Below are 142,203 nucleotides of genomic sequence, written 5' to 3' on the forward strand. Positions count from 1 at the left end.
ACTAACTGAAAAAGAATAAAGACCAACTGAAACCCAAAGTAAGTCTAACTGAAGTACAAAAACCAACTGAAAAAAAAGAAGACTAACTGAAAACAAAATGAAGACTACCTGAAAAAACATTAAGACTACCTGAAAAAAAATTAAGACTAACTGAAAAAAAATTGGAACCACCTGAAAGTCGTCCGACCAAAGATTATGGTCGGACGATCCGACACAATACGTTAAGTTACAAGCTAATTAGCTTACGTTAAATTAAGTTAGCTTATTAGCTTACGTTAAATTACATTACGTTAATTTGACATTATAAAGTAAAAAATGGAACACATTACATAAGATAAATAATTTTAAGAGAACGTATTGTGTCGGACTCGTCCGACCATAATCTTTGGTCGGACGACTTTCAGGTGGTTCCAAATTTTTTTCAGTTAGTCTTAATTTTTTTTCAGGTAGTCTTAATTTTTTTTCAGGTAGTCTTCATTGTTTTTCAGGTAGTCTTCATTTTGTTTTCAGTTAGTCTTCTTTTTTTTTCAGTTGGTTTTTGTATTTTAGTTAGACTTACTTTGGGTTTCAGTTGGTCTTTATTCCTTTTCAGTTAGTCTTAATTTTTTTTCAGGTAGTCTTAATTTTTTTTCAGGTAGTCTTCATTTTGTTTTCAGTTAGTCTTCTTTTTTTTTCAGTTGGTTTTTGTACTTCAGTTAGACTTACTTTGGGTTTCAGTTGGTCTTTATTCTTTTTCAGGTAGTCTTCATTTTTTCCAGGTAGTCTTCATTCTTTTTCAGGTAGTCTTCATTTTTTTTTTCAGGTAGTCCAACTGAAAAAAAAAAACAAAGTCCAACTAAAACAAAACAAAGTCCAACTGAAACAAAACAAAGTCCAACTGAAAGAAACACAAAATCCAACTGAAAGAAAACAAAGTCCAACTGAAAGAAAACAAAGTCCAACTGAAAAAAAACAAAGTCCAACTGCAAGAAAACTAAGTCCAACTGAAACAAAACAAAGTCCAACTGAAAAACAAAACACTAACCTCTACTTTCTCTCACTTTCTCCTTCTTCTTCATTCCTCTTAGCTGATACTCCATACTCATGCTCGAATAACGCCTTTCATCACTCATCGAGATCATCATCATCATCATCAACAACAACAACAACAATAACAACAACACAATACCAACAACAACAACGAAAATCTGCGCTAAAATCAATCCGCAAAGATGATGTCCGGCAATTACACTACCATTGACAATCAAAACTTTTCCTCTGTAGTTCCTGTAAATTTTCTTCCCATTTTTTTTTATAATTTTCAGTGACAATTGCTACATTATCACCTTTTTCTTTTCAGATCTCTGTTTAATTTCTCTCTCCTCTGTAATTTGTAGGCAGTTGGTGATTCCGGCCATATTCCCGTTAAATTCGCCGGTAAGTTTTTTCTGATTCATAATTTTTGATTTCGAATTCCTCTTCTTCCCTCACTAATGATTTTATCCGTCGAGCAAGGGCTTCTCTTAGTATAGCACTTCTTGTTATTGTTTCACTTTAGAGAACGTATCCGGCGAGATTGTGTTAAGTTGGACTCAGCCAGTCCGACGGAAACTATTGGGTCAGACGGTCTGACCCAATACTTTCTCATCTTTTAAAAACATACATACATAAAATTTTAGTAAGATGTGAATTTTGTGGGTGGTTTGGATTAGTTTGGGAGTAATTAAGATTATTTGAATCCATTATATTGGCTTAGTATAAGTAATATAGGTAGGAGAGAGTAATTAGAAGAAAAAAAGTTTGGGAAGAAGTTTGGTAAAATATATGAAATTTGGACTCAGTTTATAGATAAATATATTTTATACCCGTTACTGTAATTTTTTTAAAAAAATAATAAGTTGATTTTTTTTTTATTAACCTTACAAAATTTAGAACGTTGCAAATCAAAGGGAAGAGTGTAGTAGACAAAAATGCCAAGTGGCGCACTACCATTGGAGACGTGCACTCCATTCGAGGTGTTGCTAGTCTGGAAATCAAGACCAACCAACTTCAAAGACCAATTGCCCCAATAGCAAAGCTAAGTAGAACTAGCTTTACTTTTTGCTAGACCAACCTAAAACCAAACCATGTACATGCTCTAACCTTTTGGGCTTATTTTATGTGGTTGGACACTTAGACATGAGTTTTAATCAGAAACTTTTGCCAACAAACCCAGTACTTGACTGTAACAGTGTAACTTTGTGACAGTTAGCCTAAAAAAATAGGCAAAGTAAGTAAGGCCTAATGGGTAATGCTATAATGGCTAATAATTACCCAAAGTAAAAAAAAAATCCAAAAAAGTTTAAACAAAATTCAAAAGCTTCTTCATCTCTGTCATATTGCTCAACGCAGAATTCAGCTTCACTAGTGGAAAAATGAAGAAGGGCTGCGCTAAAAAAGGCATGTAGGGCTGCGCTTTTTGACAGCAGCCCTTTCAGTAGCAGCCCTTCACTTTTTAAGTAGGGCTGCGCTAGAAAAGCGCAGCCCTTAAGCTAGAAGGGCTGCGCTAGTTAGGAAAAAGCGCAGCCCTTTGCTGAAGGGCTGCGCTTTTTCCTAACTAGCGCAGCCCTTCCTACCAAAAAAAAAAAAAAAATTTTTTTTTTTGTCATTTTTTACTCATAATCTCACATTTTCTGAAATTAAACAGAAGAGAAGAGAAACGAAACGAAAATACTAAACCCAAAACAATAAAAAGAATGAAACGAAAATGAAAAAAAGGAACAAAAACTAATATACAAAGAGAAGTATACAATAAGTATACAAAAACATTAATCAAAATAAACAAAGAGAAGTATACAAGAATAACATTAATCAAAATAAACAAAGAGAAGTATACAAAAATAACAATCAAAACAAAGAGAAGTATACAAGAACATTAATCAAAACAAAGAGAAGTATACAAGCAAGAACATTAATCAAAACAAAGAGAAGTATACAAGAACATTAATCAAAACATATAAACAAAGAGAAGTATACAAGAACATTATAGATCTGAAAATACAAGAACTACAACCTAATAATGTTTAAATACATAAAACAAAACCCAAATACATAATTTAAGGAAAAAAAAAATTTCGGAAAAACTTAAAATGGGTATTTGGAGGCTTAAACGAACTCGGATGGCTTAAAAAGCCTAAACATCACAGCATAGCGGTGAGTTTGACTCGTTGGCTCGTTCCGCTTCCGAAAAGGTATCACAATAGGCAATCGGACTCCGTCGCCATGTTTAGTGCAAATCAAAACTTTAAGGTTTTTGGCAAATGTTTATGGGAGTTTTTGAGAGAGAAGAGAGGATGAGAGAGAAGAGAGGTGAGAGAAAGGAGGAAAGGAATAATGAGAGGACGTAGAGAGAGGAGAGAGAATGAGGGATAATATATTTGACGAATCCCCGCTCAATATTTCAAAGCGCGCGATTCCGAAATTTCAAATTTTTCAGGAAGGGCTGCGCTTTTTTAAAAAAGCGCAGCCCTACTAAGCAGAAGGGCTGCGCTTTTTAAAAAAGCGCAGCCCTTCACTTAGTAGGGCTGCGCTTTTTAAAAAGCGCAGCCCTTCTTACCTACAGAAGGGCTGCGCTTATTTAAAAAGCGCAGCCCTACTAGTGAAGGGCTGCGCTTTTTTAAAAAGCGCAGCCCTTCTCTTAGTAGGGCTGCGCTTTTTTAAAAAGCGCAGCCCTTCACTAGTAGGGCTGCGCTTTTACGAAAAGCGCAGCCCTTCCTGCGCAGCCCTTTATGTTTTTTCCCCTAGTGCTTCTTCTTTCTATGTGTACTATACTTTGCTAGGTAATGTATTTTCTTTGTTTTTCTTTCCATGTTTGCTGCGTTTTGTACTCATATTTTCTAACTTAACTCATTTAAATTGTTTGCTGCACTTTTTTTTTTTTTTTTGGTAGGAAAGAAGATTAAATTACTGCATCCCTCCATACTTGACATTTACCTTTATTTTGCTGCACTTTGTATTCTTTGTTTATAGCTTAATTTTTTTTTTATGTTGTTTTCTTTCTCTCTTATTTCACCAATAAAGCAACAACAAACTTTAGTAATGTCTTTTTTGAAGAGTTTTTTTTTTAAATTTTTTTGAAGAGTTTAGTATTAATTTTGGAAGATCAATTAGTGATCTTAATGGAGCAATCACACCTATCCTTGGCGGAATTGATCAACTAACATGGAGTCAGCAAACAAAATTGATCAACTTGGTGGGTATGGAACAATGTTTGTCAACCCAAAAATCTACGAAGTTTTGGTTTTAGGGATTGATAAATTTTGGAAGTAAAAAAATCCTTGAAGCTATATATCTCAAAAGTTCTAACATATTCTACTATGTTGCTAAACCAATTCTAATATGTAAAATAGACCAAAAATATGCAATCTTTATAATATAGACCAAAAATATGCAATCCTTGTAACATAGACCAAAAATATGCAATCCTTGAAACATAGACCAAAAATATGCAACATAGATAAAAAAATATTCAATTCTTGACACATAGATAAAAAATATGAAACATAAACCAAAAGAAGAAGTTTATGTCATTTCGCTACCGGCACCAGAGTTTGAGTATGATACAGATGAGGATGTAATCCCTCGAATGCCTCTTGGAAGAGGAAGAGAAAGGTCGAAAAAAATGGCAAAGAAGGGTAAAATGAATGTTGCTTCGAAAAAGGTACGGGCTAGTCTTCTTGTTTCAATGACCCTTGACGAGCAAACACTAATATTACTCTATGAAAGAGTCAATATGTACTTGCTCGGTTTAAGGGATGTCAAGAATAGGTGGTGAGGATTTGGTACTGATGATGGGAAGCTATTTCCGGGAGCCAAGGCCCTTATGTTTTCGAAAAGTTATACAAATGTGTCAACGAGAAATGATGTTATTATTGGTCATAATCAATTTAAAACCGCTTTTCATGTACTTTGCAATCCCGAGCTTCGGGAATCAACTGAAAAAAAAGGAATCCATCTAAATTATGATTGCCGTCACTTTTGAAAGTGGCCGTCTCGTCCAATTTTCTAATGAAGTTGGAAGATCAATTAGTGATTTTAATGGAGCAATCACACTAATCCTTGGCGAAATTGGTCAACTAACATGGAGTCGGCAAACAAAATTGATCAACTTGGTGGGTATGAAACAATGTTTTTCAAATTTTGGAAGTAAAAAAATTCTTGAAGCTATATATCTCAAAAGTTCCAGCATATTCTACTATGTTGATAAACCAATTCTAATATGTAAAATAGACAAAAAATCTGCAATTTTATAATATAAACAAAAAATATTTAATTCTTATAACATAGACCAAAAATATACAATCCTTGAAACATAGACCAAAAATATGCAACATAGATAAAAAAAATGCAATTATTGACACATAGATAAAAAATATGAAACATAAACCAAAAGAAAAATTTTATGTCATTTCGCTACCGGCACCAGAGTTTGAGTATGATATACATGAGGATGTAATCCCTCGAGTGCCTCCTGGAAGAGGAAGAGAAAGGTCGAAAAAATTGGCAAAGAAGGGTAAATGAATGTTGCTTCGAAAAAGGTACGGGCTAGTCTTCTTGTATCAATGACCCTTGACGAGCAAACACTAATATGACTCTATGAAAGAGTCAATATGTACTTGCTCGGTTTAAGGGATGTCAAGAATAGGTGGTGAGAATTTGGTACTGCCGATGGGAAGCTATTTTTGGGAGCCAAGGTCCTTATGTTTTCGAAAAGTTATACAAGTATGTCAACGAGGAGTGATCATAATCAATTTAAAAACCGCTTTTCATGTACTTTGCAATCCCGAGCTTCGGGAATCAACTGGAAAAAAAGGAATCCATCCAAATTATAATTGCCGTCACTTTTGAAAGTGGCCGTCTTGTCCAATTTTCTAATGAAGTTGGAAGATCAATTAGTGATTTTAATGGAGCAATCACACTTATCCTTGGCGAAATTGGTCAACTAACATGGAGTCGGCAAACAAAATTGATCAACTTGGTGGGTATGGAACAATGTTTGTCAAATTTTGGAAGTAAAAAATCCTTGAAGCTATATATCTCAAAAGTTCCAACATATTCTATTATGTTGCTAAACCAATTCTAATATGTAAAATAGACCAAAACTATGCAATCTTTATAATATAGACCAAATTTATGTAATTCTTGTAACATGGACCAAAAATATGCAATCCTTGAAACATAGACCAAAAATATGCAACATAGATAAAAAAAAAATATGCAATTCTTGACACATAGATAAAAAATATGAAACATAAACCAAAAGAAGAAGTTTATGTCATTTCGCTACCGGCACCAGAGTTTGAGTATGATACAGATGAGGATGTAATTCCTCAAATGCCTCCTGGAAGAGGAAGAGAAAGGTCGAAAAAATTGGCAAAGAAGGGTAAAATGAATGTTGCTTCGAAAAAGGTACGGGCTAGTCTTCTTGTATCAATGACGTTTGACGAGCAAACACTAATATTACTCTATGAAAGAGCCAATATGTACTTGCTCAGTTTAAGGGATATCAAGAATCGGTGGTGAGGATTTGATACTGACGATGGGAAGCTATTTCCGGGAGCCAATGCCCTTATGTTTTCGAAAAGTTATACAAGTATGTCAACGAGGAGTGATGTTATTATTGGTCATAATCAATTTAAAACCGTTTTACATGTACTTTGCAATCCCGAGGTTCGGGAATCAACTGGAAAAAAAGGGAAGTCATCCAAATTATGATTGCCGTCACTTTTGAAAGTGGTCGTCTCGTCCAATTTTCTAATGAAGTTGGAAGATCAATTAGTGATCTTAATGGAGCAATCACACTTATCCGTGGCAAAATTGGTCAACTAACATGGAGTCGGCAAACAAAATTGATCAACTTGGTGGGTATGGAACAATGTTTGTCAAATTTTGGAAGTAAAAAAATCCTTGAAGCTATATATCTCAAAAGTTCCAACATATTCTACTATGTTGCTAACCCAATTCTAATATGTAAAATAGATCAAAAATCTGCAATTTTATAATATAGACCAAAAATATGCAATTCTTATAACATAGACCAAAAATATGCAATCCTTGAAACATAGACCAAAAATATGCAACATAGATAAAAAAAATGCAATTCTTGACACATAGATAAAAAATATGAAACATAAACCAAAAGAAGAAGTTTATGTCATATCGGTACTGGCACCAGAGTTTGAGTATGATACAGATGAGGATGTAATTCCTCGAGTGCCTCCTGGAAGAGGAAGAGAAAGGTCGAAAAAATTGGCAAAGAATGGCAAAATGAGTGTTGCTTCGAAAAAGATACGGGCTAGTCTTCTTGTATCAATGACGTTTGACGAGCAAACACTAATATTACTCTATGAAAGAGTCAATATGTACTTGCTCGGTTTAAGGGATGTCAAGAATAGGTGGTGAGGATTTGGTACTGACGATGGGAAGCTATTTCCGGGAGCCAAGGTCCTTATGTTTTCGAAAAGTTATACAAGTATGTCAACGAGGAGTGATGTTATTATTGGTCATAATCAATTTAAAACCGCTTTTCATGTACTTTGCAATCCCGAGCTTCGGGAATCAACTGAAAAAAAAGGAATTCATCCAAATTATGATTGCCGTCACTTTTGAAAGTGGTCGTCTCGTCCAATTTTCTAATGAAGTTGGAAGATCAATTAGTGATCTTAATGGAGCAATCACACTTATCCTTAGCGGAATTGATCAACTAACATGGAGTCGGCAAACAAAATTGATCAACTTGGTGGGTATGGAACAATGTTTGTCAACCCAAAAATCTACGAAGTTTTGGTTTTAGGGATTGATAAATTTTGGAAGTAAAAAATCCTTGAAGCTATATATCTCAAAAGTTGTTGCTAAACCAATTCTAATATGTAAAATAGACCAAAAATATGCAATCTTTATAATATAGACCAAAAATATTTAATTTTTGTAACGTAGACCAAAAATATGCAATCCTTGAACACATAGACCAAGAATATGAAACATAGATAAAAAAATATGCAATTCTTGACACATGGATAAAAAAATATGAAACATAGACCAAAAATATGTAACATAAAACCAATAATGTGTAGTCCTTGTAACATAGACCAAAAATATAAAACATAACCAGAATATGTAACGTAGACCAAAAATCAATTTTGTTTGATTTTAAAGAGATTGTTAAATCTTCCCAAATCAATGAAAATGCCATCCTTTCTAACTCAATATAAATCTCATAAAAATCTGATTTTATAAGATTTAACAAAATATTTTAAATGTTTAAAGTTTTCGGTTTTATTTAAAAGAATCGATTTTTCAAAACAACACTTATAAAAAATTCGAAAATTACATACTAAAATGTGTAATATAATTTTATTACCCAAAAATGAATTTTGGATTTTATAAAATTATTTATCAAATATTTGTTTAAATAACTAATTAAATGAATAAGATATGGACAAGAGCAACTATTGTTAACAATTACTAAAATAAGCTTTAAAATTCAAACTATATTTCCCTAATTCCCTCCAATATGATTTTAAAATAGTTTAAAATGAGTTTTCAAGATAAAATTTAAAATTGTTTCAAATAATCTCAATAAATGCCTAAAAATACGGGGTATTACAGTTATGAGGCCAGTACGTCATTGAACTCAAAAACCGATCTCAGTAGTCCGCTGAAGTATATATTACACGGTGCCGTCCATTTGGATTATCGTCGACCATTTTTATAGAGTACTTAAACCTCTTTCCAACCTCTCCAAGAGCTAAAACAAACAGACATCCAAAAATTCTTCCTGATTTAGCCTCGAAATGCAGAAAAAAATCATGGTCCGAATTCGGGAGAGAGAACACAGAAGGATCGATCCTCAGGTTTTGTCTATCTATCCGACAGGTTTGTTCATTAACCTTTTGCCAATTCCAAATTGCTACATGCGTCACAGTCAAATGAGTAGCTAAATCTTTGAAATTCCTTATCTTTGCCCTGGAATGCACTGTGTGTACGCTGAGTATGCTGATCAGGACCTCCTAGACTGAGTACGGAAACATGCTCGACACTGGGACTGATGTCTGAGTGCTCGGGCTCAGTACTAGCAATGAAGTTTGAGTGCTGGGGCTCTGTACTAGCACTGAAGTATGAGTAATGGTCCCAAAACCAATCACAAATATAGGGATTTGCTCCTCGAAAACATCCGAGGCTCCCCAAATTGCCACTCTCCGTGCCAGTCCTGATGATTATAATGATGATCATAGGGCTAGCCATGATTGTGATGATGATTGTGATGATGATGGCCGTGATGATGATGGTCGTGATGATGATCATGATGATGGTTTGCAGAATATAGTTATTTGATTAATTTTTTTAATGCAACAAACATCGCACATATCTACTTGTTATCAATAATAAATCTATATATTTCTTAATTAGTATCTTTGAACATATCATCTTGTATTTATCTCTTAGCTATATAAAGGCGTTCACATGATTAATATAACTTAAGCTCACTTATAAACTTTTATCATTTTCAGCTCATTGTGTTTAATTGCAAGAAACTGAATCAAAGTCTCATCGAAGAAATTAATTTTTCTTCCGAATATTCTACCCAAATCAATTCAACATATGTAGCATGGTCTATAATCAGAATTGCTAATAGTAGGTAAGCGTCTAAAAAGTTGATATTTCAATTATGACCGTGATCAGGATATATAATCAAACATTTGAGTAGGTGGTAAGATTAAAAATAAAAACTTAATCAATTACAGATATGAATAACGAAATAAATTATCAACAAATATTATTAATGATTCATAATATAAACATAGATTCTCAAAGGCCTTGAAAAAAGCTACTCAAACATAACTGAAATCATGGAAACTAAATCTAAGAACAAAAACATGACTTAAATGTTCCGGTATGGGACAAGTTTTTAGGGTGCGAATCGGGATGCCTTTTGGTCAATCAAGCCGGTTCCAGTTCCTGCAAGAAATAACACGTAAACTAGCCTCGGGGGTTAATCCGAGGAACGCCTCTCCGATGCCTAAGTCAGTTATGGGAAAACCGGTAGGTCTCAAGTATAGATTCTTGGGATTCGTGAACGTACCTTATGACTCAGATCAACGGGTATTTATAGGGAACCCGGATAGGCCCGTATACATGTTGGGCCCTGTATTTACGGGGAATATTCCCTGTATATTCCTTTAGGATATACAATTATCTTGTATATAAAATCTATCTTCAGGCCCGTAGGCACTAGTGAATGAGACTGGATCTAGCCCAAGCCCTTGACAGAGGGCTCGAAATTAGATACCGGCTAAGTATCATTCTAGAACCGCTATGATGAAGTCAACAGTTCAAGTGGTAAGTATTGGATAATATTATATGTAAAGGGATAATATATATTGTAAAGGGTAGCAGGGTACTTTCATAGTAATAGGTCTGTATTATAAACACTATATATATTGAATGACAAGTTAACCTACAACAGGTTAACACACAATTATTCTCACACTTGTACATGGTATCAAGAGCCTAGGTTTTTCTAACAGAAAAACACAAAAAAAAAAATTCCGAACCACCGAAATTTTTTTTCCCCGGAATTTTCTTTCCCAGTTTTTGTTTCAGGCTAAACGACAAAAAAAAAAACCAAACGCACGTTTTTTTTCCCTCAAATCCTGGCCATGGAGTATGTATCCAACACCTCCGCTGCCTTCACGCAGCCCCTGCCGGTGTTCGCAGTCGTCGGCCTCAGTCGCTTAGCCAACCCAACCTCCTGTCGGTCCACAGTCCTCGGCTGCCACGTTATTTTCAAGAAACCTCTTCTCCGGTCTTGAACTCTCTCAGCCATGGACGACTGGCGTCTCCTCGCCAGCCTTAGAGTCGCGCGCCAGCCCGCGGTTCCCCCCTGGTTTTCCGGCGTCCTCACCGGCCCCGACCACCAGCGCTGCCACACGCCCTCCTACACCATGTCGTCTCCTCCGCCCGCATGGAACTACTCCTCGTCCACACCACAGTTCGGCCCTTCAAATCCGACGTCGGTTTTCAGTCTTCCGACTTTATCTGCCCCAAATTTGACGAATCTGGTAACCATTACTTTATCTTCTCCTGAAGATTATTTATTATGGAAAACGCAAATTACTTGCCTGCTTCTTCGCATCAATTACTTGGCATTGTTGATGGTACTGCTTCTATTCCTCCTGCTACTGTTATTGATGCCTCTGGTCATACTGTTCCCAATGTTCACTTCTATGAGTATTTGCGTATTGATCAACTTGTTAAATCATGGATTTTTGCCACCTTATCACATGATGTATTTGTGGATGTTCATGATTTGCATACTTCTGTGGATTTTTGGACTAGATTACAATCTAGATTTATGCATGCTAGTATGGCCACACAATGGAATTAAAGGGTCGGTTAACTCGTATTAAAAGACTGCTTCCAGACCATGGATGGATATTTACTGAGAGATTAAGGTGATTGCTGATTCCCTTGCTACTATTCAATGTCCTGTGTCGAACCAGGATTGAGTGCAGTATACCCTTTTTGGTTTAGATCGTGATTCTGAGTACGATCATATAGTTACTACCCTCCTGCATTATCCATCCCAATTAGTTTTGATGATTTGCGTCCCAAGTTGCTCCTGCATGAACAAAGATTGATCAATTCTAAGGATGCATCTGATCCATCATCCCATCATGCCTTACTTGCCGTTAAATCTACTGATACTGGTTCAAGTTCCTCCTCCCAGACTAATTCTGGAGGGAGAAACGGGGAAAGGAATAACAGAAACAGAGGTGTAATAATAATCAGTGGGGGCACAATGCTCGGGGTAATAATGGTGGGAATGGAGGAAACAATAATAATCGTGGCTCTGGAGGAAACAACAACAACAATGGTAATCGGGGACGATCAAATGGTATAAGTAAATTTTCTAACTTGTCATCCTATAGTATGCCTTGCCTAGATTATATTACTAATAATTTGTCGTCTGCAGGAGTAATTCATGCAATAATTATGAATAGTAACAATGTTACTCTACCCCTACTTCCGATACATGTGGTTTGTGTTGGTTTCCAGGTCACCAAGCTGCCTACTGTCCTCAGCGTTTCAATCATAACTTTGTTCCCTCCTCCTCAGAAAGTGTCACTCGAGCCTTAGCTGCACTGTCTGTTGGTGGTGAAGCTAATGACTCAGTCTGGTATCCGGATTCGGGAGCTGCATCTCACATGACTCCTCAGGATGGTACGTTCTATATTAAATCTCCTTATATTGGGTCTAGTTCTGTTGTAGTTGGTAATGGTACCTTACTCCCAATTAAAAGTACTGGAAATTTAACTTTACAAACTGCAAGTCGTCCCTTCGTTTATCATCTGTCTGTCATGTCCCTAATTTAAAACATAATTTATTATCAGTTAACAAGTTGTGTCATGAAAATGATTGTGTTGTGAGTTTTGATAAAAATCCTGTTTATGTTAAGGACCAGATAACGGGGGAAGTTCTGTTCCAGGGAACCAGTAAACAAGGTGTCTACCCTCTTCAGCCCAGCATTGTCCCTCTTGAGCTTTCAGTTGCTGCTTTCCTAGCCATTAAGGAGTCGGGTGACGTGTGTCATGCTCGTCTAGGTCATACATCTTCTAGCATTATAGGAAAATTATGTTCCAATAAATATATATCACATGTACCTCTAAATTCCATGATGATTGTGTAGGCTGTAAGCTAGGAAAGATACATCGTTTACATTTTGATTCTGTTGAACATGTTTCTACATATCCATTATATAAAATTCATAGTGATCTTTGGCAATCTCCTGTTTGGTCAAATCAATTATTTCGATATTATGTTGTGTTTGTTGATGATTTTTCACGCTATTCCTGGATTTATCCATTACGTCGAAAATCCTGTGTAGCAGTAGCAATGACTATCCGTCTAGTTAGACTAGTATGTTACTTAGTCAGCCCCCATACATTAAATAAATAAAAGTGAGAACATATAAAATACTTCTAAGGATTTCAGTAATGGAAAAACAAGAATTAGAGTTCATGGAAAAAAAGAGAAGAGGACATCAAACTATTCTAAAGAAAATTAAAGCACAAGGAAAAATAATTAATCCCTTTGAAAATCTATAAATTATATCTAAGAAAAATAAACTAATACAAGGAAGCTAGATGATTGATCGATGATGAAAATAATAGATATGTGACCAAGGGTAGATTACGACCAAAAGTTGTCGAAGAAAGCCATTGGCTGCTGGATGACCAGCGGTTTGGGCAGGAACACAGTCGAAGTCAAGCTGAAACAAGCCATTGGGCGACAGATGACCACTGAGTAGTGACAACTTCATTGTCATTCTCCAAGAAGTATAACACGAGTTATATGCATCGTCTATGGGTGTTTGACCTACATTGCAAAGCTCTTCAAGTATAGTTTCGGATCTGTAAAACTCAAGTTATGATAAAAAAGACTTAACATGTATTGAATCTTATCACTTCGCAACCAATGTATTTCTTCTTTTTCAACCCAAATTCTCTCTAGAGATATACGTCGTGATACTCATGAAAGCTACTTCAATTCGTAAGATTATAAGGATCAAGAAAACATCCACGAGCTTATATTCATCGATCAAAACCGCATTTTATCAACTTCTATTGTAAGAATTATCCAATACATCGTCCAAATTTATTTCGAAAGCGTTCAAATAGCTATGAAACTACCTAAAGCATTAAGAAAACCACAAATTGCAGCTTAATAGAGTCCAAAGTAAATACTTAATGCTAATTTGGATGTATATTTATTTTTTATTTTCACTCTAAAAAAATAAGTTTTTTTCGGTTTATAATCACATTTATATAGTAGAGTTAATAAATAATCCAATTCACATTTTATTTGGACGTATATTTGTCTAGAAATGAATATTATCTACTTTGTACTCTATTACGCTTCGATTTGTGGTATACGAGTTAATAGTTAATGTTTTGGATCATCAGATATAGGTTTAGATAGAAGGTTTTTGTTTTGGGACATAATTATGTTGCTTTAATTGATGTTATGATTTTGAGTTGATAATTATGGTTTATTGGTTAGTAATTATGAGTTTTAATTTAGTAGTTAATATAATTTCATTAAAAGTTATTCTATAAACATAGTTGCACATTTTTTGCACTTAATTAGCATTTTTTATAGTTTAGTTAAGTTGCACTGCTTTACCATAATAAAAAATGTGTGAATGATCATGTTAGTACTCTTAACTTGAAAGGTCTCTTCAGAGACGTACGGTAAAAGTTATCATTTTGGATTGATACAAATTATATTATATATAAACAGTCTAATTTTAACATGAAATTTAGACTGCTCCAAGCCTATATTCTCCTGACAAATTCTCCTTCCTTTGTTTCGCTTTGTATCTCGAACTACAACAGTCAATTTTCTAAAAATAACTCGACACTCTTACAGAATATATTAAACTAGTCATTAAATGGATTGAAGAATGTGATTACTGATAACTTAATGAATTTAACTGATCACTAAATAGATTAAACATGTCACTAAATAGATTAAGCTAGTCACCATATTTAGAATAGTGGGCTTCCGTTCACTCCTTAATATCAGGTTTGAGCCTTGTCTAATTTTAAATTAAAAGTAGGCAATCTCTTACTAGACCAATTGTTAGATTGATATATAGTTATGGTTATGGGTTAGTAAGTAACTATAGTTTTAGGGTTCATAAGTATGCTATTTTGGTTATTGTTATGGTATGAGTATAGTAATTGATTTGAAATTAAACTTAATGTTAGGCCGTCTTTTTTAAAAATTTAGGTAAATAAGATCACTCATCCAGAAGCCCAACAAGCCTCAAACCCCCTCCTCCAACAACATCGAAAATTTTGCTTCTATCAAAATTTGAATCTTAGTATCTCATGTAATAAAGAATAAAAAAACATACCATTAAATCCAAAGATCCTCGACTCCTTGATACCCTATCAAATTACATATAGATTGTTGGAGGTTTGCCAGAAAATAAAGAATGGAAAACAAAATATTAAACTAGTATTCATATTTGATGAATCTTTTGATAAGCTATTAGGCCTTACCTCTCTAATCTCTATACTTGGCCTATTCTTGTTAGGCCAATTGTCACAAAATTATAGTCTACATTACACAAAACTAATGATAGATTAATACTTATACATGTCCAACCACATTAAACAAGCCCAAAAAATCACACAAATTCAAACCGCATTAGAAGCTTCACCGAATTAAATTTCTCTCCCTTATGACTATACAATGGAATTGCATAAATTCCAGCCCTTAATTCAGAAACAGGCAAACAAGTTTGTCCACCAAAATCATCTTTTTTGTCATTGTCATACTCATGAACTTCTATTCTTAACAATGCTAATTCTGGGACAGTTAGTGGAAAGGTGAATTCTTCATTCCAAATTGGAGTCCATTGATCATCTTTTACCACGGTCATTTGCATTGTTTCATCTGCTCTAACTCCTGCTATACCGATCTGCCATAAATTTTTAAAGTATCAGGATGCAACTACGGTATATCTTATGTAGCGAATCAATAACTTCACAACCATTTAAAATACACGAAAAAATTTATTCGCAAAAAGGATAGAGATCAAAGTTAAAATAATATATGACACATAGGTGGTACGTACAAATAATGGGACAGAAGATATTATTGATTCTTACTTTGGTATAAAAATCTGGTGGGGAGTATTTGTCGAAATGAGTTTTCTTGAAATCCATTCTCCAACCATCTCCCATGTATATTTTCACCTGTTTACATCACTCAAAATTTTGGTTTCGGTATACTATTTGATCAAAGAATTCAGCTAAAACACAAGAGTATGATCTTAAAGTGCACTAGTAAAAAGCTTACCTTCAAAGTTGTCTCCAAGGGCAACTTTATTTTTGGATCAAAGACATGATCACAATCAACTAAGAAATCGGGTTTTTTGACATAACCACACCCTCCATTAGCTCTAAACATCCCATGCATTTGCCAGAGCCATCTGCCATACCCCTGCATTTAGAACAGAGATTTCAATACAAAAACTTACTCATCAAGATCAATTAGTACTACTAATTGAGTCATTGTGGTAACTCTTTCTCTAACCTGCATGTTAAACGCAACCATCTGAGCTCCATGCATCCAACCAACAAATGGATTATAGTTCGAAGAGTTAAATCGAGTTCCCTTAGGATAAATCCTTAGGATATTTTTTTGCGTAAACCTGGATAAACAGAATACAAATGAATCAAGGTCTCAATACAAGTACAACACTAGAAAAACTACTTATTGTCTTAAGTAAAAATCAGTTTTGATAGTAGCCATCAGTTTTAATAAGTAATTGGAAAAATGAATCAAAGAAACCATATTAGCTAGACATTTGTGTTTACCTAACAAGATCTGTTCCATGTGAAGCAGCTGCTTTCTCGAGCTTTTGTTCACTCAAACTAATGCGTACAGCTTTACCAGGATCGATTTGAGTTGCCTCCTCGAACTTACATTTTCGTTGGGGAATGGCAATCAAAGATGTATATGCGAGTGGCTCAAAACGCTGAGATTTATCTTCATAACTACAATCCTTTTCATTTACATGCTCATGTCCATTCTCAAGCACATCAGTCTGCAAGATCATAGTAACAGAAGAAAATAAGTATATGTATCTGTACAACGAAATCTTAGTTTGATACTGAAGGACTAATTACATGCTATTTCCTCGTCCCATAGTAATTGCAACGATCTGACTTTTGATCACATATGCTCACTAGTGAGTAAGTATTAAGAAATAACACAAAAATGTGGAAGCTTATCAGATTCGTATCAAATTGTATATTTACTGATACGTGACCAAAGATACTAATGGTTGAAAATAGTACATTATAGATCGTGAAAGTCAAACTGTTGCAACTATTATGGGCTATAAGGAGTACGATCATATATGAAAATGTGAACCTAGAGGAGCACCTTACGCTGTGATGGATGTTCAAGATCAACACTGTCTCCCCTGCCTGAAGAATTACTACTAACATCAACCATAACTGTTTCAGCTTGAAGACACTCCTTTGGTGGTTTCGTCGAAATGAGTATCTTACGCTTCAATTCTTCTGGGGAAGGAAATTCTTCGAGGTGATCTGGGTTAGGGTAATACAACATTTGTTGCCCAAATGTTTGTGTGATCATCTAATGAAAAAAGGGTAACTATACTTAGGCAAAATAGTGAGCAGGAAAACAAGTTATATGAAAAAAGAGTAGGAAAATGTTAATTTTTACCTCAGCAGCTAATGCTTGAAGTTTAGGTTTAAGGTGATCTTCAAGTGTTATGATAACAGGATATTCAGATGAGTCAAATGCATGATCTCTAATTGCTTGGAGACATGTTAGGAGATCCACCGGAGCTGTAAGGGTTCTGTTTTATATTGATAAAGAAAAGTCACAGAAAATGGGATATCAGAAAAGATAGAATGAATTTAGTAAAACATCTTTAATTATAATAGTTTGATTACACACTCATTTCTTGTTACTCACTCAAGTTAACTCATGATTTTTCAAATTTTCAATCAATAACTTCCATTATTTCTCTTAATTAGAGTTATGTGACAACTTTAGTTACATAGACTCGTCAATTCACCTCAAGTACCCGTGTTAGATCCTTGACACTAGGACGTGGAGACGGACAATTGGACACTTCATTTTGGGCCAAAAATCATTGAAATTTTTCATAGAATAGCCGAGTCAGACACTTGAACACGTACTCGTGTCAGACATGGATATACGAGTTCAAGTAACATAGGACAACTAAGGCCTTTGTTCACTTCAATTTTATAATATGATAAAATATGTACTAAAAGTCGATTTTATATTTTTCCGGGGTTACGAGAGAGTTGTATTACCACGTAGCGCAACTATTAACTAAAAGTTCCAAATGAATAAGGCCTGTTTATGGGAGAAAGAGAGGAAAGAAAAGAAAAGAACCTGCCATGAAGAACATTGATGCCATCTTTGTTGGAATTAGGCCATAAATCAAGCTCAATGACTCGAACACCTTGTTTCAAGGCCTTTATTATCAGTCTATCACTACAATCACTGGTTAGTTGATTCCCAGTAAGGTAGGAATTATGACCCGTGTATATGAAGTAATGTGACAATGGAGCAGTCATATCATGGTGAATCTGAAAAAAAAAACCATATTAGTGCAAATTTAAATTATAAGTATAATATAAAAACTAAAAAAAAAAAGGAAATGAACATGTAAATGATCAAGAAGCACGACAGCTGATAATTCTTTTGGGAAAGATGACTAATAATCGAATTAAGTTCCTTGACTTTTAAATTGTCTCATAAGTAGTATTTTATTATTAATTATCTTATATTTTGTTAATGGACATTTTTCGTAATAGATGAACCTAGTAAAATTAATTTCATCGTATATAACAAAAATCCATTCCCCTGGTTTAATCAAGTTTAGTTCTTTAATCTCTTCTTACAAGCAATCTTATAAGTACTTTACAAGGTAATGATGATATGCTTATAAGAATATAAGTGTTCAATTGGGAGGTACTTATGATATGCTTATAAGAATATAAGTGTTCAATTGGGAGTTACAAATTTTTTGCAAAATACTTCCTCATTTTTTTAGTTTCATATTTGTCGACACTCTTTTTTTATCGTTAATATCTCGTGTACATATAAATAAAAATTATAAAATTTTGATATTTGGAATCCTCATATTGAGATAAATCCAATAAAATCTTACTTGATTATTCCTTTTCCTCATATAATGATGCGAGTTAACTTAACAAAGTCACATATTGATGTTTATGACAAAATAGAGGTATATTTTATTTTTCTATAAGGTAAGATAAAGTCCTTTGCAAATGGGGGAGAGGAAATTAGGGATTCCTTCTTGCAAGGGGTGAGACTTGATCCCAAGATCTATGAGATCGAGGTGATGCTAACACCACTAGACTATTACCTACTGCTCGACAAAATAGAGATATATGATAATGAACAAGTACTACTAATCTACTATATACATTAGACGAGACTAGACCATGTTTGGTAATTGGTTTTTTCATTGGCTTTTGGCTTTTCAATTTGGTCAAACAGTCAAAAGAAGTGTTTGGTTATTGACTTTCTGGTTGGCTGAAACGCTAGCTTTTAAGTCAAAATGAAAAAACTGTTTGGAGCAGCTTTTTGAATTCGCTTTTGGCTTATTGGCCCACAAACTCACTAATAAACCGTCAACAGTCACAACTAATTTTGCCAAACACTTTTGCAAACAGCTGACTTAAACAGCCAACTTAAAAAGTCAATACATACGGCCATGCTTCCAGCCAGTCAAATAAGCCAACTAAACCAACCAAAAACCAACCGCCAACAGTCGATTACCAAACAACCCTAATGGTTGATGAATTTACCTCTTCATTAATGTTTATCAAAAGTTTTGTGACACAAATGTCACAGTTTTCGGCTAATGTATATGTAGACGACTGTAGTGCTATTTTTGCGATGATATTATCAAGAAAGAGTCAAATAGAAATCCCCTCCCTTTTTCTTTCTCTAGTACTTGTACAAGTTCTACACCACATGAATTGCAAATCCAATCCACGTCTTACAAACAAGTGGAAGTGGTTAAGTTACACAATCAAAAAGCAAAATGTGTATATTGAACGAACCAAAAAGATATTCTTCATAAATATCATAACTACTACAATAATGCTTTCATACATACATATTCTCTATTCCCATTTTGTTTTCTAGTGTTAAAATTAGAATATTAACTAGTTTCCTTGTAACAGTATTTTAATAAGCCCATTCACACAAGTTGCCTCCAATAATCCATGATCAAATTTCAAAATCTGAGTAAATGTACTACGACTTACAAGTAGTATTATTAAATTTACCTGAGTTTTGTAAGGAGGATTGAGTTCAACAGAGAAAAGATAGTAGAAAAAATCGTCCAATGTAAGAGAGTTCCTAGTGAACTTAGCAATGTGGTGGCGTTGCTTCACCAAATCCTCCACAATCTTCTTTGCCTCGGCGATCGTCGTATCGGAACCACCTTGAACCTCCATAAGGAATCGCCACAGTTGTTCCGAGGCCATGTAGGAACCACCACCTGTGTATAGTTTAAAAAGCTCTTGTACTTCTAAAGGCGGTTCGAGTTCTGTTAACCCGAACCGCCTTGTGAAGCACAAGCATACTCTGTAGCTCCCCATTATTTATTGATCTCTAGTATGAGAGTTGGTTATGAGATGAGAAGGGAAAACAAAAGGAGAGAGAAGGGTGTGTGTATTTATGTGCTTACAATTGTCAATGGAAGTTAGATCTATATATCTATATACTAATAATACTGTAATACAGGTGATGTTGCTAGGAAAATTATAAGCGCGGAGATGTTTATTTTAATTTTGTGAAACGTGACGAAACTACCACGATGGTATATGATGGTCATTGATTAGGATTAGTTATACTCAATTGATATTGATTTATTTATGACTGTAGTCTGTATATTATACCTATAGGCTATAACTTATCTGGAGATGGTAGTTCGAGTCAATAGTCAAAGCAGATCCATTTGTCTTCATATAGTGATTGAGGTGATATGAACGACAATTTATAGGTTTGAATCTCATTCCTTTTTTTTTTTTTTTTTTTTTTACTTTGTACTGCTGTGCTCATATGGATAAGAAAAAAAAAAACAGGCCCATTTGGGTTCGGATTTCAATTTAATTCATATGGGTCGAATCGGGTTAATAAAGAATTTACCACATTTAAATTTCCGGCCTAATTAAGTTATATCAAGCTTAGTCAGGTGAGATTATTATTTTTACAAATTATTAGAATAGACGGTCTAATTTTAACATAATATTAGACAAATTCAAGTCTACATTCTTCTAACAAGCCCATTCCATCTTACTTTAACTCAACATTATCCTCAGACATCTCGCGCCAACCTAGTCGTCCCTTCTTTCCTCCCTTTGTTTTACTTCAAATTTTGAACTACAACAAAAATATTTTTTTAAAATAACTCGGCAGTCTTCTTTAATGTTTTGAGTTGATTCTGGTATTCTTCAGATCAAGATCAAATCTCGAGCCGGATCAAGTTAAAGTTTGTTGATTTTAAGTTAATTTTGTCCGTCAAAATGACACTATGTTATTTCCTAAATAACATAACAAATTTACATAATTAAATCGCTTGATATGTATTAATAAAAATGGTATGTAGTGAAAAAATATTTCTGGTAACATTTGATACACCCTAGACAGCTAGACCTTATACCAGAAGAAAAAATAGAAAAAGAAAAAAACACACAAACACACACATATTTAGAGCTTGTTTTATTTTCAGTTCAATTCAATTCAGTTCAGTTTACCTTTAGATTATATTTTTACTCTCACATATCACTATTCATTTTAGTTCAGTTGAATTTAATTCAATTTAATTTAGTTCAGTTGAATTTAATTCAATTTAGTTTAGTTCAGTTGCAAGACAACAATTCATAAGTTGTAACTTATTGAGTTACTGATAACTAACAAATGGTCGGACAATGGTCAATGAAGAGCAAGCAAATGGAAATGGGAACATGAGTTGTTCACTTGTTTGGTCATAGATGAACTCGTCATTAACACGGCCAGGGTTGGCACTTATCTAATCTAATATTTGACCATTATTGAGGAGTAGGATTTGAGATAACTTAGTATGAGTGTTATTTTTCTCTAGAATATTCAGTTCATTATTGACAACGTGGTAGTACTCCTTGAAATAACTAGCATTTCAATTTTATTATATTTACTTAGAATTTTGACACTATTTATAACTATAGAGAATTTCTTAAATGATTCGCAATATCTAAAAACTATATAGTTATATGGGGTTTATTTCTTTTGTCTTAATGAGTAACTTTATTAATAATATTTAATTGTTATAATTTTTACTAATATGTGATAAAAACTATCTAAGATAAAAAAAAATGCATAGAAAAATATCCACAGTTAAAGTAGGAAATATAAAAGAATACAAAAAGAGTTTGTACCAATTAAAACAAAAAAGATTCAATTGTAATGGCTAATATTCATTCTAATGATGCTCAAGATTTGAATGTAATTACTAACCGAGATTTTTCCCTCAATCTTCTTGATAAATTAGAGCATATCTTAAAAAAGAAAGGTCTCTGTATATTCTCTATTTGTATCCTTTTGTTGGAAAAATGTTACTCTTTTTTTTTTTTTAAAAAAAAAGGGGATTTCATTAATATTTCACCAAACGGCACTTACAAGTCATTTCTGAAAAATATAAAATTCTAATAGAAATACATATCACCCTAGAAATGTAAACATCGCACATTTGACTTAATTTTGCCTTAATAAAAATCTTCATCTGAAGCAATGCAATCTGTTGAGTTCGCTCTGGTTCGGCATACGATCTGCAGATGCGGAAATTTGTGGGATGAACGTACTCCAATAGTCTTCCATAATTTTACAGAAGTTGTGAAACCTAATTCTTCATGTTGAGTCTCGAACTTCAACAAATGAGAATAATTTCTCATACCTAAAAACAAAATAACCATACTCACAATCCCATAGGGGAGAAGAAGATTTCCAAAACAGAAACTAAAAACCCCATAAAAGGGTTTGAGAAAATCTCATAAAGAGATACTAATTTATTGAACAAAACAAGAAAATGAACTAAAAACTGAAAATAAAAGGGGAAAAGGGGCTTACCATGAATGAAAACATCCGTGGCAGCCCCCTAATTGATGAAGAAAAGGTAAGGGAGGCTAGGGTTTTAGGCAGAGAAAAAGGAGAGGGGAGGCTAGGTTTTGATTTTTGTTTGGAAAAATGTTACTATATGTTATGGTTTATGTTGTACTTGTACATGTGCACCTATATTATTCTTGTGTTTACCATTTGATTTTTTCTATAATTATTGATAAAACGATGAAATGTGAAGGTACTTTGTAAATTGTAATGCAAATATAACTATAATTTTTTTTCCTACTCTTATATTTGGTCGTGTTGTCTTAGTTAATTACAAAGAGTTTGATTGTGCCCATGTTCTGATTATCATTGATTGTTTATAAAACTATATTTTGAATTTATTTTTTCTTATAAAGACTGAAAATAAGGTGGTGAAGAAAACAACACCATATATCCTCTATTTCATGAAGAAGTTTTCACTTCTACTCTGCATGCTTTTTGATGCACTTAAAGCACTAATATCTTTAATCGGATATTAATTAAAAATTATAAAATGCATATATTGAGATGAATCAAACAAGACACTGCATGATCGACTATAATTTTTCTTATATATTGAAAAGAATTTGAGAGTGTTCTCTTTATAATTTAATAGTGTATAGATTTGAAGTGGGCAAATCTTCAAAAACATGGAGGGAGTATTTTAGAAGAAATCAACAATTAATGGACACTTACTCTTTTTATTTTTCTTAATTCTCATGAAAAATGAGAAGTAAGCACTATATTATGAAATGAAGACAGTAATAACAAAGTATTGTTAGGTATATGGCGTCATATGAAGCTCATGGAGGTGTATGGGTGTGGAGATGATGTTGCGTAAAGGGAAAACGTCATTTGGGACATAAGACTGACTTTGAATGCACATATCTTTCAATATATAAATGATTTTCAGGTGATTCAAATTGGAGGTGATAGCTTGTTCCGAGAGCTTTCCAACGACAGGTCATATGCCCAATTCAACTGAGAATCGAGAAAGTTATGACTGATTAACGTTTCGCCCGATCGGGCGCGCAACGAATTCCAGCGCAGCGTGTATCTGTGCATCACCCGATGGCATCGGGCGAGACAACGAATCACGACGCGGGAGTGTCTAGCCCGGTCGGGCCCGAGACGAGTATTGAGAAGGTTTTAAGTGCCCGATCGGGCGTGGGCCGCCCGACCTGATCGGGCGGGAGTGCGTTTTGTGCGGTTTTGATTCTAAAACGCGTTTTTCTCGAGGGGGGTATAAATAGGTGCCCTAATACGCCTTTTATTGGATGATTGATCATTATTTACAGATTAGAGAGAGAAAAAGCTATTGAGAGATTTCTTGAGCGCTTTTGTAATCTTTCTTGAATATTCATCGATTCCTAGTGCATATTCGTGGTTTTTCTCCCAGTTCTTGGGTTTCCACGTAAAAGTTCTTGTGTGTTCTTTCTTGCTTTGTTATTTGTTGTTCTATTATTGTTTGCTATTATTTCTAAATTGATAGTCAATGGAACTTACAAGTATTAATATTGCTAGTGACAAATGGGAACATAATTGATATAGTAGGTTAAAAGGTAATAGTATAGAAACAAGAGTATGATTATGTGATATAAAAAAATTGTCTACCACCTAATCCACCAATTGGCAGTAATTAATGAGTAATGAGATCTTGATATGTGCTTCAATAAAGCTGAATATTATATAAAAAGACTTGTAGAAACCATGGTCCATGGGTTAAACAAATTCTAGTAAACTGGGTAGAGTATTTTCTAATGTTTTCGTTTGGCATTCGAATGATGTACCTTAAAAGGCTTAAACAAGTCGTACATGAAAATGAATTCTTAATTCTTCAGTAGCAAGCTTCAGTAATCAACGAATAAAGTACTTCAATCCAAGATTTAAAGAGCTGACTGCTCATATTTGAATACTCAAAGAGCTATTTAATCAATTAATCATTAATCTTGCGTTCAGATTATTCAAGGGGGAATTCAACATAGAAATGAATCTGCTCGCATAATTATACTTCCTCCGTTTTATATATAGTGTTTGTTTTTTTTTTTTACACAGTTTTAAAGATGGACATTTGACTTTTGATATTTTCAATTTATTATTAATAAAAATATAAAAAGTTATGAAACTATACATTGAGGCGAATTTAACAAAATTCCACATGAGTATTTTTTTTTAAATATATAAATAAAAATATTTGATCAAAGTTTTTAAAGTTTGACTTACCTAAAACGAAATAAGCATTATATTATGGGATGTAAGGAGTATTATGCAGAGAACTAGTTTCAAAATCCGATGCATTACTTTTGTAAAGGTAATCATGCAATTGATTGATTAGCCGATAGAGGACCGAAACAAGCTAATAAAATCACTAATCTATATTTTAGTAATTACATTTTATTTTGAGTGTCTTAAATATTGTGCCTACTTCATTTTTATTAATTTGTTTTGACTTAATTATCCTCAATTTTTTTACACCAAATTTCCAAAATAATCCTACATTTCTTTCAAAATGTGTGCTCCTAATTATTGCTTTGCACCATTCCAATGAAATATTTATTGCTTTTTGATTTTTTTAAAGGAAAAAAAAAATAAGGAGACTAGTTTCAAGATAAATGTACTTCATTTTTTTTTTTTCATAATCCTACTACTTTCTCCAATTTCCTTAATTCCCATGAAAACAAAGAAGTAAACACGATATTATGAAACGGAGGAAGTATATCGTACGTGTGGATTGACCACTTCTAAAGTCTAATTAATTTGTATATATTTTTAGTTTTTTGACAAGACTATGCACTTCTTCAAAGACAAAAAAAAACCAAACAAAGAAGACACAGCAAGTCCTTTGCAAAGTCCAAAGTGTGTATCACATGATCAAAACTCAAAAGGCCCAAAACAAGGTGAGTCAACAAATGAAGGAGAAAAGGATGCATTTGTGTACATAAACTTCATTAAAAGAAGCCCAAATAGTAGTATTACTTTTCCATGACCCTTGCCTCTTTTCTATCCAAATTTTTGGAAACCCACTTAATTATGAATCGTAGTCTTCATTCTCTATCACTCACCAATGCTTGTCAGGCCGTTTGAATGGCGGTAATAATGATTAAAATAGTACTTTCTTCGTTTCGTTTTAAATGCAATAAAAGAATATTTTATATCTCACAAAAATACTCTTTTATTACACGGACATTGATATTATATCCTGTATAATCATCGTTTATCCCGTATATGCATTATGAGTAACCTTGTTTGGTGATAAGTAAACCTCATTGCACCACCAAATAATATCGGTGGATAAATTCCTATCGCAGATTAGCCAACCCAAGGTACAAAAAATTTAGATGCAAGATTGCCCAATCTCAATCGTCATTAAAATGAGATTTCTTTGACCTATGTTATTCTACCAAAATCTGGGTCTACATTTTGCAACCCAATCAAAGGCCCACCCCAACATATTTCTAGGTCAAACAATGCCCCAATTAATAGGATTTCGTCATGATATAAAAATTCAGGAACTCAGCTACTCGGCCCAAGTTAACTAGCAAAAAATTTGCACCCTTCTCAAATAAACTTGTGCAGATCAACACAACCAACTTCCAGTCTTCCAGAGAAGCCATCTTTCTTCATCACGGATTTACAAGCTCTTATACATCACTCTTCAATACCATACAATATCATACTCTTAACGTATGACTCGAATTAGCGACGTGATGGCTAAATTCGAAAAAAAATTGTAAACTTTCAAGACAATCTAAGGACATGTAGCTTATACTACTAGAGCAATACAACATAATTCAGTAATCAAAGCACTGAGCCACAGGCCAAATACTGTAGTAAAGAGTATGGAAAGTGGAAACTATGAATTGGGAAGTGAGAATTGATGTCACCTACAAGGCTATAAGGTAATAAGGACCAAATTTCATGAGGCTAGCAGAAACTCTAGCATCATAGATAAATGACAAAATGCGCGGCATCATACTCAAGTATCTGTCTAGAAAAATAACAGATGAAGTTAAATGAGATGCATCTAAACCTCTACTCTGCACGGGCGAGTGTTTCATGTGACACTCTAGACACCAAGCAAGAATCAACTGGTAAACTGACCACACGTATGAATGAAAAACCAATGACCCGAAGAATGAACCGATTACCATTTACCAGGGATGGGACCTCATACTAGGCCAAAAAGACCTGATGAAGAAGAGACATGTATATGGGTAGAAAAGTTGGGCTATATATGATAAATATATATAGTGTGCTGGTCCTCATCTCAAGGGAGCTTTCATGTACAACTTGATGGAAAACAAAAATGGACAACGACGTATCATCAATAAAAATAGAAATGAATGTGCTAAATTGTGTAAAACACAATTTAGAATGTGGATAGCATTGCGAAACACCAATCACCACAAAGATGTAAGCCGGCTGATACAATGACAACGTACATCATATTCATCACTCAAAGCTTGTACATCATATTCATCACTCAATCCAGGCTAAAATTTTTAGCCACACAAATACACAATGGTGAGGGATCCTTAACCATTCCATCTCAAGAATGAAACACCCAAATCAAAGATTTAGCCTCTTATTTTCAGCTCTAATTTCCACTTGTTTCACGAAAAACAAGTTCTAACAAGCTAAGATCATGGCTAATAAGTTCATGGCCAACAAGTCCAAAAAGAGCTATCCAAGTTCGATTCCCAACTACAACAAGCTTATACAAGTCAGATTGAGGGCCGATAAAATTCAGACGACGAGAACTCACCCTTACTGTTCAACTATTCTAAACATGAACAGATTAAGTACATATTACAAGCAAGCATCCTAAACACTAAAACAAGACAAGCAGGTTATATCATAATATGAGTGTCAGACAAACACCAATTCAGCCAGCCCTAAAGTTCAATAACAGGACACTTACCAAATTTAATGAAGCAATATGTTCCAATCTCACCAACATCAGGATAACATTAAGTACTCTTTACAACTAGTAAAAACACAAGTTTAGGTGACAAAAACTGTTGATCACAAGAAACTTCCAATCACAATGCTAAAAAATATTATCAACTTCATATGTAAACAACAAATTGAATAGATAAGAAAAAAACCCAATTCATTTCATAGAAAATTCTCAAGAACATGATATATTAAAAGTTTCCCACTATGTTTTTCTTATTTTTCTTTCAACTACTATACGAATTCCAAACACCAAAACAAGCATAAACAAGCATAAACCCTAATACTAAAAAGCATTAAAACCATAATTTGAGGTGAATAATTTCTCTTGAGTTTCACTCAGAACGAGCAGCATACCTCTCAACTTTCTCATCATTCAAATTAATCCCAACCATAGCTTCTCCCAATCCACAACTAACTTCAGCCAACATTCCAGGATCACTATAATGAGTTACTGCTTGAACAATAGCTCTAGCCCTTCTAGCAGGATCACCACTCTTAAACACACCAGAACCAACAAACACCCCATCACAGCCTAACTGCATCATAAGTGCAGCATCCGCAGGTGTAGCAACTCCGCCCGCGGCGAATTGCACAACTGGAAGTCTCCCCAATTGTTTAGTCTGCATTACAAGATCATAAGGAGCAGCAATTTTTTTTGCAAAAGTGAAAACCTCATCATCATCCATATTACGAAGAACACGAATGTCCCCCATAACTGATCTTACATGACGAACAGCCTCAACAATATTTCCAGTTCCTGCCTCACCTTTAGTTCGAATCATTGCGGCACCTTCACGGATACGCCGCAATGCTTCACCTAAATTCCTGCATCCACAAACAAATGGTATCTGAAAATTATGTTTGTTAATATGATTATCTTCATCAGCTAATGTTAAAACCTCGGATTCATCGACATAATCAACACCAATGGATTCAAGAATCTGGGCTTCAACAAAATGACCAATACGGGCTTTTGCCATAACAGGGATTGTTACGGCCCGTTTTATGTCTTTGATGAGTTGTGGGTCGGACATACGGGCCACACCACCTTGGGCCCGGATATCAGCTGGGACACGTTCAAGGGCCATTACAGCACATGCACCGGCTTCTTCAGCGATACGGGCTTGTTCAGGGGTTACGACGTCCATTATTACGCCACCACGGAGCATTTGGGCCAGGCCCACTTTGACGGAAAATGGGGATTTTTTGTTGGAGGTTGTTTCGGTAATTGCGCCGTTTCCGTAGAGGGTTACTACGCCGCTTCCTGACATTGTTGATTGTTGATTGTTGATTGTTGGAGGAGAGAGAATGAGAATTGAGTGAACCCTAGATAGAGAAGAAGAAGAAGATGATGGAGGAGAGAGAGTGTGGAGAAAAAAAATGGGTTTGTGAAGGGAATTAAAATGAGGCTATCTTTGTCTATTTGTTGCTAGTGGTGTGGTTTGGTGTGGACGTGTGGTGTTATGGGTGTGTCATATTTTAGTCCATAATTAATGGAAATATATCAAATATCAAATGATTTAGGGGATTAAACTATTAAGGGAGAAATAAATATCTTCTTTTTTTGTATGGGAGAACATGATTTATTTCGATGTGAAACAAAAATAAATTTGATTAGTGTAGGTAAGAATTAAGATTGGATGAATATGACATGAATTTGGTTAGGTAGGTTGGTTCAAGTGGTAAGCATTTTGATATTACTTAAGGGAGGTTTCGGGTTTTGTATTTGATGGTCGGTGGGGTGATAGACTTTGCTTCTACGAATGCTTCCTAGCCGTTGCAAAACATTGGGCGAGAACGGTGATGTAGCAAATTTTGTTGGGAGACTCATCCAGTATAAGTTAAGGTATTGAAGCAAGTTATTTTTTTGTTGTCTAAAGGAAATTAATGGACCATCTTTAAATTAACGATTTTTTTCACTATGTGCCCGGTGCCCCTATGGAATTTTATAATTCATGGGGATACCTCTGTAGTTTGAAAAATACACTAGATATCCTTATTATTTCAATAAAATAAATTTCTTAATGACTAGGACGTCAAATTTCTACTAATCATTAACTCTAATCAACCTCTTTAAACATAATTAAGCCCCTAAATTTTAACCTTAACAGCTAACCCCTAACCATCCAAATACCACCACCTTCCCTAACCCCGCAGCCCCCTCCCCCACCCCCACAACCCCCTCTTCTTCTCCCGCTCGCACCCTCACCCCCTGCAACCCCCTCTCTTCTTCTCCCGCTCGCACTCCTCCCCTAATCAAGTTAATATCAAATTACAAACGGTTGTCAAAATTTAATTAATATCAACTTAAAAATTTGGTTTCAAATTCCAACTTAGTATTAATTCGACATTATTTTAATATCAACTTAACTATTCAGTGCACGAAATCACTAGCATAAGACTTAAAAAGGGTTTATACAAGCTCCCTAATTTGTATGTGACCATTGATTTAGCTAATCATTAAAGATATACTAGTGGATTGATTTCTCCAAATTTCTATAGTATTATGATACAGAAAATAACTTGAAAGCCGTCAGTTTGTCATCTCTTTCAACCTTTACACAGCCACATGGAGAGTGATTGATACAAAAAAAGTGTCTTTTTCTTTTGTTAATTAAGATTTAAGGTACACCAATAGCTTTTATGAGAAGTGGAAGCAGCCAACAGAGACTAGATATATGCATATGAGATTCATATTTTGACTCGTCTTTTTTTTTCTTTCTTTTTCTAAAGGTACTCATGTATTAACTTTTCACACCACAAAAAGAAAAAGATGATATATCAAAGAGAAACAAGAAGCTTGTCTGTGTGCTAAACCAAGTTGTCTTAAAAGAACAATGGTGCTACTTGGCTGCCTACAAACCACTTTCAATGCTGCCAAAAAACACAAAAAAATCTACTTGGAATCAATGGCCTTGTTTCATTTAATTGCTCTTGTTTATTTGCATTGTTCGAGTTAGGCTCTGTTTGGTAGGGCGTAAAATATTTTCAGTGTAAAATAATTTTCATGGAAAATAATTTACAATGGAAAACACAATTCCAAAATTAGTTTTCCGTTGTTTGGTTCGATGTAAGAAAAATTATGAAATGAAAGAAAAATGAAAGGGAAAGTAAGGAGGTAGTGAGAGGAGTGTACAAGAGAGATAAGGAAAATAGTTTTTCCCTTCATTTTGAAAGAAAAATGGTTTTCCATCATTGGGAGAGTAATTTTACCCCAAGGGAAAATGATTTTACACTCTTTTGCCTACCAAACAATGTAAAACTGAAAATAGAGGAAAACAGTTCTCCGGGAAAACGTTTTACGCCCTACCAAACGGAGCCTTAGTGTTACTCCCTCTATTTCAAAATATAAGTCATTTGCGTTTTACGAAAACTTGCTTTGACCACAAATATCTCTCAAATACGTTAAATAAAAATTATAAAAATTATACCGTTGGATTCATCTTGAAAAATACTATAATAATTTTAATTTTTTAATTTTTTTATCAACATGAATTGAGAGTAATTAACAGTCAAAGTTCAACCTCAAATATCGTGCATGCCTTATATTGTGAAGCGGAGAGAGTATTTGATTGTATTAATCGACAGTTATTTGTCATTGCGAATAAGTGTTCAGAATACCTAGTAAACGAGTTGTTCTAACTTGACTAAAGGCTTGAACTCGAACCTTTTGGAATGCATAACACTTTGGTCCCTAATCAGGCATATTTCAACTCGAATTCAAATAAATTAAAAACTACTAAGCTACGGATTACAAGGTGATTTTACAAAATGAGAAACTTTAATTGTTTGCATTAATGTATGTGAAAGTATTGGGTCAGACCGTCTGACCAAATACTTACTGTCAGACGGGCTGACCCAGTGACCTCAAAACACCATCTCCTTTGGCCCTTCACAAAGCTCAATCATCACCATTTTCCCAAAACTTTTCACCTCCCAAAAACCCCTAACTTTCCCACATTCTCTCTCCTCCATTACAACCCAAAAAAATGGGACTCAAAAAACGCAGCAAAAACCACCCTCACCGACGTCGGAGACTCGCCGCCGGTGGGCCCATTTGTTGAGTTCCAGAACGGCGAAGACAACACATTTATTTTAAGAAAAGTAAGTTGTACTGTTTGAGAAAGAAATATTGGAACATTGATATGGCAGACTTCACTTAATTTCCTTAGAAGGTGTCGATGATGAATCAGCAACAGTTGAAGAATTTCATTCACATTTACATTCGAATGTGTCTCTCTCTTTCTCTATGCAAAAAGAAAAAAACATACGAGGAAGCAACACATACAAAAACAGAAGAGAACAATGGTCGACGCTATCACATACCATTATCTTAATTTCAGTCTTCATTCTTTTCCTATTTTCCATTTTCAGTTGGTTATTTTTTTTGTTTCAGTTGGTTATTCTTTTTGTTTCAGTTAGTTATTGTTTTGTTTCAGTTGGTTATTTTTTTGTTTCAGTTGGTTATTGTTTTGTTTCAGTTGGACTTTATTTTCTTTCAGTTGGACTTTGTTTTGTTTCAGTTGGACTTTGTTTTGTTTCAGTTGGACTTTGTTTTTTTTCAGTTGGACTACCTGAAAAAAAATGAAGACTACCTGAAAAAGAATGAAGACTACCTGAAAAAGAATGAAGACTACCTGAAAAAGAATAAAGACCAACTGAAACCCAAAGTAAGTCTAACTGAAGTACAAAAACCAACTGAAAAAAAAAAAGAAGACTAACTGAAAACAAAATGAAGACTACCTGAAAAAAAATGGAGACTACCTGAAAAAAATTAAGACTAACTGAAAAAAAATTGGAACCACCTGAAAGTCGTCCGACCAAAGATTATGGTCGGACGAGTCCGACACAATACCTTCTCTTAATGTTTTGATTTCATATTCTTGTTTTTCTACTCCCAACTTTCCAAGGGCGAGAGACATCATTAGCTTTTTTTGCTTATCCAGGAATTCAAGGTTTCACCAAGCTTCAAAAAGTTGCATTCCACAACTCTTGACAAAAAACTAAACATAAGAAAAAGCTCGATATCCCAATTCAATTTCATCACTTTCAGTGTTGCTTTAGATAATCTAGGCTTTTTGCACACATCCGATCTTACACGCATCTTCATATCATATCAAACCAAAAATAGAACTTCGAAATTTATAGTAAACAAAACAAAGAACATCATACCAACTATACAAGAGGGTATAAGATTTCGAAGATCATCGACTGTAAGAGGCAAACAAAAAAAAAAACAGTAAAAGCATCAAACACCATTCTCTACTGTTTTTCTCTGGGCGAGTTTTTCGATGATCCTCTTTAACGCAGAAGCACTAACAGTGCATCTCTGATCTTCAAAACAGGATCTACCTTCTTCAGCTGCCTTGCAAAGTTGGGGATCCAATGGCACTTTTCCAAGAAAGGGGACTCCCATTTCTTGACACATCTTCATGGCACCACCACCGCTACTGTCGAAGACTTCACTATATCCCATCAGATCCAGTAACTCTGGTGCTTTCTCTCTCATAGATTGCAAAGCCCATTCGGTGACATCTATATGTTCACCTGTCTCTGACGGTTTCAAGAATTTGATATCACTCATTGGTTGGCAGAGGCCACTCATGTTCTCAACAACCCCGAGGACATTTATCCCGACTTTCTTGCAGAAACTAACTTCTTTGCGTACATCGATTAAAGAGACTTGTTGCGGAGTCGTGACTATAATTGCACCATCAATGCCACTCTCCTGGAGGCATTGAACGATGGATATGTGTTCATCTGAAGTTCCTGGTGGAGCATCGACCACAAGGTAATCGAGCTCTCCCCAATAAGTATCCTTGAGAAACTGCTTTATGAGACCATTCTTGCGTGGGCCTCTCCAGATGACTGCTTCATCTGGGTTCGGAAGCATGAAACCTATGGACATAACACCAAGGTTTGATTCAACATAAACAGGAGACCATCCAAGATTGCTTTGATGGATGTCTTGGCCTTCTAGGCCGAGCATTTTCGGGATGCTCGGTCCACAAATGTCAATGTCGAGCAAACCTACTTGATGATCCATGGCTGCTAATGCAAATGAGAGTTGAGCGGAGAAAGTGCTCTTGCCAACCCCTCCTTTCCCCGACAGTACCAGTATTTTGTGTTTCACGGTCGCCATTCGCTCTGCGATTGGAAGCAAGTCTGCAAGAGAAAAACAAAAGCTTAACCATCTGAGAAGGTCAAGGTAGAGCAGAATTTGGACAAGTCATGCTTCATAGCGAGTATAAAAGAGTGACATCATTGCAATACAAAAAGAACACAACACGTAATTGAGTTCCACGGTCCAACATCAGAATAAAACAAGGGTATTATTGTACTACCACTATAGAACATTTGGCATTTGCAGTTGCCCTATATCCTATACTTCATATCTGATGCTTACAATAATCATCAGAACGCTCAACTCAAATTCTGCAAGGCAGCTTTTTATATATAAGCACAGCCGCACAGGGCATTATGTGCAAGAATGGATCAAGAATACATGCTACTCCAGGTCAAGTTGAACTAAACCAACAGCCTCGCTAGAACTTTATGCAATTGCACTCAACTATATACTATACGTCCACTCACTTCCAGACATCAAAATTCAAAAACAAGACCTATTGCAACTTCAACATCCCAAATATCAAGACATATAATCCCAAAAATGTCACTTCAACATCCCAAATATTGAGACATATAATCCCAAAAATGTTACTTCAACAACCCAAATATCGAGACATAAATGTTGAAGTTACAATAGGTCTTGTTTTTGAAATTTGACATCTGCTCAGAAAACAATCTGCCATTTATTAATGAAGGGGAGAAAAGGATACTCACAAATCGACTAAATCTTTATTTTCTACACGAAATAAACCCAAGAAATGTTACTTCAACATCCCAAATATCGAGATATATAATCCCAAAATATGTTCATAAATTCTATTCATATTTAAAAAATAATCCCCTCCATTAGTATTTGAATGATGAGAGGTTGAGATTCAAGATCATAAAGCATTTGTTGTAGCTACAAGAGAACAATTATCCACTGATCCAAGCCCTAAAAAGACCAAGGGTCAAAACAGAAGAAAAAGAGAGCCAGAAGAGGTAAGATGAGGGCTATGTACAATCCAGCTCAAGAAGTTAGAAGGACTACAAGCAACTCAAGTGCTTCATTACACAGGAAAGCAATAAGATCAAGTCTCAGCACTGAATATCCAGGTTTTCTTTAGTCCAAGTTGGATGAGGAAAGCCCCACCAAAGCCTAGATGGTAGCTAAGTGCTACGAGGAGGAAAAGCCAAGTAAAGTGAGTCAAACCTTATAAAATTGACAAGAACCACACAAAAAACATATGTAGAATGACCCACGAGAGAGGGCATGTCACAGGCATTTTCATGTTAACCGAACCCAAACAAATTTGGGATTAAGGCTAAGTCGTCGTTATGGGCGGTGGTGGTGAATCTCAAACGAAAACTTCACATAATATGTAACCGTGCGTCGGTTGAGAACAAGGCTAATCACAGCTAAAAAGTGATAAGAGAGGCTGCAAATCTAGAGATCACCAAGTAGATAGCAAGTTCCAAAAAAAAAAAAAAACAATGGCATGAGAAATGCCAGTAGTGGTGGCTGACAGCTTGACATAAAAGATGGAGATGAAAATTCATGAGCAATGCTTCTTTACATGCCATAAGGGTACAGATATCTAGCAACACACCAATCTATAAAGGGTGATTGTGGGACCATGAAACCTATGAATCACATTATACTAGACTAACCTAGCTCTACAATGGTATAATATACATAAAGATCTAGCAAACAAGTATCGCAGAACAAAGTGGTAATGTTTGAAAAGTCCGAGTGTGAGGCTTTTTGAGCCCTTTAATGGTTAGCCTTAGCCACTTAGTTAGCCTCACAACCGCACAAAGGGATTGGTGAAAAGGGCGGAAAAGCTATTCTTCACCAGAAAAAGTAAAATAATTGATCTTCAAAGCACATTCTTCACTTGCTACATTTCGAAATTAGCCCCTCCCTCCGCAAAATAGCCTAGCTCCATAATGCTAAAATATGTGTAAAAATCCAGTAAACAAGTATCACAGAAAAGAATACAGTCCAAATGTGAGGCCATCTGAGCCCTTTGATGGTTAGTCTCAGTAACACACATTGAGCTTGGTAAAATGGCAAAAAAAAACTATTTGTTACTTGAAAAAAGTATAGGAAAAAAGTTGACGAAGCACTTCACGTCTTCACCTACCACATTTCAGGATTCCCACACCCCCCCAGGTGCCCAAAAACTAAAGAATATCCTTCGTTCCCAGTGATTGCTCATTCATTACTTCCATGTAACACAAATTGTAATACTGTATTAAACAAATTCTAGCATCTCAAGCACAAACTGAAACACTGACTCATTCCATGAAATCTGGTCGAAAGCACAATGAACATTTATCATGCAATGCCTATACTTCCCTACCGTTTTGGCATGCCCCTATAAGTTTACAGAGTATATACTAACTCTGGCAAACTACTCGATCAGTTTCAGGGTAACTGCCAAATTTTCTATCTTACTAATATCCCCATATCTTACCCCATATAGTCAAATTCAACCAGTTATATTGACTTTCCCCACGACACGATACAGTTACAATATTGATAAGATACATTGATGCACACTAGGAACACTAATTGCCATGCATAAAAAGTACAATCTAAGTTGCTGTGGACAGAGGGAGACTTTGACAATAAAATATCGACAGAAGTAATTTTCCATTTAGAAAAGCATATGACAACATATCATTACCTAGATCAGGGCCTTTAGGTGCAGTGGCACAAACTTCTTGATTTGGACAGCCTTGGCATTCATCTGACTTTCCTGCTGCTTCAGATTGAGGTCCCGGGCAGTCTGATAGCCAAAAACCCATTTAGTTTTTAATAAAGAATCTTATAGCATCCTCAGAAATTATGGCAAGTGAAAAAAAAAGGATAAGTGATGGCCTTCTTTGGTACATGGCTCTTGGGCCAGCTATTTGATTGACTTTCCCATGTTATCGTGGTCAAACCAAAAGAAAAATATTTTGTAATGTCCCTTTTAGCCATAACAAGATAAAACTGCAATTTTTTTGTTGAACCATTCTGAGCAGCCACATAATAATAATAATAAAAAAGCAGAATGAACCAGCCAACGGCGAACAAATCATTACCAAATAAGGTCAATATATGGACATATTTAATAAGAAAAGGGGGACATTACGCTCGTTTGCGTCCTCGGGAATTTCACCATTGCGATTGTTCTCCATCTAGTTACACCTGGAAAAATCTCTGCATTAATACACACACAAACACCGAAAGGATTTAGTGCAAGGAACATACTATAAAGATTGCAACAACCTGCATAGTAGCAATCTAAACACAAAGGAAAAGTTGGAAACAAAATCCAACTTATCAAGCATTATATATGTAAAAGGGAAAGTTTTCAGAGACATGGAGCGCACCACTAGGCACGCCATGTTACAATTTAAAATTAAAATTTTAAGCTAAATTGAGTTATTTTATCAGAAATATCGAACACAAATTAAAGGCTAAGGCCCTCTTTGGCATTAGCGTTTAAGTAGCATGTAAAGGTTGGACAAAGGTCCAAACACTACTTTGGAATTTTGTGAGTGTTTGGTAAGGTAGCGGTTATAGTAACGAGTAGAGTTTAGGGTAGAGGTTTTGTAGAGTTTGTGAAACGTTACCCAAGTTAACGTTTCAACATGTAAACTAGCGGTGTGCAAAATCCAATTCAATTGTTGATGTTTATTTTTCTTTTTTTGAAATAAAAGATCCTACCAAGAGGCAAAGACCCAGCTTGATCTTGATATTGATCTACTCCAACCTTCTCGCCTCTTCCATAAATTTGTATGTTTGTATAAATTTCATTGAGAGAGAAATAAATTTGTATTGCTCCTTTTGTGTAATATGTTAATTTTTGTAATAATACAAATTATATAACTATCATATCTTAAGGTTGTATACTTCTCTTTCATATGAATTCTTTTGGAAATTGGTTGGCATATAATACAACCTAAGGAATTATAGTAAAAATTTAATTTATTATTAAAGTTTAATATATATTTTCTAAAATGACAAAATCATGAGTTCATCTGTATTATTATTATTTAGTTATCGTTTCATACATACACTCTTAGTGTCTTATATAAAGTCATAAGGGATTCGTACATCATTTTTCTTATAATAAATAAGGCAAAACTTTTAAATAGAAATAGCTTTTGATGTAACAAAACAAATGCTTGAAGTTAATTTTATAACTAAATATATATACTTTGTTGTATTTTATATTTTCAACAGCTACCATTACCAAACACTTATACTTGGATTAACTTTGACAACTAACCTCTAACAGCTACTAGTTGACCGGCAATAACTACTCCAACCGCTAACAGTTACAACAATAGCTAACAACTACTATAACCACTAGTTTTGCCAAACAGACCCTAAACAATCTAAGGCTTACAACAATATTGAGGGATTAACTCTCTAGATCAGTAAACCGTAATAATGGCAGCAGTCACCTGTACAAAACAAAGAACAAAATTGTCTTCTAACACCCATAAAACGTACAAATTTTATCTACAATTGCCATGGAAAGAGTACCAAGCAAGAGGTTTATTTAGTAGTACACATATATAGATTCAAAATCATTTTTTTAACCCCATATAATCTGATGGATTTTTCTTGGGCATTTAACCATTTGATAAGAGGTATAGTCCTCAAATTGAAATAAAAATCAAAAAATAGAATTGGCTATACCCCCACAGCCAGCATGCTTTTTTTTTATTTCTCTTTCAGGCATATAATCAAACACCTTATATGCATAATTTTGAAGCTAGTAAATCCATATCTTCTAGTGTTTGTACTCTCTAACTCTATATTAACTGTTTTTCTATTCAGATTCTTCCAGAAACAATAATCAAAACAGATATGAAGCTCAAAATTACACAATTACCCACTTTTGGCGTTGATTCTGTAAAAATCGGCCGGAGCTGAATCAAACAACTGAGCGTTGAGAGAGGAGAGGAGAAAGAAGAGAACTACTGATCCTTTAACTTAAAGATATTTTTCTCGTTCACAACTGTACTAAGCAATGCTGAGTTCAGCTAATATTTCAATTGACGTTGTAATCAGTTTGGCTAATTTCAAGTTTTTTGAATAAGACTGACTAATGCAGATATTCATAAAAAAAAGCCCAGCTAACATTTATGTCTAATTTTGATAATAAGCTTGGCAGTACACAAGTTTTGCACATCTGATTCTAAGGTGTGATATAAAAGGTCGATACTTGATAGGAATTCGAGATGTGACATGTGAGAGAGCGGAGCAAGAAAAGGGAAAGCCAAAGAATGGATGAAGAAGTAGGTTTATCATTCATGTGAATCCCAGAAGGAGCACAAAAGATATTTTCATATGGGTGTACCGAATATCATTCCTTGATTTCGATTGCGATAATACAAAATCATAAATGGGCACAAAACACTCTCACAAGTATTACTTTTACTTAAACCCCATCAACAAATGAACACAATTAGTGCCAAGTACCACCCACCACTCTACCTTCTCCAGATTATCATCAATCTTATCTACACAAACATCGAAATCGAATAATACGGGAAATACACTTCTACACAAATATCAAAATCCAATAATCCAATTTCCAGATTGCCAAAAAAAAGCATTCATATTGAAAAAAATTCTACTCAGAAATATTACTTTTACAATTGCTTTTAATTAACATAAATTCACCACTAGCACAATTAAAGAAAGGTACTGAAAAAAAATGGCATTCACTAAATAGCAACAGCAGTAATTCCATGAAGCATGAGTAATAAATTTTCGATTGAGCAAAAAGTATGATTAGATACGAATGAAACTTACAGAATAGAAGACGAGTGAATTTGCCAAAGGTCAAACTCCAAGAAGATTTCGAAGAGATGAGTTAGACTTAACAAGGTGCCTTTGTATTCCAAAACCCTAAAAATCGAATCACCTTCTTCAGAGTTGAGGGAAATGAAAGAACAAAGAAGACTTCTTTTTCTAACTCTTTTTTTTTTTCTCTTCTACTTTCCTTCACTCGTTTTCTATTAGGGGTTTTCCCTCGAAATTTTTCGAGGGCTGGCAATTCGGGTCGGTGGGTGCGTGATGGTGTTTGGTTTCGTGTTTATTTTCGATTGGTCATTTAAATGGAGTAAAGTGGATATAAAATGTAGAATAGTGGTATAATACGATAAATGTAATTAAATAGATTACTTTTGACGGGCAACTGTAAAAATTAACTCACTTGAGAATTTATATTCTATTAGGGTTTTTTCTAGCTCTTTTGAGACATCACAAGTATATAGTAGGGAAAATTAATCGACATTTTTTTTTGCTAGTTAGCGTATATAGATGTTCGCAAAAATCCTAATATCTTACTTAAAACGTGTTTACCTCAGATTATTAGAATTTTAGTCTATCAAATTTTTGCTAGCTCTTCATCAATCCTTACTTTAACGAAGTTTCAAGTTCCAAATAGTTCAATGACAAAGTCGTGATACACATCTGTATAGTAGATGTGACTCGGATAGTTTATTTACCAATATTTCTTTCAATTAGTAGCATAAGTACATAGGCCATAGCGGCACTAAAATGGTATCATTTGGAAGATGTTTGAATACCAAATTTGAAACTTTATACCAATTGCAAGAGTCTTTAGTACCATTTCAAAAGTGTTAAATATAACTCTCGTTTCAAATATAAACGCGGAAATGACACTCAATTTCAATAAACGTATTCTCAATTTGTCGATCTTATTAGTGAGTCTTATTAGTGAGTCTGATATGTTTGATAAACGCATAGAGTTTGTCAAAATGACACTCAAATTTCATTAATAGGTCAATTCTGATTTATCGGCCTCATTAGTCGGTATTATATGATTGATCTCAGATATAAAATTGTAAATTATTACTCAAAATTCACTGAACTTAAAATAAATAGTAGTAAATAAAACTAGCAAAGTACAAAGTTACAAAAAAGAGTCTACTTACAGGAACATATTTTCCTAAAATTTTACAGGAGATATATCATATAGATATATATGTACATGACCACATTCCACATACAAGAACAGGTATCAAGCTCATGGTGCCACCAGAATTAGAAAACAAGTTCTAACTAGGTACAACTTCCCATCCATCAAGTTATGAAGGATGAATAAATTACAAACAATACCAATATTTATAGCCATAATTTCATCCAGAATATTTCCAATAGAACTTCTCTTATACGCATTCTCAGAAACTAAAATCTACATTACCTTAACTTATCAACTTATCATCACCCTTCCTTCCACTAAAACCATAACTCCCATCACGCTGCAAGCTCATATCATACACATCTTCACCATGTAAATTCCCTCTTCTTAAATGGTAGCCTCTCTTATTTTTATCTCTTTTTGAATTTGGATTTGGATTTGGATTTGAACCCGTCTTCCTTTGTTCTTTAACACCCCCTGATTTCATCAAATTCCTACCATTTTCGTCTCCACCTTTTGGATCCTTACCTTGATTTCGATCAATCCTTCGGGAACCATCACCTCGAAGTTCATTGAATTTTCGACTTCCATCCTTGGAATGCGAATTATTGTCGACATTTGATCTTCGATTACGACTCGGATCCAGACCAGGTTTCTCTCTACTCATTCCCCCATCAAGGTTACCATAAGGTTTAATGCTATGAACGACTCCTTTTGGGAAGAACCTAGCAGAGGGCAAGCCCTCATGTGTATGGAACAGTTGAGGCCCATCATTATCAGACCACATATCGAAACCACCAGGCTTCTGAAATCGATCAGCTAAAACCTTGAGCTGCTCATCAGCAGAAACAGAGAAGAGGGAAGAAGAAGTTCTAGGAGAGTCCTTTTGGACAACTTCCCATGGGCGCTCCAGGTTAGAGACAGCAGCTTTAAGCTCAGCGCGCTTGCGCATCTCGTAGATTTGGCGCTCACGGGAGAGGCGCGCTTTGAGGAGTTGTTGCGCTTTTTTAGCTTGCATCCGCTTCCACTGCCACTTTGAGACGCCGCCTGGATAGGTTCTGGGTCCGCCCCCCATGCGGATGAGGGTGGAAGGTGGAGGGCGACAGAGGGTGAGAGAAAGGGAGATTTTCGGGAGGATAGAGAGTGGCGAGATGGCATTGCAAGAGGAAAGAGAGTTGGGAAATGAATTTGTGTTTGGTGTCTGAAGAGGGAAAGTTGTTCGAAGGACTTGCATTTTTGTGGCCGAAGGTTACAGAGCGAGTTTAGGAGTGTATATAAGTAATATTCTTGGCACACACAGACTTCGATGCAACAAACTATTCTGTTGCATAATGCATATTACTATGTCTGGCAATACTAGCTGAAAACAAGCGGAGACTGATAAGTAATTCATAATATTATAGCTCAAATTAATCAATAAGGTTGCAGCAACCTGCATAGTAGCAATCTAAACACATAAAGGAAAAGTCGGAAACAAAATCCAACTTATAAAGCATCATATATGTAGAAGGGAAAGTTTTCGAGCGCACCACTAGGCATGCCATGTTACAATTTAAAATTTTAAGCTAAATCGAGTTATTTAGTAACAAGAATTATCGAACATAAGTTGAAGGCTAAACAGTCTAAGGCTTACAACAACATTGAGGGATAAACTCTTTAGATCAGTAAACCGTAATACGGGCAGCAGTCACCACTCACCAGTACAAAACCAAGCACAAAATTGTTTTCTAACACCTATAAAACGCAAAAATTTCTTCTACAATGCCATGGAAAAAGTACCAAGTAAGAGGTTTAGTTAGTAGTACACATATATATAAATCAAAATCAATTTTTTAAGCCCATATTATCTTTTGAATTTCTCTTGAGCATTTAACCATTTGATAAATTATAGTCTTCAAATTGAAATAAAAATCAAAAAATCAGCATGTTTTTTTTTTAATTTCTCTTTGAGGCATATAATCAAACACCTTATATGCATAAGTTTTGAAGCTAGTAAATCCTTAAATTTCTATTGTTTGTACTCTCTAGTCTATATTAACTGTTTTTCTATTCAGAATTTTCCAGAAACAATAATAAAAACAGATATGAAGCACAAATTTTCTTTAAATTACACAATTACCCACTTTGGGCGTTGATTTTGTAAAAATCGGAATCAAACAATTCAGCGTTGAGCATAGTTCGAAAATATAATCTTTTTTATTTTGCAAAAATACTTCTCATATAGTGTATAATTTTTTGATGAGGAAGGAATTTTTCGTATTGACAACTCAAAGTTGATTAACATGTGTTGATTAAAATTTGTTGGGTGTTTTTGGTATAATCTTTGATGAAGAGGATTAAAGTTCCAAATATACATCGTTTAATTTAGTTAAGCTTTGAATATTGTTGAGCAAAAGTACCAACAACAAGAATTGAAGAACTTATGAAAACTTAATAAAATTTGCAAGAAAAAAACATGAGATTTGTGGTACAAAACTAACCTGGGGAAACAAAAATGTCAGCAAAATGCAGCAATAAATGGAATTAGGCAGCTTGTTTAGTGAAAGCTTTAGGAAAAAGATAATAGTAGAGTCTAGAGAACGAAAGAGAAGAGGGTTTCTCTTGAAAATTTGGACGAAGTGAGAGAGAGACAAACAATGGATTTTTTGTTTTTGCGTTTGGTCATTGGTGGTGAAAATTCTATTGTGATCCCGATAGCACGGTACATACCATGCACCCGTAAATTTGTTTTATTTTCGATAAATAAATGTTTATTTTAACAAATATTCATTTTAAATATATTTTCTATTTTATGTAAAAATAATTCTATTTTCAATAAACAAATGTTCTATTATAACAAATTTCGTTTTAAGATTATTTTCAGCAAAAAAATATGTTCTATTTTTGCGAAAATTATTTTATTTCCGATAATCAAATGTTCTTTTTAAAAAAATGTTCTTTTAAACTTATTTTCCACAAAAAAAATATATTCTATTTTGCATAAAAATATGTTTTATATTTGATAAGCATATGTTTTATTTAAGTAATTGAATTCTAATAATGTTCCACTTGAACAATAAAAGTTTTCATTTTCGTAATTGGATTATGGTAATGTTTCACTTCAACAGTAAAATATTTTTTTTTCATAAATGAATTCTTGTAATGTTCCATTTCAATAGACAATGTTCGTTTTCGTAAGTGAAATATTGTAATGTTCCACTTCAATAGTAAAATGTTCGTTTTCGTATTCGTAAATATTCTGTTTTGTTTTGTAGGAGAAAAGTTCTCATTGTGCTCCTGAAAGCATAATGCACACATTACATTAGTGGCTAATTAATCTCAAACCTCTATTTCAAATACTCATCTTATTCATTGATTTCTTTGACTTTTAAAATATTTAAAAAAAGTTAATTACTCGACCGTTAGGTGATTTCTTAATTATAAATTTATTAATATATAACTATTAGTTTTAGTTTAAATTTAATTATAAAAGTTAATTAAATAAATAGTGTTAATTTTTGATCAAAAATGAATGGTCTAGATCAAACAATTGTAAAATTATCCAAAAATTTCTTAATTGAAAATAAAAAGTTGATGTTCTTTATCCCTCCCCCTTTTATGATTGAATACTACCTAAATAGATACCATTATCACATGCTTTAAAATATTATCACATATAATGACATACTTCCTCTGTTTCACAATAGGTGAAACACTTTCATTATTTGGCATAATCACAATAAGTGAAACCAAGCTTAAGTTCACTCTTATTACAAGTATACCACCAAAAAGTAAGAGAGGACCACAACTTCAATACTTCTTCACTCTATTTTATTATAATCTCAACTTTCTCTTTCTAAATTCCTTATAAATTCCTTGAAACGGATGAAGTATTTGCATTTAAAAATAGTGTCTTTGTTAATGGAATGTGCAGGAAAGAGGCACAGAGACAGAGCCGCACTTGTTGCTAGTAGTGTAGTACAGAACTTGCTACTAAAAGAGTCACAACAATAAACTTGCAAACATAAAAGCTACATTACAAAATCGTTTTCTTTTTACTGCAATACAGTTCACTTAGGAAGAGTATCTAGTACTACATAATGATTGAAAACTTACATACATAATCCTAAGGGAGAAATGAATAACTATAAGCGAAACAAAAGGAAAATTATAACTTCCAAAAAAAGAATGCATGAACATACAAGATGCAATATCTTATGCACCATGGTAGAAAGTTTTAATGACAACCAACTATCACTATGTCACAAGCGTTTCTGCTTTCTAGTACAAAACTGTGCTCAATATTGCTGCTGTTATGAGCATCTTTCCTAACCACGAGGAGCTTTTAGTTGATCCCTAAGATTGGATTTGAAAGTCCAATCTCTGGTTGTTTTATTCCGAAACTATCCTCCTAATTAAGATACGATTATCCCACAATACCCATACAATTACCCAAATAATCAAAAAATTACTTCATGATTGCATTAAACAAAGAGCTATATACCTGAGCAACATGAACATCCACCATTAAAGAGGAAGGGGATGATGAAATAGAGAACACTTCGAAACTGTGGTATGGTGGAGCGTTTTTTCGTGTGCTGTCAAATAGCCAATAGGTATCAACATCCCAGCAGATCCTATCTTATATGGATACCATATTAACAACAGCTACCTCATAACTTGAACAATGACTTAAACGGTGCATCTCTGTAGTGTGGGTTAGCTTTAAGTTTGTTTGATGATACTGTTCATCATTTTCTCCTTCAGTTTTTTCCATCTCTTCAAGATCCTGCCATCAGCACGAGGTAGAATGCACGGGGGCATAGGTGAGAGAGACGTAGCTGACTGTTCAAGGAACTGCCTCTGCTTCGGCTCTGCAAAGCAAAGCAAAGATTCAATGCAGACTTCCTGGGCCGATGAAGGTGGGACCGGCTTGAAATCTTGTAACTTCGAGTACTCTGCGATGAGATGATACATGTAATCATATACACGGTCCATGTTTAAGGTATCCATATAATCTTGTCCCGCTTTTCCCATTGCCTCAGCCTGTTTTCACAGAACTTAGTTACTAATTGCCAAAGAAGATGAAAAAAAAGGAGAGGAGAAAGAAAGGGTGATGGTACGGACCTCAGCAGAGTGGGAATTACCCCAGTCGACAGCATTCTTTATGTTTGGGCATAGATCGGTACGGGGTATTGGCCAGTAGTTTTTCTTTGGAAGAAGGCCACGAGTAAAAAAATCTTCATACTGAGGGGTTATTAGCAGTGTAAGAGAGCCACATGATAGTATATATTTGAGACTTACAGACCAGGCATACCCTTCAGCATATATTTTGTACCTGAAACATTTCAACATTAATTCATATAGCTGGTAATTTACCTGAAAACCATTATCAAATGACTTATTAGCCCTGGTTTGAGCTTGTAGTATTAATGATTTCAACTTAGATAACCAAACATTTTAACGTTCACATAGCTAGTAATTCACTTGAAAACTGTTATCAAATGACTTACTGGCCCTGGTTTAAACTTGTAGTAGTTGTGATTTCAACTTAGATAGCCCTACATTAAAACCTTTTTTGTACTTATTGGTCCTTATCTAAACTTATATTTCATTGTCGAAACTAAACTGAACTTATATTTTCTTTTCCAAACTTATCTTAGCTTATTCTTAAAATTTCTTTCAAGGTGAAAAGAACAACACCTATGTAAGTAAACATAAAAAGAAAGTGAAAGGCTAGAGTGATGATTAGAAAAGGTGTATAGTGTATGTTGTTTGGCATAACGAGTTTGTAAAACAGCTAAGTGTTCACGTAGATATTCTGTTCACAAGAAAGAGAGGACAGTATAAGATCATGTCAATTTGATGATCATGAAACTATTGACCTGAGACCTGCCAAAACAATTACTTTTCGCCAATATATAATCTGTTTTCAGAGGCACATCTTAATGCAATTCAGAGAAAGAGTAGCTTGCCTATAATTGCACTGATTAGATAATTTTGACTTCTTGAAACCAGCTCTTGCTTCTTCACCCCAGTCCTGTATTTTACAAAGGGATACAAAATCAATAAACTTCAATTTGACTGAACCAAAATGATGTCATTAATCAAGGTATCATCACTAGCACAATCTCGTTCAACAACAAGAAAGGTAAGATCATATGTTGGTAGTCCCACCTGACGAAGTATTAGTGCTCTCCATTGTTTGGTGTCATTGCACTGGATTAACTCTGAGCGGAGCTGAGAGGCAACATCTGGGTTCCCTTTCCAGTAGGCATAAGGCCATTTCTTCGGCCAGCTTCTAGAACGAGAACCTCTTTTTATATCCCTGTACTCTGTATCCCAGGGGCCTAAGTTTACTTCAGGCCTGCCAAGTGAATGCAACAGAAAAATTCAGTTAGATACAAACAAGAAAATGCTAGTCCTACCAAGTCCACAATTGGTAAAAATTTTAAAATATCCTACTATCGTGCAAGCAGGATTCTACTCAAATATGCTATCATTTCTATAGACAATAACTCCAAATAAACATGTCGCATAGCATAATCAAGGATTTTTACAAGACTGCTATGTTTATGTTTGCAATATACAAGAATACCTCCGTCTTTATAAGAAACATACAGAAAGTGGGAATTTCAAGAAAGGTAGAGAGAGAAAGTGGAGGCCCATCGTTTTTGAAGTAAAGTGAGGGTAATGTGGGAAAAAGTAGGCAAATGTTACGAGAGTGGAGGAATGAAATGAGAGTAAGGCGGTCTTTCCACAAAGAGTGAGTGAGGGGAATACTTCCATTTTAGGTAATATAGCAAGTACTATGACATTTAAAGCAATGTAGCATCTCAAAAAAAACAAAAAACAAAAAATGTATTCTTGATAAACTATGTTATTTGGACTCTTCATTCATCTCTACTACATATGTTGGATTCTTGACACTCTTAACACGGGAGGGACACTTGGCACTTTATTCAGGATCAAAAACATGAAAATGTATCATAAATATACTTGGATCAAACACTTGATAACTTGAACACAAAACTGTCTCTATCCCAACTCACAAGTACCCAGTCTGAGTAACATATCAGCCACTTTATTCACACAAGTATCTATTAGAAGAAGCAATTCAGCTAACGGTAACTAACATGAGTCTAACACATCACAAGACAAATTTGTTGCTGAGTCTAACACATCACAGAGAAACCGTCTTGACCACCAAACAGCTCGGCAACTCAAACAAAGTTGGGAATACAATCTTTTTACCTCTCAGCAGCACAAAATTATCAAACCTGCATTTCAGATGAGAATGATATCCACTAAAATACAATATAGCCCACAACCATATTTCATTTAATTAAAGCAGCTTCCCTATGTATGCTAATGACAAGATGAAGAAAAAAAGTTGTGCTGCATGCAATCATAAACCAGATAGCAATTTTAACTTCCCTTCCAATAGGGAATAGAGGAGGATGATTAACTAACTAAAAGCTAAGCTGTTAAGTAACTAATAAATTAACTGTTCAGAATGTAAGCTTCTGCCCAAATCCTTTGTATAAACAAAAGAGCACCAGACTCATCTCAATCGTGTATTATACCCACGTTCCAGACCTAAAGAACCCAGAAGAATTCACAATCATTTTTCTCACAAAATTGAAGATCAACCCTTCAAGTGTCTCTCACCAGAAGTTTGATAATTATCTCTTCCCACTAGTTATGCAAAACTAAGATCTTAAAACTCAGCATCTTATTTTAATGAAGTTCAGAAATATGAAGTTGATGGCATGCCAAAAGAAAAACAAAAGGAGATATAGTGACGACAAGACAAATAGATCGCAGTAGACACCAAACAGTATCAGACCACCTAACAATCCCAGCTTATCTAGATATGCAAGGAGGTACAATGTTTTTAAGTTGTAATTTTCAGGTTTCAAAGTAATCTTGGTGATACAAAAACCCTAAGGGGGTGCTACCGATGTACCAAAGGAGGGGACACACCAAAAGAAAAAGCCCTTTAACTATCATGTATCAATTTTTCAACAACCATTGGAAAAGTTGAGTATCAATCAACACTTCAATCTTGGCTCCAGCTATACAAATACCTCATTTGAAACCATTGATATAGGTTATTTTCAAATCCATTCATCCAGACCACCCTTCAAAACCAAATAAAAAAATTGATAACCTCATAAATTCATAAGTAGCACAAACAAGATATAATGAATCATAACATCGGCTCGTGGAAGTTGCAGTGGATTTCAATATCATAAGACAATTATGAGTACCTCACTCATCTCCCCCTCCCCCCACATATCCCCTTGGGTGGGTTATAGCCTTATAGGTGGAAGATGAATGCATAAAAAACTTCCATTTCATCCACCCACAGTCTAGAAACATTTAGTAAGTATTGATCAGATAATAGAAATATGACATAAATGGAAAAGTCTATAACTAGATAATTATCCCACTAAACTACAAAATGACTACTAATGAGTAATGACTCAATCTCAAGCCATGCAGATATCCGATAGAATGACTTGAGAAGATCTACCATCCAAAGAAACTCTGCCAAGCACTCTAATAGCATCTATTCGCAATCTTACATCCATAATTTTTCATTCAAGGGCCGTATGAGCCAATCAACTTTGCTGATTGAGCTGCCCAGAGTTCAGACATTAGGTAAAATCACTTAAAAAGCTCAGGCTCCAGGAAAAAGAGGATCTGACTACTTTCATTACTAGTGGCATGGAACCTTTTCTGGATTCACAATTTCAGATCAGATAAGTATTAAATGGGCATTCTCTTTTCATGAAGAAAAAAGTTAAGCTGGTAGGTTAACTTGCATACAGAGCCAATGTTATGCTACTAGAATGCTTTAACATTTATATGATCACCAGTTCACTACCAATAAAACAAACAGTAGCAGCAACTGAAATCATTGAAAAATTGATTAAACTAATTTAATAATTCTTCATTATCAATAACATCAAAAATTATATCAGTGAGAAAGAACTAATATAAGAAACTCACCAACCCCAGAAAGACCAATCAGGAAATGGGATGTCAAAATGCTCGCTGGTAGTGCAGTACCGAAAAAGTGGCAACGGTCTTGAACCATGCTCGGTTCTATTCATCGCAGGCTTATCCATACAATCAAACATCAAATCAACATCAGGGACCATGCCAGGATATCGTTTGAGAAGCTGCAACAATCCCCATACTGTAAACATCACGCGACTTTGTACACAAGCATAATAGAAGTCCACAAACAATCGGCCCCCAACAATTACAACTCGAAATGCTGCATAGTCCTTTGCTTCCAACACATGGCTTAAACTTATTTTGGTTTTTGACCATGGCTCCAAATCTTTATGTATATATCTGAAAAATTCTGGACATGATGACAGTTTAGACTGGTCATGTTGTGGGGGACTGGGGAAGACATTAGAACGACACTGAAAATATTGGCATTGTACAATTTTAGTAGCTCGAGAATAGCTTGTTCCTTCCTCAAAAACTTTTGGCTCAAATACATGCCACGGTGTGGGCTTTAAGTTGTGTCCAGCAACTGTTTTTGTTTGATAAGCAAAGTCATCAACCTGTCCAACAAATGCTTCTTTCTATTAGACAATAGGCAGTGATATATTAATTTAGTGCAACATTTGCCATGTAACATCTACTACAACAAGCAGCTATCATAAACAAATCTGAAAGTGCAGTTACACATGACCCAGCATATAAAATATACTATACTTAGTCAAAAAATTAGAACCACTTTTCTTTCCACAAAAAGAAAACAGCATATACTATGATTTTTCACATGACATTAGACTTATATAGTACTGAAAGAGCATAAAATATGTACAGTCAATATAAACAAATGGAAAACTAAACAATGCAGCATCTTCAAAACAAAACAGAAAGCCCAGAAACCAACTCAATAACAGAACTCCACTCAATAATTCCTCAATTTCTCCCCGTTTTCGCAATCGTAACCAATATTTAAAACAGAACAGAAAACTCAGAAACTAAGTAAATAACATAACTCCACTAAATAGTTCTTGACTTTCTCCCCATTTTCGCAACTGTAACCATCTGTCCCCCATATCTAAAATCAATATCACTTGTATAATTATCCAAGATCTTATCTTTCACTCCTCAAAACGCCATTGATCATAAAACAACACTACCCCAAGAAATGCGACCAATGCAGGTGATTCATCCATCAAAAAATTCCAATAACACACACAAAAAAAATTGAGCATTTCCCATTTAAAATAACCTTATAATTCCAATACCCATTTCATTAAAAACTTGAATCACGAACACCCAAAACTCAAAAATCCCCAAATTTAGTAAAAAAAGAATCGATCACCAAGTGTTCGACAAAATGCCTGAATGAAGAAATCAACAAGAAATAAGAAGAGAATTGTGTAGAGGAGAGAGAAAAAGACACCTTGAGAACGAGGAGCAGAGCGAGAGAGAGGAAAGCCAAGAGACATACAGATGAAAAGAGGTAAGGAGGAGAACGAGGAAGAGAAGAATTGCCATAACTGAGCTTAGAACGCAACCCCATTGGCATTTTTGTAGCAGAAGAAGTTGCAGAAAAATAAGGAAGAAGATGAAGAAGAAAGAAAATGTGCTGTGAAAGTGGTAACAGAAGAAAGTATTGCCACTAAAACTCATCATATCTCGCTAAATTAGAGAATTGACTCTTCTTACGCTCTTGATAAATTCTATTTCTTCCAAACAGACAATAACTAACAATACTATGATGTGCTATGTTTCTTCCTTCATAAAAGCTTGGATCCCACACTTTTTTCTTCCAAGTTTTTTGGGTCCACTAATGGTCACACTTGGTTAGCTTTTTACCATTGCGCCAATATTTGATGAGCAAGAGCTTGTCCTGTTGAGCTGGCTCTTGTACGACTGCTAATACAGTATTCCGTCTGTTTGTTTTTTTATCATTCTCACTCTTCTGTGTACGTTTTATGATGTACGTTTTTAAACTTAGGCTATGTTTACTTCACGTGAGATTTTCTTATCTGAAATATTTTTTCTAATTTGATCTAATATAAATTGATCTGATCTGATTACAAGATCTTATCTTTTAGATTTTTCTCAATATATAAGAAAAAATATAGTCATGTGGGGGTCTTGTTTGATTCGTCTTAATGAGTATTTTACTAATATTCAATTATTATAATTTTTACTAATATGTAATGAAAGATATTTAATAGTAATAATAATTTTTAAATATAAGCATGATCTGAACTGATCTGATCTGATCTGAACTTATTTTTTTTGAATAGATCTGATCTGATCTGATTAGATCTGAAATAAGCAAAAATAAGGTGAACTGAACATAGCATTCAACTAGTATTTGGGCCCGAACGTTGCTTCGAGTGGGTATTGTGTTTTCGAACTAAATATGCATTTTTTTCATTCTCATTAAAATAATATTAAAGAAAACTCAACATTTCAAAGGTACAAATATAATAATGTGGATGCTTAAAGCATGATTAAAAGTTCGTTGAGATGGTAATTGTGTCATATATAATAACAAGAGTTCACAGGTTCAAATGTTATTACAAACTAATTTTACTTTTATTAATTGACATAACTTATGTATACATTGAAACTTCCTTTCAGTAAACCAAGAAATTCTTGTTTTACATTATTTAGCTTATCAAATAGTAGGATGTAAAAATGTTCACATTTTGAGTCTAGAACATAGATTGGAGAATGAATACCAGAGAGTCTAGAGTGATGGGTATTTATTGCCTTATCTCTACGAAGTTAAGTCTACCCATGTCAATATGTCATTGACATCAAAAATATAGCTTTCACATTCCATGGTCCGTGATTATCACTGACATTGTACCAAACATGATTGCTTCTTTTTTGGCCACTAAACCAAACATTATTACTGTTTGTAATGGTCCTTTTTTTTGACGGGCTCAATGTCCTTGATTTAGAAGGAAAAGTTAAACATGTTAAGCACATTGTCCCTTGTCCATGGTTTTAATTGTAATGGTAATGAGTAAAATTGCATAGCATAATTATATTCCATTTCAATAAAAAAATTAGGCATGCTAACAAAGGAGAAGTACAAATTTAGATTGCAATCAAGTCCAATTTATTGGATATAAGACAAAGGTAGAACTACCCCTATTCCTAATTATTTTACACAATTTCATGTAAAAAGTATTTAGTAATAAAAGTCTTTTGGCAGGCGGCTTAATTATCAAAAAAAAAACCAAGAAATACTAGATTAGACGCAAGGAGTAGAGATCATGTCTTAGACAATATAAGAGTGAAGAATAACCTAGTGGTTAGAGCTTCTCTCCCGATTTCAGGAGATCCTGTCATCGATTGTCACCCTTGACAAGTTGGGATCCCCTTTATTCCCCCAACTTTGTCAAGGTTTCTCTTTACCTTACAAGGAAAGCGTAGACATTATTGTACAAGTGTGGGAAATGATTGTGTTAACCTGTTGTAGGTTAACCTGACATTCAATATATATAGTGTACATTAAAAAAATTTCTTTAGGAAATTCTTGGCTCTTGATACCATGTACAAGTGTGGAAAATAATTGTGTTAACATGTTGTAGGTTAACCTGACATTAAATATATTATATGCACGCGATGCGTGCGAACATACGTACAAAATAATTTTTTTAGGAGATGAAAAAAATTAAATTAATTATTAATTATTTCGAATAAATTAGGAATATTTGAATTCTTGATGGTTTTCTTTATGTAATATTTTTATTTTTAAAATTAATTAGGTAGTTTTCTTTTTTATTTTTTCATTAAAGGAAGTAGTTATAATAGAGATATTATGAGGGTAAAATGGGGTTTCTAATATTTTGGTGTCCTACCCCTCTTCCCATATAGAATAGAGATATAGTGTACATTACAGACCTATGACTATAGTAAAGTACCATTCTACCTTTTACATAATAATATTATCCCTTTACATATAATATTATCTAATAATTATAAAGAAACTCAATGAGTATTATATTAAGGTTTCAATGGATGATAGGCCCAACAAGGTGTGATAATCTAGGCAATAGAACCAAGACACGAGGGAGTCTTTCGAGATCTCTAGCATATATAGAGGTAAAAAGATTTTTTCCAAACTAAATAAGAGGGTATTCTGGGAGAAAAAGCTGGTGCGTTCATACTCTTGAATCCGCAAACAGTGCTGGATTCAAACTCCAGAATGAAGTATTAGTAGTGATTTCATGACCTGTAAATAATAACCACTGCATGCATCCTAAATCAAGTTCAATGAAAATAGGGAAGAAATGGATATAAGTAACTTGGACTAAAGTTTAAACAGCTAAAAGCACAGAAATTAGAGGACTTAGGATTATGTATATATGTTGTGACAGCAAGGTTGCCAGTAGAACAAAACTTTAGGCCAGGCACCATAAATTGCCATCTAACCTCATAACATTCCCTGCTACATATAAGCAGAAGCCAAACAGTTCCATTCTATCACAGTAACCTTCAACCTTTAAAGGTTTTACACCAACCTGTACTACTATATCTAAACCGAAAATATTTTCCTCACTTTCTTCATCTTCCTACGGCATATGGGGCAAGTACCTGCCTCTTCAGCAATCCTGCAAAGTAGATTGCTAAAGGTTAGACGACTAAGCTAGGTCGCAAATTCTTGTATCAGGTGGTCAGACCCAGTCAGAAGTACTTAAAAGTTGAGCAAAATGTACAAAAGAAGTTAGTGGTCTGGCTGACAATTTGACTGGAAACACCATGGCAAGTTATCGAGCATTAAAACTGTAAAGCACAGGGCAATAACAAAAACTTGCCTTGATCCACAGCTGAAACAAGCAGCAGAATGCCCACAAGGAAGGAAGAAACAGTCCCTAGGGGAATCGAGGCATATAGCACATAAACGACAAGTATCAGGGCTATGAATTTCTCCCTCTCTCGAGACTTCTCCTTCAAGGGAGCCTTCTAAAATCTTCTCTTGGAGTCCTTGATCCCCATCACTGGGAATTGAGTCATAAGACGAGTCCCAACTTGAGTGATCATTGTTCTTGTTGGAAAGCAATGGCTCTCTGCCAGCTATAGTTGCATTCACTTGATTTCCAACTTCATCTCCGCTATTTGGTTGCAATTGATTATAACATCTGTATAGTACAAAAATCATCGCTGCTACTATACCTGCGAGAACCATAGCTTATGATCCATGCAAGCTACTTATAATTACACATACATAAAAAATTGTATTCTTTAAAGTCTTAACAAAGACATTCCCTAAAGTCTTTAACAATTGTATTATATTCCTTAACATTTTGAGATGTTAAAATCTTACATGACCCACCACAATATGTGACCCATTGTGGTTCAAATGAAACCTGGATGAACCAATCATCATCAATTTTAACCTGGACACAATTAGGAGAAATAAGTAACAATTCGAACGTATTTAAGAGCTTGTGTTAATCTAGGACCAACAAAGACAGCATTTAGTAGATATATCATTCTCTTGGGTAACTTGTTATTATCTTAGTCTCTCCAACATTATCAGTATATGAATATCATTATTATGTAATGTTGTTATTTTTGATGTATATCTTTTGATTCATGTATCTTTTATACAGCGCTATACGTTATATTAGGTTTTAGTTCTCTCTTGTAATATTATAGATGCATCATCCCATGAATATAATTAACATTCATTTTCACAGTTCTCTCATATTCTTATCAGCAATAGCATCACATATCTAGATTAAGCAATCCTGAAAAAAAAAAAGACACATGTCACATGCAAAATATACAGGGCCTACTCAACAGTGCATAAATCTGCATGCGAAACATACATGTAAACAAGAATAGGGGACGGAGGGATGTTTCGTGCAAGAGGGATAGAGATTCAGTATTTTGATGCAATTTACCTCTGGTGGACCTGGAGAAGTTAGGACAGCTGCATTAGGCTTCAGAAGGATAAGCTTGAAGCTGCAAATGTGATTTAACAAGCACTTGAAATGTGCGTTCGTAGTATTATAGAGAAGAGACATTATTGTGATGTTTAAGCAAACCTGTTCAATAGAAACTTGTCAGTGTGAGTTACCTCATATTACAGAACTAGATAATCTCAATTCTCAACCAAGTTGAAAGAATGAGAAAAACCTCCTTGATGCATTTCTAGATATACTGTCTAGCACTTTCATAAGTGACAAGCCAACCAATATTATTGGTGTAAGCACTTAGCAAGACCACCTCAAACGAATGAATGATCACCATGCTAATGTTAATAATTCCCACAGAAATGTGAAATGACCAATTTTTAATAAGTATTTAAATATATTTGGAAAAATGATTCATGCCAATTCTGTCAAAAGGTTAAACGAACACCAAGCAAAACTTGTGAGATTAGACAGATAAGTAATGAATTATGCTTTATAAGATTGGACTAATTACAAAATTTGGCACCCTTCTTTCTTTTGGGAGCCTTGTGCAATGGCCCAAAAGACTGCTTTGAGCACCCTATTAGACCAAGGCTGTCATAATTTGTTCATATACCATTTTGCCTAGTTGATTAATGTAAGAAAGCTTTCTGTAACTAGACCATCCTTATTTTAGGCATTCACATGGTTAGATTACAATCATTTATTAATGAGCATGATCACCTCCACTATCTCAAGGTTCAAGTTACCAACTGCCACAAAGTACGTATCAGACTCTTTGATGTCTTGCGCGATTTTACCATTTCCTGCACAGCATGAATTAATGATGCTCATGAACCAGAAGTAATCTAATAAGGGAAAGTATTTACTTTTGATTTGCTTCCACCAATATTTTTCACCATACCATAGATAATGTTCCAAGACATTGTGGTATTATAGGAAGGGGAATCTATCCACTCAAGCAGATTTTGTCTACCTGCAGGTTATGGAAGTAATACTGGTCACTAGAAACTTCTAATTAAATGATGCGCAATGCATAAGTAACTCATTATCGAGATCCATGTCTCCTAGTCCATAGATAGCATTATCGAAAAAGCCAATCTCTAAGATATATCGGGTTTTAAGGCTTCTTCAATCATAGATCCACCAAAATAACTCAGCACAATCCAACCAAACTCAACGTAGCCTATAAAATTTTCTTTCTGATTTTATTACTGATTCAGGCCACTAGCCTACTACTAGAAAGCTTCGTAAGATTTTAGTAATATTTTTGCAACGAGATATCCTGTACCTTGGGCAATTACAAGAAACAAGGAGGCAGAGCCAGGGAATTTGACATCATAGGATACTTCAACTCGAGAACCAGCATTCAAGAAATATGCCCACTCCTACACGACGAGAGATGACATACATTTCCATATTTATAAGTAAAGAGCATTGAATAATAAAATAACTAATTATGAATGATGAATGAGGTATGGTGATCTACCTTGTGAAAACCAGGCTTTACTGATGCAGTGTTGTTCTGAAACCAAGTGCTTTTAACATCAAGTAAAGGAGACTCATGGAATCCGTAAAGCATTGGCCCTGCAGTTTGATCATCTCTTTGACGCGCCTACATATTAGACACATGTCAGAACTGAACAAAATGTTAGGATAATCACTTAGAATTTGTGAACAGGGCCACATCTCAGTGGCATTTCATTTAAGTTCTCAGACCTGATTGGGGGTTTTGGGAAACGTCTGAAAACAGGGGAGATATCTTTTTACTAATCATGTATCTTTTTAATGGATTAGCATTTTATTGCCATGAACTGAATTCTTAAAATCATGCAAAATGAAGAAACGCAAAGTATAAAATATACACGAAGCCGAACAACCTTAATGGAATTTACAAAGAATGGATTGCCTTCGATCAAGTATGAACAATTTGGACCCAGTTGTAAGTTGAATGATCCATAGAACCCAAGAATCAGAATCACAGATGCTGCAGATTAGAAAATTAAAGATTCAAGCAAATCCCAAGTGGATATTATTAGCTCTCAGTTGTTAAAACTATAAAAAGAAATAAAACAAGTAGTTTTAGTTATAGTAATTATGCAACTAACCAAAAAACCAGAAAGTGAGAAGCACACTTATACAAGACCAGACATCAGTTGAACCCAAACTGGTGACATTTATGTTGAACCTTTGATAAACAAGACTTGGCTGCCAATGCCAACGCCGCAGCCCGTTATTAGGCTGCTGCTGATCTTCTGGCTGAACATTCACCTCTGTTTGCTGTGATTCTTCTGACTGTGAAGAAGGGAATACAGAAGAAAAGGAAGGACCAGTATAATGATCAGAACTAGTAACTTGCCCTTGTTCTTCCATTTGATGAGAAAAATAGGGTGATTGTTTTGGGTACATAGGAGCTATCACACAAAGATGAAGATAGTTCCTTTTTTGGGGGGGGGAAGGGGAGTGAGAGAACAAGCAGTCTTCAGTTGATACTTACCCTTCTTATTCATAGGACTAGTAGTTGGTGACAGTTAGTTGGAATCACACTAGTCAGAAGTCACATCACTTATTTTGAAAATTCGCTATTTTTCTGTTGGAAAATGAGTATGACTATTTTTGACTTCATACTTTGAGAAACTGTACATAGTTTCATGAAGGTTAATTGAAAAAAAATCAACCTATACAGTACATATAATGTATTGTATGAATTTTAATTATAGGATTTTTTTGTCCATAACTACCTTACTTACCCTCTTTTTTGCGAGAAACTACTTTATTTACAAAATTTTGTACAAAACCACCTTTGTTATGTTATTGTTTGTTGACCATTACAAAAAAAAATTTCCCGACGTTTGATTGTAGTTTTCCGATGAGTAAAACCCATGTGCATGTCACGTGACTTATTATTTTCATTATTTTATTCCCCCCTTTTGTATTATTCCCCCTTCTATTTTGTACAAAACCCATGTGCCTATCCTTAGTTAGGTAAGGTCTAAGGAGATAGAGTGTTAGTTTACAAAAAGGAGGGGAAAATAGAAGGGACGAATTAAATAAGGAAAATAACAAGTCGCGTGACCTGCACATGAGTTTTACTCAACGGAAAACTACAGTCAAACGTCGGAAAAAAAATTTAGGTATTGGTCAACAAACAATAATGTAACAAAGATAATTTTGTACAATATTTTGTAAATAAGATAGTTTCTCGCAAGAAAATAGTATTAGTAAAGTAATTATAGACAAAAAAATCTCTAATTATACTAATAAAGCATAAAACACCCAATCTTTTTATTATACAAAGTTACTTAAAAGTTAAAACTGCATTAATAATAACACATTAGTAGTGTGACTATAATTTACCTTTATATGTGCCACATTGCCACTCAATGTCAACGGTTTACATCATTAGCAAATCCAACTTATTAAAACTTGTATAATAAAGAATTCAGTAAGTTCAGTTTCTCACAATGATGATATGTAGAGTTGGGTTATACTTTCAGGCTTTCAGCACAAAACATTCATGCCCCACTAAACAATAAAAAGAGGAAAGTATTACTAGCACTGATTGCTTTGACGACTGAGAATGTAAAAGAAATTGCGTATAATGATAATTGTGCTCGTAAGGAGATAATTTGTGACAGAAGTCAGTACACACCTATGCATCACAATGAAACACAGCAACTGAACCAACTATCATCTGTGGACAAGAAAGAAATGTATGTTTGCACCATAAGCAAGTTAATGCCATACCGTTTTCGATACAAAGTTGTAAGTTTTATTGACTATCAATCTAGAAATAATATCAAACAATAATAGAATATCAAATAATAAAGCAGGAAAGAACACACCAGAACTTTTTACGTGGAAACCCAAGAACTGGGAGAAAAACCACGAATCTGCACTAGGAATCGATGAATATTCAAGAAAGATTACAAAAAGCACTCAAGAACTCTTCTATAGCTTTTTCTCTCTCTAATCTGTGTTTAAGATGAAGAATACATTAATCGTAATTAGGGCACCTATTTATACCCCATAAAGAAAACCGGAAAAAACGCATCCTCGATAGGTGCGGGCGCACCATCCTCTGGTGCGGGCGCACCAGCCCGAGCGGGCGCGACGAGTCTTCTGCCTGTCAGTTCTTCGTAAAAAGTCATAACTTTCTCGTTTCTCACCGGAATTGGACATATGACCTATCGTTGGAAAGCTCTCGGAACAAGCTATCACCTCCACTTTGAATCACCTCAAAATCATTTATAGATTGAAAGATATGTCCATTCAAAGTTAGCCTTATGCCCAAATGACGTTTTCCTTCTACGCAACCTCATCTCCACACCCATACACCTCCATGAGCTTCATATACTACCATATACCCAACAATCTCCCACTTGGAGATAGGTGTAAGTGAAGAAAACTTCATACCTTCATCATCCTCTCATTCATCTCAACTACACAACTCCCACTGCAAAAGCAATTCTAGTCGTGTCCAAACCATGACATACCTCAAGCATCCCATGACAACATCTCCTCTACACCAAGGAAATAACATTGAAGTTTGCACCAACTCCAATACAAAAGACATCAAAGTCTACACCGACTTTGATTCTTAATGACTAACCTCCAAATCAATGCACCATCACTCCATGAACCTACACACCCTCCTATCCCGGAGGTCGGATCACCTTAGAGACAAGCACAACCAAATGAAGATCCCTTCCTCTACAACAAAGAAGATAATCACTTCCTCTCCAACCAAAGAAGCACATTGAAGTCTCATCAAACTTCAATAAAACCAATTACCACCTAAGCCAAAGAAGCTTCTCATTGTTCTAAAAGCAAACTCACATTGCTCCCACTCGAACAATACACCCTTTGTTCCACTTAGGATTTCCGGCACACATGCTTGTGTGCCGTCCTTCACCTTGTGCGCTTACCGGTCAATTTGCCACCGGGATACCGCTTCACCACGGTTCTCATCCCTTGGCCCACTATCGATAGTTTTCCGACCAAACGACACTTACATGAAGTTCTCATCCCAATCCCGGCCCTCTTCATGTGCTCCCCATGGTGTAAAGTGTTCCACTCCTTGCCCACGAGCTATGATCATTGCTCCCTTGACAATCTTCCAAGAACCACCATCAAACACAACCTTGTAACCCGATGTAGCAAGTTGGGCTACGATATCAAGCTTTTCTTCAACCTTGGGATAAACTTGACATTCTTCAACTCCAACGAGCCACCATGAGTGAGTTTCACACTCACATCACCTTTCCCCATGACTTCCACTGCCTTGCCATCCGCAAGGTAGACCTTTTCAAGTTTTCCGGTTTGAAATTCCGAAACAACTCCTTGCATGGTGAGGAATGATGAGAAGAACCCGAATCCAAGACCCATGATCCCGAGCACCCAACCAACTCTTCCTGATCATCCATGCTTACCATCAAAGCATCGAATCGTACTCGAAATCAAGTTAGTTGATGCATCTTCTTCATCATCACTTTCTTGAACCTTCTTCTTCCCTTTCCTAGGACAATCTCTCTTTAAATGTCCTTCATTACCACACCCCCAGCAAGTAACACTAGCCCTGCCTTTTGACTTACTCCGGTCCCCCTTTGACTCCGATTTTCCCTGAAAGTTCCTCCCTTTTCCCCTCCCTCTACCTTCTGCACTGTATGCTCCAGATGATTCTCCACTCTCCTTCCTTCGAATGCTCTCACTCAAAATCAGATCACGGACAACATCATAAACCAATTTCTCTTTACCAGAGGAATTACTAACAGCAGTTACAACAGTTTCCCAAGCAGTAGGTAAAGAGGACAACAAAATTAGGGCTTTCACTTCATCCTCAAAGCAATATTAACCGAAGATAACTGACTTATTAATGAATTAAATTCATTAATATGTTCAGCAGCAGAACTACCATTATTCATCTCTAAACCAAACAAACGCGCGCATCAGATATACCTTATTCATTGCAGAGGGCTTTTCATACATATCTGACAGTGCTTTGATCAATCCAGCCGTTGTTTTGATATCCTTGACATTGAACGCCACAGTCCGAGCCAATGTCAAACGCACCACCGCTAGTGCCTGTCTGTCCAGTACTTTCCACTTAGCCTCCTCCATCTCAGCAGGCTTTTCAGACAAAGGTTGATACAGATTTTTCTGATATAAGATGTCTCTATTTGCATCTTCCAATATCCAAAATCTGTCCCATCAAACTTCTCAATTCTAATCTTTGAATCCTCCATTGTTAATTATTCTAGATCTAGACAATAATCAAACCTAGCTCTTGATACCACTTGTAAGTTCTATTGACTATCAATCTAGAAATAATACAAACAATAATAGAATATCAAATAATAAAGCAGGAAAGAACACACCAGAATTTTACGTGGAAACCCAAGAACTGGGAGAAAAACCACGAATCTGCACTAGGAATCGATGAATATTCAAGAAAGATTACAAAAAGCACTCAAGAACTCTCTCTATAGCTTTTTCTCTCTCTAATCTGTGTTTAAAGATGAAGAATACATTAATCTCGTAATTAGGGCACCTATTTATACCCCCACTAAACGAAACTGGAAAAAATCCGCATCCTCGATAGGTGCGGGAGCACCATCTTCTGGTGCGGGCGCACCAGCCCGACGTGCGGGCGGACAGAAGCTTCTGCCGTCAGTTTCGTCAGTTCTTCGTAAAATAGTCATAACTTTCTCGTTTCTCACCGGAATTAGACATATGACCTATCGTTGGAAAGCTCTCGGAACAAGCTATCACCTCCACTTTGAATCACATCAAAATCATTTCTAGATTGAAAGATATACCCATTCAAAGTTCGCCTTATGCCCAATATGACGTTTTTCCTTTACGCAACCTCATCTCCACACCCATACACCTCCTTGAGCTCCATATACTACCATATACCCAACAAAAGTACCAAAGAATTGTGATTCACTACAATAATGGACCATCCAGTAATTAAATTGGTAGAAAGTACATAAAAGACAAATTCAATCTCCAACTTCCCCCTTCTAATTTTCTCTAGTAACTTGATTGTCCACTTATTGGAGCATATGGATCCTTAGGGGCTTTTCTCTTCGGCATAAAACAACTAAACTGAACTAAAAATAAGTATCTAAGACGATATGACTCGCCCAGCTGTATATAAGTAATATAACCCTCCAGATGTTTATTGTTTGGTGCAAAGTTGATTGTAAAAGAAATTCAGCAATCAGCAAGCTACAAGATAAAACACAAGGTGGTGAAAATGTACCCTTAAGTTTTCACCACTTACTCCCCCCTCTAATTATTGTCAGGACTTGCTTTCTAAGGATTGTAATAGGCTTTTTGCCATAACAGTTCAAAGTTTCCATGTGATCGTTGTTCACCAAAACAAAAAAGACATGTCACTTGCAGAAAAAGTCTTAATTAGCAACATTACTAACACATTAGGATGAAGATTAAATATCATATGACTGCAATATAGAAACAATTGAAACAATGTAACTCATAAGAGTCTTGGCTAACCTTACTCCACGAGTGTCGTTAGCTTTATTGAACAAATGCAGCAGCCTCTGCACGGCAAGTTTTGTGTAAAAGAGGATGCATAAAATCCTTGATACCAGGCCGAAGCTTCATGAAGAATACAAAATTTGGCTTGGGCAAATTACAAGACAAGGCACATATCAAACAAAGCAAACAGGTAATACAATTTAAGGCATTTGTCCGCCAATAAATTGAATCACGTCCAAGAGAAGTTGCTTCAAATGTCTGATCAGTTAATATCATGATAATATAAGAAAGACAAAAGGACCAGAAAAAAAATTAACTACTGGACTGGATCTAATACCACGAGATGGTGGGTTGTACCAAGTTTCAAATACAAAAGTACAAGCTTCAACATCCAAAAGACAATTAAGAAGTTTTCAGTCTTTCACCTCTTCAACAAGCTGGTCAAGCAGTATAAAAGTAGGCAAGAGTTTTCTCTCTCGACAAACAGTTTCTATCAAAAGTAACCACGAATTTGGCTCGGGCTTCAATCCTGTCTCTAATAGCTCCGACAAAGCTGTAACTGCATCAGCTGTCCGTCCAACCTCACACAAGCGAATCAATAATTCGTTTGAAGTTGCATAATGAGGTACAAAACCTCTGCCAAGCATTAGACTCAACAGCAGGGTAGCTTTTTCTAATTCACCTACACTACACAAGGAATTCAATGTGATTCTGTAACTAGCTTTGTCTAAGAAGACACCTTCATAAGGTAACTTTTCAAGCATTTGAAGAGCTTCCTCAAATCTTTTTAGCTTACATAGAGCTTCTATGATGATTTTGAAAGTTATAGCATCAGGTTTGCAGCCTACTTCTTTCATTTCCTTAAGCAAAAGCAACGCTTCCTCGAGCCTACCAGCCCTACTGAAGAAGTTAATCAAAGTAGTATATCCAATTGTATCAAGCTTCACACCTAAAGCCTTCATCTCATCAAAAATTTCCATGGCCTCTTGTATTCTCCCTTCCTTGCAAAAGCCATTCATAAGAGCGGAGTAATTGAACACATTCGGTGTGCATCCATTATTTCTCATGAACTGTAGTACATTCTTTGCTTGATCAACCTTCCCACCTTGGCAAAAACCATTGATCAGGATGTTGTAAGTTAAGGCATCAGGGACAATCTTATCCTTTGAAATCATCTCTTCTAACTGGTCAACTGCTTCTTTAAGTCTTCCACTCCGACATAGACCATCCATCAGAGTCGTATAAGTAATCAGATTCGGAAAAGAAACTCTTGATTTCCTCATCTCATTCATAACATCAATGGCTGCCTCAATGTTCCCACGCTTGCAATGATATTTCACCAAGATGTTAAAAATACAAGTATTTGGATTCATTCTATGATTTTTCTTGGCATTTAACAAAAACTTCCGTGCCAAATCCATCTGATTCGATTCCACGAGGAGGTTAAGACAAGTACTCACAGCATTAAGTGAAGGCCGCTCCCTAACATAAGGCCGAATCAAATCAAACATTTCAACCACCTTTTCATGCATACAACTCTTGGAGAAATGTTTCATAAGATTGGTAAAAATACCCTCATGAAATCTACATGTTTCATACTTCATTTGACAAAGAAGTGCATCAACACCCTTATATTTCCTCGCCTTAACGAGCTTGTTTAGGATAGTAGCATAAGTAGCACTGTTGTGATTAAAACCCTTTTGCTCTGAAACCTTGTTAAACATGTCCAAAGCTTTTTGAGGATCATTCTCACGTTTAATATAGTCTATTGCTTGTTCATGAGATATAAACCTTGTTTTCTTTACATACTCTTGTTCCAATGGTGGAGGTTCCGATTTCGATACCTTAGCTTTAGGATAGTGAACAGGAGAAATCCATGGTAGTGATGATGATGATGATGCAGAAGAAAAACAACGTAAGTTTGACATAAAATATTTCATCTTACACCCTCAAAAAAAACTTTCTCTCTTAGGCAATTCATCAAACACCTTACCTGCACCACAAACACTGTTGAATTCTTACTCAAAGCTATAACAAGACAAAATCAGCTAATCCATGATTAACTTCTGGATTCAATTCCAACTTATTAACAACATTATGAAAAAAAAAAAAACTCAATATAATTTTAAAAAAATATATTCAAATTCTTCGTTGTTTTTTTTAAAAATTTGGTAAATAATTTATTTTTCTGTGTTTATAAGAATTATAACAGACTTTTTGGGTAAAGTGATCCCAGATGGGCCGGGCTAAATTTGGGCCTTCATTCAGCCCAACGGTATTCCAACCAATAGAATTCGCTCAAACACCTAAATAGCCCACGTGTCTCACCATCATTGGCTGGTGTCCAACTCGTTCTCTATATAAACAAGAAAATTACACTTACTACACTTTGTAAGAGAGAAAAATGGCGAGAATGAATTCACTTTGCGTTGTTTTGTTATGCACTCTTGCTATTTTTGGATCACTTGCTCAAATTCAGGTACAAATTTAATCTGTTCTAAATTTATTTTTTTTGGCAATTTATGCAGATGTTTTCTTCGTTATTATATAAATTGTTTTGATCAATTGAGTTTTGTTTAGGGTTTAAGCAATTTGAATGAATTTCCGGATCATGATTTAATCTAATTAGATTCGATAAATTTGGTTTGATTAATGTTATTGTTAATTGTAAAAATTGATTTAGGCGAAAAAGCAATCTTCCGAAGATCTGAAGGAAGTGACTCATAAAGTGTTTTTTGATGTTGAGATTGATGGAAAACCAGCTGGTAAGTTTTCATTTCAATGTTATGTGCGTTTATCATTTTGAGAATTCCGCAACTTTCGTTACGTTTTCGATGAAATTTTGCATAGAATATAGATGTGATTAGTGTTGTAGAAGCATTTCAATCTCAAACTTTATGATATGTTATGTGGAATAATGATTCTGGATTTCTGATCAAACATTTTGTAATGGAAATTGAATTGAAACAAAACGAAACTCGCTTTTTACAGCGATTTTATCTTGGCATTAGCCTGAATTTGATAGTTTTACATAATTCAGTGGTGGTATTGTCAATTTAACACTGGTAATATGTTTTCAGGTAGAGTTGTTATGGGGCTCTTTGGAAAGGCAGTTCCGAAAACAGCTGGTAGATTCTTTACCAAATTAGTTTGATTTCAATAGAAATTTGGCTCATGAATTCATCATTTATTGACTTTAGCTTTTCTTTTTCCTTGTATGCAGAAAATTTCAGAGCATTGTGCACTGGTGAGTTTGTAATCTTGTTGCTTGGGTTTTCTTTTCTCAGTTTTCGTTTTTATTAGTATCTAGACATGTAGAATAGGAGGAATAGGAGAGAATCTCCAAGTGTATGAGCAAAATGTAGAAGATATGAGGTGGTTGTGCTCTGATACGATTTCGTATGACCTATATTTGTGTTGTAACATGATTTGGTATGACCTACACATGTTTGTTGTAACATGATTTGGATTGCTTATTGTTACGATTTATGTGATTTAGGCTCTGAATTCTGTTAAATTTCGGTAAGCTCAAATTAGTGAAGGCCAGGGTTAATAAGAGCTACTTAAGTTCAATTAACAACTACAGTAAGTTAAGTAAAATTTAAGGCGTAATAAGTTAAACGAATGAATAGTGGTGAAAAAAATGCACCCTAACGAAATTATATGATAGTCTTGCTAGTTCCTGAGTAGTCCACTTTGTTCATGACATGCCTAGTTTGACAATGGTCCCATATGCTATTTCAGGAGAGAAAGGTGTTTCGAAATCTGGGAAACCCCTCCACTACAAGGGAAGCACATTCCATAGAATTATTCCAAGCTTCATGATCCAGGGAGGTGATTTTACTCGCGGAGACGGAACAGGTGGAGAATCAATCTACGGAGAGAAGTTTGCTGATGAAAATTTCAAGCTAAAGCATACTGGACCAGGTAGATTGATGGAAACTATCGTAAATCTTACTGTCCTATATTAATCTTAGGTCTTTTTTGTTAAAATTTTGTGCATAATGCACCAATGACAAATCCAGTATCCACAAACGAATTGTATTAGCTTGTGAGAGGGAGATGTCTCTCCAGTTTCTCATTGGCTACATATTTCGGACTAATTATGTCCTTGTTGTATATGCAGGATTTCTGTCTATGGCAAATGCCGGTAAAAACACCAACGGTTCTCAGTTCTTCATCACAACCGTAACAACCAGCTGGTGAGTAAAACATGCACATAAAGAAGAAAAATTATATTATTCTAATCTCAATTTGTGGTGTGTACTGGTGTCAAGGGCTGCTCTGAAATTGACCCATTAATAGAAGGGAAAAACATTAGGTAATGGAAGTACTTCAGATCATAGGATAGGAGAACTGAATTTGGTAATAAACTTTTGGCCTCTTTGAAGCTTATACATCTAGGCTCCGTTTGGTAGGGCGTAAAACATTTTCAGTGTAAAATGATCTTCATGGAAAACAATTTACAATGGAAAACACAATTCCAAAATTAGTTTTCCGTTGTTTGGTTCGATGTAAAAAAATGATAAATGAAAGGAAAATGAAAGAGAAAGTAAAGGAGTGAGAGGAGTGTACAAGAGAGACAAGGAAAATAGTTTTCCCTTCATTTTGAAAGGAAAATGGTTTTCCATCTTTGGAAGAGAAATTTTACCCCAAGGGAAAATGGTTTTACACTCTTTTGCCAACCAAATAATGTAAAACTGAAAATAGAGGAAAACAGTTTTTCGGGAAAACGTTTTACGCCCTACCAAACGGAGCCCTAGTTTTACTGACGTAACCTATCTACTGAATTTCCATACCATATATTCATGATCCATTTTTTAGCCTTCAATGATACTCACCAGCAATAATCTTACCAAGTAGTTATCCCACTTCCCCACTCAAAAAGAGAGTTGAGCAAAAAGGCAATGCATATGCATGCCGCTTTCTCTAAGGCTATGTTTGAGATAATCATTTTCCTTTGATTCCTTCCTGGAAAAGTTAGGGAGAAACTGAAGAGAGAAACGGATGGGAGGAGAGGAGGAAGATGATGGACATGGAGAAAATTGCTTCATTTTTCCCTTAGAAAAGAAAAATCATTTCCACCCTCAGGAAAAAAATTTACTAAGAAAATTATACTCACCTGTTTACAAACCAAAAATAGGAAAACTTAGTTTTCATGGAAAAATCTCTCCTGCCAACTAACACTGCCTTTCTTTTAACAGAGTATAAGCTACATTTTTACCTTACTTTAGTTACCACCTAAATGGACAGAAGTGCATAACGAGAGCATCTAATACTCCTATCATTATTTTTGTTGAGATGTACCTTAAGCTAATGACACTCTTGTTCTTATTGGCATTGAGATGTACAAGTAATGAAGTGAGGCTGATTTGTTGGATTGTATGAACTGCAGGTTGGATGGCAAGCATGTCGTATTTGGCAAGGTGCTTTCTGGAATGGATGTCGTTTACAAGATGGAAGCCGAGGGAAGGCAAAATGGTACCCCTAAAAGCAAGGTTACTATTGCTGACAGTGGAGAACTTCCTCTTTAATCTGTCATCAATATGACTATATGCCTTCCCTGAAGCGAGATGGAATTAGGAATAACTATAGAGTCCAATCCTTGTGGAATGTGGAGACTTTGCGCTACAGTTTTTATCTTTACACATTGTTGGACACTTTCTTGGGGCATATTGCCTAATGTTCGTCTTTATGTTGCCTAATGTTCGTCTTTATGTAACCTATACGAGGAAGGACAGGGTTAAAGATAATCTAGTTCAGCAACTCTTTCTCTTCTAAAATGACTTGGAATTAGACAAGGTAGATTTTGCTGCTATGCTATCTGTCGCATGATGTTTCGCTTTGAGATCACAAATTTTAACAATGTAAAAAAAAAAAAAAACTGCCTAGATAATGAATAATGATGCTACTTGAAAGAAGGAACTTTGCGCAGTATATTATGCTCAGATATACACTTCGCTGAATAGAATTACTACCTTCGACCTTTAAAAAACTTTTGACGAGTTTTATCCATTGTTCTTATTTCTTTAAAGTTACATCATTTGTTGTAACTTGTAACATCGTCATTTTATATTAGACAACCATAATGGACTCTTTCCGGCTATCTCTGGATCAGAAAAGATGATTTCGTCAAGGCAAATTGATGCAAAAATTAAGCACCAATTAATCTATACAAGTATATGATAAAAGATGTCTTCCACAAAGACCTTGCTTTGTGAGACTTCCACTTGACTAGTTGGCACCATGTCACACATATCGTAAATTTTGTTTCCACATCATACATGTATTTATTATTTATTTACGTCCAGCTTGAATAGCCCTTTCTCAGCCGCTTCTCTCTCTAAAAACACAAAAACCTCCCAAACCCTAACCCTACAACACCCGCTGTTTTTCTACTAGGCTCGCCGGAGGCTGGCTGTTTAGCCTCGTCTCCGGCGAGCTTAGGTCTCTGATTCTTCTCCTCGTCTCCATCTTCCCCTGTCCGTCGTTCTTTCTGGTGTCCGAGAGTTTTCCCCCACCCCTGTTCTTCCCGGTTTCGGGCTGTGTTTGGTGGTGTGGTAGTGGCGGTCGTTCTGCCGTAGTTGTCGTAGTCGTTGCGTCGAACGTAGTTGTCGTTGTTCCCCAGTCCGTCGTCGTTGTAGTTGTCCGAGCGATTCCCCCCCCCCTGTTCGGTAAGGCCCCCTTCCTTTTTCCCCTGTTCGTGTTTGTTTCTTCATCCCTCTGTCTCCCACCCCCCGTTTTGGCTCGTCTGCGTGGCCCACCCCAGCTTCCCTGGTCAAGCGTCTCCCCTTTCCGGTCCCCCTCTAAAGGTAGTTTAGGCTAAGTTCCCCCTTCCCAGTCCCCTGGTTAGGTTTAGGTGTAGTCGCGTATCCCTTTCCCGTCCCCCCACTAGTGTAGTTGGAGTTAGTTTAGTTAGCGTGCCAAGGAAGCGTAGGGTGCAGTGTTTTTGCCAGCGTGGTTCTATGTGTCGGGTGGTCGTTTCCGTTTTCTTTACTTTCACGTTTGTTTATTTCCGCTCTGTTGATTGTCGGTCTTCTGGCTTTGGGATTGTCACTTTGGATCTTCGAATCTGTCAGTGGGGCGACGTTCACCAATCTAACTCGCCCCAAATTCTCGTGATGACTTCATGTGTCATCACACCTAAAAAACGCATCTTGTGGGAGGCCCCCCAACTTGATTTGAGACACGTCAAGACCTCCACCTCGTTTTTCGGGTTTCAGTCTAATGTGACTGAATTTCGAATACCTTCGCAGCAGGGTTCGAAGTCACTCTCGAACGTGACTTCTTTGTTCGTCGAATCAGGAGAATCCCAGGAGGCTCATCAAGGACCTTGGGATTTAGTGTCTAGTGGACATTGGGATCTACTAGCAGTTGTACGGCAATCTCTCTATGAAGATCGGCAGAGTTGTATACTTCAACAGATTTCCTCTCATATCCTCCTTCACTCCTCATCGCTCATGACAAACTTTATTCGGACTGGACTTTTACTTGTTCGTGTTTATGTTAAGTTGTTTGTACGCGTTAGTGTCGTTTTTCATAGTGTTAGTTGTTTCTTGGTTTTGTTTCGTTTGGTAGTATTACCATTAGGTTGTACTCCAACTTTTCATTAATGCAAATTTCCTTGTAGTCAAAAAAAAAAAAAAAAAAATCATACATGTATTTGATCTGCCTTCGTGCTTTCTTGTCTTCTAAAATTTACAATAGTAATAGAGTACTTAAAACATCAAACGCAACAGAGTGAATGACTGATTGGAAAATGTATTGACATTGATCTGATAAATTTACACAAGAATAGCAAATGCTGGATAGCCTGGAAAATAGTCCTCTCAACCGAAGTATGCTGTATTAGACTCGCCTAAGGCTAATCCTACTTCTATTTTCCTGCCATCCCAAACAATAAATACAAGTTTTAAGTCAGTAGAACATCTACAAAATTGCTGCAGATGAATCAATCCTATAAAGTCTTGCAGAAGGCTACAGTTAGTTTTTTTTACAACTTTGCTCTGGATATCGAGTGCTTTCAACTCTTAATCAGAATCACCGTCACTTCCAGAATCGAGGAAGCTGAATTCTTTCGGTTCATCAAGTCTAATGAGCACTGTTCCCTGGTTCTCTTCCCTCCACTCAATTCCTTCATTCTTTAGAAGGTTCACTACCTGTATCAATGTCAATTGTTGCAGAATTACTCCAAAGGCAAAACTCAAAAGATGTTTGCTTTGAAAAAAAAATGGTACCTCATGAATAGTTTTACAGAATAATTCAACAGCTAAAGAAACTATCATTGGAAATAAACCTAAAACATGGACCCTGACAACCTCCATCAGTGGAAAAATGTTAGCATAAAGTTCAGAACATTACTGAACCTTAATCTTTCAATAGCAAGAAAACTAAATATATTTGCCAGAAACATAATCCACCATCTTTTCAACACAATTAAAAAAAACTGTTAGCTTACGGGAAAGATGTTTGCAAGCTCACTCTTCCCTTCCTTTTATTCCCTCCCTTCCCTACCTTTCCCTCCATTGTTGTTATTCAAACAGGGTGCCACCCAGTGTGTTTGTCTCAATCAGAGTGGAGGAAATTTAGCATCAGCAAACCGTTTTCTACCAATCTTTTTGACATTAAACTTTCATATTATCATGCGGATCAAAGACAACAAACTAGCAATCTATACTAGCACCTGGTGCACTATTTGCACATATATAAATACATAACTAAGCTGCAAGACCATACCGACTGTTTGAGCATCGACTTCCCAAGACCACTAGACCCGCATCCTGTAATTATCCGCAAATATTGCACAGCTACAGCAGAAAATAAATTTTGAAATATTAATGAAAAATCCAAAAAAAAAAACATAGCAATCCATGAAGACAAGGTAAAAGTAGAGGAAAAAAGGAAAATGCTCACATGAAATGTATGTTCCAAATAAAAGATGAAGCTTTACAAGCCTCATGGCTGGTTTGACGTGTTGCCCATGCAAATCAATTGTCAAAACATTTTCTATCGCCTTGTTCCTGCAAATTTAACGATAGCTTAGAATGTTGCAACAAGCAGACAAAAAATGAAATGAGTATTTCATATACTGCATGGTTATATGATGAAGCAACCTGGCCTTAAAAATTTGCATGCTTGCTTTTTCATCTGCTTCTTGAGCCATTTTTCTGTACAATTTACCCTGACAAAACATAATATGATGTAAGGACCAGAAAAATTCACCAGACACATAACGGATCCACACTCTATGTCATGAATAAACGACGCACTATTCTGCTCATAGCTTAGCTACTGAAAAAAAGAGCACACTAATCATGGTTTGTCACATTAAAGTCTATCTAAGACAGAGATATACAAGAATAACAGAAGCAGCTTCACACAACAGGAGGCCACTGTTCATATCTCACTCCCTTCTATATCATCCTTCACACAAGGCTAGAGTAATGAGCTCCAAATAGCTCTTTTTATTCAAGATAATTTGTTCAAACCCTTACTGAGAACTTCAAGGGAGGTGCACCCAGACGATAGGAATCTTGGGACCTGTACTTAAGATGAGAGGTAAAGGCACACACCTAACCAAAGTAGAGCTCAAAATAACCTATCAAAGCCACTAGATATCCCTTAGTTATGTAACATAATAAAAATCATGTTAAAGAAAACAAGGTATGGTCATACTTTCACGGATATTTAGCAAGAACATAACCTTAAATTAAAGCATCTGTCGTTCTTTTAAATACACTTAGTCCACAAGAAAGCTACAAAATGATCAAAGAGGCAGAAGGTAGTTATATCATTCTTTATTCCAATTTCCAGCAGATCGCATGAGATGAAGGAACACAGAACCTTACTTCAGTACAACCCATAGCTTACATTTCAAAGAATTTACAGTCACCATACAATAATAGTTAACGCATTTGCATGTCATAAAAGATACCTCTACTTTCAGACGAGCTGTTTACTTTTGTCTTTTTTTGGGGTAAGGGGGAGGGGGGAAACTAAGAGAGTTAAAGGCGAGAGGCACCTGCTCAGACATGTGAGTAGCATAGTTCTTTTCTCCACTGGAATATGCAGTAGCAGCCTACACATAATGTTCCTTCAATCAGTACTTACATTAAAATAAGCTCAAGCCTTCAACACAAGGTGACACTCATGATATACCATCTTCAGTAAAAGTTTTACAAAAAAGAACGGAAAACCTCTAGTTAATCATATGAATCTAAATTGCGTACTAAAGCTAGTAATCAGTTAATCATCACAAATTCTCCTGGTTGACAAAATGAAGAGAATATCCCCCCCCCCCCCACCCCCCGGAGGGAAGGGGGGGAGACAACACCAATTACAGCTTAAAGTATCATTATCATGATAGAGGAAAAAATATTTTGAGGAAGTTCTTTGCAAAAAAAATTGGGTAGTTATTTGCAAGAAGTGATATTACAAAATCATCTTTTAAGTTCTCATGACATTAGAAACTTCTTTATTTACTTCACTGAGTTTGTGGGTAGTTTAAACCTTAAAAAGGCCACAGAGACCTGTGTGAGGTAATGGACAATCTCCAAAGCCATGGCTTCAAAATCAACAGTGAATTTCTTCAATCAATTCTCAAATATGAGAAATAATTTGTTTACTAGGTATTTCAAGCCAATTTTTTTCTAAAAGAAAAGCATATACAAACTGCAAGTTTGGACAAGTATTCCCCTCAAATTGATATTCCCAGGTCCCATATGTAGTGAAATTTCGATATTTACGGGAACAACAAACTTCCAAGTGCTCTGCCAATTAATGTTGATCAGTACAGAGAGTCCTAGCTCCAGCACGGTTTAGGATGGAGATCTGCCCCAATATGACAGGTTTTTTTTCTCAAATATAATACAGAATATTTCAAGGGCTATTTATATCAACTATTAGCAAGCAGCTATATACCCAGTTTATTGTCAACATCAAATTGTATGGACACCCAGAAAATATTCCACTCATCAATTGTCCTTCCCAGTGTAATGATTTTTTTAGGTAAAAAAAAGAAAAGAAAGAAAGGGGGAAACCTGTTGGTAGCAGGTTCTCATTTTATCCCATTGCTGTCGTGCTGTTTCCCTAAACACCTGATACTCCTTGCCTTTTTGCCAAGTAAATGAGAAGAAATACACATCCAAAAGAGAGATGAATAAATAGGAGATTCACAGAAGTGAAAACAGTACACAAGGTATCAGAATTGACAATATAATGTCAAGAAATCAAGCAGCAGATATCAAACTTTAGCCATTCAAAACAAAGGCATATTGTCTATTATTGTCAAGAGCAAACTGGAGTATATGAGGACGTTGACTCAATGTTCATGCAACACACACCAACCACCAGATAGAGTAAGGCATGCAAAAACTTCTGAACATATCAGTAAATTGGGGTAGAGCTTGAAATATTTCAGGAGATGGACAGAGATAGGCACACACAAAAAAGCGATGAAACTAGTGGAATACAGTTACCACCACATCCCCCACCCTGATAGAAGGTATAAACGCTATCGATTCCAGTCTCCAGACAATAAAATGCCAGACAGCTAAGAATTAATATACCTTGGGTCTTCAACTCCTGTGCAATAAATCCAGAAGGAACAAGTTGGACTCGCTTCTGTGCAAAAGACTCCAATTGCTTCACAACATTCCTCCAGCTCATGGCACCTGGATCGTGCTTCGAACTCTTAGGGATATTGAATAAAGATTCTAAAACTTGTTGTGGCAGCTCAGACCCATCAGTTCTAAGACTTGCTGCAGTCGGCTTACTTGAAGAATCAGACGAGGAAACTAGAGCTTCTGCATAACTCCTGAAGTTGTAAAATATCATCTTAATCAAATACAACTAGCAAAATAAGCAAATGCTATAGAAGACACAGACAAGAAGACAGAATGAACTGGTACAAAGGATCATGAAGTATACATAAAAACTAGATAATGGATCACAAACAGCCATTCAACTTTTATCATACTGCTTTTTTTTATCGATATTCAAGTAGACTTTGTTCATACTCTGGTCATAGGACGCAGAACTGAATACATAGAGGACAATACCCCTGGGATACTGGCATCTCCTAGAAAAATCGCCTAAAAGTTCTGTAACGATAAGTTGATGACGAAGTCGCTATCCCTTTGCTCGGGGTGAGGGGAACTAGTAAGGAATGACGCAAATACCTGCCATTAAAGTCAAGCAGCCGTACATTGTCGGGAACGTCACTTTCAGAGGAATATGAATTCGTATCATAGCCCTTATCACTCAGCTGCCAAAACTATTATAGACAAGCAAACAGAAGAACATATCAATATATATCGCTGCTACATAGCTATTAAGTAAAAGAAGTGAATCTCTATTCTATATGTCACGTAGGACACCAAAAAATAGAAAAAAGAAAAAAAAAGTAACTACTTACTTTAATTTTTTTTTAAAAAAGTAAAAATAGAAAAGAAAACTACCTAATTAATTAAAAAAGTAAAAAAATAAAAAAAGCATTACAAAAAGAAAACCGTCAACAATTTAAAATTACGTATTTTCGCACACATTGTGTGCATAAAAACTAGTAATGGTTAATTACAGAATACAGACATAGAATTTGCAAACAATGTAACAGAATGCTAAAGCAATTCTAAGCGGCTACACCAATTCAACTCCTACGCTATGTTACTCGGACATTCGGTTTTATCTCAAGTCCCAAGTCGAATAATAGACATTTCAACATGGATAATGACAATTTGACACTTTATTTTTAGCCAAAATGATGAAAAAAAATTCATAGAATAGTCGAGTCAAACACTAAAGCATATTTAATTATGTATCCATGTCTAAAACAGGTACCTAGGTAACATAGTTTACATGATAATTTGACAATATACAGGTAGTGTAGAGAACTTGGAAAAGTTTGATGATTATTCTGCTTCTCGCTTGCTTTGTCTGTGTCCAAAATAGAAACAACAAACTCCCACATTATTCCAGAAAACATTCCTTGCCTTCCGAAAAGAGCCTCCCTAATACTTTGTGAGTACCTCCCAGACCCTGCTCTAGTGGGAAAGATAAAAAGACCAACAATAATGCAGACTACATCAAGCCTCTGGTGGGTGGAAGTAGAAGTCCCAGAACCCATGCCGCAATTCACTTACTTAAAACAAGGAACCTTAACTTTCTCTAAACTGAGGTTAGAGCATGGTAGTCGCTTAAGCTGATGTCAGCTCAAGGGGCCTTTGTCGTGCAAACATTAAATACATACTTAGTCCTAACCGCTATTAGCAAAAGGCCAGAAATTTATTTCAAAGACCGGCAAAAGCAATTCAAAATAAGAAATGGTGGGGATCTAAACAACGATAATGCTGTTCCTTGGAAAGAGAGCGTCGGGAGGGGGATTAAAGTTGGCAGATTTTATCCATCCAATGGCAGAAACAGTACGAAAGATATTTGAAGTACCAAAGGAGATGAATCAGAGAAAGCTTCAGTTAGGAGTTAGGACTTCCCTCCACACAAACAATATGATATTCTATATTTTAACAAACAATACAAATTTCACTATTTCTTTATATGTGAATAAATGTTCTAGTGCCTACGAATCTAAAAGTACCAAAAAGAAGAAGGGAGGCAATAAAATTGGCAGGAAAACATGATCCTTCTATCATGAAATGAGAATGCAATAAAGACCTCACTAAGAAGTGCTATTTGGATTTCGGACACCCACTAATCAAAAGTAAACATAAAAAAGAAAGCAACTAAATTGACAAGCAGGCACGAGCCTTCAGAATAGAAGGTAAAAATCACTCACATCGTCAATAAAATCTATATTTCTCGGATATTCGGCATTGCTTGAACCAGAGCTAGAGTACTTATCACTCCCAGATGATTCACATTGAGGAGCAGATAAATCAAGCAACACTTCTAACGCCTGCAAGATTAAAAAGATCGATAAGAACAAATTTACAGAAGTCTCAAACTGTCATGTGACATTTAACAAATAAACCTCATGAAAGTCCCATCTACTTATTATGTATCAACTTCAATAACTGATACCAGAAAAAGTGCATTTAATAAGAAAAAACTAAATAAAAAGCAGACAGAAAAGAGACAGAGACAGATAGAGAGAATACATAGTGCATGTCGTGAACAGGATAGGACCATAGAAAAGTTAATAGAGAGCTCTTACTTTCTTTAAAGGAAAGAGATTGACATTCAAGGGTAACTAACAACCTTCATAAACCTTCGGGAAATGCAATATTTTCCAATATCGAATTTCTCCCCCCAAAACAAACCCTCCCCCCTTTATATGAAAGATTAAAAAGCCATCCAAAAAAGATGTAGCCAACATGGTAGAAGCTATATAATACTCCCTAACTAAAAAAAAAGAAATAAAATGCAGATCATATATTCAGTTGAACTTTGGAAAAATATACAAAAAGAAGAAACAAAATCTCAGTTCATTCGTGATGGAGACGGCAGTGAAGCCACTTCACGGGTAATCCAAAAGTTTTGCAGATGTCGCAGCCTAATATTGTGGTCACCGGGAACTAATAAAACCTTTATAATGTGGTTGGATGGAGCGCAACGACTGAGGCACTGCCCTAATGCTCATGCAAATCTTCTATGAAGAAACAGCTTCATCAAATTGATGCAATTGTTTCGTAATACTAATATATCAGAACTTGCAGCCTTGTGGGAATATTACTACATCAGGAGTTAAAAAATGATGTGTCTAATGCTAGAAACATCAAATGCAGTACCCCCCCCCCCCAAAAAAGCCTAGTAGGCTATCACAATTATGTTCCATTAGGTCAACATGTCTACATGTGTTTCAATACAGGGTCAAAGAATATGAGAGATTCACAGCAAAGTTGAACTTCAAGAACAGTAGACTATAACTGAAGGACGAAATCTTATCCGAGATTCAACTAATTTTTCTTCTCTGTGGTATCGTGAAAGTGACAATTTTAAGGGACTCGATGCAATACAATAAATTAACAGTTTAACAGAAGGCTGCCACAGGCGTAGCGCATCACTCTGAATACAGTATGTTGAATTATGATGCAAAGGATACCTTTTCAACATCAAATCCACAGCTACCTGCAACGACAAAATTGCATAATTATCAGCATATGATGTCTACAATTATCAAGGGTAATCATTAGACACCCCAAAGGAGAAGGCATGAGAGCCACTAACTTGACATCACAAATGTCATACCCCAAAAGAGTTATACATTCGTGAATAACAGCCATAACAAATAATGAAAGGAGATATAAAAGTAAAGTAACCACCTTGTTAGTATCCTAAGATGAAATTAGGAACTTCAATCAATTATCATATTTTAAGATCATGGAAGGCTCCTTTCAGATATTCACTATGTTAGTCAAGCATCAAAACAAACAATTACAAAGAGGCTCCATATCATCCAAACCCATGATTAATATGTAAAATCCTTCCCTCACAACCTTCCCCAAAGAAACAGAAGACACAGTATAAGTATAAGACTAAGAAATGTGCTCCAATCCCACTCGCCAGTTTTTAAAATATAAGATAAGCTCCAGGGACGAGAATAGTTTAAATCGCAAAATGACTCAACATTACTCCGTCAAGTTTTTTTTTTCAAAAAATAGGCAATTTTGACTAGGCACGTCTGCAAATGCACAAATATTGCCCACCATTGACTATTAACATCTTTAAATGCACACGATTATAAATCATAAAAGTTAGTATTTTGAACATAAACATCGACTGTTTGGCACCAATGAACCAAGATTGCACATGGCTATGGTTTTCCTTATGCATAAACAATACCAGATGGTCAAAGTGTTGTATGAAAATAGTGTCAAAGGCCAAAATGTGCCAAATATTGCCAAGAAAAGAGTGAATACATCCCAGTAATTTACATAAAATATTTCAAGATCCACCTTAGGGAAGATCCACCTTGGGGAAAAACTGAAGTAAGCCATGATGGACATAGCATTAATGAGTATGTCAGCTAGAGTATTACAAATATTAGTGAAACTCGAATGCCTAAGGACCTCACGATTCCTCTGCATGGTTTTAATAACCCTTGCAATTCCAAGGCAATAATTTGGCTAGGTTATCCAAAAAAGGAGTACCAAGGCAAGAAGAGGTAGAGAAAATGCCATGAGCAAACATTTAAGCACTAACTCACCCATGCCCTTATGAGGGTGATCATGATCCCATCATAAGCATTTACTCTCTCTATCCTTAGATAATACTCCCTTCATGCCAAAGTAGTTTGAACATTTGCCTTTTCCATTTGACCCATATTATTTTGAACTTTGATCACTTTGTTTTTGGCATGGTCCCACCGATATTTTACTAATACTTACTTCTCCTTTGGACCAACTATCTCATTTCACACCTACTTCGCCATTAATATAACGACAACAATATCGTACTATTATAATAGTAATAGAAAAAGATGATTATGACAATATTGTCTATACCTACAAAAGCAATTTCTTGTAGTTTTTCCAAAACATTAGCTCTATCTTTTAAAGCTACCTCAAAACGATACTATTACTGAATGGTATCAGTTTCAGGTTATACTCACGGAAAATATATTCATATAAGTTAATGTTAGGCTAACAAGTTCTGAATTAAATAAGTTAAGCTCATGGTTGGTGAGGGCTACCCAAGTTGAAACTACAACTATAATAAATTCTAATATTTTCAAGTAAGTTCCAATAAGTAAAGTCAAAGCCAATAAGTTCTGATAGTAAAATTCAAGCAAAAAAAAAAAAAGGTGCACCCTCAATCTTAAAGCTAGTCTATAAATATTACATATAATAACTTGAACTATAAACTAGATCGAGAAAACAAGCATAAAACCTCTATCATATAATAACTTCTAGCCATCTGGAAACTCCAAAGGTATGGCATATGAAAATTAAAGTTTTGAAGTTTTTAAAAGGTTCATAAACAACCTTGTGCAATCAAAAGAACACCCAAAACACTGATCAAGTTGCAAGTCTTGCAACTAACAAGGAATACTGCACAAACACATCAACCTCAAGACACTATTTTCCAATCAAAACCATCTCAATCAAGAACAGAGGGATAGGGATTTCACTTGAAACCCAATAGATATAAATATACAACAATCACACCAAAAAGCAACCCTTCCATTAATCATTTATCCAGTCAAATAGTATCGTACAATCAATCAGTCCAACAATTCAAGTAAACAAATAAAGGTAAGAACAAACAACATTCAGCAATAGCATCAATATAGCTTTAAAAGTACAGAAATCTCACATAGCACATCTCTAACAACACCCATGCTGAGTTCACAGTCATCTCCAAGCATAGAGCAGAGAAATTGCTCTGCCTCCTCTACATTAACCTTGGCACCACCATATCCTTTTTCCTTCACCGCCTCCTTCCTCGAACTCGAAGGTACATAATCTTTCCCTATAAGAGTCGAAACAGTTCCGGTAGTTGCCACCAACTTCCTCCCTCTATTCCCCCTGGAACTCCTACTACTAAAGCTATCAGAAGAACTGTTTGATTCCACAAAACCCTCAGAAGAATTAGAATCCAATCCAAAACTTTTATTCGAACTCGAACAACTAGCTTGAAAAGCCTCAGAATTATCAGGTAAACCACTTAAAATCTCAGCTGCTTTGTTTGGATCACCGTTTACCTCCTTAAAAACTGCTTCCACTTCTTCAATTGTAGCATATGAAAATACTTCCACCAAACTATTTATCATCTTTTGTTGCTCACTTTCACCATTAATTTTGGTGTTTTCAGAAACATTACTACTTTGCTGCGCTCTCTTCTTCTTCCTCTTTGAATTCCTCATATTTTTCCTCAATTTATCTTTTCAACACAAAACTCAAATCGAAAACACTGAATTCTGCTTTTCTAATGCGTCGAAAAACAGTTGAATTTGCACAACAAACAACAATTGAATTGATCAAACTCGATTTGACCACAAACGACCAAATCTTAGGGTTTAAAGCTCGTTGAAAACCGTCAAATCGAAAATATAACAAAACTAATCAAAAATAAAGACTAACGAGGTGGCAAATTACGAGAAGAAAGGAGAATCGAAGATGTGGAAACCCTAATTGAGAAATCGAATTGGGGGAAATTGGTAAAGGAAGTGAAAGATGATGTGGATTGCAGGGGTTGGTGGTGAAGGTTAGCAGCCATTATTGAAGGTTTTCTTTTCTTTTTCCTTTTTTTTTTCGGAAGAAGTTGACGTTAATAGAAGTAATTTCTAATCAAATCTCAAATTTTATGCTGTAAATTGTAGAAGTAGCTGTTCGAGATTTATTTATCTTCTACAAAAATATGGCCAATAATCTCGGTTACCCTAATTTGAATTTGCTAATTGTGAATTTGTGAGTTTGCGTTGTGTAGAAAGTGAATAGTTATATAGCAAAAATAGTTGTCCCAATCCTATTATAATAATGATTATTGATTAGTATCATAATATTTGAAAGTGGAAATTTATTTGGAAAAAATAGTGTTAGGATTTGGGAGGAACTCTAATGGACTACAAGTCAAGTATCTTCGTATTCAAGAGAGTCCAAATTTTCTAGAGTTTTAAGGATGTAGAGTTCGGCTAATCTCAAGCATCCATCTAAATCTATGGTTATTAATCTTTTCAATTAAAATAATTTTTATTTAAAGAAAGAAAGTGAAATTTCAAAACTGCACATCTAATTCATTGTTTTGCCGTCAAACTTCACCACATCATCTGCAATCATAATACATATTTCCAGATTTGTTGTACTTCTTCTTCGTATTATTAGAACTATGAAAGTCTTTTTTTTTTTCCTTAGCTAAATATATAATTTGCATATTCAGATTTTCTACAATTATATTCTTTCCTTATTTGAAGATGAGGTCATGTATTGTGTCTCCTTGAAATTTCAATAATTAACGAAATAAGCATTAACAAAGTAGGTTGACATAATTTTTATGAGAAAAATGGTTACTCAATAAAAAAAAACTTTTTCAAATTTAATTTGACTATAAGACTTTACATCTAAATGTTTATCACAATTTCTAAACACTTCATAAATTACATTAGTTTATACTATAATGATTGTAAATTACACTTTTAAAATATTTAAATAAAATTTAAGAACAAACCTAAGCAACCGAGTGAACCGACACATGCATCGATACATAGAAAGGCTAGTAATATATGTTGAAACAAATCTAACTAAATTTTATCGGACGGTATATTTTCCTTATGAATAGATCACAAACAATAGTCAAAATAAAGTGTTATTAAATAAGATAGTACCTAAAGGCTCACAAACAGTCAAATTCCTACTCCATAAGGATTAAGAATAGGGATGGGCATGGGTCCAAGACCCGCCCCGGACCCTGTTGGACCCGACCCTAATTTTAGGGTCTGGGTCCAACTTTTTCAGACCCTTAGGGTCCGGGTCCGGGTCTGGGTCCAAGTAATTTTTTGCATGTCCGGGACCGGGTCCCAATGTTGTAGATCCAGACCCGACCCTAGACCCTAAACATATGTAATATATAAATTTTAACCTTTTTTTTAAAAAAAAAAGCTGATTTTTTTTTAAACCCTAAAGCCAAAGAGTGAGAGTGAGACGCAGTTGTCCAAAGAGAAGGACGAAAAGAGTGAGACGCCTCCAGCCCTCCACTCACCGGTTTCCTTCGACTTCGCCGTCGGTTTCCTTCGACTTCGCCGCCGGTTTGCTTCGACTTCGCCGCCGGTTTCACGCTGCTCCAGGTATTTCTCTTTAATTTTTTCAGTTCTCTTTATATTTCTCTTTGATTCTTCGATCCTTCTCTTTGTTTTTTCGAATATTCTTTGTATGAAATTGTTAATTTCACTCTTCGAAGTTCTTACTGATTTGTTTCTCTGATTTATTTGTTAAATTTCAAATTGATGTGGTATTTGTTTGTTTCAAACTAATTTGAAATGTGGTATTTGTTTGTTTCAAACTGATTTGTTTCATTTTTTGTTTCGTTTTTCAGTTTATATGTATGAATTTCAGTTTATTTGTTTATATGTATTTCGTTTGAGTTGAATTTGTAGAAAATTAGGGTTAATAAAGAAAATTTAGGCTTGGACCCTCTAGACCCTCCAGACCCTGCAGACCCTAAGGGTCTGGGTCAGGGTCCAATTTTTTCAGACCCTTAGGGTCCGGGTCTGGGTCTGGGTCTCGAAAAAAATTTAGGGTCCGGGTCCAGGGTCCGGCCAGACCCGACCCTTGCCCAATGCCCATCCCTAATTAAGAACGGTGCTAAGCTACAACATGTGAAGATTAGAAAAGAAGCAAATAAAGGAAGTATGTTTTCTCACATAATAAGTTCTTCATTGTCAGGGTCAAGTACAAATGTACAATACAATGCTAACAACTATCTCATATCTCCTCCCTATTTTATATCAACTCTTTTGTAAACTTCTATCTCATATCTCCTCTCTATTTTATATCAACTTTTTTGTAGAAATCTATTTTACCTGGATGATTATAAACACTTATACTCATAGCAAAAGTAGCATGTATGTCTTGCTTTAATTACTTCATATGACAATGAAACTCTTTTGCAATAAACTACTTCATGTGGTTTTTCATAATTGCACCATATTAACTTTTATTAACTTTTGACACTGTTCAAATTATTTACTAACTCTTGTAATTTGTAATATGTAATAATGAAAACAGTGTCACAAATTAAAAGCTCTTGTTAGTTTTTATTTAGACATAATTAAAGATAATAATTGATGTGTTATATTTATATATAGTTTTTAGGTGTATTTAGGTTACATTTTAGAGCATTTAGATTCATATTTAGGTTCATTATCGCGTTATGTTCTTAAGTTATGTTATTCTACTCTTATTCAATATGTTTTCTTGTTTTTGATGAATTCCGGGTATTGAGAACGTATTTGGAGTATGATTAGCTAAATTTGAGGATCAGGGGCATTTCGAACGAAGGTGCATTGCATAAGGATCGTCGTGGATGTTTTATAGTACGAGTTTGGGAGAAAACAAAGCGGAAAATCATTAAAAGAAATGTGAAAAAAAGGAGTCACATTCACTCTTATGATCATAACTTTTGATGTCCTTCTTAAAATCAAATAATTCCATCAAATTTGGAAACTAGACTTGAAGAGCTTTCCAAAGATAACACCCCGAGCAGACTTCTAGTCAAGGAGTTATGCCTTTTCAAAGTTGGAAGTGTTTCTGCCGGAATTCGCTATCGTACGCGCGGATCACTAATCCGCCCATTTAATGATTTATTCGAGACTTTTCTTATCTTGTAAATTACTTTCCTAGTCATATTAGGTGATTAAATATTATTTAGATTAGGAGGACTCTTCCTCTCTCCTCTCACTCTCACATTACGTTATTTTATTCATAAATTTATTTTAGTTTTCTTAATCCTTTTCCTCTCAAATTTTTTTAGTAAACCCTAGTTTTTTGTTCATCTTGATTAATTCATGAGTCCAAATGTTTTTTTTCATTGATTTATTTTAATTATGTTTTCCTTTATAGATGTAATTTTTATTATTTATTTCATGGTTGAATAGTTTTTTTATAGGGTTTGGGAAGGCATGTTTATATACTATGAATCGTCATTGATGGTAGTGATGGTTACGTTAGTCATTGATATCTCTAATTGATTAGTCTTTTATTGTTAATCTTGCAATCTAATCAATTGTCTGATTAAATATTGCTAATATCGAATCATGGATTGGGAGATAGTACTATTAAAAGGCTTACCTACAATTAGCAAATCTAATTATGTTAGCGATCGTAATTCATATGTTAATTTGAGAATGTTAAGACCCGGCCGTACGATTAACCTATGCTTTAACTATCTGATTAATTGAACTATTGATGATATTTTGATATATTATAGTTATAAACATGGTGAACCATTACCCTAAATCCTTTTAGTTTGATTTTCATAGTTTAGAAACTTACTTTCAATATTCCTTTTCTTGTTTAGTTTTTTCATACCTTAGAAGTTAGATTAAAACGACCATCTATCTGTGAATTCGACCCTACTTACCCTATTACGTTGTTAAAAGATTTTGCAAGAATTATTTTTGACAGGTGTACAACAGCCTATTAATAACGCTCGAAGTTCTGCATAGACAAGCCTACTAAATTCTTTGAGTACAACTTTTAGAACGCGGAGGAAGTAAAAAAAAAATAGGGGGAAATCTTGAGAATTAGAAAAGATCAATTAGACAATAGGTTTTTTCTTTGTTTTGTTTAGTTGAGAGTTTGAGACGTGTATAGTACCCCAATCGCCCATGTAAGAAAGAGATGCTTGGGTGATGAAGTGCATATAATAAAGTCCATTTTAGTTTTTGAGTCTAGAATAATTTGCTTTAAACTTGAAAAAGGACTTGTATTATTTGTGCTAGATCATATACTTGTATGTTAAGAAAGATATGTGAAGAAGAAAAATGAAAAAGTTCATATTAGGGGGAGTAAGTTGGTAACATGAGTACCAACACAAAACATTAAAGATCAAGAAAATGTGATGAAAAAACAAAGGTAGGATGGTTGGTAACAAGGATACCACCACAAGGAAGTGATAATCAACAATAATATGGAAAGAATAAAATGGAAGATCAAGGTGGTTGGTGACGTAGGTACGACGTGGACAAGAACGAGAAGAAAATTTCAAGAATCAAGTTTGGAGATAGTTGATGACAAGTGCATCAACAAGACTTTGAAGAGACCTTTGGAAGAAGCATGATGAAGTACAAAAATTTTCTAGATTAAGGGGGAGTGTTGGAGATAAATCTAGAAAATTCTAAATATTGATGAAAAATGTGAGAAAAATATCTAATGTGTATCTAGAATTATCTTGTGAAAAATCTAAGATATTTGTATTTGAAAGAAAAATCTAGAAGTTGGGATACAACAACTATAAATATGTAATATGTACATGAGTTAGAAAGGGAGCCAAACAAGTGAGCTCTACACAAGATATTAGGAAAGGTAGAAACAAAGGGTTCTACCAAGGTGAATGAGAGACATGAGCTCTCACAAACACAATTGTACAATTAATTATCAATAAAAATGCAATTTTATGATACTATTCGGGTCCATCAAAACTTCCGTGTGCGCCACAAATTTTATCAGTTTCCAATTTCTGGGTCAATAGTTATTTTCATTAATCGTTTTCTTTTCTTCTGTTTTTCAAGCTCAATTTTAATGGATCGTCATCAACTGTCCTATTATTTGCAATCAGACAAGTGTATGAATTGCAAACCTCTCGATCTCTCTATGTTCAAAAATCTGAAAAACAAAGATCTTAGAGTAGTCAAGAAAAAAGTCGGTGACTATGTGCAGAAGCTTATAGTGAAAATCATTATTGATAATTGTCTGCTTTTATGTTTTCATGCAAAAACATCGATGATCAATTGATTGGACTCGTTGAGTGCGAGAGGTTGAAGACAATAAACTTATCTGGATGTCTTAAGATAACATATTATGCTCTTGAATGTATTCCAAGATACTATCATCATCTTTCCTGTGTCAATTTGAGTTCCTGCACATCAATTACTGATCATGGCGTTAGTGCTATCGCGATACGGTGCAAAGGTATCGTCAATTTGGATGTTTCGAAGACAAAAATCTGGGGAAATTGCATTCATTACATCCTTCAACTACCTGTGTGCTTTGGCAATGGAGGATATGCCAGCATTGGATCGATCGATGTTACGTGATATCCCAAAGAAGGTAACTTTCTTTCAATAAGTAATATTGCGTAGTGTAAGTTTCAATTAAATTTTCATAGCAAATGTATAGGAGAGTTTTAAGTTCGGTGAATATTTGAAGGAATTTAATTTCCTATCTTTATAATAAGTAATTTATCAGAAATCAAATTCTTGTTTTTAATTCATATTTAAATTCAAAAAATAAAGAAGCGAAAGATGGATTTGAAGATTTGATTGAGATATTGCACAAATTGAGTATTTGACTCTTGTATATTGGCTTTGTATATATGCAATGTGCTTTTCCTAAGTTGATATTGTGTTTTTAGAGAGTCCCGTACTCCAATTGTTTGCACTATCACTTTGATTGATTTTTTGTGGATTTATCATTGATAATATGGCTAAAAACATGGCAAAAAGGCTTGGATTTGTGCCTTTGCTTGGCTTTGTTTTGTTGGAAATGTTGGTTTTGCTGGCTTTCATGTTTAGGGTTTGTAGGTTTTGAATTTGCAATTTTGTTGGGTTCCATTCTTGGTTTTTAGGTTCAAATAATAGTTCTTTTTGTTGGCTTTGGGAATTGTTGATTTGTTGGTGATGTTTCGATGGTGTGATTGTGACCCTCAAAGTTGGTCTTGTGCCCCTGATTGTTGATTTTTTCTCTAATTATGTGTTTGTTGCCCTTAATCTTGGGTTTTTTTTGGCTCTGAATATTGGATTTGTGGCCCTCAATGTAGTGATTTTGGCCCTCGGTGTTGGTTTCTTTCGTTGAATGCTGGTATTCTTGCTTGAGTGTTGGCGTTGGTTTTTTATCCCTGAATGTTGGTACTTTGCTCTTAATGTGCACAAATTGAGTGGTTAGAGGTGTGATTCTACTTGTGACAGGATTCCCTTGGGTTATTGTCAATACAAATTGCATTTTGGATGTTCTGATGGTAGTCATGAAGTTAGATTGGAAACTGTTGTTTAATGTGCTTTTACAGAATCAAAAAACCGAAATTAACTGAGTTTAGTTTGTGAATCACTGAGTTTCTTCTCTGTCTTAACACAGAAATTCACATTGGTTTGTGAAACTAATGTTGGTGACAAATTGGAGGGTGGGATTGCTGAAATTTTGTACACAAATTCCGACAAAAAGCGAGGCCGAAGCCCAAATTCTGTTTTCGCCCAAGCTGCCCCCTGTTGTGTTGCACGACGATCTGCTGCTACAAAAGTGCTAAAATTTTCTAATTACGCAAGTGGGACTTGTGCGAACGACTTGAGGAGGCACTTTGAGCCATTCGGCAAGGTTTCTCTTCGCATGAGACATAAGTGTGCTTACGTGGAGTTCGAAAATGATAAGGCAGCCATCACAGATAAGAACCCTAGGCTATGTTTAGTTCACGTGAAATTTTCTGATCTGAACTTATCTGATCTGATCTGAACTGATCTTATTTGATTTACAAGATCTTATCTTTTAGATTTTTCTCAATATATAAGAATAAATATAGTCATGTGGGGTCTTGTTTGATTCGTCTCAATGAGTACTTTATTAATATTCAATTATTATAATTTTTAGTAATATGTAGTGAAAGATATTTAATACTTCCTCCGTTCTGTTTTAAATGAAACATTGGATGAAATGACACTATTCATTGATCAATTTTGACTCCAATTTATCGCTATTATATAAAGAAAAACATAGTCAAGTGGGATCTTGTTAGATTCGTCTCGATGCATACTATCAAATTATAACTTTTTTATATTTTTTACGCGTACACAACTATAGATATTAATGACTAAAGAAGCGCGTTGGGTTGCGTGAAAAAGCAAACGTTTCATTTAAAACGAAACGGAGGAAGTAGTAATAATGATTTTTAAATATAAACATTATCTGAACTGATCTGAACTTATTTTTTCTGATCTGATCTAATTAGATATGAAATAAGCAAAAATAAGGTGAACTGAACATAGCCTAAGTTCCATGTAATATGTAGCAGTAACCAGGTTTAATCATCGCTCAATATGGATTTCACGAGTCTAGATTCTCTAGAATTTTAGTGAAATTCTATAATGCTATGTTTGGGAATGAACATTTCATTTCTAAATGTGAAATTAGACAAAATGACATGTTTGGGAAATCCAGAAATTTGAAATTGGAATTGGCCCAATTCCAACCAAATTCCAACCTTTATAATAATAGCCCAATTTTAAGAATTCTCAAATTCCATGTGCAAGGGTGTCATTTGCAAATTCTAAACCCTAACTATTTTCTACTTTCCTCTTTAAATGTTCAACATATTCCTAACTTTCTCTCCCCTCAATTATAAACCCTAGCTTTCTCTCCTCCATTAACGAATCTCTTAGTTTTTTTTTTCCCTTCATTAATGAATCTCTAACTTCTAACTATTCAATCTCATCTCTGTAAATTCTATGGTAAGCCAAACAATGAAGATAGATTTGAAATCCTAAATTTGAAATTTTTAAGTTTATCAAACAATGAATTTAATTTTAGATTCCATGATTTGAGAATACAAATTTCAAATGAATCATTTCAAATGAAATGCTCATTCCCAAACACTACCTAAGGTAAGTTGTATCTGAGTATCTGAACTATACATTTTAAAATCAAGGGCTTATATTGGTGGAAGGGGAAGATTTTGGGGTGGATTTTGATGAGATAAGAAAGAGAATATGTTAGTCATTGATTTTTTATTAAATGGTTGATATTGCTCAAACTCTACCTTACAGTGTTATTTTACAACTCTAGAGGATCCAAACACGGATTTCACCATCACTAAGGCCTTCCCAATATATACGCAAGAACATTATCTATGTGTATATTCAATATTACAACATTTTACAACTTTTACATACAAATAAATAGTACTTCTAAAAGATATAGAGTATAAAAGACGTGCAACAGAGATTGTAAACATTGCCTCCAAAAAGATTAAAATGGGAACAAAGAGAGTACCTGTAAATCATCTTATATAGAATAAACATGAAACTTCAGGAAAATCAGAAGTGGCAGCATCATAACACCTCAAAGGACATTTGACATTTACAAATTACAAGAAAGAAACGGGATTCAGCTTCCACTACAAAATTCCTAACTAATGAACTTAGTGATCTTCCGGTGAGTACGATCTATCTAATTCGAGATATTCAAAACACGATTAAAGCACAACAAAAAGATGGAAAACAAATTAATGGAGAAAGGAGTATGAGTTTGTGTCTATCATGGTGTACCTTCAATCTGTTCGATTGCTTCATCATATACAGGATCACGCGAGAACTTCTCCCCACTACATTGATGTTTTATAATCTGATGATTTACCACTGTAGTTGTAAGACTACGCATATCTTCCAGATCCCATCTACGTTCCTGTTTCGTCAAAGAAAATGCTAGTCTGACAGCATTAAGGGACGCGTGGAATTGCTCGTGGCCGGGTGATTTTGAAAACCAAAGCTCATTTTCAGCTCCAACTTGGTGTTGAGCACATTGCAAAGATCTCTTTTGCACCTCATCTTTGACTCTCTGAGAATCAAAAAAGGATAGTATTGTAATAATTGTCTTGCCTATCTATTCTTCTCCGGGAAATAAAGGAGAGAAATGATAGAACCATATACCAAAAGTGGAGCATCAGCAAACATCTCAGATGTGCGAATGAGAAGCAAAAAGATACCACAAATCAGTAGTAAGGAAAAAATGAAGCATCAGCTGCTATATCATTTCGTCCATCCCAATTTAGTTCCCGCAAATACTATTTGGGATGTCCCAATTAAGTTGGGACATACCCTTATTGGTAAACACGCACCCACCCATTTTTTCTCGTTGCCTTCTCATTTCCTTGAAAAAATTGTGCCTAAACCATTTGTTGCAACAAAATTGGCAGAGGGACTAAATGATTAAAAGTACGAAATGATAATAGTTGATGCTTAATACGAGGGATACTGTTTCTGTTTCACTTCTAATGAGTGTTATTGAAACTATGACATGCACAACAGTTTGAAAATGAAATCGTGAATATGTGACTCTAATTGTTTTAGCATATGTTTCATGTGTAAAAACCAGAACTCTAGAAACATTCGTTATAGTAGTCAGTCGTACTTATATGTCCAGAAAAATATAAGAGGGGGCGGGGGGTACCAATGGCCAAGTATTGCTGCTAAACAGGAAATTTCCATCGATGATACGCATCAGATCATGCACTTTAACAATTATTAACATGACACAAATGAAATCATATGTTGACTCTAGAACTTGTATAAGATATGGTAGTTGTCTAAGTGTAAGACTCAACTATTCCATGAAAAATTCCATGTTTTAGTCCAAAGAGAAGTGTCTACATATACATATCCATGGCAAAGTGTCAAGAATCTCACACAAGTACCTAAGGGCTGAGGTGAAACGAATTACATAAATGAAAATGGTATCATAAAGCATTAACGTAAAAAGGCCAGGCTTTAGTGCTATACAGATAGCACCAGATCTCATCAAAAAACAGAATCCACACTTGACAGTTTGATCGAAAAGCCTTTCTTTTCTATGGCATTGTGCATTTAGAGCAATTGAATTTGATATTACAAACAGCCCTCAAGATAGCACAGAGGATCAGGATCAGTGTCAATAATAACTCATCAGTGACATAGATACTAGTTTTATATATGCCATCATCTCTAAAATCCAAAGCCCAACCACAAAGCGAAAATAGATTCAGAATAACAAGGTAAAAGCAGAAACTGGGAGAGAAATTACTCATAACTTCTCTTCCCAAACAGAAATTAATCATAGCACCCAAAGCAATTCATAATTCTCAGCCTTGTGTATTTGATCTCTAGCCATATTGAAGTCTTGCAAATCAAATTTCCTAGCTTCATTTCTATGAACATACAATATCTCCAACCAAAAGTTACTAACCAGAGAAATGGAGTCAAATTCATAAAAGGTACGCTATTATTTAGTCATGTTACACAGAACCACAAACAACAAAACATCAAACTAAACACAATAAACTGATACAGGAACAAGTTCATATAAAAAAAAAAGGATACAACCAAATCATCTATAACCCAACAAAACCAAGGATGTCTTAGCCTAGTGGTTAAGATTAAGGTGCTGTAAACGATAGGTCACACATTCAAATCCCCCCTTCCCTTGTTTGTACTTTGTACTGCCTTCGTAGCTCATACGGATAAAAAAAAATCTATAACCCAACAAAAACATTCATGTAACAAGCATCCAAGCTCAAAACACCCCAAATAACAAGAACAAACACCTTGGAATCAAAATTACTTAAAAAGAACAACATGCAAGGTCAAAAAACAAACCTGCAACAAGTTAGGATCAAAGTTAGGCAAGCCAAATTGAGAAACAGTCAAAGACCCAAAAAAGTTTCCCAACAATGCAGCATCAGGAAGAAGCAATCCTAGAACAAGTCCAGCAACAAACCCTCCTAAGAAGCTATCCCCAGCACCAGTAGGATCAATCTGAATCGTCGAAAACGGCGAAATCTCAACCTCTCCATCTTTCCTAAACACTTTACATCCTTTCTCTCCATAAGTTACCACCACACAACACAACTTCCTGATTTCCTCAACATCCAAAAACTCTGCTTCTTCAGCAGAAGCCTTTAAAAACCCAATTCTTGATAATAGAGGGTAAAATTTTGTCTCATTAAGCTTAATTAATCTAACACTACCATCAACTTCATCAAATTCTCTAATCAACCCTTGTACATCAACAAACACAACATCACATATCTCAATTAATTTCTCCAAAGTTTCAGCCAATATTTCACCTCCTACACCAACCGCCATCCCAAAATCAAATCTTTTACCCGAGTTACAACTGGGTAACTCACTGGGTTTAATCGGGTCACATGCAATGACCCGTTTAAGGGTCCGATCTGAAATGGGTTGCCCATTAATAGTTGGGTTATTTGAGGAAAAATGGGCATGAAAAAGGGTTGTTTTTGAGGTGGGAGAAATAATTGGTGGGGTTAAAATGATGTGATTGTAATTGAAATCAGAACCAACTATTGAAATGTAATCGCAGGGAATTGAGAGGAGAGAGAAAATGTTGGAGATGAAAGAAGCTGCACCACCTAAGGATTCTCCTATCACGACGTCGTCTTGGAGGAGGACATCATGGCAGTAGTTGCCAACCACCAAGCCACGGCGGGAGAGTCCCATTTTTTGGAGCTTTGCTAGTTTGTTGGGACTTCTCAAAGAAAGAGAAAGAAATTGGGTGGAAATTGGAATTTCATTCAAAATTAGATAAAAGTGTACTATTTGTTTTTGGTTTCTACTTTTGGTTATTGTCGATACGTTTTGGGCGTACGAATCAAGATTTTTTTTTTATGAGGAAAGATAATTTGTGTTGTTAGATGACGTCCTGTTTGTATTTTTTTTTTTTTTTGAAAATAGAAGCCAACTTAAATTACGAAATTAAACATTGTTTTACAATCCGATAAGAGATCATTCATACAATAACTAGGGGGATGGGGAAAATCCTAGTTACATTTTTTCTATCAAGACTGCCTCGAACATGTTTAGCGATAGCATCCGCCACCCGGTTTTCCCTCCTGCTACAATGCTCAATCTTCACTCCCGAAAGGGCCCTCCATAGCTTCCTGCCCAACCACATTAGTGACCATCTCTAGTGGAGAAGATGAATAGGACTTTGTAACTATTAGCAAATTAATGTTTAGACAATCCTGATACACAATCTTAATATTTTGTTTATTTTCTCTAGCCAGGGCCGATTTAAATTATATAAATAAATAAATACACTCAAAACGGTGGATATGAGTAGAAGAAATAACTCTAATGAACATAAATTTGCGTCTTCCTCTCGTAAGATGTCAAAGAGAGCTATAAACAAAAACTGTAAAAATGTGAACTTAGAGCAAGAAGACACGGAGAATTTTCACCTTCACTGCTCCCAGTTTTAGAGCTCAGGTCTTAGGAACTTTCATTTTAGGAGAGAGAAAGAATTCAGAGAAAATTCAGAAATATTTATTACAAGAATTATTCTAGCTTAGTCTTTCTGTAATGAATACTCCTATTTATACTTGTCTTAGGAGTGTATTAAAGAAGCTAGAAAAGCTATAACAGAAAATCATGAACTGTTGTAACAACTTGTAACAAACTTATGTATTAGGAGCTGAGCTGGATTAACTAATCTCAACACCCCCCCTCAAGCTGGGCAGGTGGAGTGAACATGCCTAGCTTGCTTAGAAGATCTTGAAACTGAGCAGAAGGCAGCACTTTAGTTAGAACATCAGCCAACTGGGAAGAAGTAGGCAAGTATGTTAACTGAATCAAGCCTTCCAAAACCTTTTCCCTTGTAAAGTGACAGTCGATATCAATATGCTTGGTGCGTTCATGGAAGACAGGGTTCTTCCCAATGTGAATAGCAGATTGATTGTCACAATGTAAAATAACAGGCTGCAAATGAGAGACACCTAATTCTTCCAATAACCTGACCATCCAAGATATTTCAGCTGCTGCACTAGCCATGGCTCGGTATTCAGCTTATGAGGATGACTTAGAAACTGTGGCTTGTTTCTTTGACTTCCAACTGATAGGTGAGGAGCCTAATTGGAGAACATATCCTGTGATGGACCTCCTAGAATCAGGGCAAGCTGCCCAATCAGAGTCTGAAAAAGCTTGGAGAGTCAATTGATCTGTAGCCTTCAATAATATACCTTGACCTTCTGTGTGAGCAACGTATCTAAGAGTATGGTTGAGGGCCTCCATGTGAGAAGTCCTTGGAGAGTGCATAAATTGACTCAGATTTTGCACTGTGAAAGCAAGGTCAGGCCTAGTATTGGTTAGGAAATTTAGCTTCCCAACTAGGCTTCTGTATAATGATGGATCAGGAAGTAAATCCCCAAGATCAGCCTGTAGCTTCAAGTTAACTGGAAGTGGAGTAACAGCAGACTTGAAAGAGGATAGACCAGATTCTTCTAAGAGTTCCCTGGTAAACTTCTTCTGTGTAAGAGCAATTCCAGTAGGAAGGTAACTAATTTCAAGCCCCAAAAAGAAACTAAGTAACCCCAAATCCTTGATACTGAATGTGTCATGAAGATGTTGTTTAAGAAGAGTAAGAGTAGGGACATCATTCCCAGTAAGAATGATGTCATCGACATAAACAGCAGCCACAGAAATCTTTGAACCATCTTTCTTGATAAATAAAGAATAATCATTCTTGCTCTGGTGAAACCCTTGGTGAGTAAGTTCAGCAACTAGTTTGGCAAACCATTGCCTACTAGCTTGTTTAAGGCCATATAAAGATTTTTTTAATTTGCAAACATGACTGGAAGAGTGAGGGATACCTTCAGGAATGGTCATATAAACTTCTTCATGGAGATCCCCATGAAGAAATGCGTTGTTGACATCAAGCTGAAATAGAGACCATTCTCTGTGAGCAGCTATGGCAATAAGTGTTCTGACAGTAGACATTTTGACAACAGGGCTGAAGGTTTCTTGGTAATCAATACCATATTTCTGATTATATCCCTTTGCAACAAGTCTAGCCTTGTATCGTTCAATACTTCCATCAGCCTTTTGCTTGATTTTAAAGACCCATTTACATCCAATGGGTTTCTTCCCTGATGGAAGAGGCACAATATCCCAAGTGTTGTTAGAGCTTAAAGCTGCCAGCTCCTTGTTCATGGCATCAACCCAGTTGTTATCCAGGGAAGCTTCTTTATAAGAAGCAGGTTCTTTGAGAGAGGAGGATTGAGCAATAGAACATTGATGAGAGAGAGGAATGGTGTTGTAATGTACCAAGTTACACCAGTGAGATGAAAATGCAGTGTTACATACATAATCTGCTAACCAAGAAGGAGGCTGGTGAAGTCTAGATGAGACTCTAGGTGCAGGATGTGGTGAAGATGGGATGACTTCACCAAGATCATAAAGATTGGTGGAAGATGGGATGGGTGTAGGAGGTGATGTGGGAGAAGATGGAGAAATGGCAGAGGGAGTAGTAGAAGGTGTAATGGGGATGGAAGATGTAGAAGAAGGGGTAGGATATGTTTCAAAAGGATCTTGAAAAATGTGGTCCTGGTTTGTAGCAGGAAGAAAAAAATTAAAAGGAGATGTTAATGAAGGAGCAGAAGAAATGTGAAATGGGAAGTATTTTTCATGGAAAACAATGTCTCTTGAAACCGTGATTTTCTGAGAAGAGAAATGTAAAACTTTATAACCTTTTTGTTGAGATGAATATCCTAGGAAAACACATGCATCAGCCCTAGGATCGAATTTGGTTCGATGGACTTTTGAGGTTGAAACAAAACAAAGGCAACCAAAAATTCTGATATGATCAAGGGAAGGAGAAGTATGATATAGTTTTTCATAGGGAGAAATATGGTGGAGAACTTGAAGAGGCATCCTGTTGATGAGATAGGTGGCACATAAGACAGAATCTCCCCAATATTTGCTTGGAAGTTTTGACTGAAAAAATAAGGCTCTGGATGTTTCAAGAATGTGTCTATGTTTTCGTTCAACCACACCATTTTGGTGTGGTGTGTCTGAACAACTGGACTGATGTTGAATGCCATGTTTGAGATACAATGCAAGAGCTTTTCCTTCACAAAGTTCCTTAGCATTATCACTTCTTATGCAATTGATAACCATGTCAAACTGATTCTTAACATAATGTATAAAATTTTCCAAAACAGCAACAGAATCAGACTTGTGTTTGATAAGATGAACCCATGTGTATCTACTGAAATCATCAACAATTGTGAGGAACATAGTACAACCAGTATGTGTAGAAACTTTGTAAGGGCCCCAAACATCTATATGTATCAACTGAAAACATTTAGTACTTTTAATAGAACTCAAAGGAAAGGGCATTCTGCTTTGTTTAGCACTAGGACAAATTTGACAAATAGTGTCAATCATGCTATTGTGATGTAATCCAGGTATTACATGTTTTATTTGGCTAAAAGGTAAGTGGCCAAGTCTAAGATGCCACAACTTGATATCATCAGTAACAGAAGCAAAAGCACATGAATCATCAGTGCATGATTTATTAACAGTAGTAGCTAGGTGAGAATGAGAATCATTTGTAGCACCAGAATGGAGAGGCTCTTCATCAGCATAGTATAGGCCATTCTTGAACTTACCAAGAACTATTTCCCTTTTCAAGGAGGGCTCCTGTATGACACACAAATCAGATGTGAATGTCACAGAACAAGACATGTCTGCACATAACTTGGGAACTGAGATAAGGTTGAAATGAAAATCTGGGACATAAAGCACATCTCTCAAAACTATATTTGTAGTTAATTGAACAGAACCAATGTGACTGACTGGAACTTTTCTACCATCTGGAACAGTGATGGTGTTATCAGCATGTTGAACAGGTTTATATGAGGTGAATTTGGACAAGTCATAGCATATGTGATCTGTGGCACCACTATCAACTATCCAACCAACATAAGAATGAGAGAATAAGCACATTTTACCTGCAAAAAATGCACTGCTATAAGGGGTTGTTTCAGTGGGGGAGACACCAGAATCTTCAGGGGCCTTCTGTTTGTCAAGCATGTGCAGGATTTGACTGTATTGTTCTTTGGTGAAGCTTGCAGAAATCACATCATTACCATTATCTGCTTCATCACCTTGAACCATATGAGCAAACTTCCTCTGATTGTAATTCTTGTTGTTATCAGAAGGAAAACCATGTATTTTATAGCATCTATCCATGGTATGCCCACTCATTCTGCAATGGTCACAAAAAAACTGAGAAGGCCTTTTATGTCCAGTAATCTGCCTTCCATTGTACTTATCATTATATTGTTGTTGTGGTCTTTGTGAACCATATGTATAATGTGGTGGTTTGTAGGTTCTTGTATCAGAAAATCTTCTCCTGTCTGCCCCAAATGCCATACTCTCAGAAACTTCACTTGTCATGTCACTCAATTTCTTGTGTCTTTCTTCTTGCTGAACCAACCTATATGCTTGAGAAATGGTTGGCAAAGGTTTCATCATTAAGATGTTACTTCTTGCTTGCTTGTAACTATCTTTCAACTTCATGAGAAACTGTAATAATCTTTGGTCTTGTTGTATCTTTAGAAACTTAGCAGTGAGGGTACAAGAACATCCACTACATTCACAACTTGGAAGTGGATTTAGATCATCTAAATTATCCCACAACATTTTCATTTTTGTGAAGAATTCAGCAATACTCTCTTCACCTTGTTCCAAACCAAATAATTCTTCTTGAACACCAAACATTTCAGTATTAGAGGTTTTTCCATACCTCTCTTCAAGATCTATCCATATTTCTCTAGCGGTTTTGAAGAAGAAAACACTTCTTGCAATCATAGGCCCTAAGACAGTAAGAATCCAACCTATCACCAAGTCATTACATCTAACCCAAGCTGTGAAGGTTTTATCAATGGAGGAAGGTTTTGGAAGTGTTCCATCAACGAAACACATTTTGTTCTTAGTAGACAAACCTCTGATCATGCACCTCTTCCAGGATGCATAATTGTCACCATTAAAGACTTCAGATACAAATTTATGACTAGAATTTTCAGTTGGATGAATATAGTAAGGAGTACTAGGATCTTGATTCAACTCAAGAACTCTAGAAGTTTCATTTGTTCTCCCACTTGAAACACTATTCTCCATAGTGAATTAATCCAGAAAAAAAAAATTCAATCAATCAACTCAAAAAAAAAAAAAACAGAAATCTCCAATACTTCAATCAAACAAAATCAATCTCCAAAACTTCAATAAAAAATCAATCTCCAAAACTTCAATCAATTAATCGATTAACAATTTTCAAGAAACAATAAAATTGAAACAAAATCAACAATTCTCCAGAATTTTATGAATCAACAATGGCGGAAACTTTCTATCAAGAAATCAAAGATGAAGAGAAACAAACCAGAAGAAATCGCAACAATTATGAGCGTGGAATCTTCCAGCTCTGATACCATGTAAAAATGTGAACTTAGAGCAAGAAGACACAGAGAATTTTCACCTTCACTGCTCCCAGTTTTAGAGCTCAGGTCTTAGGAACTTTCATTTTAGGAGAGAGAAAGAATTCAGAGAGAATTCAGAAATGTTTATTACAAGAATTATTCTAGCTTAGTCTTTCTGTAATGAATACTCCTTTTTTTTTTTTTTTTTTTTTGATTGGGAAATTAAGTCAGCCCAAGGGCTAACCCCTACCAAGGCTACTAGCCTTGTAGGAACTACCAGCACATTGGCTGGTAATGCATGCAAAGCATGCTAAGAAAATACCCCAACATAATGCTGGGGGTAAGGATCAAACCCCTGACCTTAGAGATCAGAGGGGAGTGCTCTACCACATGAGCTAGCTCCTCATCCTTGAATACTCCTATTTATACTTGTCTTAGGAGTGTATTAAAGAAGCTAGAAAAGCTATAACAGAAAATCATTAACTGTTGTAACAACTTGTAACAAACTTATGTATTAGGAGCTGAGCTGGATTAACTAATCTCAACAAAAACATTGCAAATTCTATTTGGTGAAAAATCCAAGGAAAATAGAAATTTCATATTAATGGAGTTTTAATGTTTTATACTGCAACTAACTTCAAGTAATCATAAGTTTACAACTGATACTTAATCGCAGATTTTTTCATGGTTTTTCTCATATGTTTTTTACTGATCTAAACTTCTGCTAATCAATGATCAACCTAATAAGATTAAGAGATGATAAACACAAATTTACTAAAAAGTCTGACGACAAAGATATCTGTTCTGCAGAAAAACACCAGAGCAGGGTGGTGTTTTGCGGAGCAACAAGCCAAAAAACAATGAAGCAGCTGGAAAATGAGTACTGATGATAAATTAGCATTACTGAAGTTGGTCATTATCTGGAATCAAGTATTCTTGACCAATTGATGTTTACAGTTAAAGGATAAAGATGCTTAATCATTTATTACTGAGAATTGAGATGATACAAATCATACATGTAAGAGATGTTTGTCAGCACCCCTCAAAAAAAAAAAAAAAAAGATGTTCGTCAGCATGCAGGACGACCACCTAGCGGATTCCACCCATGAAAGTCCTTGGATCCGGACAGTCCCCGCTAAATTGTGCTTGCGAGAAGTCAAAACCTGGGTTCTGCAGATAGAAAATACATTGGGTTAGGAGAGCTGAATGACACCGGAAACTGTTACCCAACCGATCTCCCATTACTTTTGTCATTAGATCTGAAGATATGGACAAAACAAACACGTCCAACAGACGGGCATACACGAGGTAAGCATTTGAAAGTCCCAAAAGACATAACAATCAAGCAACATATGGTTCACACTGATATAGTGATATACCTATTATCTAATATTCTAGTGTGAGAAGATGCAAAATATACTTGCACAGTTGTTGCACTAATGAGGATATATAAGAGCACCGACTGTGTTGTGGCGGGTAATAATGATATGACACACTAACCAAATGCAATCATAACCACTCAAAATCCGATCAAAGCCTTGTATATCTTAACAGGTTAGAACAATTCTTACAGTAAGAGGAGTGAAACTGAAGCTAAAAGACAGAACTAGAGGAGTAGCTTACAACTTTAGCGTCTTAGGATTCTACATAGCCCGCAGTGGCCTTCTAACCTTTTTGCATTGTACAATTATTACAAAGGATTGTTATACAACTCATGTAACACAAACCCCATGGATAGCCTCTAAAATCCCACCTATGGCGGAATATGGGAAAGGCTTAAACACGCCCAAAATGGATCGTAAGAGCACCAAAGATAAAATTCTTTTGTTCTATTTTTCTCTGAAAAGACACATTGTATTTTTTTCCTAATGGTTAGTGTAATAAGCTGACATCTCCAAAGCAGATTAAAGATGAAGATTAAGAAAGAAAACTGATCTTTTAACTGATAATCTGGAACATTACAGCAACATAAGATAGTAACAAGCTTTGAAGAGGCCTGTTTCTCTCCCAAGTCCCAAAACCGAACAACTAAAATCTCCAATATTTTCAGCATAATTTCTCTCTCCCTAATATATTCTATTTATAGTCTTCCCTACTAACACTTAAACTTATTCCTCAAGCTAACTAAAGAAGATTAAGAAAGAAAACTGATCATTAACTGATAATCTGGAACATTACAGCAACATAAGATAGTAACAAGCTTTGAAGAGGCTTGTTTCTTTCCAAAACCGAACAACTAAAATCTCCAACATTTTCGGCATAATTTCTTTCTCCCTAATATATTCCATTCATAGAGTTTCTTCCCTACTAACACTTTTAACTTAATCCTCAAGCTAACTGACACACCTAAAATACCCCTACCCTTTGCATTAGTTCATTACAGTATCGACCGTCCAAACTTCCACCGTGGTCCGTTTTTTAAAAAAAAAACTTCCACCTTGCTCTAAAAGTGGATGGTAATCATCTTCATATTGACCGAGTAGCTATATTCGTCACAGTCTCACTGCTTGAACTGTCGAAAAATTCATCAAACCTTGGTGTGATTTGCCACTCCTCATTGGTGTAAGATGAAAGGCCCATCAGCGGCTTACCCCTGGGATAAAGATGAAGAGATTTATCATGGAGTATGGGATGATGGGTGAGGTGAGTGGTCTTCCGGCGGGGACTGTAATTTGCTGGGTTGGAACTTGGAAGAGTAGGACATATTTGGAGAAAGGTTGGAAGGGGCTTTTAAATGGTGGACAGGATTAATTATGGGCAGGTAGGGGTAACTGGTTATAGTAGATGGTTGGATGGGTTGGATTTTGAGTTGGGTAGAGTAATTGGGATTAAAACATTGGGGCAATAATGGGGATTAGAACTCAAACATGGGCCTTGTCTCATCCAAAGTTAGCTATAAAACTGCGAGGAACAATAGATAGGTAGGTTTAAAAGTTAAAACAATGATGTACTGACATGGCTGAAACAATCTAATGAAAATGACTAAGGAGTGAAAATGGACTTTGAATTGATAACCTGAAAATTACAGGAAATAAAAGATAATTTCAAGCTCTCAAAAGGCTTAAATCTCTCACAAGAAAACTACTAAAACTATGAACAATAATTTTCCATACCTTCCCTTCTCTTATATCCTCTACTTTTATAGTTTCTATCCTAGCTAACTTATTCTCCAAGCCACTTATTACTAACTCGTAAAGCTATGCCTATTACTCCCTTTGTTTTTTTATCATTCTTACTTTCCTGTGCGCGTCTACCATATGGACGTATTTGAACTTAAATATTTTTTATTATATAATAGTAAAAATTATAACTGCTGAATATTAATAAAGTATTAATTGAGAGTTTGAGAAGAATCAAACAACACCCCACATGGCTATATTTTTTCTTATAAATTAAGAAAGATTGAGAAGATTATCTCTAAGTATGAATGGTGTCAAGATTCCAAAGGAGAAATATGAAAAACAGAGGGAGTATCTAAAACACCCCTCTCTTAGGCCAATTAACCACAGATAGCCAGGTAACCCAAAAAGAACTTTAGAGTTCACAACTTCACAAAAATTTCGAACTCGTGATATTTGATAACCAATATTAAGTACACACACTTAAAAAGCATAACTGTTGCAGTACTACAAGTCTACAACTAGCAAAGTGAGATTATAGAAAATGACCTCTTCTTGAAATCGTTGGAGCATCAGGCGCTTCTGCTCTAGATCTGCATTCAAAGGATCCAGCTGACCTTGACCCACAATAGGTGAAGACCATGTCTGGCCTTTGTCCCTCTTTTGCAAGGTTATATGCATCGTATCATCCTCTGACATTCATGAAGACAACATAGAATCATGCAAAGCTAGCACTCAAACAAGAAATACATATAGATTCTGCATATTAGACCGAAAACATAGCATATAACCAAACTCAGCCGCATAGATATTACTACATGTTTCCACGGAGCTAACTGCAAATCACATAAGTTTATTAACATTAACTGCTCTCCTTTTCAAAAGTTTTTGTAAGCTTTTTTTTAAAAATAAAATAAAATTGTGAGGATTAAGCTAACCTTTAAGCCGTCTCCTAAAATTGTAAGCACATAGTTCGGCACAAAAGATCCTCTGATTGTAAGCAAGTTGTACCTTGTCACAAAAGCAACACATATACTCTACAGCCTACGCACCTAAAAGCAAGATTCTAACACAGCTGAAATCAAAAGAGTTAAGGCTGTTTACCTAGCTATTTCATTGCTATCAAAAAAAGATATGACAATCACCCCCTGGGAAATGGAGGAAGCCTCAACAACAATACCGACCACAAATTAGCTCATATGTCAACCTTTTCTTATATGTGTGAGCCAATTGCCAATTGCCAATTTGACATGTTAGGTGTTTGGACTTCTACAAAATCATAGCTAAATACTAGATAACCAATTTGATGAATTTCCGACTGATATGATTTGTTGTATTCCTAATCACATCAGTACCTCTTTATCACACCACAGTTGGACCAATTCTCAATAATCATCATATACTTCATTAGAGAGAACTTCAAAATCAAAACACCAATTTAGAGCTTCAAGGGAAAAAATACACAAAACAAATACATACCCAACGTCCAAAAAGAGGAGTCTGTCTTCACAGGATGCTGCAAATCATGCTAAAAAAAACCCAGCAAAATTACTTTTTAGCAAAATTACATCAGCAACAATCAAACAAACATTTCCTTCAAAAAAAAAAAGAGTCAAATCAAAGGAAGGCAGTAAAATCAAGCTCATACTAACACTAAGATAAGGAGGATTGCCTTTAATCCCAACTTCGACATGTTTAGACTGAATTTTGGAATAAAATTGCTTCGTTGGCACGTTTGGAGGTAGTGCAATGTACATGTTCACTTCATCCAGAGTTTGATCCCATTCAAAAACTTTTTGGCCTATAAAATTATGATTACAAAATCGAAATTTGAGCAATCAAACTAATGAATCGATTAAATTCATAATCGACGAAGAGAGAGAAAGGGATACCATTGTGAACGAATGCGTGGAGCTTGTCTGGGGCCAGTTTATCGGCCATGGTTTGATTGCAATTTTCTAGGGTTTTCGGTATCGGAAATTAGGGTTCCGACGAAGAGAGAATATATGATTTGGGTGTTCCCGGGAAATAAATCAATAATAGTAGTATCTTCTCTATTGATTTTGATTTTTGAATGGTTTTTCCAGTTCACCATACACTTTCCTCTAAAGCATTTTTTTGCAATTGGTGAGATTTTTTTTAAAGTTCATTAAGTTTATTGTGAAGAATAAATAGTAAGTATCTCGTCATACCATATGAAAATAAGCTTATTGTAAGACGGTTAATGTCATATTGTCATACATGCTAACATCTGAACCTTCACTATTAATCTAAAAATCGTCATAGTCGGCAAAATAGACTACCCATTTGTCTGACCCAAAATACCCGACACGAGACTCGTGGCCTACAGAAATAATGACCCAAATAGAACTGAAATCCGAAACAAACGATCCGAAAGTAAAATAGACACGAACATGATCCAAATGGATTCATCAATATGAACCATCACCATTAATCTAAAAATTATTATAGCCGGCAAAATAGACTTGTTTCCGTTGACCCGGCTCGAAAAACCAGATTGAGGCCCGTGTTCAACCCGAAAATAAGGACCCGAAATAGAATCGGACTAGGAAAATCGGACTAGACCCGACCCAATCCGGGTACAAAAGTAAAATAGACCTGAATATGAGCAGAAGCGATTCTACCCGATACGGAAGTGACCTGATAACGATGACCAAAAAAGTTGTTATATTAGTTACTTTTTAAACAAATTTAAGGAAAAAATTATCATGAAATACTACAAATGATTTATCCAATGTGTATTAATTATTTAACCTACTCTCATTAGTCTTATATGTGTTTTTTCATTTTCGACATTAAAAACCGATCTGACCGAAAGTCCCATGGACTTGATATGGACACGAACCCGGACGCAAAGTTTACCTGATTATGACCCGACCAGTATAACTCGTTTGCCACCTCTAAAAATCGTAACCCCTCGAATAATAACTTTTAGAGAATCTTAACTATTAAACCAACGTCGTAGCTTTTACCTCCTAAACAATGTTAACTTTTAAACCAAAATTTGTAACTTTTAACCCCAAAATTATAACTACCAGTCTCATATGCACGCGATGCGTGCGAAGACATATTAACATTAATATTGACATTAAAAACACTAAATGAACTTATACTGTTTTATTGTATTTTAATTTGATCATTCACAACTTTTTCCACTGTGATAAATAAACGTGTACCATAATGTACTACAAGTTGATATTATAAAATAATACTTCCTCTGTTTCTAAATAAGTGCAACATTTGCATAGTATTTGCTATTCACAGTTTAAACTTTAATTAGCTTTAGTGATTTACATTTTAGGAAAAAACATAGTCATGTGGGATCTTGTTAGATTCGTCTGAATGTGAATTTTTTTAATATCAACTTTTTATAATTTTTACTTATTGATCATTGAAGATATTAATGGTTAAAATAATGCATTGGCAAACGTGCAAACAAGAAATGTTGCACTTATTTAGAAACGGAGGAAGTATATGCTAATCTCTTTAATATATGTGTAATTCATTGCATAACATTACATTGAGAAATTGGATGGTATCAGGGTGCATTCTCCTCAACTTTAAAAATTAAGTTTTAGGTCCAATAAGTTCAGATAAGTTGCAATAAGGTCTAATAAGGGCAATAAGTTCCAATAAGGTCTAATAAGGTCCAATAAGTTCCAATCAGGTGCAATAAGTTCCAATCAGGTGCAATAAGTTCCAATAAGGTCCTATAAGTTCCAATAAGGTCTAATAAGGTCCAAATAGTCAATGTTCAATAAACATTTGTACTATTGTCCATTATGTTATTATGAGAATTTTAATTAGAGTACCACAATGACTATATAGTATTATACTTGTATTAGTGTCTATTATTTTATTAAATATTTGTATTATTGTCTATTATTTTATTATTCATATTACTATTAACTGATTATATTATTCTTAGAATTTTTTATTAAAGTACCACAATGTATAGTATTATACTTGTATTATTGTCTATTATTTTATTATTCATATTACTGTTAGGTGATTATATTATTATTAAATAATATTATAATCATGGTAAAATAATTAAGGTTAACAATAATAATCATTATAATTACAATATTTTGCAATTCAGCTTTAAATAACTAGAGATAACATATTTTCGTTACTAATAACAATGAAAGATATAAATATAGAGTGAGAGATAAGGAGTTAATGCATTCTACTATCTTCACATAAATGAAAGTGGAGTAAGAATTTTTCATATGTGCCAATTTTAACTTGTTAGCAATAAATGTTAATCAACTTTTGATTTTCCACTAATGCTTTATAAAATCAAAACAAGAGTACTATATATATTAGTGGTCAAAGTTATGTATAGGCAAATATATAAATAGTAAATTTTTTTTGTTAAATTAATTATCATAAGAGATAATTAATAATAATTATTATTTTAAAGGACGAATTTTAATAATTATTACTTCATAATAAGTTTTGAGTGGTAGTATTTACGTTAGGGGTTATATTTATGTTATTAATGGTCAATTTTTTTTGTCTAATAAGGTCAAATAAGTTTAAGGTCCAATAAGGTCTAATAAGTTTCAATCAGGTCCAATAAGGTCTAATAAGTTTCAATTAGGGTCAATAAGTTTCAATAAGGTCAATAAGTTCCAATAAGGTCCAATAAGTTCCAATCAGGTCCAATAAGTTGAATCAGGTCCAATCAGGTTTAATAAGTTCCAATAAGTTCAGTTCAGGTTCAATAAGTTCAGTTCAGATAAGATCCAATAAGTTCAGGGCCAATAAGTTGAAGAGAATGCACCATAAGTCTATTTCTTTGATATATTTGAATTACGAATATATTTTTAAATAATGATGAGATGGATTATCCCAACTAAAACAAATGACAACTATGAGCTTTTAAATAAATAAAATGATAAATTATCCTAATTGACATAAGACAATTATAAAAGGCAAAAACAAAAAGATGAGAATGCTCCTTTTTTTTGGGTATGTTTATGTTAATGTATGTGTTTTGAAATTGCAATTGAAAGTTTAGTTAGAAAAGTTCTTACTTTTTAATTATTTGGAATTACTTTAGTTAGATTAGTTTAATTTTCAATCAAAAATATCTCTTTTTAAGCATATTTTTTTGGAAAATATTTTATGTGTACATTACATCTTATTATAAGTTAGGCAATTTTGAGTTTCCTTATTAGTTATTACACATCAATATAGATCAAGAATGAATTAAATATTTTATAATTAGCATTTTTTAATAAGTGAAGAGTAGAAAAATAATCTTACAGGAGGACACCGTAGCTCACCTCTTGGCTTATATAACAGAGATAAGGGAGTAGGAGACATGCGTGTGTGGAGCGAGATGGTGGATGATGTTGGGCTTGATTATAAATCGACCCATTAGACTTTGTCTGATAGCTAATTAAATGTTAGACAATCTTATACAAGAATTTAAGTATTGTGTGAAACAATATTACCATAAAATAAGCGTAAGTGCACCTTATTTTTACTCTTTTAAAAGATCACTTTATAAGTTCAAAAGGTCACTCTATGAGTTAAAAAGGTTACTTTTGGAAAATGGGCTCACTTGTAACATAACTCTATAAGCGATCCTTGTAGGTTGTAGGAGAATATGTATAATACATACGTCTCTAAATTATGATAAGACGCTCTTATACAACACTTAGGAGAAACATAACTAAACTGAATCAGGAGAAACTGAATTGTAGAGTTAACTAAACTGAATCGGGAGAAACTGAATTGTAGAGATAACTAAACTGAATCGGGAGAAATTGAATTGTAGAGATAACTAAACTGAACCTCACCTCAATTGCATAGAGTAATTAAACTAAATTGAATAGAATTGAAGCGAATCGAAAATAAGTCCAAATAAACATAGCCTTAGGATAAAATACCAAAAATATATAAAAAAAAAAACCTCCTTACCAGAAGATAGAAGCTTATCTCCATACCTAAATCCTAATAACCACATTCCACCAAGATCACATGCTAATGGAAGCTTTTATGAGGTTGATCATTGTTACTACCATTTACGAACTGATTTTGCACCAACAATCATGAGATATACATACAATCTTTATCAATCACAGTCAGTTATCAGGCTTAAATGGTAAGTTTATTACTTCTAATTTGATAACTTTTGGACTTTTCATTTGATAATCATGGAGCATTGAAATTGTAATTCTGTTTTTTCTTTGGGAGCATTAATTATCTTGCTTCCTAGTTCATAATATAGTGCAATTGTCAATTCAGGTGGAAGTTTCATTTTCAAAGTTGTAAACTTTACGATTGTTAATCTCTCTGCTGTTGTTAGTTTCTGGGTTTTTCATAAATCATGACACTAACAGAAAAAGAAATATGGCAGTTTTGATTTTGTCTCTAAACTCTTGATATAGGAAGTAAATGAATTCCCTAGAAAATTCTAGGAAATTACTCATTTTGTAACTGATAGTAATCACAGTAGTATTTCATGTAGAAGTAATCAAGTACTCCCTATTTAGGAGAAAGAAGATAAAGGTTAAAGAAGATAGAGACAAGCTCTCTTTCCCTTCTATCTGGTGAAGGTAAGAATGATTTTTTGGAAGGTGCTACTGTTAGTTATTACATTGATAATTAAAACCTATGTTAATCAGGCACGGATTGAGTGTCTACTTGGATACGGGTGTCCAAGTGTCCGACTCGGCTATTTTGTAGAAAAAAGTCAAGTTTTCAGTTTAAAATGAAGTATCCAAGTAAAGTGTCGTGTTCCGACACGACACCCCGTTTTTGAGGTAAATGAAAGGTGTCGGAGTAACACGGATTAAAACGGACAATTAATTGGTAGATAAAACGGACAATTAATTGGTATTATTATTATTATATGTGTATCAGTGTATGTCAGCTAGCTTAGTTGGTATAATGAGTGTGGGTGGTAATCGTGATCTTGGATTGAATTCCGTCTACTATACACGAAAGAAAAGAAAAGTGCTTTGACTTGTACAACTGACTCCATCATACTGGGATTAGAGCTTGAATCTGTCATACTGGGTCTAGAGCTTGATCCTGTCATACTGGGATTAGAGCTTTGTTGTATTTTACATCGATTAATAATATTAATAATAGTACGTGTACACCTATATTCTAAGTAACAAATAATATGGAATTAGAAAAATTAGCTAATATTTTCAAATAATAAAGTTAGCCAATTGTGAAATGATATAAGAGAGTTGGTGTTCTACTCCTTGTTTAGCATAACTAGTGAAATTTATTACATATTGTTCTATAACTGGCTAGAGCCTATATTATAATGTGACTGGAGTGTTGAGTCCTTTTATTTTGTATGATGTACTCCTTTTGCAAGGAAATAGTTACTACACTGTTTGCGCTTATCACTGTGAAGGATTTGACTTGATTTTGTTACGAGACCGTTTGGAATAGATGTGTTCACCCACCTTCTTTCTATTGTATCTATCAAGTGGGGGTATTCAAAAAATCCAACCATCATTCACAGCAATTTTTGAATAATGTGACAATTCTTTTCACATATTTGATGAATAGTGTCTGCGATGGTTCTTTGAGGGCCAAGTGAGTATAAGCGAGGATGGAGTTTTTTTAGGTGGCGGCGAAATTTGTTGTAAGAAAATAAATGAGAAATTAACCTTGGAAACACTGAACTTGAATTTGTCAAATTGTATGAAATACGGTATTGTTACAAAATGGCTATATATTGACAATATAATCATGGTTCTCGAATTCTGTAGGGAGCTAATTACGTAGATAATTGCCATATAAGCAATTCAAGTTAGTGCACAGCATATCAGCTACTTAAAGCGAGATTGATGAGAGGAAATGATAAAGAAGGCTACTTTTGGTCCGTAGTTTATGTATTTGAACCGTCTTTCCCTTTCATTGTTGAAAGTTTATCTTGTTTGTTATGTGGAAAAGATCCTGTATGAATGGGCACAAGAGAAGGAGAACTAAATATAGATGAAACTTACATATTAACTTAAAAACATTGAGAAGTGAATTAGTGTAACATATGCATTTAATAAGCAAGTTTTGTAACAATGATTCCTTGTTCCCAAGAAAAAGGGAAAAAAAAGGGAGAGATAATTTACGTTTCGGTATAGCCTGAGGAAAGGTCAAAAGAAATCCCAGCTTGAGATATTTTGCCGGAAAACCGTTCCGGAATAGGAAAGAATTGGCAGGAAAATTCCAGGAAATTGCACTTTTGTCTTTACTCACATACCACACTCATACAATAACAAGTATACTAGTTTGTAACAGACCAAGTGAAAATTCTGCTTACCTTGTTTGAAAGAAATACTGCAAGCCTAGTAATTACGTAGCGTAAGTGTGTAGGGGTAATCACAGAAATGGGTTCTAATGAGGCATGGGATGTAGAAAATGAAATCATCTTTGATTCAAGCAATGAGTCAAGAGTTATTAAGACGGCACATAGTTTGTCATCATCATCACTTAGGAAAAAATCGAATCCATCCCTAGGGTTGAACATCAGGTTTTTGTTGCTTAGGCAAATGCTGATAAATCTTCAAGAGGTTATCTTTGGAACGAAGATTTGTATTCTTTTTGTGGCCATTCCTTTCGCCATTGTGGCCCAATACCACAATTTTGGAAGAGTAAGTGTAGTTTCTTTCATAGATGCTGGGTAAAAATTTGGATCTTGCAGATGCTAATGCTATTTCTCACACAACTTTTAGGCATTAGAGTTCTTTTTATTCCTTGATTGATGTTAAGTTTTCTGTAACCTTCATTCAAGTAATAATTTTGTGATTTTGCATCTTAACAGCCATGGGTCTTCGCTTTCAGTTTACTCGGACTTGCCCCTTTAGCGGAGAGAGTTAGCTATCTTACCGAGTATGTTACTACTATGTTTTAAAAACTTTTGTTTCCATATGCCTTAAGATACTCAAAATTAATGCCTTTATCATTTTTCTCTTTGGGTTGCCCTTTTGCATGTCAAATCCAAGGCAAATTGCATACTATACTGGCTCAACAGGTAGACCTAGTTTCGTTGCTTGGTCTTAATATATATCTTGCATCTTGAAATCTATTGAAGTGGTCGAGTAATAAGATTTGGGGAACTTGCAGTTGGGGGGCTGCTAAATGCAACATGTGGCAATGCAACTGAACTGATAATAGCCATCTTTGCACTCTGGCAAGGAAAGATAGCTGTGCTAAAGTACTCTCTTTTGGGATCAATTCTTTCAAACCTTCTTCTAGTTCTTGGTTCTTCTCTATTTTGTGGTGGCTTGGCCAACATTAGCAAAGAGCAAAAATTTGACAGGGTAAGACATGAAAATCAATTTGTACTGGCTTGTGTCTGTCATATCATATAAGAAACTAAATTGTAGAGATTTTGACTTGAAAGTAGAAAAGTTATTGGCTCTTAAGATTCTCCTTTTCTTTTTTCTGATAACAGAGCCAGGCTGATGTGAATGTGCTTCTGCTCTTGCTTGGAATTCTTTGTCATGCACTGCCATTGCTTTCTCAATTCTCTGAGGAGGCTGCAGGGACATCCCATGCCAACTCCATACTCCTGCTATCAAGAGTGAGCAGCGTCGTACTGCTTGTGGCTTATATGGCATATCTGTTTTTTCAGCTTAAGACTCACCAGCAATTATTTGATTCAGGAGAGGTAATTTTATAATTCTTACTATTTGAAATTGTATTTGTAAAGTACTTTAGGTTTGTTTCTGACTAACCGATGATTTTAGATATGACATTCGTGATGCCAATAAACTATTGGATTATTCCATTCTTGCATGTTGTACTGAAATCCCCTGAATTTGTGATCTTTTATGTGTATACAAAAACATTCTGATTGCTCAATGTGAAAATACTCAGGATCTTGATGAAAATGATGAAGATGATAAAGCCGTGATAGGTTTTTGGAGTGCATTTAGCTGGTTGGTAGGCATGACAGCGGTGATAGCTTTGCTGTCCGAATTCGTTGTGGGCACAATTGAGGTACATCTGTGTTGACTGTGTAGGTAGCTATGTTGGTCTTGGATACTAGTTTTGGATATTAATACATGTCAAATGTCGGACTTGGCTCTTGTATGAAAATTTCCCAAGTTTGATCCAAAATGAAGTGTTAAATCTTTCATTTCAATGTTGGAGTAACGAGGATATGACACAATGGTGTTTGAGTGAAATGAGAGTCCGAGTAACATGAACATGAAGCTACTCAAACTTCATTTTGCATCCATCTTATATGCACTTGCCACTTGTTTATACATCCAATCAAAGTCTTGACCCCAAATCTTTTCAAACAGGCTGCTTCCATCTCTTGGGGAATTCCCATTAGCTTTCTAAGCATAATTTTGCTACCTATAGTGGGAAATGCAGCAGAACATGCAGGTGCAATCATATTTGCTTATAAGAACAAGTTGGTATGATCTCAACTACGCAACTTTCTTAGAATGTCATGTGTAAATCTTGTATTTTTGAATCTTTTTAGAAAGATGATCTTTTGTCTCATGGTAGCCTGCTCCAGTCCCTTTACAGAACTTTTGTTATTGCGTTAGCTAAATTATACTTATAATTTTTTTTATGTATTTTAACAGGACATATCTCTGGGAGTTGCCTTGGGCTCTGCCACCCAAATTTCAATTTTTGTAGTAAGACTCAAGAGTTAGACATGAATAGCAAACACAATTTTCTTCTCATTTCATTTCTCAATCTAAAATTAGAGTCCCATCTTGTTAATTCAGGTTCCCTTATGCGTGATTGTCGCATGGATAATGCATATCAAGATGGATCTCAGCCTAACCGTCCTGGAAACCGGTTCTTTAGCAGTCTCAGTACTCATACTAGCCTTTACTTTGCAGGTTCGTTGCTAACCACGATCTTTCCATTATCTTCACGTTATATCGCTGTTTAGCTTAGAATTTTATTTTTTAGCTCTTAACGTAAAATATTACTTTCGTACAGGATGGATCATCACATTACATGAAAGGGGCGGTTCTTCTCTTTGCCTACATGGTTATCGCTACAAGCTTTTTGGTACTTCCATCTACAATAGGTAAGTTCATTGCAAAAACGCACCCGAAGTTTGGGTGGGACAAAAAATAAGCAAAGCATATAAAATACTAGAGCATTGTAGTATATTACTGATATGCTTTGTATTATATAATCTGTGCTAGATCAAGGAAATCTCATTGGATCAGGATTCGAATCATCAGTTGGATTTTCTGCTGCTTGATTTTGTCAACTCTTATGTCTGCCTCAATTAAAGATATTACTTGTAAATTTTTCTGTAGATATTCATGTCCCAACTAAATTTGAGTTGGAAGGTGGGATCTATCTGATGATGAAAGTGTGATTCTGTGGGTAAAGATTGAAAGGTATCAAATAAGTAATGATTCTGTGGGTAAAGCTATATTTGCAATGTAAGGTTATTAAAAGATGATTAAGTACTTGTTTAGTTGTTTGGTAATTGGTTAGTCAACTTTTCAGTTTGCTTTTGACTTTATATGTGGTTAAACAATGGAAATAATACTATATTTCTTAAAACAAAGTACAATATTCCTCAAAATAGCCAACAACACTATATTTCTTACTCTGACTTGTTACTTGTGCCCAACATGTGTATGTGACTAATAGGACGTTTGGTATGATTAATGGAAACGGAATGGAATGGATTTGGATAAGCAGGGGAAATAGAAATAATAATTGTTACCTTTTTGATAGTTATTTGGTATTTTAGTCGAACGGAAACAATTGAAAGGTTTATGATTGAGGAAGGAAATGTGATTTATTTCCACTAGTTTGACGAGGGTAACAAATTGAGAGATTGTGAATTCATACGGAAACGGTATTTGTTACAATTAGAAACGGAAACGCTTATTTGAATCCGTATCCTATATCAAATTTTTCTATACCAAACATCCTCTTAATGTTTATGAATATTTCATGGTTTGGCCTAAAATGAAGGATCGACATGTCTAAACCTACTTTGAATTCATCACGAATACTTCAAGTGTAATAAAGTGTTTCGGTAACAATAATATTTCTATATGTTAAGATGTAAAAACTACTAATTTGTCACTATGATATGTAAATAGTATATAGGAAAATATATAGTCAAACTCTCTCATATAATCTTGATTTTATGAAAAATATCCAAAAAAAGTCTAATTTTTCCCAAAGTTACACAAAATGTCCTTGTGATATACTTCGTTGTTATTACAATTTACTATGATAATTTATATAAGCTTGTTAAGATGACTCTCAAGCCAAAATGAAAACCAAATAGTTTTCTCTCCTTATTTTTGGGTTGTTGTCCAACTAACAACTAATTATACCAAACATTTTACATAAATAGTCAATACAACCTATTTATAAAACAACCAAACAATCAATATAAATAATCAACACAACAACTGATTAAACAAGCCAAGCCAAACCAAGCCAAGTGAAATCGCCAATAAACAACAACCAATTATTGATCGCCAAACAAACCCTAAAATCAAATGAATTGGAGTATCTGAAGAAAGCAATTGTTAAGAACTTTTTTTCTTTAAATGCTCTGAAATATGCTAATTGTTAAAATATATATGCTTGCAGTCCATGGAAAAAAGTGCATGTAAGTGCAGCTCCATAACACCAACTCATCCTATATTATATGAAACTATTCAACTATATGACTTGGTTGCCAGGAGGATTTTAAGCTTGAGCTACATCATCTGTTACCTTATGTTAATATTATTTTTTGGTCAGAAGATTTTATGGCCATGCTTTTGGAGGAGCAATCCAAATTCTATCTTATATTATTTGGTAAAGTAGTAGCAGTTAATACTTCTACATTACACTGCTGCAACTTTGTGTCCCCCCCAAAAAAAATATAGTCTACCATATTCCAGCTAGAAGAGCAATTAAATTAGTATATAATTAGGGTGCAGATTCTTTGACTGATTAAGAAAAGCTTGAACCTTGCCTGCTTATTGTCTGCCTTTTAAGTGACAATTGAATTTAATGGTCATTAGCAAGCAATAAGGTACTTAGAATAGTTATTAGTAGGTAAAACTAGGTCATTAATTCATGTTACTCTTGTGGTGATTGGCTGATTGCAACTTACTGTTAACTAATTACTCAAAAACAAAGGACAAATTGCCAATCTTACCTCTAAAACACAGTATAAGACAATGTATGCAAGTAATCAAGTGGCTAAATTGTTCAGAATTATGAGAATCATTTTTTATCGATAATAATAAAGCACTTCAATAAGTTCCTCTCGAGAGAAGGGTAATTTAACTTTTTCTTTGTACCTTAGAAAAGTACTTCAATAAGTAAAAAAATCACTTCGATAAGTATTGGATCATTAAGAATTGTAACAAATGCTATTAGTATGTAATTTGATGCTCCTCCTTCTAACAAAAAATAAAGAGAGTAAAAAATCACTAAATTACATAATAAAGATACTCTTTCCGCTCAAAAATATAGTGACTGATTCCATTTTTTCATATCATGTAAAAAAAAAGCATGTGCAAGGAACCAGATTTGAACTGGTGTAGTGGCACGAGGATTTTCAATCCTCTGCTCTTGTCAGGAACCAAATTTGAACTGGTGACACTTGAATTTTCGGAACTAAGGTAAATAGAACCTAGGAGGGAAGTAAGGACTTTCTATTTATTTTAATAAATGTTGTATGGAAAAAGGTGGTTTTAAGAGAGAAAATGAAGAATTGACACGATTTCTCTAAGCAAATCGTTTGAAACATGTGGAAGTAAATATAGAACCAAACAATATATTTTGAAACACTCAAAATAAAAATGAAGCACTATATTGTGAAACAAAAGATCGGCAAAAATTAATTTTAATCAACAAAATAAGTTATATTCGAGTAAAGATAAGTTTCAAGAAATAAATATGACTTCAATTAGTGAAAATAGTTTTATTTTAGTAGAAATCAGATAATATAAACAAGGCCTACATTTGTCAAAGAATACAATAGTAGCATAACACTATACTATTCTGTAATTTTACTATTAGTTTACTTCACTTTATTGGTGATTATTTTCATTATATTATTAAAAGTGCATGATCCCTACTCATTCTTATTATATTAGTAGAATTAGAAGTGCATGATCCCTACTCTTTCTCTCTCTACTTTGGAAGCTTCATACGCGTTTCATGTCTAGAACTACACTACCTGGTCAAAAACTTATTGACAAGTCCAATTTGCCAATTTGCACCACTTGATGAACTTAATTAGACATGTTGTTCATGTTAGAAACAACGACAAATGAGCTAGTAGAAGCTGTACAATAACGTGAAACCATATAGTCCCCAAAAGCCCTAAAGTACAGATTAAGCTGTCCTGTAAAGGTTAAAGTGTAAAGTATGTCCACTTAAATTTGCATCGTAAGAGTAGTGTAATACGGACAATATTACACTTGGTACACGCTTATACTTGAGCCTTATTCTGTTGAGTAGAGTGAATGTCATTTAGCTTAGTTGGTAAAGTTTTGTGGGGGTACAAAGATGGTCATTGGTGCGGGTTGGGCGGGTTGGTCCGTCGACCCTAGTGGGCCGGGCTGAGATTTCACGATCTAGGACCGGACCGTGAAATTCACGGTTTGGGTGGGCTGGTCCACGGGCTGAAAAATTTTAGCCCACATCGGTCTGTTATCGATTTTTCACGATTCGGGAAGCGATTATGGCGGTTCATGGACCTAGCGGACCGACATGAGATTTTTTTTTTGAAAGTTATATAATCATTTATTATTGTTATATAAAACCTTTAATATTAATTAAAATATATACAATTATTAGTATTAATGAATAATTTCATTATTTTTGAATTTAATTGAATGATAATATATGTAATTTGATTAAAATATATACAATTTGATTAAAATATACACAATTTGGTTGAACAATTACTTGGGTTGAGCTGGTCCAGTTCATGGGCCGGGCTCAACCGCTTTCGTGGGCCGAATTGGGCGGTTTTAATAGCAGGCTTTCGTGGGCTGGGCTCAAAAAATCTAGCCCACGATCCACCCACCAATTTCACAGTTCGAGCTGGGTTGGACCGGGCTTTGGGATTTATTGGGCCTCTGGGTTAGTGGCCCTGCGCGAGGACAACCTAGAGGCAATTCATCTTACCACGAGTATGTCTGTCGCTAATTAATGGTCCCATAACCACTTTTACGGACAATGTAGATGGTTTGCGACGAATGCAACCTAATATTTTGATTGGGGTAAGCTAAAAAACCTTTAAATACAGTCGCAAAACGACTTAAATTTCGAGTTAAAAAGACTTTTTTTTTTATAATTGAGTTAAAAAGACTTACTGTCAAGAAATCAACTCAACCAAAAGCTTAAGCTAATGGTTGAGGCCCCAAGAATAGATCTATTCACCTTATTAGTTTAAATTACATATAATAATAATATATGGATGAAGATACTCAACTCGTAAAATCAACAGTATCTTGTCTTTTACCAGTTTGCTAGGCTAAACAAGATGTAATACTTGTTAACTTTTTTTTGGCTAATGTGCAGCACTCAAAGAGTCAAACCCTGATATATTACTCCAACTTGCTTAATTGCTAACAAAATTGTCAAAAATTGAGTTGTGTTTGTGAAATGATTTAACAATATTAGTATAATATATGAACACCATCCATGTTCACATGAACTCTTCAACACGCTTAAATTACAAGGCTGCATAAATCTCTAGAAAATTAAAGCCATTCCTCAAGAATAGGAGAGGCATTACTTAATCATGATGATTAGGTACTTGATTACTTTAATTCTTTTCTAAGATACCACTAACTATCAAATAGTATAATACTCCAACTACATTAATAAGCTTAAGTGTTATGCCTACTTATACAGATCTTACTTGTATATAAGACCTGCAAATCAGATACACAACTCATTCCAACAACTCTAAAAACCACCCATAAACCTCCTTAGTTCTTCCTTCTCCTCAGAAAAAAATACCTCCTACACTCTTATTGCCTTACCAATCAACATGGCCCTGAAAAAATCCAAGAAAGATCACAAAGGAGCTTCTAAGAAGCGAGTTGCCGCGATTTTTGGTGTCACTGGGCTTGTAGGAAGAGAGCTTGCTAGAAGGCTAAGCTCTAAATATTCATGGAAAGTATATGGCATTGCTAGGAGAGAAGAGCAGAATGTGGTTAAAAATTCCAGTAAAAATTATCACTTCATCTCCTGTGATCTTCTATGTCCTTTAGATACACAAAAGAAGCTGTCTTTCTTAGAAGATGTAACCCATATTTACTGGGTTACATGGGCTAATCAGTACCCACTTGATAGCCTAGAATGCTGTGATCAAAACAAAGAAATGCTGTCAAATGCATTAGATGCAATGCTTCCAAAAGCTAAGTCTTTAAAACATGTTTCTCTTCAGACAGGAATGAAGCACTATGTTTCATTCAGAGATCTGATCAGCAACACGAAAAATTTTGATAACGCGTTTTATGATGAAGATTGTCCAAGAGCTTCTCTAGGGAATAATTTCTATTATATCCTAGAGGATTTGCTTAAGGAAAGGCTTGCTGCGAATAAGGTTGGGTGGTCCGTCCAAAGGCCTGGTTTGATAACAGGGTGTTCAAAGAGGACAACATATAATTTTATGGGTTGTCTTGCTATTTATGCAAGTATTTGTAAACATTTGAATCTGCCATTTGTGTTTGGAGGGTCAAGGCAGTGTTGGGAAGAGGCTTGGATCGATGTCTCGGATGCTCGATTAGTAGCTGAGCAGCACATATGGGCTTCCACTGATGATCAAGTCTTATCACCCAGTGACAGCCAAGGCCAGGCCTTTAACACCATCAATGGAATTTGTTTCACATGGAAAGAAATATGGCCGGCTATAGGGAAAAAATTCGGACTTGAAGTTCCTGAAAACATGTTTTCCCCTGAGTTTAAGTATTCTAAGGCTATGTCAGATAAAGCTGGAGTTTGGAGAGAGATTGTAGATAGCAAAGGTTTAGTGGAAACAGAGATGGAAGAATTGGCTAACTGGGACTTTTTGGACCTCTTGTTTCGGTGCCCCTTAAAATTGTTAGGAACGCGAGCAAAAGCTGATCGTCTGGGTTTCAGGAAGAGGTATACAGCGTCAGAATCGATCACATATTGGATAGATTACATGAGAGATGAGAAACTAATACCTTAGAGAGAAAGGCAGAGGGACAGATAAATTGTTAGCTCATTTGAACTTTGCATATATAATAAAGAAAAGAAACACTACTGTACTTACAGACTTACTTTCCTTTCAAATGGGATACTCAATTAGCTTCTCCAAATCTATTCTCAATAACATATGTCTATAGCTGTATAGCATAGCAAAATTTTCCTTTCATTGATGTTTGAATGGCTACATACTTCATGTGTAAAGCGTTTCTTTTAGGCATAAACCTGCTGTACTTATAATTGTGTACAAACTCAGATCGCTGCCTGACACTATATACAAATAAGTGAGTAACAATCTTTATAAAAGTTTATAGGGAGTTACAAAAGCACTGATGGAAGCAAAATTCTGTCCTAAAGCTAGCTGACTTTGCACTTGGAAAAGAACGGTATTTCCTCATCTTCTTTGGAAGTTAAGGAATCTGATAGAAGCCAGGAAGACGCCGAAAAACAGGATAATGAAACCAATAAGAACCACAGCTGATACACCGATCTCTCCAGAGCTAAATCCGTAGTGGAGATGCAAATACTCTTTGACCGAGCCTGTAAATCCTTCTCCAACGATGATGGTGTCAACATGACCAAGTTGAGATGAAATTATACCACGCAATGTCCATGCTACCGGGCACACGTAATAGAACCAAATCCACCAGCCAGGGATATACTAACAGATGAGAAGGAAAAAAAACAGATTCCATTTAGCTCGATTGTTTAAGCTGTCTGGTGTCTATGAACGTTAAAATTGTAGTACCCGTAAGAAAGTGGAAACAAAACTTACACTCTGCGGAATAAGGAAACCCGAAAAAAGATTCCAAAGCGAGTAAAATGTAGAAGATAAGACGGCTGCCATATGCTGTGTAGACGTGATGCCAACAACCATCATTCCGTAGAAGGTGAAATAAGTGAAAGTAAGGAACGTGAAGAGTAGATAAAGTACAAATTTCCCTGCAAAAGAAAGCATCATTATTACTAAGATCAATTATCTTTAAAGTTAATGTGCATAGATTGACATTTTCACTTATGATTATAGTTCCAAATAAATGTATTTGATGACATACAAAGGTAAAATGATAAATAAAGAGTCAACTTAACGTCATTTCAAAACCAATCATGAAATAGGTGATGATGCCGTAGGTCAATGTTTGTACTCCAATATATGGAACTTCTACAAGAGCCTGATTCAACAAAAGCAACCAAGTGTTCAAAATGATATATTTCCTAATTGAGAAAACATATGTATCTGATATTCATTCACCCTATAGGATATCATGAAATTCAAATATCAACAAGGTATTGTATATACCTGAGCAGCGGCATAAGCGTATGGAGAGTACATTCCAGCAGACTTTTCTCTATAGAAAACTGATCTCTCAATGGAAACTACTGGTTGTACAGAAGAAGCATTGCTGACCCCCAAGAACAAACATGCACTATGAAGGGCTCCCATGATTGTAAACAAGTTGATGATTGAATCCCTTATAAAAATAAGTATATAACGTCAAGAATGTATGCATATCAAAAATACAAATTGTACCTTACAAAAAGATCTAAATCATTATAGGAAAAGCCCATATTTTTTTAAAGAATATGTAAACGTTTAAATAAGAATAAGATGATTCAACAGGTGATCAGTCTGAACAATATTACTACACAGGTGCACTTTAGGCTTCTTTAAAATCATTAAATCCTAAGAAAAATCTGTCCATACAAGTAACATTAGAAAATTTAAGACAGAATTATAAATGTAAACCATGAAGAATAAATTAACTCTATCATGTATAGCTGACAACAAAAACATTTGTATGCATAGATTTTAAGGAATATGTTAGGGCATAAGAAGAACAAACCGTTTTAAGCCAACATCCCAAAATATAGAGCCAAGTACGACTGCACACACTGCCGTGAAAAGGAATCTCACAGCATTGTATTGTGGAGATCTCCAATAAACAAGAAGTTGTTTTCTAAGACAGCCAAAACTGTGATATGAAATCTTGAGAGAATGTCGTATCAAAATGTAATGCCTTTGATCCAGTTGGCGGTGTAGTTGTGTACTCAATTGTGTGATCTGAGATTCTACTTCTCTGCAGTTGAAGGGAATTAAACATGAAACATAAATATCATAATGAGCACACAAAATGAACGTGTGTAAGGAGAAGCCTAAAAAATTACCTGAACTGATCAGAATTTCTGTAAATGGTGGCGAAGTCTTGGCTAAATCTCTCTTCAATGGCATTGGTGGTGACCTCAAGCATCCAAGTTGCAGGATTATAGCCATTAGGAATTGGAGGGATTCCACTTATTCCCTGAGTAAAATAACATAGCTCCAATTTAGTTAGTTAATATAACCCAATAATCAATGAAATTATATTAAAGGTTCCAATGGCGGAGCTAGCAATTTATTGTTCATATAGTACATCAATAATCAATTGCAAAAAATCTGAGGTACAAACAGGTTTCTTGTTGATATCACCTAAAAAAAGTCTGTCATAATGCAAGAGTGAACTCCAAGCTTTCCTCCATATATAACTTGCCCACCACGTTTCATAAGAAGCAACTATACCACAGAATGTAAAATGTCACAAGGGCTTCATGTTGCAATATGTCTGTAAAAATATATAAAATGTGCATAGCCAAACCTCATCAAATGCTTCAAATATATCAATGCTTGGTTGATGTATAGTGCAGACCACTGTTCGACCTGTATCAACAGTATTACGAACTGTTCTCATCACTATAGCTGCTGCTCGTGCATCAAGACCTGATGTCGGTTCATCCATGAAGATTATTGAAGGATTTGCAACAAGCTCTACTCCAATGGTCAGTCTTTTCCTTTGCTCTGTTGATAGGCCAGTAGTCCCAGACAATCCCACCAAAGCGTCTTTAAGATTATCAAGCTCTACAAGCCTCATGACTTCATTAACAAACTCCTGCAATCACATTGTAGCTTGTTAATTTCATAATCGAAATCACTACGATGGCCATGTAACGATTAATTTTAACGCAACACTAACTTTTTTGGTTTCTTTACTGATTTCTTTTGGAAGGCGAAGCGAAGAAGAGAACCAGAGAGACTCCTCCACTGTTACTTGAGGAGAATGTATATCAGTCTGCTCAACATATCCTGATATCCTGGCAAAAGTTTGTTGCACTTTAGGATAACCTGAAATCCTAATGTCTCCTTCTATGTATCCGCCTGTTTTTCTGCCAGCAAGCACATCCATCAAAGTGGTTTTTCCTGCTCCACTTGATCCAACTAATGCAGTAAGAACTCCTGGAGAGAAAACTCCACTCAGATTTGACAGCAGCTGCAACTTCTTTTCTGGTAGACCTTTTGCCTTCATAGCCTACATTATATGCAGCTTGAGTATGTAAACTTAAGCTGATAATGAGTATTTCACGACAGACATATAAGGATGGAAATTGGCTAATTACTTTTGGCATGTCAACAAAGTAATTGACATTATGAAATGTCATACTCAGTGGTTGAAATGGAAGAATCATTCCCTTCGTTGACCCCATGTTGGAGCAAACTCCATTAGATATGGACACCTTATCTTTGCCTGCATAGAAAGTACACACTTTAGGGGACTGCAGTACTTTCTACAGGTAATATACTTGTCAGGAAAGTCATAATACAAGTCAATAGTGTCAAATGTAAATGTCAAGCGTACCATTGTCTGAAGCGTCAGCTAGGATCACAGTTTGGGCTTTCTTTAGAGCTGTGATGAAGCAAAGAGAGGAAGCAACCCAATTACAGTTAATGTTGTGCTAAAAATATACAATATTTCTAGTGTAACTATGTTGTTGGACATGTGTACTTACGTTTCAGGTAGGTCAAGGCTAGTGTAACTATGTTGTTGAAAACAAGTGCATACAGTAACAGAGCAGCAATACCAATCCAGTACCAACCACCATCAGTTGGTATATCATGTATGTTGAGGACATTCACCCCAACTGTAGCTGTAGCGTTTCCTGAGGACTGAAATGCATGAATAGAGTTTAGTTGATGCTTGCACGAAAAAATAGAGTGCGGGGCAGAGAGGGGGGAGGGTTGGCATAACCAGATACAATAAGAAGCTACCTGCATCCATCTAGTGGCAGTAAATTCATTTACAGAAATTGCACTTTGAGCATAGGATAGGGGTGACACCCAATATGCCCAACTCCACCAGGGCTTAATCATATCTGAAATGTACACAACCAATATCAGCAACGGTCCTAGCTATCCATTTTCATAATTTCCTAAGAAATTCAAGAGGCTTGCCTTTTGGAAGAATAAAGCCACCCAAACAGAGCACAACAAGGAGTACAAATGAAGAACAAGTATTGGCAATGACCATATCTCTTGCTAGTGTAGCTATCATCCGGAAGAGACCCAATGCCATTTGGTGGATTATAAATAGCAGCAGCATAAAACGGAAAAATCTGTAGGAAAAACAAATATTCATATTTTAGTTTTTTTTTTGTTTTCTTTCTACAAGTCTAGACGAAGTTCTATTAAGTTGGATGTACCTTTCAGTTGCAGGAGCAAATCCAACTGTGTAATACACAACGCATGTCCAAACAACAGATTCAAGGACAGAATATGGCACACGCAGAAGCCAGCTCGAAAGTGACCATGCCCAAGCAGGATAGAAGCAATTGTCTCTTTGCTTGTAAAAGACGGGGAGTCGAGTTATCATGAGAGACAGCTCTGAAAGTCCATTAACATCATATGTACAACCCCATAGAAAAGGCAGTTAAGATAGAGATTTCCATAAGTCACATCTGTAGCATGTAGCCTTGTCCGCAGGAAAGTTGTCCCAGTGATAAATCCCACGAATGCGACCTGTGAACAAGAGAAAAGAGACAGAAAGTGAGCCAAAGCAAATAAAGAGACCTAATTAGATTGATCATTTTTGAATGAGTGCACATAACATAAGGTCCCTGCGACCCTGCATGTGGAAATTTGACAGAAGTTCTTTTATGCTATAAAAGATCTACATGAAATGAGAAAAAGTAGTAGTTACCAAATGAAAAACAGATTAACTATAATGAAAAGAGAACCAGTGTCAGATATCCTTTCTAGTATGACTTCCTCCACATTTAGCTAAAATGAGTATCTAAATGTTCACAATAACTAATTGCAATTATGAAGCAAATTATTCTTAATGAAGACAAGACATATCTTACTTGACAGGTTCGGAATATATACAGGAAACTATGCCTGCGGATTAGTAAAATTTCTCGTGAAAAACAAGCCTTAAAAAGCTCCCATTTTGGTACAGCAAACATTGTTTTGGATAGAGCTAAAGGATGACTCCAGTCTCCAGGATTTGTCATATGGAATAGATAGAGTATATCCAACTGTTCTCCCAAATCTAGAATTTCTGAATGCTTCAGCAATTTCTTGAGAGGAAACAAATTGATAAGGTTTTGAAGAATCTGCCCAATATTGCTCTTGATCCTTTTGTGAGGTAACCTACAAAGACAGACCAATTCACAGAAGATTATCACAATGAACAAAAAACTGGAGAACAAAAATCATTCCATTAGAGAAATGGATGAAATGAATAGGATTATTACCTCTTGTAAAAAGTCTGCGACACCCTTACGAGGGGGCAACCGAAAACCTATTGATTCAAAGAATTGTAACACTTCTTCTCGAGGACCATGATAGACAATATTCCCTTCAGATAACAACATCAAATCATCAAAGAGTTCAAATGTTTCAGGTGCTGGCTGAAGAAGAGACATGAGTACAGTTCCTTCCATCTGGTGCACGAAGTTCCCTATGCATTTAACTATCTGGAATGTAGTTGAACTATCTAATCCAGTTGAAATTTCATCCATGAAGAGAGTTTTCTTAGGCCCCACAATCATTTCTCCTGCACACAATCAGCATCAGAGAAATGCTCAATTAGAAACATAACAATTGAGTTCTACAGTTAATGTTGTCTTAAGTTCAAGTTGCATCCTCAAAGCTCGTTGATTCAAAATTGTGCTCCCAAGACTCAGAGGGACCAGAAAGACTTGGGAGGAGAAAGGTGAGTGAAAAGAATAGACAACCTGAAGTTACTCTCTTTCTTTGACCACCTGAAACCCCTCGATTCATGTCGTTACCAACAGCTGTATCAGCGCATATATCAAGGCCAAGAACTTTGAGAAGGTAGTCTGTTGAAATGCTGTGCCTTCTTCCAGCAACTGATAATGCCTGCACATTTTATCAAATACTCCATGTGTTATTTTATTAGATATAACTCGATTCAGGGGGACAGTAAAGGTCATTTCTAAAGCAGAACCTTCATAAATGCATCAATTTCTGGACTTGGACGTATTTTTGTTTGTTTCTCTAATCGGTCAATTTCCTCCATATATCCTGCAAAGCAAATAGATTCAAAAACTACAATGACGGGATTAAAGAAGAAACAAATTCAAAACATCATGCATCAAAGTTCTCGAAAGACAGATCACTAAGCAGAGATATGAAGTGGCAATTACTAGCATCTAGAGAATTTGTTACTTCTTATGAAGAGGGCTTTGCTTCATCTTTTAAGGGGGACAAAAATTATACTCACACTTGCACTTAACAATCTTTCCTTATATTTTGGTGCAAGTCTCCCCCTTAAGTATGAAAACTAACAGAACAATCTCCCCTTCAAATGTGAGTCCATACTCGAGAATGGAGGAGAGACAAGGAGGATGAGAATGCCACTAACCAAGTCCAAGTGAGGTTCCATCCTAAACCAATTGATAATAGGAGTATCCCACATAGGTTATAAAGTAATCAAGATTTGCTTAAATTTTGAAACACCGCCTTGTAAAATCTTTGGGAAAATTCTGCTCCTCTACTAGTAATCTTTTCCTTGGGTTTCTTAAAGGTGTTTTTATTCATTTAGCCATCACTATCTACAAAATATATAGAAAGGTCTTTAAGAATATAAATCACTGGAAGTAAAACTAATTACAAATATTAGGTGAACCTGCACTTTAGGATTGATTATTGTTACTACTGCCTAACAAAAGGTTGTTCAGTTTTTGAGCCCTGCCACTGATTTCAGGTCAGTTAGTTACAAATTTTACCTGAAAAAGATTCGCTTGCGCCTTGACATCTAGCAGCAAAATCGAAAGCTTCTCTCACTGTTAGCTCGGCAATGTGATCATCTGTTTGACTTACGTAGGCTGAAGTTCCTTCCACGGCAAAATCACCCAGTTCATGGCCATTGTATGTAATTGTGCCACTCCTCTGTAGATGTAAGCATCAGATAAGCAAAAGAAACTCCTAGTCTTTATTCACATAATCAAGTATGAGATATACTTGAAAAACCTAATTAGTCTATCCATCCACAAAACATTTGTTTCCATCGATAACAACAAACTAAGAAAGAAATTATTTGAATCATATGATACATAGCTTGGATGACAGTTACACGGAGGCTAAATAGCGTGAAGGAGATGTGAAGTAATTTGCTATGCAGATTGTAGAGGAAAATGGAAGAAGATGCTATGGCATAGTTCTAAGACTTCCATTTGAATTTGTTAATCTTGCTTAAGCTCATACTAATTAATTCATATCTATCCCATAATTGTGATAACTAATGATCAACTAAGAATGACAAAATGCAAGAAACAAATTAGATGCGTGACAATCAACTTAATGGATGACATGAAACTTCAAGACCAACAAGATATGGGTGTTCTATTAACAAATAAAACAAACCATAACGTCTCCACTGATTACTGAGATAATAATCGCAGCAAGATACTCCCTCCCATTTATTAGTTGCTCAACTTTGATTTTACACTATTCACAATTTCACATAACTCACTTTTAACCTTAAATAAATAGATCTTACTTCCTACGTTTCTTAGTTTAGAAAGATAAATGTCATTATCTTAGTTGTGGTTAGATTAATTTTCAATGTATATTTTCAAAATATTATTTTACTTTTATAATTTTAATAATATATAATTGAATATATCGATGGGTTCGGCAAGTATGCCCACTTATCAATGTGATGCATCTATTAAGAAAAAAAGGAAGTATTATGTAAAATGTTATTATATTTGTCTCATCGAAATATCAATATTTTACAATTTTACTATGAAGATATTAATGATCAAAGTTGTACATTCACGAATTTGAAATTTAAAGTTTAACTTGACAAACAAGCTGGTGGTGTTTACCTTTAGGTTATCCTCAAGCTTCCCTGCAAGGGCAAGCAACAAAGTGGATTTTCCTGATCCAGGAGGTCCCAGAAGCAATGTCATCCTGAAAAGTACAACTAATAAGAATAGCTAACAGCAAAACTACTTCGAGTAATCAACTACAGTATAATTTTAACATACTCTTGGTAGGATAAATAAAGGTGAAGGTTATTTCTTCTCATGCAACATGAGATATACTTTTGCATTACATCCTAATTCCTAAGGTAATGGTTGTGCCCATGGCAAGGATGCAAATCAGAAAATGCAAATGTTTTTACACTTCCTCCATTGCCTTTTAGTTGTAATATACTCCGTATTATCATATCGACTTTTGACACTATTCTCATAATGAAATTGTTTCATTATATATGCATAAAGGAAAACATATAGGAATCTTATTAGATAAAAATTCGTCTCGTCAAATAGTTTCATAATATAAATTCTTTAAAATTTTCACTTATACATAATTAGATGAAGTATATTATTGTTCAAAGTTATGCGTTGACAAACAACAGAATTAACAAAAATTGGTAAAATTCCAATCTATACCTAGTGCATATGAAATTCCCACCCAACTAAATAAGAAATTACCATTCCTCTATTTTACATGTTCATCCACAAAAACATGTTTATGATACACTACAAAATCTCATCTCATATAAGACAGTCTTACAATAATTTATGGTAAGACAAAGACAATTTATTCTCCTAAATGGGTCACTTACAGTAAAAGTGACTCCTTTAAGATAATATTTGACTCATTATTTAAAAAAACTATGTTGCTCAGACTCTTCATTTCACCTTAAATACCCGTGTCGGGTCCTCGATACTCGGATATGGATAGGACACTTGAACACTTCATTCTGGGCCAAAAAATTGAAAAAGTTCAAAAAAAGTCAAGTCGGACACTTGGACACGCACCCGTGTCGGGTATCTCCGAGCAACATAGTTAAAAAATGACCCCTTTAAGGCTTTAACTAATAGTGTAGTGACCCCTATCACCTATAAAGTGACCAGGTTACACAGGATTTGACACATCGGAATAGACTCTAGTTGAGATAACTCGGACTATTACCATCACACTCACCAAACTACATTGGACACAAGCATGAATTTAAGAATATTAAAAAACAAGAAGAAAACTAACTACCTCCCAGGTTTGAGATATCCACTGACATTATTCAAGATAGTCAATGAATGTCTTTCAGGGCTAGATAACCTCAGAAGTTTGAAGAGACCCTGTAATCAAGAAAAACATCAATTATACTTATTTTCAGTCATTTGATAATCTATTTCGCAAAGTAAGATGATAGCAGAGATTAGAGAGAGAACCTCAATCTTATCACGAGCATAATTTATCAGTGTAGGCAAAGCTCTTTTACCCGTCTGAACTTCCGCTGTAATATTTAATTTCTCGAACCTCACTTCTACTTTCGGGCTTCGGCAGCTCCAATCCAACTCTACATTATTTTACATATAATTATACGTTTCATGGTTAAAAACTTACCATTCTTTTTGAAGATTGATACATTTATGCCTTTATGGACTTATGGTAAACTATCCACGAGAATATATAATAAAAAAATAAGGAATTCTGCTGAGTTGATTTCATTACTTATTAATCAATATATTATATATATAATATAATATATATAATATAATACATATAATATATAATATATTATATATTACTCCCTCCGTCCCATAATATAGTGCCTATTTCATTTTTGGTGGTCAAACTTTAAAATTTTTGACCGAATATTCTCATTTGTATATATAAAAAAACATATTCATGTAGGATCTTGTTAGATTCGTCTCAATGTGTAGTTTCATAATATCAACTTTTTATATTTTTTATTAATAAGGAATTGAAGATATTAAAGGTCAAAGTTATGTTTTGGAGACCGTGAAAAAAGAAACAAGCACTATATTATGGGACGGAGGGAGTATATATTATATTATATATGAGAAACTTTTCGGGAACATAGAGCGTTCCATATGCATGTAGGATTGTCATGTTATCAATTATATCATAGTATCAAATTGTGAAGGTCTCCCTTGCAAATTTGAAATACACAACTCGCATCAAGCTTGAAGCGATGGAGCTTAAATTTTGTGCTCAAGTATACATAAAATTAATTAGTTCCATTGTGTAAATTGTTTTAATTTGCTAAATCTATATCTTTTAGATCTTAATTACCATTGCATGACCGTATGACTTATTATTAATGATAAATTTTTCTTCCCATAAATATTTCTTCAATTGGGCTAAGGTTGTTAGAGGGAATTTACAAGTTATATTAGTTAAACTAAAAGTGAAATTTTTCAAAAGATATGAGTTAGTTCAAGTGGGTAGAGTGCTCCCTCTTGACCCCTAAGATCAGAGGTTCGATCCTTACCTCTAGAAAAAAAAAAAAAAAAAAAGTCCTTCTCATGTTCATTGATCGGAGATTACCTCCTAAAATTGGCAAAACTTATTATCCTAAAAGAAAAGCAAACAAATAAAGCTTGACGATGAAGATAATATCTTCGAAAGCGTTGTTTTACACCGGAAACAAGTTTATAGTTGTCTTGTTCAGAAGTATCAAGAGCCTTCTGAACAACTAACTCTCGTTGATTCTGATCAAGCTTTGTAACGTCAATGGCGGACACTTTGTATCTTCCTTCGCCATTATCTCGAAGAAGAGCGAAGTTCAAACGTTTAACAGACGGAAGTCGCTCAATGGCGGCCCAAACTAAGTCGTCTTCTTCATCTTTACCAACTGTATCTGTATGATCAAACCACGATTTCGACTCGTTACTCCCCAACTCTAAGTCCAAAAATTTGCTTCTATTATTTGCTACCGCCATGAAAAAACCTCTTTACTCTCTCTCTCCTCTGTCTTTCACTAAGGCTCCGTTTGGTAGGGCGTAAAACGTTTTTCCGTAAAACAGTTTTCCTCTATTTTCTGTTTTACATTGTTTGGTTGGCAAAAGAGTGTAAAACCATTTTCCCTTGGGGTAAAATTACTCTCCCAATGATGGAAAACCATTTTCCTTTCAAAATGAAGGGAAAACTATTTTCCTTATCTCTCTTGTATACTCTTCTCACTACCTCCTTACTTTCCCTTTCATTTTCCTTTCATTTCATCATTTTTCTTACATCGAACCAAACAACGGAAAACTAATTTTGGAATTGTGTTTTCCATTGTAAATTGTTTTCCACGAAAATCATTTTACACTGAAAATGTTTTACGCCCTACCAAACGGAGTCTAAGAGGTTTTCGTTTTTTCTCTCTCCTATTTTTTTTTCTCCTCTTGTATAAATATCAAACTCTAGTTATTCACGTATAAATAGAAGTTACAAGGAGCCCTGCAATCCTAAAACACTTCGGATAAGTGAGTTGATCTCCATTAGTATCAGTATGAAATCTAAACTCATTAGGACTATTGTGAAGCAGTGTTTGCTGAGCTGAAAAATGATAATAAATTAATGATGCGTTTGTTTGAAAGAAAATCTATTACAAAGTACTCCCTCTGTTTTTTTTTATCATTCTCACTTTCATGTGCGCGTCTCCCAATGCACATTTTAAAACTTAAATATCTTTCATTATATATTAGTAAAAATTATAACGATTGAATATTAATAAAGTACTAATTGAGACGAATCAAACAAGACCCCACATGACTATGTTTTTTCTTATAAATTGAGAACATTTGAGAAGATTCTCTCTATGCATGAATAGTGTCAAGATTTCAAGTGAGAAAGATAAAAAAAAACAGAGGGAGTACCATGTAATAATAAAGATAGACGAACAAACTCGGGTATGTAAGTATGTTCATTTCACTTTATTTCAAGAACTTATTTCTTATTTTTGTTAGATTAATATTTTTCATGTTTTCTTTTGTTCTTGTATATAATTGGAGAATTCCGAAGGTAACTTAGGGCATGTTCTCCCTAACTTATTTTCAGTTTAGTTCAATTCAGTTTAGCTCCATTTTTTTATAACTATTTTGTTAAATATTATTATTATGTTGGTCTAATTTATTTTACTAATAACTCTTATTATTATTATTATTATTATTATTATTATTATTATTATTATTATTATTATTTTTTATTTTATATCATTACTATTAAGTATTATTATTATTATTGTTTCTATATATTTTTTTGTTTATTATAGCTTTACTCATTATTATTACTATTATTATTAGGAGGAACATGGTTTAGGTCAAAATACAAATAAACCCACGTTTTTTAGCCCATAAACCAATCAAATAGCGTCAAAACGGTTTATGATGCAATTTTCGCGATTCGATCCAATCATTATTTTTATTACTAAATATTATTATATAATTAAATCTAATTATTAAAATAGTAATATTAATTTACTTCTTAGATATTATTGTTATTATATAATCATCATCAAGTATTAATATATTAATACAAATAATATAAAATAATTATTATTAATTATCATTATTATCATTAATTATTATTAATAATTTATGATTATTAATATTATTTATTTATAACTATCATTTAAAAATATTCAAAATACTATTATTATTATTATTCATTATTATTACTTATCATTATAATTATTATTTAATATTCATATTATTATTGTTTAAATATTATTTATATATTTATTACATTCAATTATATTTATTACATTCAATTCAATTTAATTTAATTCAGTTCAGTTCAGTTCAGCTCCAATTAGTTTAGTTCAGTTCAGCTGTTTTATGCCGAAGAGAACAGACCCTTAAAAGATGGGTAAAATTACGCTATTTTGAATAAAAATAGATTGATCAAAAGTAAACATTTTAGCCCTCTAAGTCTATCTATGATAGTAGACAATAACAATAACAATAATAACAATAATATATAACAATAATAACAATAACAATAATAATAATAATAATAATAATAATAATAATAATAATAATAATAATAATAACAATAACAATAACAATAACAATAACAATAACAATAATAACAAGAACAATAACAATAATAATAAGAATAATAATAACAATAATAACAATAATAATAACAATGACAATAATAATGACAATAATAACAATAATAACAATAATAATAACAATGACAATAATAATGACAATAATAACAATAACAATAATAACAATAACAGTAATAAGAATAATAATAAGAATAACAATAATAAGAATAACAATAATAATAACAATAATAATAACAACAACAACAACAACAACAACAATAACAATAACAATAACAATAACAATAACAATAACAATAACAATAACAATAACAATAACAATAATAATAATAATAATAATAATAATAATAATAATAATAATAATAATAATAATAATAATAAACGCTTGAGGGGTAAAAGAGTCTAAGATGACTATTATTGATACTGAACATATTTATTGCAAATTATCACCAATGGAAATCTAAGTCATAAAATTACACTATATTAATAGAAAGATTTAATATAGGAACAACAAGTTGAAATTTACCAATAGAAAATACAAGAACAACAAAAGAAAACGAATGGGATATTAGATTGGACAAAACTTAATTTGGCCTTAATTTTGTTACTAATTAAAGATTATCTCTAATTTCATTTTAATAAAAACATAAAAATTAGATTTTTAAAATTTTATATTGAAACAAATATGACAAGAACCCCTATATCTATGTTTCTCATCATCGTAGTATTGACATAAAAATAATGTTAATGTTTAGTAAAATTACGAAATTACATCAGAACTATTCAGACCAGACTAAACTAGATGATAAAACAATTCAAACCAAATTAATTATTATAGATAAAATAACATATCCTAAAGTTAAATGAATTTACATCTCGAAATTTGATATATCGTGCAAATATAATCTCAATAAAATCATGTCTGCCTAGCAAAGATCTCCTTCCTTTGATATTTAAATGGCTACTTATAGTAGTATGTATAAAATTGTGTACATCTGTCATATTGCTACAAACAAGCAGAACTACAAGAGTATCTAGTTATCTACAGTACTACTAAAACTCTATCGAAAATATGAGCATACATATGCCGAAGGACCAGTATTATATTATCTTTTCTGGAAGTTCAAAAATCTGATAGAAGCCAGAAATGCGCAAAAAAACAGGAGATTGAAACCAATTAGAACAATAGCTGATATACCGATCATTCCAGAGCCAAATCCATAATTGAGATCCAAATACTTCTTGACCGAGCCTTTAAATCCTTCTCCAACAATAATGGTTTCTACATCTCCAAGTTGTGATGAAATTATTCCGCGTAATGTCCATGCTACAGGGCAGATGTAATAGAACCAAATCCACCAGCCAGGGATATACTAAACAGATGACAAGAAAAATAAGACACAACATCAGAATCCATCCAACTCGACACATTAAGCTGTCTAGGTTCTATAAACAATAAACATTATTACAATTGTAGACTTGTAGTATCAGTAGAAAATAGAAACAGAACTTACACTTTGAGGAATAAGAAAACCTGAAAAAAGATTCCAAAGAGAGTAAAATGCAGAAGATATGACAGCAGACATATGCTGTGTAGATGTAACGCCAACCGCCATCATTCCATAGAAAGTAAAGTAAGTGAAAGTAAGGAATGTAAAGAGAAGATAGAGCAGAAATTTCCCTGCAAACACAAGAATCATTATTGATAAGAAATCTACAGTATGATTATAGTTCCACTATTATGAAAGTGCAGCCTATTATTGGACACGACGAGGATATCGTTAGTAAGAGTCAACTTACTTAATGTTCTTTCAAAACCAATCATGAAATAAGTGATGATGCCATATGTCAATGTCTGTGCCCCAATATATGGAACTTCCACAAGAGCCTGATTTAACAAATTAAAGTATTCATAATGATGTATATCTGAATTATTGAAATGATAGTGTATGTATTTGATACATATTCACCTTATTCACAACATTCGAATATCGAAAAGGTATACCTGAGCAGCTGCATAAGCATATGGAGAGTACATTCCAGCAGCCTTTTCTCTATAGAAAACTGTTCTCTCAATGGAAATTACTGGTTGTACAGAAGAAGCATTGCTGACCCCCAAAAACAAACACGCAGAATGGAGGGCTCCCATTATTGTAAATAAGTTGATGATTGAGTCCCTTGCAAAAATAAGTTACATAGAAGTCATGAATGTATGCATATCGAAAATACAAAACTGTACATTACAGAAAATATCTAACTCATTTCATGTGAAAAAGAAATTAACATTACTAGTAGAAACTCCCATATTTGCTTGAAGAGAATTAAACCCCTTAGAATGAGATGATAACCATAAATCATGTGAACAACTTCTAGTTCTAAAAAAGATTGGTGCCAACAAGTAATTGGATACTTTAGACAAAATTATAAATGGAAATGGAGGACAAATTAAGTCTAAGATTTCGTTGATGTATTTTATGAATTAAGAAAAACATATTGCATAGGTTTTAATATGTTATGGCATAAGAGGAACTAACCGTTTTGAGCCAACATCCCAAAATATAGAGCCAAGTATCACTGCACATAATGCTGTAAAAAGGAATCTCACAGCATTGTATTGTGGAGATCTCCAATAAACAAGAAGTTGCTTATGAAGACAGAGCCAAAACTGTGATATGAAATCTTGAGAGAATGTCGTATCGAAATGTAATGCTTTTGACCCAGATGGTGGTGTACTCAATTGCATTACTTGTGCTTCTACTTCTCTGCAGTTGAAGGGCGATAAACATGAGAAGAAAAATTATGATGAGTACACAAATGAGCTAGTTAAAGAGCCAAAAGTTTACCTAAACTGAACAGAATTTCTGTAAATGGTGGCAAAGTCTTGACTAAATCTCTCTTCAACGGCAGGGGTGGTGACCTCAAGCATCCAAGTTGCAGGATTGTAGCCATCAGGAATCGGAGGGATTCCGCTAATTCCCTGAGCAAGATAATATTACCCAAATTAGTCACTTAATATAAACCAAAAGCGAGTATTATACTTGGTGGAGGTACAAGTTTTGGTGGAATAATAAACCAATAATCAATAGCATAAGAGCTAATAAACAGAAAGGTTAGTTATCATTATCACCTGGAAGTATTCTATCATAATGCAAGAGTGAACTCCAAGCTTTCCTCCATATATAACTTGTCCACCACGTTTCATAAGAAGCAACTGTTACATCCAATATATAAGGTCAAAAGGGTTTTATGTGTTAGTAATATCCTTGTAGGGCGGATAATAAATGTGCATAGCCAAACCTCATCAAATGCTTCAAATATATCAATGCTTGGTTGATGTATTGTGCAGACCACAGTTCGACCTGTATCAACAGTATTACGGACTGTTCTCATAACAATAGCTGCTGCTCGTGCATCAAGTCCTGATGTCGGTTCATCCATGAAGATTATTGAAGGATTTGCAACAAGCTCTACTCCAATGGTCAGTCGTTTCCTTTGCTCTGTTGATAGGCCAGTTGTCCCAGACAATCCCACCAAAGCATCTTTAAGATTATCAAGCTCTACAAGCCTCATCACTTCATTAACAAACTCCTGCAATCACATTGTAGCTTGTTAATTACAACGAAATCACTATGATGGCCATGTAACGATTAATTCAATGCAACACTAACTTTTTTGGTTTCTTTACTGATCTCTTTTGGAAGCCGGAGTGAAGAAGAGAACCAGAGAGACTCCTCCACTGTCACTTGAGGAGAATGTATATCAGTCTGTTCAACATATCCTGATATCCTAGCAAAAGTATGTTGCACTTTTGGATGACCTGAGATCCTAATGTCTCCTTCTATGTATCCACCTGTTTTTCTACCAGCCAACACATCCATCAAGGTAGTTTTTCCTGCTCCACTAGATCCAACTAAGGCAGTAAGAACTCCTGGTGAGAAAACTCCGCTAACATTTGACAGTAGCTGCAACTTCTTTTCTGGTAGACCTTTTGCCTTCATAGCCTACACTATATGCAACTTAAATATGTACATAAGCTGATGATAAGCATTTTACACCAAACATAAAAAGATGGAAATTGGCTTATTACTTTTGGCATGTCAACAAAGTAATTGACATTGTGGAATGTCATACTCAGTGGTTGAAATGGAAGAATCATTCCCTTCTTTTTCTCAGTGTTGGGAGAAGCTTCTTTTGATATGGACGCTGTATCTTTTCCTGCATAGAAAGTAGACACTTTAGGGCACTGCAGTATTTCTACAGAAATATATATGCTAGTCAGGAAAGAGTCATAATACAAGTCAATAGTGTCAAAGGTAAGGGTCAAGCGCACCATTGTCTGAAGTGTCAATTGGGATCACGGTCTGGGATTTCTTCAGAGCTGTGGTGAACCAAACAGAGGAAGCAACACAAATACAATTAATGCTTTGCCAAAAAAGCAAACATTTTGATTAATTAACAATCTACCCCAAGAAGAGAAAGGAAATGAAACATGCACTTACGATTGAGGTAGGTCAATGCTAGTGTAACTATGTTGTTAAAAACAAGCGCATAGATTACTAAAGCAGCAATTCCAATCCAGTACCAACGACCATCAGTTGGTATATCATGTATGTTGAGGACATTCACCCCAACCGTAGTGTTTCCTGAGGACTGAAAATGCATGACTAGAGGTTAGTTGATGCTTGGACGGAAATGTAGAATGCGGGGTGCGAAGGGGGGAGGGTTGGCATAAAGATATATAATAGGAGGCTACCTTCATCCATCTTGTGGCAGTAAATTCATTTACAGAAACTGCACTTTGAGCATAAGATAGGGGTGACACCCAATATGCCCAACTCCACCAAGGCTTAATCATATCTGAAATGTAGACAACCAAAATCAGCAAGCGTACTAGACATCCATTTCAGTAATTTCCTATCAAATTTAAGAAGCTTGCCTTTTGGAAGAATGAAGCCACCCAAACAGAGCACACCAAGGAGCACAAATGAAGAACAAGTGTTGGCAATGACCATATCTCTAGCTAGTGTAGCCATCATCCGGAAAAGACCCAATGCCATTTGGTGTATAACAAATAGTAGCAGCATAAAACGAAAAAACCTGCAGGAAAAATAGAATTTCACATTTTTTTAGTTTTCCTTGAAGTCTACACGAAGTTTCATTTTATTTTTTTGGTCAAAAAGGTTGCATAAATAGATACACGAAGTTTCATTTGGCTGGATATACCTTCCAGTTGCAGGAGCAAACCCAACTGTATAATACACAACGCATGACCAAACAACAGATTCAAGAACAGAATATGGCACACGCAGAACCCAGCTCGAAAGTGACCACGCCCAAGCAGGATAGAAGCAATTGTCTCTTTGCTTGTAAAACACCGGGAGTCGAAATATCATGAGAGACAGCTCAGAAAGTCCATTAAACATCATATGTACAACACCATAGAAAAGGCAGTCAAGATAGAGATTTCCGTAAGTCGTATCTGTAGCATGTAGCCTTGTTCTTATGAAAGTTGTCCCTGTGATAAATCCCACGAATGCAACCTGGCGAAAAGGAAAAAAAACAGGCGGAAAGTGAGCCAGAGCAGACAAAAGAACCTAACTAGACTGATCGCATTTTCAATGAGTGTGCATAAGGTCCCTGCATTTGAAAATTATGCTCATTTATGCTGTAAGAGACATACATTAAATGGGAGAAATTAGTAGTCATTAAGAGGCAGATTAGCTGTAATGAAACGAGAACCAGCTTCAGATGTGCTTTCAAGTATGACTTCCTCAACATTTAGCTATAATGAGTATCTACATGTTCAGACTAACTGATTGCAATTAAGAAGCTAACATTCTTAGTAATGACAAGATATATCGTACTTGACAGGTTCGGAATATATACAGGAACTTATGCCTGCGGATAAGTAGAACTTCTCGTGAGAAACAAGCCTTAAGTAGCTCCCATTTTGATACAGCAAACATTGTTTTGGACAGAGCTAAAGGATGACTACAGGATTTGTCATATGGAACAGAGAGATCATCTTCAACTCTTTTCCCATATCTAGAATTTCTAAATGCTTCAGCAATTTCTTGAGAAGAAACGAAATGATAAGGTTTTGAAGAATCTGCCCAATATTGCTCTTGATCCTTTTTAGAGGTAACCTACAAAGACACAAGTCAAGGAAGATTATCACAATGAACAAGCAAAACTTAACACCAAGAAGGCAAAAACAATCCATTAGAGAAATGGATGCAAATCATGAATTGTACAATTACCTCCTGTAGAAAGTCTGCAACACCCTTACGAGTGGGTAAACGAAAGCCTATTGATTCAAAGAATTCCAATACTTCTTCTCGAGGACCATGATAGACCATGTGCCCTTCAGATAACAACATCAAATCATCAAAGAGCTCAAATGTTTCAGGTGCTGGCTGAAGAAGTGCCATGAGTACAGTTCCTTCCATCTGGTGCACAAAGTTCCCTATGCATTTAACTATCTGGAATGTAGTTGAACTATCTAATCCAGTGGAAATTTCATCCATGAAGAGAGTTTTCTTAGGCCCCACAATCATTTCTCCTGCACATAGTTAGCATCAGACAGATGAATATAACAGTAGGGACTATAATATGTAAATCCCATAATTCACCTATCCCCTATTTATAATTATATTGATCATTACTAAAAAAAAGAGAATTGACAAATTCTTCACCTTTGACAAAGATATTAGCCTCTCATACTGAACCCCAGTAAAAGTGCAACCTATTTTATAATATTATTCTTTCTTTAGTTTCACTTAGACTAAATTCCAGTTACTTCATAGACTGTCAAATGTGATTGGGGTCATTTGACAACCCTCCATTTGATAAATAGAATATATTGATACAATGTTGAGTTTTAAAAATGATTTTTGACGTTTTGAACATACACTTACAACAGTTACAAATGTTTCTAATAACAATTCAAAATTTTAATCCCAATAGAATAAGGTATGTTGTATACAGATGGTTCTAACTATTAAGAAACACACTTAATTGCATAGATTACTTGATTAGAAAAGGCACAATTGCATATAGTGAATGTTGTATTAGATTCAAGTTGCATCCTCAAAGCAAGTTATTTCAAAAATTGTGCAACCAAAGGACTCAAAACGAGCACCAGAAAACAAGTATAAAGGTGAGTGACAGCATAGGCAACCTGAAGTTACTCTCTTTCTTTGACCACCTGAAACCCCTCGATTCATGTCGTTACCAACTGCTGTATCAGCACATATATCAAGGCCGAGAACTTTAAGCAGGTAATCTGTTGAAATGCTGTGCCTTTTTCCACCAACTGATAATGCCTGCACAATTTATCAAATACTCCATATCTTAGTTTTTGTAAACTAACTCTATTCAGGGGAACTGTAAAGGTCATTTCTAAAGCACTACCTTCATAAATGCATCAATTTCTGGACTTGGACGTATTTCTTTTTGTTTCTCTAATCGAGCAACTTCCTCCATATATCCTGCAAAGCAAATAAATCCATACATTACAATGACGAGAATGAAGGGGTACCAAATTCAAAATTTCATTATGATTTATGACAAAGTTCTTGAAAGATAAATTACTTAGCGGAGATCCAAAGTGACAAGTACTAGTATGCCATCTTCAGAACTCATTACTGATCATGAAGAGGACTTTTGTTCAGCATTTAATGTGGACAAATATAACAATCACACTTGCACTTAACAATCTCTTCCTTAAGTATCAACATTTGAACTTAATTAACCACCTTTCTCTTAAGTATGAACATATGAACTTAACAATCTCTCCCTTTAAGTATGAACACAAGGAACGAAGGAGGAAAAGGAAGAGTTAAAAGCCTACTTACATAGCCCAAGTGAGCTTCCATCCTAAAATAAAGCGACTGTAATAAACTAGGTCTTTTTTCATCTTTCAAAGTGAGACACACATTATACTCACACTTGTACTTGTCACTAGTCAGTTTCCACCTTTGACTTCTTACCCTCATTCTACTTGAAAATACACTTTAGATAAATCCAACATCATGTTATATAATGTTATACTCACACTTATTTTGATATATTAATTAAAAAAGAAGAATAGTCTAGATAGTATATAAATTGTGCAAAATTTAGCCATTACTATCTACAAAATTTAGGAAGCAAAACAAGGCAAGTAAAGTAATTACATATATTAGGTCAACCTACAACTTAGAAATTAGGATTAATTATAATTTTTGAATTGTTACTACTGCTTAACAAAAGGTTATGTTCAAATTTTAAACGCCACCACATATTTCATGTATAGGTTACAAACTTTAATTTACCTGAAAAAGATTCGCTTGCACCTTGACATCTAGCAGCAAAATCAAAAGTTTCTCTCACTGTTAGCTCGCCAATGTGATCATCTGTTTGACTTATGTAGGCTGAAGTTCTTTCCACACAAAATTCATCCAGTCCATGGCCATTGTACGTAATTGTGCCACTTTTCTGCAGAGGAAAATTTCAGATAAGCAAAAGAAAAACTCTGAGTCTAATTCACATAATCAAGCATGAGATAAACTTGAAAGACGCATTTCTTTTAGTTATCCACAAAAGCTGTTGAGGATAATTCATTATCCTAGTTGATAGAATCTAGGTTGCACAGAGACAGATATGGGAACGGGTACGGGAACGGAAAACGACAAGATATTGAAATTTTAGGAATGGGTACACTAATAGAGGATACGTATTATATCGAACATGGGTATGGGTACGAGTACGTGACCTAAAAGAAGTAACCGTGCTACATAAGATAGAATATCATATATGATATTATTATGATAACAGCTATGTTATCCTCAACAAAAGCTCTTTTAGAAATTTTTGACGCATATGATACATAAGTCCCATGACCATACATGTAAGCTAAATAGCCTGAAAGAGATGTGAAGTAATTTGCCATGCAGAATTAAGAGGAAAATGGAAGAAGATGCTATGGTATAGTTTTAAGACTTCCATTTGAATTTGCTAAGCTCGTCTAAGCTCATAGTAATAATTTCATATTTGCCTCATAAGTCACAAGTATACTAATGCTCTAGTTTCGTTCTGATAAACATAATGATCAACAAGAATGAAAGTGGAAATGTTAGAAACGAATTAAACAAGAGCAACTAATTAATAAATTAAAACATGAGTTATTTGCATTTGCACTCAGAGTCCAACTAAAATTAGATACATGGCGATCAACTAAAGGCACCGTATGAAACCCCCAAAAAAGACCAACAAAATTTGAGTGGTCTATTAACAAATAAAGCAAACCATAAGTCTTCAATTATTATTAAGTTACTCCATTTTTTACCCAAAAAAAATAAGATAATAAACTCACTCCGTTTTTGAAGTTGATCCAATTTGACTTTTATACGGTTTACAAACCTCACTTTTAACGATGTTTGTTTTACCAATCAAAAAAAAAATTACTATGTTAAGTGTTACTCCTAGCTATTACCATAGTCTCAATATATGTTTTCAAGTATCTAATTTACAATCTTAACTAGCCAATAATTTAAAGATACTAATAGTTTGTTTATAACTTGAAGATAATTTGACAAACAAGTGGTGTTTACCTTTAAGCTTTTGTCAAGCTTTCCTGCAAGAGCAAGTAACAAAGTGGATTTTCCTGATCCAGGAGGTCCCAAAAGCAATGTCATCCTGAATAATTCCACTAATTAATCAGCAGAGCTAATAGCAAACTTACTTTATTTTGAATAATTAATTACAGTAATATTCTAACATACATCCATCTAGTTTTACCTATGTGAGTTACCCACATCACCCTCCTTTTCTTTAAATTTAAGCAGAGTTGCATGTGATTGATCATGTCATGTGATTCACATTAACTCTATAACCTACTCTCGAAAGGGTAAGGTAAAAGTTTTTTTTTGTTCTC

At 34.9% G+C, this 142,203-nt stretch overlaps 15 protein-coding genes across 23 annotated transcripts in view; 3 read left to right on the forward strand and 12 right to left on the reverse strand.

Moving 5' to 3' along the window:
* Positions 1-15,020: 15,020 nt before the first annotated feature.
* Positions 15,021-20,531, reverse strand: LOC104899951 (phosphoinositide phospholipase C 4). The gene is made up of 9 exons (XM_010687244.4): positions 19,920-20,531; positions 17,989-18,185; positions 17,287-17,422; positions 16,981-17,196; positions 16,410-16,639; positions 16,126-16,243; positions 15,889-16,032; positions 15,699-15,785; positions 15,021-15,508 (listed from the first exon to the last, which is right to left on the reverse strand). The coding sequence occupies exons 1-9, from the start codon at positions 20,232-20,234 to the stop codon at positions 15,215-15,217; spliced, it is 1,737 nt and encodes a 578-aa protein (XP_010685546.2). The 5' UTR covers positions 20,235-20,531; the 3' UTR covers positions 15,021-15,214.
* A 7,316-nt stretch (positions 20,532-27,847) lies between these two features.
* On the reverse strand, positions 27,848-29,131 carry LOC104899952 (probable pyridoxal 5'-phosphate synthase subunit PDX1). The gene has a single exon (XM_010687245.4). The coding sequence runs from the start codon at positions 28,983-28,985 to the stop codon at positions 28,047-28,049; it is 939 nt and encodes a 312-aa protein (XP_010685547.1). The 5' UTR covers positions 28,986-29,131; the 3' UTR covers positions 27,848-28,046.
* A 3,587-nt stretch (positions 29,132-32,718) lies between these two features.
* Positions 32,719-39,886, reverse strand: LOC104899953 (cytosolic Fe-S cluster assembly factor NBP35). 2 transcript variants are annotated; one of them, XM_010687247.4, is made up of 4 exons: positions 39,647-39,886; positions 36,966-37,021; positions 36,516-36,617; positions 32,719-33,879 (listed from the first exon to the last, which is right to left on the reverse strand). In XM_010687247.4, the coding sequence occupies exons 2-4, from the start codon at positions 37,009-37,011 to the stop codon at positions 32,963-32,965; spliced, it is 1,065 nt and encodes a 354-aa protein (XP_010685549.1). In that variant the 5' UTR covers positions 37,012-37,021; positions 39,647-39,886; the 3' UTR covers positions 32,719-32,962. The 2 variants fall into 2 exon arrangements, with proteins under 2 accessions (XP_010685549.1, XP_010685548.1); XM_010687246.4 differs by having other exon boundaries at positions 36,966-37,033; positions 39,647-39,884.
* An 835-nt stretch (positions 39,887-40,721) lies between these two features.
* Positions 40,722-43,432, reverse strand: LOC104899954 (hypothetical protein). The gene is made up of 2 exons (XM_010687248.4): positions 43,262-43,432; positions 40,722-42,141 (listed from the first exon to the last, which is right to left on the reverse strand). Exon 2 carries the CDS (start codon positions 42,013-42,015, stop codon positions 41,065-41,067), a length of 951 nt encoding a protein of 316 aa, XP_010685550.2. The 5' UTR covers positions 42,016-42,141; positions 43,262-43,432; the 3' UTR covers positions 40,722-41,064.
* Positions 43,433-44,771: 1,339 nt separating this feature from the next.
* LOC104899955 (uncharacterized) lies at positions 44,772-51,641 on the reverse strand. Its single transcript, XM_010687249.4, has 6 exons — positions 51,205-51,641; positions 49,779-50,347; positions 46,938-47,127; positions 46,736-46,800; positions 45,888-46,098; positions 44,772-45,806 (listed from the first exon to the last, which is right to left on the reverse strand). Exons 1-6 carry the CDS (start codon positions 51,328-51,330, stop codon positions 45,486-45,488), a joined length of 1,482 nt encoding a protein of 493 aa, XP_010685551.1. The 5' UTR covers positions 51,331-51,641; the 3' UTR covers positions 44,772-45,485.
* Positions 51,642-54,065: 2,424 nt separating this feature from the next.
* On the reverse strand, positions 54,066-59,138 carry LOC104899956 (E3 ubiquitin-protein ligase APD2). 2 transcript variants are annotated; one of them, XM_010687252.4, is made up of 10 exons: positions 57,802-59,138; positions 57,574-57,680; positions 57,183-57,308; positions 56,985-57,081; positions 56,598-56,669; positions 56,417-56,499; positions 55,682-55,825; positions 55,108-55,171; positions 54,590-54,947; positions 54,066-54,385 (listed from the first exon to the last, which is right to left on the reverse strand). In XM_010687252.4, the coding sequence occupies exons 1-10, from the start codon at positions 58,100-58,102 to the stop codon at positions 54,310-54,312; spliced, it is 1,428 nt and encodes a 475-aa protein (XP_010685554.1). In that variant the 5' UTR covers positions 58,103-59,138; the 3' UTR covers positions 54,066-54,309. The 2 variants fall into 2 exon arrangements, with proteins under 2 accessions (XP_010685554.1, XP_010685553.1); XM_010687251.4 differs by having other exon boundaries at positions 55,099-55,171; positions 57,802-59,137.
* A 4,168-nt stretch (positions 59,139-63,306) lies between these two features.
* LOC125491565 (pentatricopeptide repeat-containing protein At5g18475) lies at positions 63,307-65,352 on the reverse strand. The gene has a single exon (XM_048647809.2). The coding sequence runs from the start codon at positions 65,137-65,139 to the stop codon at positions 63,613-63,615; it is 1,527 nt and encodes a 508-aa protein (XP_048503766.1). The 5' UTR covers positions 65,140-65,352; the 3' UTR covers positions 63,307-63,612.
* Positions 65,353-65,518: 166 nt separating this feature from the next.
* Positions 65,519-69,017, forward strand: LOC104899957 (peptidyl-prolyl cis-trans isomerase CYP19-4). Its single transcript, XM_010687254.4, has 7 exons — positions 65,519-65,678; positions 65,883-65,964; positions 66,280-66,327; positions 66,423-66,446; positions 66,944-67,126; positions 67,326-67,401; positions 68,595-69,017. Exons 1-7 carry the CDS (start codon positions 65,604-65,606, stop codon positions 68,731-68,733), a joined length of 627 nt encoding a protein of 208 aa, XP_010685556.1. The 5' UTR covers positions 65,519-65,603; the 3' UTR covers positions 68,734-69,017.
* A 1,923-nt stretch (positions 69,018-70,940) lies between these two features.
* LOC104899958 (hypothetical protein) lies at positions 70,941-81,465 on the reverse strand. The gene is made up of 11 exons (XM_010687255.4): positions 80,468-81,465; positions 78,255-78,280; positions 76,989-77,108; positions 75,379-75,473; positions 74,767-75,014; positions 74,239-74,309; positions 73,221-73,277; positions 72,313-72,380; positions 72,113-72,219; positions 71,936-72,006; positions 70,941-71,358 (listed from the first exon to the last, which is right to left on the reverse strand). Exons 1-11 carry the CDS (start codon positions 81,015-81,017, stop codon positions 71,230-71,232), a joined length of 1,542 nt encoding a protein of 513 aa, XP_010685557.1. The 5' UTR covers positions 81,018-81,465; the 3' UTR covers positions 70,941-71,229.
* Positions 81,466-89,841: 8,376 nt separating this feature from the next.
* Positions 89,842-93,180, reverse strand: LOC104899959 (hypothetical protein). The gene is made up of 2 exons (XM_010687256.4): positions 92,202-93,180; positions 89,842-90,408 (listed from the first exon to the last, which is right to left on the reverse strand). The coding sequence occupies exons 1-2, from the start codon at positions 93,063-93,065 to the stop codon at positions 90,109-90,111; spliced, it is 1,164 nt and encodes a 387-aa protein (XP_010685558.1). The 5' UTR covers positions 93,066-93,180; the 3' UTR covers positions 89,842-90,108.
* Positions 93,181-99,691: 6,511 nt separating this feature from the next.
* Positions 99,692-104,119, reverse strand: LOC104899960 (uncharacterized). 2 transcript variants are annotated; one of them, XM_057396336.1, is made up of 6 exons: positions 103,833-104,119; positions 103,593-103,741; positions 103,420-103,468; positions 102,490-102,632; positions 99,882-99,991; positions 99,692-99,844 (listed from the first exon to the last, which is right to left on the reverse strand). In XM_057396336.1, the coding sequence occupies exons 1-5, from the start codon at positions 103,879-103,881 to the stop codon at positions 99,911-99,913; spliced, it is 471 nt and encodes a 156-aa protein (XP_057252319.1). In that variant the 5' UTR covers positions 103,882-104,119; the 3' UTR covers positions 99,692-99,844; positions 99,882-99,910. The 2 variants fall into 2 exon arrangements, with proteins under 2 accessions (XP_057252319.1, XP_010685559.1); XM_010687257.4 differs by having other exon boundaries at positions 99,692-99,991.
* A 3,757-nt stretch (positions 104,120-107,876) lies between these two features.
* LOC104899962 (vacuolar cation/proton exchanger 3) lies at positions 107,877-113,491 on the forward strand. Of its 5 annotated transcripts, none has more exons than XM_057396363.1 (11): positions 107,877-108,079; positions 110,759-110,826; positions 110,940-110,968; positions 111,061-111,257; positions 111,392-111,607; positions 111,817-111,939; positions 112,248-112,364; positions 112,539-112,592; positions 112,665-112,802; positions 112,906-112,996; positions 113,118-113,491. In XM_057396363.1, the coding sequence occupies exons 1-11, from the start codon at positions 108,077-108,079 to the stop codon at positions 113,174-113,176; spliced, it is 1,095 nt and encodes a 364-aa protein (XP_057252346.1). In that variant the 5' UTR covers positions 107,877-108,076; the 3' UTR covers positions 113,177-113,491. The 5 variants fall into 5 exon arrangements, with proteins under 5 accessions (XP_057252346.1, XP_057252345.1, XP_048504484.1 ...); XM_057396361.1 differs by lacking the exon at positions 107,877-108,079 and adding an exon at positions 110,256-110,588; XM_010687260.4 differs by lacking the exon at positions 107,877-108,079 and adding an exon at positions 110,260-110,588 and having other exon boundaries at positions 112,686-112,802.
* Positions 113,492-117,582: 4,091 nt separating this feature from the next.
* Positions 117,583-119,305, forward strand: LOC104899963 ((S)-8-oxocitronellyl enol synthase CYC2). Its single transcript, XM_010687262.4, has one exon. The coding sequence runs from the start codon at positions 117,953-117,955 to the stop codon at positions 119,117-119,119; it is 1,167 nt and encodes a 388-aa protein (XP_010685564.2). The 5' UTR covers positions 117,583-117,952; the 3' UTR covers positions 119,120-119,305.
* On the reverse strand, positions 119,287-130,216 carry LOC104900435 (ABC transporter G family member 31). Its single transcript, XM_048648675.2, is given in 27 exon segments — positions 119,287-119,797; positions 119,912-120,078; positions 120,221-120,308; positions 120,437-120,608; positions 120,981-121,103; positions 121,105-121,206; positions 121,303-121,436; positions 121,604-121,687; positions 121,770-122,060; positions 122,145-122,477; positions 122,566-122,693; positions 122,805-122,852; positions 122,956-123,112; positions 123,215-123,318; positions 123,398-123,558; positions 123,646-123,841; positions 123,844-123,961; positions 124,306-124,437; positions 124,439-124,594; positions 124,699-125,000; positions 125,182-125,326; positions 125,415-125,491; positions 126,196-126,358; positions 127,300-127,384; positions 128,471-128,559; positions 128,653-128,767; positions 129,776-130,216. Coding segments are annotated over 27 exon segments (4,332 nt in total). The 5' UTR covers positions 130,171-130,216; the 3' UTR covers positions 119,287-119,530.
* A 3,016-nt stretch (positions 130,217-133,232) lies between these two features.
* The window catches only part of LOC104902738 (ABC transporter G family member 31), an 11,006-nt gene continuing 2,035 nt past the window's right edge, over positions 133,233-142,203 (reverse strand). For both annotated transcript variants that reach the window (XM_048648554.2, XM_057396354.1), the window contains 21 exons: positions 141,881-141,965; positions 140,603-140,765; positions 139,701-139,777; positions 139,468-139,612; positions 138,548-138,849; positions 138,152-138,433; positions 137,511-137,827; positions 137,224-137,384; positions 137,041-137,144; positions 136,787-136,937; positions 136,618-136,665; positions 136,375-136,502; positions 135,956-136,288; positions 135,585-135,875; positions 135,415-135,498; positions 135,131-135,264; positions 134,822-135,049; positions 134,293-134,464; positions 134,088-134,175; positions 133,802-133,968; positions 133,233-133,660 (listed from right to left, as the gene is read on the reverse strand). In XM_048648554.2, coding sequence (XP_048504511.1) covers positions 133,394-133,660; positions 133,802-133,968; positions 134,088-134,175; positions 134,293-134,464; positions 134,822-135,049; positions 135,131-135,264; positions 135,415-135,498; positions 135,585-135,875; positions 135,956-136,288; positions 136,375-136,502; positions 136,618-136,665; positions 136,787-136,937; positions 137,041-137,144; positions 137,224-137,384; positions 137,511-137,827; positions 138,152-138,433; positions 138,548-138,849; positions 139,468-139,612; positions 139,701-139,777; positions 140,603-140,765; positions 141,881-141,965 — 3,727 coding nt within the window. In that variant the 3' untranslated portion in view covers positions 133,233-133,393. The remainder of the gene's footprint in view (positions 133,661-133,801; positions 133,969-134,087; positions 134,176-134,292; positions 134,465-134,821; positions 135,050-135,130; positions 135,265-135,414; positions 135,499-135,584; positions 135,876-135,955; positions 136,289-136,374; positions 136,503-136,617; positions 136,666-136,786; positions 136,938-137,040; positions 137,145-137,223; positions 137,385-137,510; positions 137,828-138,151; positions 138,434-138,547; positions 138,850-139,467; positions 139,613-139,700; positions 139,778-140,602; positions 140,766-141,880; positions 141,966-142,203) is intronic.

This window comes from Beta vulgaris, chromosome 7, assembly GCF_026745355.1.
Source record: "Beta vulgaris subsp. vulgaris cultivar EL10 chromosome 7, EL10.2, whole genome shotgun sequence".
Classification (NCBI taxonomy): domain Eukaryota; kingdom Viridiplantae; phylum Streptophyta; class Magnoliopsida; order Caryophyllales; family Amaranthaceae; genus Beta; species Beta vulgaris.

Bases quoted from the DNA above. Each gene is read 5' to 3' on its own strand.
- LOC104899951 (XM_010687244.4), bottom strand. From the start codon at position 20,234: ATGGGGAGCTACAGAGTATGCTTGTGCTTCACAAGGCGGTTCGGGTTA. The intron at 17,197-17,286 runs GTAAAAATTAAC...TTTTTTCATTAG, and splicing joins TTCAAGCATTAGCTGCTGAG to ATGATCACACAAACATTTGG. The intron at 16,244-16,409 runs GTAAACACAAAT...CTGTTTATCCAG, and splicing joins CATGGAACAGATCTTGTTAG to GTTTACGCAAAAAAATATCC.
- LOC104899952 (XM_010687245.4), bottom strand. From the start codon at position 28,985: ATGTCAGGAAGCGGCGTAGTAACCCTCTACGGAAACGGCGCAATTACC.
- LOC104899953 (XM_010687247.4), bottom strand. From the start codon at position 37,011: ATGGAGAACAATCGCAATGGTGAAATTCCCGAGGACGCAAACGAGC. The intron at 36,618-36,965 runs GTAATGTCCCCC...TTTGGCTATCAG, and splicing joins TCCCGAGGACGCAAACGAGC to ACTGCCCGGGACCTCAATCT. The intron at 33,880-36,515 runs GTAATGATATGT...TTTCTCTTGCAG, and splicing joins ACCTAAAGGCCCTGATCTAG to ACTTGCTTCCAATCGCAGAG.
- LOC104899954 (XM_010687248.4), bottom strand. From the start codon at position 42,015: ATGCAAGTCCTTCGAACAACTTTCCCTCTTCAGACACCAAACACAAAT.
- LOC104899955 (XM_010687249.4), bottom strand. From the start codon at position 51,330: ATGCCAATGGGGTTGCGTTCTAAGCTCAGTTATGGCAATTCTTCTCTT. The intron at 50,348-51,204 runs GTGTCTTTTTCT...TTTGTTGGACAG, and splicing joins CTCTGCTCCTCGTTCTCAAG to GTTGATGACTTTGCTTATCA. The intron at 45,807-45,887 runs GTCCGTACCATC...CTGTGAAAACAG, and splicing joins GTAATTCCCACTCTGCTGAG to GCTGAGGCAATGGGAAAAGC.
- LOC104899956 (XM_010687251.4), bottom strand. From the start codon at position 58,102: ATGTACCCAAAACAATCACCCTATTTTTCTCATCAAATGGAAGAACAA. The intron at 54,948-55,098 runs GTAAGATTTTAA...TGGTTCTCGCAG, and splicing joins CACATATTGTGGTGGGTCAT to GTATAGTAGCAGCGATGATT. The intron at 54,386-54,589 runs GCAAGTTTTTGT...TCTACTTTGCAG, and splicing joins TGTTTCAGCTGTGGATCAAG to GATTGCTGAAGAGGCAGGTA.
- LOC125491565 (XM_048647809.2), bottom strand. From the start codon at position 65,139: ATGAAATATTTTATGTCAAACTTACGTTGTTTTTCTTCTGCATCATCA.
- LOC104899957 (XM_010687254.4), top strand. From the start codon at position 65,604: ATGGCGAGAATGAATTCACTTTGCGTTGTTTTGTTATGCACTCTTGCT. The intron at 66,328-66,422 runs GTAGATTCTTTA...CCTTGTATGCAG, and splicing joins GGCAGTTCCGAAAACAGCTG to AAAATTTCAGAGCATTGTGC. The intron at 67,127-67,325 runs GTAGATTGATGG...TTGTATATGCAG, and splicing joins GCTAAAGCATACTGGACCAG to GATTTCTGTCTATGGCAAAT.
- LOC104899958 (XM_010687255.4), bottom strand. From the start codon at position 81,017: ATGAGGAATTCAAAGAGGAAGAAGAAGAGAGCGCAGCAAAGTAGTAAT. The intron at 77,109-78,254 runs GTATCCTTTGCA...TTAATCTTGCAG, and splicing joins GTGGATTTGATGTTGAAAAG to GCGTTAGAAGTGTTGCTTGA. The intron at 74,310-74,766 runs GTATATTAATTC...CTTGGCAAAAAG, and splicing joins ACAGGAGTTGAAGACCCAAG to GCAAGGAGTATCAGGTGTTT.
- LOC104899959 (XM_010687256.4), bottom strand. From the start codon at position 93,065: ATGGGACTCTCCCGCCGTGGCTTGGTGGTTGGCAACTACTGCCATGAT. The intron at 90,409-92,201 runs GTTTGTTTTTTG...TTTGATTCTCAG, and splicing joins TTGATCCTAACTTGTTGCAG to AGAGTCAAAGATGAGGTGCA.
- LOC104899960 (XM_057396336.1), bottom strand. From the start codon at position 103,881: ATGGCCGATAAACTGGCCCCAGACAAGCTCCACGCATTCGTTCACAAT. The intron at 103,742-103,832 runs GTATCCCTTTCT...ATAATTTTATAG, and splicing joins CCACGCATTCGTTCACAATG to GCCAAAAAGTTTTTGAATGG. The intron at 99,992-102,489 runs GTCATTTTCTAT...TTCTATCTGCAG, and splicing joins TCCAACGATTTCAAGAAGAG to AACCCAGGTTTTGACTTCTC.
- LOC104899962 (XM_057396361.1), top strand. From the start codon at position 110,325: ATGGGTTCTAATGAGGCATGGGATGTAGAAAATGAAATCATCTTTGAT. The intron at 110,589-110,758 runs GTAAGTGTAGTT...GCATCTTAACAG, and splicing joins AATACCACAATTTTGGAAGA to CCATGGGTCTTCGCTTTCAG. The intron at 112,803-112,905 runs GTTCGTTGCTAA...ACTTTCGTACAG, and splicing joins TACTAGCCTTTACTTTGCAG to GATGGATCATCACATTACAT.
- LOC104899963 (XM_010687262.4), top strand. From the start codon at position 117,953: ATGGCCCTGAAAAAATCCAAGAAAGATCACAAAGGAGCTTCTAAGAAG.